Genomic DNA, 143,200 nt, shown 5'->3' on the forward strand with positions numbered 1-143,200 from the left:
CAGCTTTTCTTGGCTGAGTTTCTGCCTCCTGATGGGGTCTGGAAAACATATATCCTTGCAAGGGGCTCCAGTCGATGCTGCTGCTCATTGCTGCGGCCCAGCAGGCAACACACCCCTGTATTATGCCTCCCAATGGGAGCACCACCGGAAAGTGTCAGTCACGAGACTTTGGCATCTGCAACCTGGGGGAAGCAAAACACTTAACTTCTGTTTCTCCACTTTCCCTGACACAGCACATGGCCAGGGGCACATGCCCACAGCGCAGGACCTCCGATGAAGTATCATACCCAGTGCAGAGTGTAGGGAAATGGTAGCTGAACATGAATATGTTGGTAAGTTTGGCTCCATTGGAGAAACTGCTCTGTGTCAAGTCATATTCAGAGTCTCATCTATCGGCAGCTTCAGTTGGCTTGTGCCACAGGGCCAATACTCACTGGCCCAGCTGTCTGTACACACAACATTGGTACTATTGCATGGTAGGCGTGTCAAGTGTTTCCTTGAGCCACACAGAGCTTGGTGCTGCACATGTCTGACTTATCCCGGAGCTGTGATGTTGATTCTGGTGTGTAGTGTGGAAAAGCCTCTGAGCCTTCTGATGTGAATATCAAAATTAAACAGACATTTCAGAGGAAATATCCCCAACAAGTGACATGGGGGTCGAGATATTTCCTGGCACACTTCTTGTCCAATCAGTGCTGTCTGAGTAAAGTTGTCAAGGAAACAAAAGGGCTTCAGTGCAGGAGTGCAATCTCTGATTGATTCACCAGTTCGTCTTCATCAGCATTTAGAGGGGTTTGATGAAAGAGGCTTTGACCTTTCTGCTGATTTGAACCATTACTCATCCTTTGCTATTTCTTAAAGCTCTAGATGGAGTTTTCTCTTCTCTTCTTCCATCTGGAAACCTTGCTTTAGCCTTTTGGAAATGGATTTGGTCCATGAAGCTGCATCAAGGGCCTGCGCTACAGTTTAGAATAAAACTCACAGAACAGAAGGGACAGAAAACATGATATATTCCCTAATAGCGATCTGACATGGGCCATAAACCAAAAGAGGTACAGTAACGTTTACTGTTACTAATGCATACTGTAGCCTTATAAGCCCAAATAATCACGTGGAATAAGCCTTTAAAACCAGCAGGAAGTCAGGGGGGCAAATGCAGGAATGTGTCCCAGCATGTGTTTTTGTTTAGTAGCTCTATCTGTTACCTAAAAAAAAGACAGGGATTACACTGATCCCTGTTCTGCTACACAGCTATGTCCGATGTCAACCTGCGTCAAGATCTAATGGAATAAAAGCACACGCAACGCACAAATCTATTCAATGACTTTAAAGTGGATTTGTGTTTATATTGTGCACGTAGCCAAAGCCCCCATTTGGAAAATGTTGCATGCAGCTGTCTGGTGACTGGTCGTACTGTTCCCCATGTGCAGAGCAAATCACACAGCTAAATATGGTTTCTAACATTTGTTGTTGGCAGTTCATCAGAGATGATCTGATTGTCTGTAGGAACTGCAGTGCTCCAAGTTGAGATCTTCACAGATAAATTGTCATATGGAACAACGCTGTATACATTTCCACTTCACACTTAACAAAAGTTTGTAATAGTTATAGACGCAATAACGCTATATAATTACTATAGCTAATAATCTCCTCCTCTTCTCTGGAAAGCCTTTGTTTCCAGAGGCATCCAGACTGACGCCCACCCTCACCTCAATTCAAAACAGCCACACAAAAACGTGGAGTCTCCATTTGGCCCCCAGAGACATAGCTTGTGCATGCTTCAGCTTTACCGTAAACGCTCAGACATGACAGTAAAGAGTTATAACTCCACCAGTGGAGGGAACCTCCGATTTGTGGGGCATGGAAAGATCCGAAGAAGTGTGTGTGTGTGTGTGGGGGGGGGGGGGGTTCCCGGCACTCTCAAAAGTTGATGACCCAATATTTCATTCCCTTTTTCTGAGAAATCCCCACTTTTTTGGGGGGTTAGAGAGGGGAGAAGCCCCTAAAAACGTGTGGAAATTCCTCAGATTCTTCCTTGTTCTAGTAACTCTGATAGGGTGTTTAGCATGTTCTTCTCCTCTCTTCTCTTTTATAGCACACTTGGGTGTCATGTTTGTTTCCAAAACCACACACAAATATGATCCAGAATCTGGAGAAATCTCTTGAAGGTATTTATTGACTGATTATTGGGGAAACTTATCACACATGTGGCAAACACATGGAGTGAGATAGAATTAATCACCTCGGAACCTGTACGTATGTGAAATGACTCTTGATGCAAATATTTATTTACTAATCCCCTTGAAAAATAAATGCTTTGTAGTTATAATTAGAAGGAACCTTTGGTAGTATAAAACGAAAGTGTCCGAATCAGCCTGTATGTGTGTTTAAACTGACTAATTCACTGTTTTGCCAAAAAAAGAGAAAGAATAACAATCTTTTATTTTTAAAAGGAACAGAGTAAGCCATGCTATTTAGTACATGGTGTACATAAATTATAGCTGAGAGCCTTCCAGTGAACATCTGCATGTGCTGGCGTGTCCTACATTAAAAATGACTGGAAGTGATGCACAGTTCCTCTGAGACCTGCAAAAACCTTGTCGGTAATCTGTTTTCACAACATGCATTTTGCCCAGATTGCAGGCAGTACACGAGTCATCTCTGTCACTTGATGTAGAATTACAAGAACCTTCAATTTATGATGTACTTGTATGGACATGGATTTGGAGATCAGTCATAGGACAGCAATCCAGTGAGACGTTTCACCGGAAAAGTAATGTCATGGTTACAGGTAGCACCTGCTGCAGCTGTATTTACGCTGCTAAATGGATTTATTGTATCCTGGGATTTCAAATAAAAGCCATGATAAATATTTTGGCAATGTCGGCCAGTATGGCACTATCTGTTACATAAATCTCTTAAACAACCTCAAAGAAACATAATTATATATTCTCCATGCATGTTTGAAACTTTGTATAAAGTGAGCATGAAGATGTACAACATGCTGTACCCTGTTTTCCATTTTAACATGACTGATTACCCAATAGTCATGCTCAGCTCTTTTATTTATTGCACGGCTGTATTTTAAACCTGGTGTGTTGGTTCACTGATGTTGAACCACAAGAAAAATAATCAGACATGGTCTGTTTTAGTGCCCTCCTGAGCAACCAAGACAACACAAGGCTAAGCTTGTGCCCCAGGCTGCTGCAGAACAGGACTCATGCTTGGATGAGTTAGCTGTTGTACCTGGCATTATAGTAAATCACACCAATATTGACTTGGGCTTTTATAAAAATGCTGTGATGTTGATTGTAACAATGTGAGATGTGTTAAGAGTGTAATTTAGAGCATTTACTTAATCCATTCGGCTCAGCAGTCAATGTTTGAGTCATGTTAAATTGCCTGCAAAGTATTTCTCTCTCATCAGTGTTGTACAGTAAAACAAACTAAACACTGGGCTTACAGTACCAAACTAAAATGACTAAAATGATACCTTTCAAAGAGCACTAATAACTCATCTTAATGTATATGTTGTGCATGTGGATGAGGACCTTCAGCTCTCAACAACCCCCTGCAGCTGCAGGAAGAGCAGTGAGGGACAAGATGTAGGGACTACAAACAGTAGTCAGCACTCCCTTTAACTACACTGCAAGCTGTTAAACCCTCACAGGCCAAATGGTAACAGATTCAATTGGGGGAAAAAAAAAAGGCCAAGACAATATCAGTGTTTGGGTACATTCTTAGGCAGCATTCCCAGACACCAACAGTGGCTTCAGTGATGCTCAGAGACTCTGCTGGCTTTGCCAAGTTTATTCAAAATACAGGGACAACTGAAAGATTGTCCAAGTAGGTGATTGATGGAAAGAATGAAAGCTAAATGGAACAGATGAGAGATGGTAAGAACATTTTTATGTCACACACACACACACCTCAAGTGTAGGTGCTGAGAATAATCCATTTGTATATGCTGTGTGCAGGAGAAACCTCCTTTGAGTTGAAGTCGGTGTCTTTGCCTGTGAGACTTGGCAGACATCTTGCCACTGACTGGAAGAAGCAGCACAAGCGGCAGTAAATAAAAGCCTCTTTATTGAGCACAAAAAAAGATAATAAAAGAAACCACTGCCATTAATTAGCTTCTTCACTGTGACCCTGACAGACTCTGTTGATTAGTTTCCAGGAGAAGAGCAGTGGAATGACTTCAGATGGCACACTCCCTAGAACACGGTGGACACTTACGCTACACAGCCAACTGTTTTGAATCAGCGGTAAATACTGCATGGTACATTTACAGACCTTAAAGTGATGCCAAATAGGAAAAAAAAACTCAGTAAATGCCACAAAATTTCAAGAGTGCATGCAATCAATTTCCACATGCGAATGTCTGGACAATGACTATGTGTAAACAAACAAGGAAGGTTTGTATTATGTCTATATATGATGGTAAAAAAAAACTGCACTCTATGTTTTCATAGGCTTTTAAAGTTGTATACATCCCAAATCATCTCATGCACTTAGAGACAAACCTGATCATGTGCAGTGGGAGCTGGTAATTCCAGGACAACTCGTGCAGAAGTGTATAACCTATAGCTTGAGGTGTATCTGTGCAATAAAGCTACTGGAAAATATTAAAAACCCACCTGGTTCTACTCAGCAAAAACATCTGCAAGAATGTAAGGAATTCCAAAGATAGGGCAGCTTTTACCCGATTTTGCATCATAAAAACTGATTTGAATCAGTGGTTAGTATACACAAATAATGTTTAACGTAAAGTAATTGGCAGGGAGGACAGCACTGCACACGTAGAGTTTTATTTATTTAGGTCAAAAATGAAAATGAATGCTTTCGAGCAGTACTGTAAAGCTAGTTTCTTTTCTGTTTCTGTCTCTAAAGTAGGTCAGTCCTGTGCTATGGATCGTAAAAGGAACGTGAGTGACACATTTGCCTTCAAAAGTCCCCCAGTACAGTGAGGGGTGAAGGAGATTCATGTCCCAAACCTGCCTCTCGTCTCTGATCTTCTCACCCAAATAGGAATGATATTCATCCATGTATATACATGAACGATGGTGTTTTCCAAGCATGTCCTCAGCTTGAGTTTTACACCCTGATATCTCTGAGCACACGTGAGTAAGTCCTAACACGTGGGATGAAAAGTGATTCCTTGCCACTGGTGTGCAGGAACGCTACATGTACAGCCACGGAATTGTATGTGATGTACGAATATATGTATAGTATGTATGTGTGTGACTTTTTTGAGTTTTTTTTCTAGAACTATGGACAAATGGAGCATGGATTAATTTGTTTCTATAAAGTTGTATACTTCTTTCTTATAGATGCAAATGTAGTGCAAAATAAACACGCAATCATTTGTCGGAAATGCTTTAACTCCTTCAAGGCTACAGTTTTGCTTCAACTTTCCTGTTGATTAATTATCACCATTTCAAGCAGCAGCAGGCAAAGCTCTAAAACCCACTGTCTACCCAGCACCTAACAGCAGACTGACAAAGTTAGCTTGTGAAGAAAATACAGCATTTAGCAGCTAAAAAGCCAGATATTAGGACGTATGGCCAGAAACACTACTCTAAATTAATGATAATTTTGTTCCAAGTCTGCTGAATGTATAAAAAGGCAACTGTTAACACATTATTAGCCGTAACTACTTTATAAGCTGATAATCACCCTTTGTTCTAAGACTATATTCACAAAGTCATCTTAAATGCTGATTGTGTTAGTGGGCAATTGTTTGCTACCAAGCTTGCCATATCTGTATAACAAGGTGATAGTATGCAAATGTTTTTACAGCTTGTTGCACTGCCCTTTGCCAAAAAAAAACAGTTAAGTTGTAGAAAAATAATCTTTTTTGACAGCGTCTGAATTCTATATTAGCTTGTTCTCTTGTTCGACTCTATTTTCAAGCTATTTGATGTTTACAATGAGTGAAATATTCCAACCCAAGCCAAAGACTGTTTGGCTGCACCATCCAATGGAAATATTCTAGGCGTCGACTTGTACTTCCTTTAATATACACATTTCCCTCAGGGAAACTTTGGGATCTCTGCTCCACTAGAATTTAAAATAAAGCTCTGAGGGGTTTGAACAAAGTTTGTCTGTACTACATGACTTTGTACTGACTGAAACATTGCATCATAGCAATTTGACTAACATTTTTAACATCTATGTAATTAGCCAACATCTTTGTTCACATTTGAGGGCTAAATAGCTCAAGGGTCACTCAGTTTAGTTTGCATGAGCTCAGTGCTTCTGTAAAGAGCCAAACAAAAAGCACTGGTGGTGTTTTAAAGTTACATCGTAGCAGCACTGTGCAACAGGGCTCCCTGTTGACTCATATCTAACTCCATTAAGTTATTTTGACAGAATTAGACCATGCATCATCATAGACCAATGATGTCATGGGAAAGATGCAAAGTGGCATACTGTACGGACCGTGCAGTGCTGTGTTTTAAATGGCTGTTCAGTGTCTGAAGAGGTGGCAGCATGGAGAAGTTTGGCCTCACCTGGCTGCCATCACGGAAGGTTATGAGTTTAATATCCTTCAGGGTCGACATGGCGAGAGCACACTTCCTAAAATCGGTGTGGAATTTTAAGAGAAGGCCAAGAAAAGCAGGGTCGCATAGCAAACTAAACTGTAAGTGTGTGTGTGTGTGTGTGTGTGTGGGAGGATGAAATAGTGCCATTAACTTTGTTCTGTATAGCCCAATGCACAGTATCATCAGTGAGCTACTACTTCCTACTGAGGAATTGTGGGAGAGACGGGCTCCGATGGTGCTCTGTTAGAAAGGTTTGCCTGGGAGCTCTTCTCACCAACATCAACACAGTGACCAGATAGTAGGAGTGTTCAAAGTTCACATGAACTGAAAACTTATTCACAAGTATACTTCCTACTGAGGAATTGTGGGAGAGACGGGCTCCGATGGTGCTCTGTTAGAAAGGTTTGCCTGGGAGCTCTTCTCACCAACATCAACACAGTGACCAGATAGTAGGAGTGTTCAAAGTTCACATGAACTGAAAACTTATTCACAAGTCAGGTGGTCCTTCCAAAGAAAAAAGAGAACAAAAATACAATAAGCCATAATTGTCGGTGAACTCTCGTGTTTTGTAATGCAGCCGGATGTGTTCCAAAGATGAATCAAGCTGAAAGAATCCCAGAAGTCAAACTGCACATGCTGTACTGAGTTCATGAAGGTACATCATGACTAGCATCTGAATATTTCCAATTTTGCATCACAATTTTATGTTTGACAGTAAATTAAATGTTACATCACCGGTTGCCTGTGAATGTCCCTCCCTGAAATAGGAAGCAAGACATTTCAATTTTATCAGGATAAAACCTAAAGCTGCTCCAGGTGTTCTGGTGGACTTTTGGACGTTTACACCCAAACACATTTCAATGCACTAAATATTGTTTTAAGTGCGAAAGAATAGTGCAACATTTTGGGTTTCTTGCCAAGAGTTAGATGAGATGCACATTGAATATGAATCTACAGCCAGGAGACAGTTAGCTTAGGTTAGGATAAAGACTGGAAGCTGAGGGAAACAAACAAAGACAAAAAAAACCCCATAAGATATAATATGTTAGTGAGCTTCAGATGAGCAGGTAGGCAGATAAAACAGGATAGCTGTTACCCCCTGATGTTTTTAGAGAAACGGCTATGATAAACCTACTGTCCACTATGGCATTTTGCCACTTGACAGCCAGATAGTTGGTGGAGACCAAAACAGAGCTTAAAGGACAGTTAATATTAGACTTAACATTTGTTGGGTGGTCAGAAACACGACTCCAAATGAATGCTAATGTGGCTCCGTGTCTAATAATATATAATAAATAAATTGTTTGCTAACATGTTTGCCATAACAAGTTTATAAGCTGATAATCACCCTTTGTTGTATGACTATGTCCATATTTTTAAGTTCTACTATTAGCGGTTCTGACTTGTGTTGGTGTTAGAAGTGGTGTTGGTCTTAAGGTGGACTTTTCCTTGAAAATTAAGTTGTACGAGTGCTTGTCAAACCATTTAGATACACCTTCGACAAAGTCATTATCCACTTGTGTGGTCACCAGGAACTCCAGTGCGATGAGCCTCAGTTCTTTCACAAACCAAACACTCTTTTCAGAAGACCTTCAACATTCCTCTGTACAGTTTTCTTCTTCCAGCTGAGTGCTGTGCGGTTTGTCAGCTCATTAGTCAAAGGTGTGCATTTAGCAGGAGAAAAGTGCCGCAACAGCAGCGAGCATTTACCGCCGTCACTCACCAAACCTAAAGCCCTGTGTGCTTGTACAACTGGCATGCGAGGAGCACCATGGATGACTTGGTGTCTGTCTGTAAACAGTGAGAGAAGACAAGCTTTCAGAGCGTCCGTCCAACATAATCAGACTCTGACATCACTTGCCGGAATCGAGCATACTCACTGCGACCAATTAATCATTTTCTTCCATGCATACATCCAAGGGCGAGCTAGCTAAATGCCTCCACAAGAAGATCCAATCCCTCCCAGGTTCTTTGCAGTGGCGGTGTTTAGCACAACAGATTCCTTGAAACTGAAATCTAATTGATTTTTGCATATGCAGCTAAAGTCTAAGCATCAAACATAATCAATTAATGGTGTATTAAAATGAGTACAAAACGTTGTTTACATACAGAATATCTTTAAAGATTGCATTTTACCACAGACAGAGCAGGTTCTTATAATGCTGTTTCACAGAACATAATTTAATAACCATATTTCCCCCTTTTATCCCTCCGAGGCCAAGCATGGATTACGATCAATGATTTACAACGGCCAACGGGTCCAAGTCATTTTAGTGTTCTGGCATGTGCCGAAGACAAAACAGCTGAAAGAATAAAAAAAAATTAGTTAAGTCTGGCAACACACTGCCTTCAGTTCCTTTCAGAAACGATATCTTTTGATTCCCAAATTTTCTTGGAAGAGCATTCAGCCACTCTGAAAAGTAGGTTAGTTACTGTTACTGAAATATGTTGCACACAAAGTTCAATGAAACATGACCAGATAGGACTTAAAGATTATCGTCAGTGTTTTAACATGGATCAACAAAAGATGATCAGTGACCAATGATGACCTTGCTGGTAATCACACTTTCTAATAGTTTATCAGTGACTCATGTTGTTCTCTGTGTGACTAGTAGCCATATAGGCCTCTTACTCACTCTTTCCACTCACTCAAGCCAGTTGTCATGTCTTTCCCCTACAACATGATTTAGAAGTTTGCTCCCCCTGGGCATGTTTTCTGACAGAGAAAGTGAAGAATGGTGTGTTCAAGCACAGCCTGCTTGCCAAATGAAAGTTGTTAATACACGCTAGTTTTTCATACACACCTTTCTTTTGAAATAAACATTTTTCTACTGTTGCAGCTGCAGGGGACATTACAATGGAACCTCTCCAGGTTAAAAGTGGCAAGGATGGTTTGATGACTTAGTCATTGCTAATTATGGTACATTTCAGGAGAGTCTTAACCTGTTTGTACAATAACACTGATAACGCTGCTGCGTCATCAGAATCAGAATCAGAATCAGAAATACTTTATTGATCCCCGGGGGGAAATTGTACTTTGGATTTGTTTGACTGTCATACGCTACCTAAAATCAATCCTATAAACTGCCCATCCTCAGTTGTTGTTTCAGCAGGCTGTTTCCATGCTATCATAAAAACTGATTTAGCTTTAAAGGATGGAAATGGAAAAAACCCACACTGGCATGATTTGATCAGAGTGAATAAACGAAGAAGTCAAATTTCTTATAGATTTATCATTTAGACTTTAGCATTTACAAAATAAGCCAGAAGCAATGTAAAATAGCAATGTTAAATACAGTGCAGTAATACCGCTTAATGTTATCTGATCTTTTCACCTCATCAGACACTTGCCAGTAGTGATCACTTTTATATAAGGTGTAGCTCTCACTGGCATGAGATTGTGTTGCCATAGAGTTCTTCCAGCATCGATGTCCTGACTGTCTGCGTCATTCCTTTGGATTTGTTTGACTGTTTTGACTACATACCTGATGCCAGTTTTAAGCCTACTTGACTGCTCTTTTCATTATATCAGTCCACATTTTAGAAACAGTGCTTGAATGTGCTTCAATATAGCCTAACACATAAGGCACACACAAAAAACAAAAACAAAAATATCTCTATCTTGGTAGAAAACTAGGACATTTTAAAATGTAAAATGTGTGGAGAAAAAGGAATATAACATCAGCAGGATATAAGCTGTAGGTGGGTGATTTCAACTTATTGATCCAGAGAAACATACATTGAGCTAGGCTAGCTAGCTGTTTCTAGTCTAGCATCATATTTACCTGGTTGATTTAGCACAGTCTTGGCAAGCACGAAAGTAACACGTAACTTACATAACTTTTTCTTTTGCAGGTAGTACAGCTTTATTGGCATGTGCGGCCATAGCAGTAGCTATTGCTACTCATGCTAACCACTTTATAAACTAACCACAGTGGCTTGTTTATTTTGTTTACATTTTGGAACATTAGTTTATCCAGTAAGGTACCCACTGACGGGTGTATGTAATCTTCCCCAGTTGGAAAGAAACACTGGGGGATACCCTCAGAGTAAACACTTCTATCTATGGGCTGTCTCCGCTGTAGTTTTGGCTTACTTTAGGGGGTATTCATCAGAGTTTGGCAAGTCTCTTCATCTCCAACACAGTGTTGTCAGTTACACCTCCCACGCTGTGAACTCACGGTCACGCCAACAGCGATGTGCCCAGTCACACCTGCCTATGATATCTCCAAAACTCTTTCCCATGAAACCAGAGACTCTTATCCCACCTTCATCCCATTTCACAGCCTTGAAGCATTTTCCATTTGAAAGTTTGACCAGTGAAGCCTCATCACTGCCTTATCACTTCCTGTAGGCTTATGTTTCACCAAGGTGAATACTCCATGTTGTAAATCCTATATGTCACAGAGGTCATATAAAATCAATATAAAAAAGTTCCTGTGGTATGTATGCACTGGCTGAAGAACAGGTATCCAGATGTTGTGTCTCATCACAATCAGAGCTCCCTATATCTAACCTATCTTTAGACAGTCCCTCTGTTTTAGAGCATAAGTCATCACAGCATGTAGGCGTCTCTGTGCCTCCATGTTTTTCCAGAAGGCTTTCATCTCTGTCACACACTCATTCTCTTTCCTTAACGCTCCTCTGTATCTACGAGTCTGCACACTGCCGTGATTCAAAGAGTTAGTAAATACATTTAATCAAGTACTGTGCTTAAGTACAGTTTTGAGTTACTTGAGTATTTCCATTTCGACCACTTAATACTTCTATTTCACTACATTTTAGGGTAAAATATTGTACACTTTACGCCACTATATTGATAGTTACTTTACAGATGATGATTTTAAATGAAAAATATAATATGTGTATAATAATCTTATAAAATATGCATTGTTGAAGATGAAACTAGTGCTTAACAAAAATCTGAGTGATGTAAACAAAACATCATTTTCCATTCATTATTTGGATCCTCTCGTGTTTATTCAGGGCTACATTTGGCATTTTAGTACTCATAATAGGCCTACAGTGATGACAAAGGTATAGTGTATATTCAGTATTTTTTACTCAATAAATACATACATACATGCCTTGAACTACTTTCTTTTTTATATTTTAAAAGGTATAAAGAAACCCAGAGACACGTATCCTGCCATCATACCTCTCATTCTCCCAAACCAGTTCACACTTACATTCATTACTCAATGAGTCCCCTGGCGGCCAGACTAGGAATAGCAAAACGAGAAGCACCCCATAAACCAGTAACTCGCCTGCTGTTTGTCATAAATATGAGCTGCAATTAATACATGACTGTAGGTTATGGAATATAATTTAATGTTTTATATGACTTTTAAATCCACTCTTAACTGGTTTTGTATTACCAGTCCACTGAATTAATTGGCCTATTTATTTTGGATCATATTAAAAATAAATCTATGTATTTTAGAAAATGACAGTTTAATAAAATTAAGACTATTGGACGAATAATTAAACTTTTATATGACCGGAAACGACCAAGACTTGGCTCGGCTGCGTGTATGAAATATTTGTCCGGTGATGGAAATTCAGCTCAGGAATGCGTTTTTTTCCCTCTCTGTGTGCGTCTCAGATATTACTCCGACTGGCTGTGAGGTAAGAAAACAAGTCCGTCCCTCTCTCCTGCAGCCATCCGATTGGTCCAGACAAGACCTCAGGAATGCCCTCAAACTGTTTAAATAGCACTTGTATCGGAAGGATAAGTCAGTAGAATAAGTCTAAACATCGGAATAAATCCCGGACAGGAGCTCATAGAGACTTTGCAACTTTCTACCCAAAACTAACGAGCTTCTACACGAGCTAAAGGAAGAGAAACGGGATAAATCATTTAGAGAAGCAAGGACTTTTTTCCTCCTTTTTATCTGAGGGAATTTTCATTTTAAAGGTTTGTAAACTGTTTTTTATTATTTACTATGATTTATTAATGACAAAATGTAGCCTAGATGTGTCCTGTAACGGCGTGTGTCATTCTTGGTTGCATTAGGGATCGCTTGAGATTTCGAGATGATGCTGTGTGGCATCTTTTTGCTGTTGATGCTTTGGAGCTGTGAAGGCGCAAGATTGGCAGGTAAGACTGGAAAATGTTTGTTTGTTTATTGTCTTTTTATCTGTGAAAACTTTGTTAGTCCTTCCATGTTTCAAGTAGTCATTGTAGTGAGCTCATCATGTATCACTATAATACTTTAACAATACTTATAATAATGAGACAATCATATTCTTATAGTGTTTTGCTGTTATGGGCTATTTTGCAAAGTATTTGTTAAGAAAATATTATGGATTATTACTTTTGGGGTTTCTTTGTTTTTATGCATTTTAAGCACACTGTCATTATGAGAGAAAGAAAAACTGAACAATGCTTTTCTTTTTTTTTGACCGCAGAGAGTCGGGAAGATAACAGTGTGTATGACTTATTTGACCTCGCCCGGGTAAACAAGAGAAACCACGGAGTGAGTTTGGTCAAAGGTGCAGATCCCTACAGCCCTGCATACAAGGTCCTGAACGCAGACCTGATCCCCCCAGTCCCCGACAGCCCCCTCAGGGACATCCTCGACACTATCCAAGCTGAGAGGGGTTTCCTCCTCCTGGTCAACCTGAAGCAGTTCAAGAAAACCAGGGGCAGCCTTTTGACCATCGAGAAGAATGACGGATCTGGACCCATTTTCGAGATAATTTCCAACGGGAAGGCGAAGACTCTGGATGTGGTCTATTCCACCTTGAATAAGCAGCAGGTCGTGTCCATCGAGGATGCAGATTTGGCCACTGGATACTGGAAGAACATCACGCTCTTCATTCAGGATGACCGGGTGCAGCTTTATGTCGGCTGTGAGGAGATCAATGTATCAGAGATGGATCTGCCAATCCATGAAGTGCTGTCCCAGGGGGTGGCAGACATTGCAAAGCTCAGGATTGGAAAGGGAGCTGTGAGGGACAGATTCATGGTAAGCTCTATCGTGTTTTAGCTCAGATGGAAACACGATTACTATGACTACTACTACTATAATGAAAAATAATGTTCAGTGCACTATATTTTGGGCTCACAGAATAACTGATGTAAGAAAATGATTGTTTAATGGATTTCATTTATTGTCCCTCAGGGAGTGCTTCAAAATATGCGCTTTGTCTTTGGGACCAGTCTTGATGCCATACTGAGAAATAAAGGATGCCAGAGTGGAGGTAAGTCTTAATAGATAGATTAATAGATAAATAGATCCCATATATCAATTGCCCTTAACTGAGTGGATCTCATTCAGCTGCAAAATATGGAAGTGTGTATAAGGATACAAATGAACTACCACAATGTGCTCCAGTGAACAGAAATTAATTTGTCTTCTCTCCTCTTTTCCCCCTGCAGCTACCTTAACTGATGTCATGACCTTGGACAACCCAATCAATGGCTCCAGCCCTGCCATTAGGACTGACTACACCGGCCACAAAGCCAAAGGTGAGACGCGTTTGTGTCTCTGTTTTACTGGTCAGTTATAAACTTTGAGAGGTGAAGTAATTTATTGGACTGGATTTATTGGTTCTCTTATGTATTCAGATCTGCAGTCTGTCTGTGGCTTCTCTTGTGGGGACATCGCCAGCATGTTTAAGGAGCTCAGGGGACTCGGTGTGGTTGTTAAAAAGCTGTCGAATGAGCTCCGCAAAGTGGTAAGCTCCAAGGGCCATCAGGGTCTGCTCTTTGTCATCATTCACTCCCTCTTTTCGTCTCCTCTCCGTCTTTCCCTCTGCTTTCACTTAACGCATTCTCAGTACGTAGCCACTTGTCGCTGTAATGGCAGTCCCTGGCCAAGTTCTTAATGAGACCCATGTGAATACACAAATATGTTTGGCTGTCGGTTGCATTTGCACTGCTTCGCTAGAGTCAAGTAATGTCTTAATCATGGTGTCGGTCAGTGATTCATTTGTATTGGAACTTTGGCAAAGTGAAAGTTTTCCATCCTCCATCGTGAGCAACCCCCTTCTCTCTCTCTCTCCTTTTCCCCTAGTCTGAGGACAATGCACTGCTGAAGAATCAAATGAACATCCGCAGTGGAGTTTGCATCCACAACAGCATTACGTACAATGACAAAGATGAGTGGACCGTCGATGGCTGCACCGAGTGCACCTGCCAGGTAAGTGTCATCACACCTGCTGGAATGCAAACTTTAAACAAGCCAGGATCAGCTGAGGAAAGAAAGTTTCCTGTATCCCTGCTGTAATGGAGTGATAATAGTGTTTATGTTAGCGCCTCCCTTTATGCTCACATTGCCTCTGTCTGTCTTCTCATGAAGGTTGCTTATATATTGTGTAATTAGTTTGGCGTTAGTGGGAGAGTGTTAGTCAGGATTATGCTTTCTATCAACACAGCAGGAGTGTCGTGTCCCTGATTAAGATCACTCCATTCTGAAATAGAGCAATTAGGCTTAAAACAGTACGAGTAACCAGTCACCTCACTCATTATTCTTGTACTAATTTTGACTGTTCCTCTGTCCAGAACTCTGCTACTGTGTGTCGCAAAATCTCCTGCCCTCTGATCCCATGTGCTAATGCCACCGTGCCTGACGGAGAGTGCTGCCCTCGCTGTGGACCAAGTAAGGTTCTTCTTAAATCTGCTGCACTTTTCATCTGATTTTCTCTATTTCTTCCTTGATATCTTTTCCCCAAGGTAACAGTCCCCGTACTTTATGTCTTCCCCCCTACAGCGCCGTATGTAGAGGGTTGGTCCCCCTGGTCTGAATGGACCCATTGTACTGTTACTTGTGGTCGGGGGATCCAGCAGCGTGGACGCTCCTGTGACCGCATCAACAGCAACTGTAACGGCACCTCTGTCCAGACACGTGACTGCTATCCCCAGGAATGTGACAAACGCTGTAAGTCACTCAGCATTATTTACTCAGCCATTGTGATGATAAATATTCTCAGTTTGAGAGCATGATGAATTAATTGTGTATGTGTTGCTCACAGTCAAACAGGATGGTGGTTGGAGCCACTGGTCTCCCTGGTCTTCGTGCTCTGTGACCTGTGGTGAGGGGCTCATCACCCGGATACGCCTCTGCAACTCCCCCACACCCCAGATGGGTGGCAGGGACTGCCAGGGAGAAGGACGTCAAACCGAAATCTGCCAAAAGTCACCTTGTCCTAGTGAGTTGAATTTCAGTCGCAAATATATACAGTATGTTAGAGTTTATGAATTCAGGGGAACATACTGAATGTTGTTTTTGTGATACATTTTAGTCAATGGAGGTTGGGGACCTTGGTCACCATGGGACACCTGCACTGTTACCTGTAATGGGGGAATCCAGAACCGCAAACGTCTCTGTTCTGACCCTGTCCCCAAATATGGAGGAAAGGATTGCGTTGGTGATGCTACTATGTCTCAAGTGTGCAACAAACAGGACTGCCCTATTGGTAAGAATTTAAGATCTAACACATTTCAGAAATAAGTCATTATTCACAACAGGTCGTCCTTTTTAAAGTACCAATTATTTTTTTCTACAGATGGTTGTCTCTCCAACCCATGCTTTGCTGGCACAAAGTGCACCAGCTTTCCTGATGGCTCTTTCAGGTGTGGCAAGTGTCCAATTGGCTACACTGGTAACGGCATCACCTGCAAAGACGTTGATGAGTGTAAAGAGGTCCCTGATGCTTGCCATACACATAATGGAGTCCATCGCTGTGAGAACACTGAGCCTGGTTACAACTGTCTGCCCTGCCCCACACGTTTCTCTGGTCCTCAGCCCTTTGGAAGAGGAGTGGAACAGGCAACTGCTAAAAAACAGGTTTGAGGTTTTTTTTTTAATTTATTTATGTATTAATTACTTACTCGTTGTGCTTGTGGCTAGTAGGCTAGCTGCTTGAATTGTTTCTAATTCTCTGTAATCTTCTTTAGGTTTGCAAACCACGTAACCCTTGCCAGGATGGTAGCCACGACTGCCATAAAAATGCAAACTGCATCTACTTGGGTGTCTTCTCCGAGTCCATGTTCCGCTGCGAGTGCAAGCCAGGGTATGCTGGGAATGGCCGTATATGCGGAGAGGACACTGACCTGGACGGATGGCCCAACACTGACCTGCTGTGTGTGGAGAATGCCACCTATCATTGCAAGAAGGTAGCCAGACCCCACATGAACAGAAATACAAAAGGCCATTATTACCCATCTGCACACTATTATTGTGATGATTGCCTCCGTAACCGCTCCTTTGTTCCTTTATAGGATAACTGCCCCAACCTTCCCAACTCTGGCCAGGAAGATCATGATAAAGATGGTCTGGGTGATGAATGTGACCATGATGATGACAATGATGGGATCCCCGATGATAGGGTGCGTCATCACAGCAGTTTTTTTTAGCTTCAAACTGTGCTTTCCTCAGAGACCAGACATAGCAATCAGCAGTAGCCATTCTTCCTTTGGGCAATAGGAATGTAAAATCTATGTTTGTGTGCTTTCACCAGAGAGCCCGAATTGAGGACAAGGTGGCTTGTTGCCCATAATTCTTAGTGTGGATTTGGAAAGTTGGGCAAGAAAAATGCTGTGGTAAAAATTACCAGCTTGCTTGCAGTGGAATATCACATTCCAGCAAAAGTTAGAGGGGAAAAAAGCCTTGAAAAGCAAAGTTTTGTTCCTATAAATATTGAATGATGACTCATTTTAGTAATTTAATAGTGCTGTTGATACTTTCTCTATAAATTTAGGACAACTGCCCAAGAGTGTACAACCCTGCCCAGTATGACGCAGACAGAGATGACGTTGGTGACCGCTGTGACAACTGTGTGTTCGAGGCTAACACTGACCAAACCGACACAGACAACAATGGAGAGGGTGATGCCTGTGCTGTTGACATTGATGGTGATGGTAAGAAGATTTCTCCAAGTCCAATTTCATCCAAATTATGTTTAATGCCGTTTTCTTAGCCTTAAAAAGCATTTGCACAATCCCGAGGGGCAAAGACAAGTATGTTTCCACTCAACAGGCGTTCTGAACGAGAACGACAATTGCCCATATGTTTACAACGTGGACCAGAGAGATACTGACAGGGACGGGGTGGGAGACCATTGTGACAACTGCCCTCTGGAGCACAACCCTGATCAGGTAACGTGAGATCTCATCTTTTCATTACAAGCCATCCTGGGTAACATCGCTTGACCTGTCATGTAACTATTTAGAAGTGGACACAGTATCAAGGCCACAAATTGCACCTGCTTTAATGAAAGAGAGAAATGTGACAGCTTTGAGAAAAAGGAGTGCAATGCTCCCTCTTCTCCTCTCTATTCATCCACCATTGGAACAAACATGAATGGGTAACTTTGCTGAGGTGCAAGGACACTGGACACTTGTCTGAAGGGACATTGCTTGCATACCTGAAAACAAGGGGCTACATTTAAATCATGTCCCGAGTAGCACCTCTCATATTGAGGCTGGTGAAAAACAGTGAAGGGAGTTATTTGAAGTGAGGACAAGAGTCTTATAGTGTGAGATGCGGCCTTTGGGAAATCTCATCATAAAGGAATTCTGTTCTCCTACAGATCGACTCTGACTCAGATCTCATAGGAGACAAGTGTGACAACAATCAGGACATTGACGAGGACGGTCACCAGAACAACTTGGACAATTGCCCCTACATACCCAACGCCAACCAGGCAGACCACGACAAGGATGGCAAGGGTGACGCCTGCGACCATGATGATGACAACGACGGCATTCCTGATGACAAAGACAACTGTAGGCTGGCCTTTAACCCTGATCAGCTGGACTCTGACGGTGAGTCAGCCTCTCAACGTTGTACCATATGAAACATTGGTGCCATTTACCAGACAAATACAGAGAGTGCCTCTATTAATTGGATATCCTCCAAGTTTAGTTTTGTGATTTCCATGTCCATATTTTCCTCTCAGGTGATGGCCGTGGTGATGTGTGCAAAGACGATTTTGACCAAGACAATGTTCTGGACATCTATGACGTGTGTCCAGAGAACTTTGCCATCAGTGAAACAGACTTCCGCAGATTCCAAATGGTTCCTCTGGACCCCAAGGGCACCTCCCAGATTGACCCCAACTGGGTGGTCCGGCATCAGGGCAAGGAGTTGGTGCAGACTGTGAACTGCGATCCTGGCATTGCTGTTGGTACGTAATATACAGAGAGATGTCTCGCTGCAAGTACATGGACACAAAGTGGTAACGAACCGATTGTAAACGATCTCTTATCTTTATTCAGGTTACGATGAGTTCAGCGCAGTAGACTTCAGTGGAACGTTCTTCATTAACACGGACAGAGATGACGACTACGCTGGGTTTGTGTTTGGCTACCAGTCTAGCTCACGCTTCTACACAGTGATGTGGAAGCAGATCACACAGACCTACTGGTCCCACACACCCACAAGAGCTCAAGGCTACTCTGGCCTGTCAATCAAAGTGGTAAACTCCACTACCGGGCCTGGTGAGCATCTGAGGAACGCCCTGTGGCACACCGGAGACACCGCAGGACAGGTGAGAGTAGATTCATTGACTCAGGGTTCGAGACATAATTTAACACAATGTTTGACGCTTTTCTCATTTTAACCAATATAATTCGTCCTTTTCAGGTGCGCACTTTGTGGCATGACCCCAAGAACATTGGTTGGAAGGACTTCACTGCCTACAGATGGCATCTGACCCACAGACCCAAGACTGGACTTATTAGGTGAGTTCAAAACCTCAGCAGCATGGCCTTTCATTGAATTACAGATGTGCAAGATTTATATTAAAATGGCAATGAGCTCATGCGATTACGCTTTCTTTTTTTAGAGTGGTCATGTATGAAGGTAAAAGAATCATGGCTGATTCTGGAAACATCTATGACAAGACGTACGCTGGTGGGCGACTAGGCTTGTATGTCTTCTCTCAGGAGATGGTTTACTTCTCAGACCTCAAATACGAATGCAGAGGTAAGCACATAAGTGATGGTTTGATTTTTTATAAAGCATGGTTTCATCACCTTAGACCTTTTTTGTAATGTGTTTTCTTTCTTCAATTTCTTTCAGATACATAATTGGACCACAGAGCCTTCCAGACAGAATCAGTCTGTCAGTAATACGAAACCTGGATCGATATTTCTTTAACTCTTTCTTTTGAGAAATGCACATTGGAGGAATGACGAGCAAGTGAGCTAATGTGAGGTAAACTAACCTCAGGACTTTAAGCCAAATGAAAGATCAATGATGATTCTGCACCACTGCACCAAACTCAAATTGTGAGCGCAGCTCTGCTCAGAAGAAATTGGCCCTCTCACTTTTTGCTCTGATCTGCATTGAAGGGGGGGGGAGCACATATTATTGCTTTGCACACCTGAACTGTTTTCGGTATTTCTCTGTGGAGAAATATTTTTTTAAATTATTTTTGAGCATTAATATACATCTGCTGTGGACTCAAAGATACTTGTTTCAGTATGAAGAAGGCAGTGGGAGAACTTTCTTAGGCCGGGGTAAATATACCCCTTGAAGGAACTGTTGAGGGACCATGGACAGTATGGACTGACTGTTACTACCAAAGAGAGTGAATGTTGTTTGTGTGTTTGTGCATGTGTGCCACCCAACAAGTACAGTTAAGAAGACGGCGTCAAATTAAAAAAATATATATTTTAATGACCCCTCACCCCCCTTTCATGCAAGACCTGTATATACAAGGTCTTGTATGTAGCAGAGGCTTAGGGCTGGCCTAAAACATTTCGTCTTCTCAGGAAAGAGCACTAGAAGAAACGAAGAGAGCACAAAATTCAGGACAGCACAGGGCCCCAAAGCAGGCACACTGAACACTGCTTTGGAACAGTAATTATTAGCAAATATTATGTTAATATCTATAAATCTTACAGCGAGGGCCAGTCTATCTCCTGTCATGAGTAAACCATTGTTAGTGTGGCTGTTTGTATTTACTCATTCATCATAGAGGCTTTAATTCTCGCTCATCTCTGCATCTTGCCATCTTATAATGTAATGTTAATGTCAGCAACCTATTCCAACTAACTTAAATCAATATCTGCTAATGGCAAGATATAGCATTATATTTGACCAAAACAGTAAAAGATAGGCATCACTTACAGTATCTCTAGATATCCTGCTTCTGCACAGTGTGCTTGACTGGTGTGCCTGAGCTTGTGTGTACATTTCTGACAAGGGAAAATCAAAGGAAACCCTTTATGTACAAATATTACCTCATTATTCTTTTTGTATTGAGGCCAGCGATACACAAGAATCACTCGTCTTAGCAACAGAGTATAAATTGGTTGGCTTCTTTTTTTTTTTAGCAAGACTTTAGTATCATTTATATGCTGTATATAAGATATTTTTGTAGCGAAAGAAGCCCAAACAGGAACGTAAAGGATTAAAGAAATGTTGTCTTGACTATGTTGTGCTATATGTATTTCCTGTGCATTTTTTTGATAAATTATTATGTTTGTTTTATGTTGAGGTTATTTCATTTGTGTAGATATATGCTATTTAAATAATTTATCTAGAAGCGTAGCCTCATATGGAAGCGTTTCTGTCTGTATAAACTTATTTGCACACTGACATGAGGATGTCTTTGTTTTTTTTGGTTTTTGTATGTGTCTTTTTTAATTATTAGTGAAGCTTTTCTATAAACTTTGTACTATAGTTTCTACCCAACGTGCTGTTTATACTCCTACCTGGTATTTTGTAATGTCAACTGAACAATAAACATTTCAGGAAAAAAGTATCTTGGTCGGTTGGTGTCTTTCTGGGCAAACAAACAGTTAAATAGTCAGTTGAATAGCTCAGGACCTAAAGTTTTTTTTTCTTTCAGTGATTTTTGAACTTCACATCTCCTTTGATTGAGGTCTTCTCCCTAGAAAAGCAAAGGGAGCCGAGCCATGCTGTGTCAAGCGACTGGAATCCATTAGTTCAATATAGTGAGGCCTTGGAGAAAGGGAGTATCCTTGAGTGTCAACAGCAGGAAAACTCAATATGAAGTAAAACTCTCTTAAATTGCACTTCCATGTAGATCTGATTACACATTACACAGGCATCTCCTTACACCTTCAAACAACAACACTCCATGTGAAAGACAGACATAAGGAATTCTGCCCTCTAGAGTGATAAATTCACTCTTTGGGGAAGTGAACTTAACTCATGGCTCTTACCAGTAAGAATGTGCATTGAAATTCCATAGTTTTCATAAAAATGTCTCAATAAAACTTGTCAAAGTAGATGAGGTCTCCATTGACTAGGCCTGCAGCTTGCTGACTGTTAATGCCGTTAAGACCCTGTACCTGTATATCATTGGCAAACAGTATTCAGACTGCTAATTGAGATCTTTCACAGGGCCAGAAAGAGCTGTAATCTAAGGCACCAGTGAGGGTCGTGCCAGAAAACCCAGACAGTCTCAGTATGCCGCAGGTCTCTTTACATTAGAAGTGACCTCATTCTTCCCACACTGAGCTCACTGTGTTTCCATTACCCCAAATGAGAAGTATATCTTCCCTTCTGAAAATATATGGTGTCAATTACATACATAGAATTTGTAAAACGGACATATTCTGCATATATATGAAATTATTAAAAATGTATGGAATTTGTGAAAAGTTTCCGTGCGCTCTTCTGGGTGTACATTGAGCTGAGTGCTGCAGGTTTCACTGATAGCAGGGTTCTCGCTGGGGTTTGACCTTGGAGGCTCACCTGGCCAACGTGTTTTCACTCCAGAGGAATGTGAGATAATTCCTGCCGTTTAGACGGGGTCAGAATGTGTGGGTGAGGTGAAGAGTGAGACGAACAGGCCTGTAGGTGTCCATTGCCAGAGAGAGGAAAGGCAGGACCTCTGGGCTGAGGTCAGCCAGGTGCAGACTATAGCTACTCACACTGTGCAAGCAGGAGCAAATAGGAACCATGTCAACAGCTTCACAAATCTCCCAAACAAACCAAATCATTCTCAAAGTGGCCATCTTTTGTCTGTGGAATCCCGTTTTTTTTAATGAAAATTAAGCTGGAAAGCGGTCACACAGGGTCCAATTTCAGAAGATCCTACTAATCGGACCCACTCTGAAGCAGATCACCTATCACCACCAGGAATGAAAGGAATGCCGGGAGCTAAACTGGAACTGGCTACGACTCCCGTGGAGCACACATCATCTGTCCTCATTAACAGCCACGTTGGATGCTTGACCACACATTACTAACAGAGACATACTATATAGGAGAGGCTTAAAGTTAATACAATATAGTATTCAGGCTTCACCCCACAGGTCCACTGCTATCAGCTGAGTGTTTATGTGCGCAGCAGAACATTCTGCGGCCACCGTACCCAGTTATTAGATTTAATGACAGCAATTTTCTGTTCTCATCTATGATACTTAGGTTAATACAAAGGGTGGCCCTGCTGCTCTGTTTCCTCAGCTATAAACACAAATAAAAACAATGGGACGCAATCCAGCTAAAACATGTTGAAAACATAGAGACCAATTAGGATAAACAGTTCTCATCCTCATTGGCTAAAAGTTAGAAGTACAGTTTTTCCAATACTGCGACAACAACATGTTCATAATCAGTTTATATTACTGTATACTACATAAATCTAAAAGCATTACAGTAAATTCTCTCACTCAGGAGATCAAAATGTCTTTTGTGTAAATATTCGGTAATTGAACATGTTTAGATCCAGTCATTTTTGTCTTACAACCCCCCCAGCAATGATGCATCTTTTGATAGACGTCCTGACAGCAGGGCTTCAGATGGATCGGGCCCATCGGAGTCTCTTTTAGCGTCTCATGGTGTTGTGTCATCCATCTCAAGATCCCGGGTCCAGCTCTCCGTCAGCTCACATTCATCCAGCAGACTAAGTAACTGCTCCTCAGTTAGGGCTGGTGACTCATTCTGCAGACACAAACATAATGTATATACATAATAATATGTATGATTTAGAAAATATATCTATGCTTTCAAAGACAAGAATATGTGTAGATGTGGGTGCATGCGTGTACACAGAAACCCACCCTTTCATAACCAATCAGGCACATGCAGCACATCTCAGGCAGTATCGAGGTCAGTATGTCCCTATTATTATTATAGAAGTGATGACAGAATATTTTTCTACTCAACTGCTGATATCTTCCTAATATCCTCCTTAAATTTGTTCCCACTACGAACATCCGTCACTGGGCTTAAAAATCCGTTCTTGACAAATCCAGGCAATGTGTTGTACTAAAGCATGACCAGTGATAACTGCGGCAGTTCATAATAATAAACTTCATTGCTGTGGTCATCCTCTGTGCCTAGTTGGAAGCTGTCCAGGAAAAAACACTTCCAGTTGGATAAAACAGTTGTTTTTCAACTAATAAGTCAGACTCCTTACGGGCAGCCGTCCGGGAGTGCATGTGAGTTCAAGGAGAGGAGCCAACCTTCTTAAACTAGGTTACAAGGAAACAGTCTCAATAAATGCCAATATCTATTCATGGAAGTGATGTGTTATCTGGCAAACTGTCATTTCTGATTTCAAATTATTTGGCTACGTAAACGTTTAATTCCTTTATCGTAATAACAAGGTGAGACATGACTAATTTACCTACGCACAAGTGCTCACAGACAGTTGCCATCTCTTGGTGTGAGAATGCTGCACTTTGTTTAGTCAGCTGCAACTCAACAGTCAATTTGTTCCAATAATATCAACTCATTACCTTTCATGACATGAGCGTTATGCCAAAAACGTGTCCAGGAAAGCCAGACCTTAAATCTCTGGGTTGAATTGTAATGATTGTCATTACTCTCTCAGCATGTGCACTCGTGTTTCTCGCTGTCATCCCACACTGAACAGAATGTCCCTGGCCTTAAAGAAGGGATGTCCTGGTCCAGTTATTCTGTTCTGATCTTCATACCTAATTTTCAGCAAGAAAATGAATGACCGTATTTCCCAAAATGTCAAATAGAAGTATTCATTAATGCTTAGATTTGAGATCCACAGATACAAAGGTCAATCCGTTATCAAATTAAATAATTATTATTTTCCTATGTATTACAGCAACCAAATGCAAACCAATTAATAACCTGTATTAAAATTTGGGTGTCAGAAAATACACAGCTTGCACCACAGTGAGACCCATCTCAGGCCTAAGACTGGAAGAATATTATGCCCATGCAGTTGTTTTCACCTCTTCCACCACATCCCGCTGAGTCACTCGAGACAAAATCACATTCCTGTGTCTCATCTATCCCCACTAGCTGAAGCTAATACTCTTCATCGATCATCTGTATTCCTCCTCTGACCAGACCACCCTCTGACACTCTTCAGCCCCTCGCCAGGACTCAGTTGCTAATATACATCTCTACAAGACAATATCTGTCCATGTTCAAAGTCCTCCAGAATGTAATGACACCCCTTAGGTCATGGCAGGTTGGGCCATGTTACTCAATTACCCAGATGCTGCATATAATCTCCTACCAATGGACAGGACACCACAGGCATCATGCACACATTCCAGCCTCGATGCCCCCTGCAGCACTGCATGTTTTTGTCCTTTGACATGCATGTAGCAAGACATGGCCCTTTTGCCTGTGGCCTTGACCTTCACCTCTAAATAGTGAAGGAAGACAAATAAAGCCCATGTGTATGGTATGCGTTTATTTTTGCATTTAATCGTATGGATAAACTAGAGACACGCTTATGGGTACACTTAGTTCCCTTCCATGTTTATTCTACAGTACTTTTATAGGTATAATTGACACCCCACTCACAGAAAAAAAAAAGATTTGCTTGAAATGGCAACTGTAACATAAATTTGCACAAACATAAGTGAGCCATTACTGCAACTCGAGACGTATGGCACAAAAAAAAACCACTGGTCAATTACAGGCATGTCAGTATTTGAGTGTTCGTAAATGGGGCAATAAAAAAGTGCCCCACTGGCTGGAGTATTAATGGCCAGAAATGCCTTTAACCAGTACCAGCCGGTTGGATGGGAACTACAAGTTAGACTTTCCTACACAGAGGACAGAAAAAGAGAGAGAGTTTTTTTTACTGCTGTGACAAAATGCTGCGACTCTTTAAAAGTGGTTGACCTCAGGTGCCCTTAATACTAGGGAGGCCAAGGGTGTCTGTGAGTGACCAATATGGGGTTTCCTGTCTGTCTGTCTGTCTGTCTGTCTGTCTGTCTGTCTGTATACTCTCTGCAGAGCCAGTTAAGCAAAAGTGTTGCAGCCACTTAAGCTTCTTTACAGTCCGGGGCTTCAGCTTCCCGGCAGACACCACATTCATTTCAGTAAACAGCAGAGTAAAGAGATGCGAATACAGGAAAGCTGTCCAAAGGAAATACATGATGTGCTTGATTGAGGTGGTTCCGGAAAATTCCCTTCTTCCATCGGGTTATCACTGAGACAGGAACAACAGTGTTGAGCCTGGTTGGAAGTTTGTAACCACAGCATTACTATCAGACTGACTCCACAAAGAAACGGATGAAAAGACCAGGGGAAGATAAAAACCTTTGTCAGAACTGGACAAGCTTCTGTTTTTAAGCTGCCATGAGTGACATTTGCACAAGCATCCATTAAACACACAGCGAGAGAAGATACAAATACATAAGTTAGTCGTTTTTAAAATGACCATTTCTCGGTCATAGGAAGTATGCAGCTGTGTGGGCTGCTACGCCTGAGGCTGGCTTTGGAGTTATTCCCAGACACACATCCTCTGGCATAAACATGTGAAATACAAGCTGGAGGTAGAAAATCTATAGACTCACTTAACGCTGACAATTCCCATTGGGGAACCTTCTTTGCAAACACTGTGTTCTGCTGTATAACAACTTTTTTTTGTTAAAGTGCATCCAAATACTGCTCCATTCTCCCTCACTGCCTCCCTGCTGCAGGGAATTGTTATGAACATTTTGATTGATTTGAGTTGGAATAACAATACGTCAGTGAGGAAATGGCTTTGAACTGGCTGTTCATGAACTCAATATGCCATTTGATAATTATCTATTATTATTATTATTCCATGAGTGAGAGATCCCACAAATGATAAGAACAGCTTTTGCCCTGGGCACGTCGGCTCCCTTTCATTCTTATCAATGTGCGAGATTTGCATCGCTCACGACTGACTCATCACTAACGTCAGTGAGACTTGGAAAAGACAAAGTTAGAGTCAAAAAAATCCTCAAGCCCGATATGTCTGGTGATTATTGTCAGAATGCCAGCGTTACTGCTTCCTGCACTCTCTCCCACCTGCTGTCCAGACCCAGTGGGCTTATTGTATCTGTCTCAGTCTCGCCTGGGGCCATACAAAGCTATGTGCAGTGAAAGGGAAAACCTTTCCTCACTGTCCTGTTTAGCAGCTCTTTACAGGACATTCACTGTCATTTGTCACTTCACGCCTCTTCCTTGTGGATTAACACCAATGGTGACTGTGAGTTCAGTGTGTTCTTTGCCCTCCAGACAAGGGAGTGGCAGGATGGGTGAACCCCCAACCTTTAGTAAAAGATCAAGGTTCTTGGTCCTGTATCACTTTCCCACTTGGAGATTAATCTGACAACGCCAGAACTGTTCAGCCCTCCAGCTATCTGCCCTGCATTGGACCACCACCTCTGTACAGCTCACTGTTGCAGGACCGGTTTACCACAAGTGTGGGCTGCTCAACTTTCAAGGTCACTGACTTCAGTCACATACCTCAGCTTTACCGGCCACAGACCCAGTGGCCAGTTCTCTGCTAATATAGGGAGGAGTCCTATTCATTACACTCTATGTGCTCCCATTCAGATGTTGAGAACAACTCACGAGGTGCGTACACAGATGACATCACCATCAAGGAAGAAAAAAACAAGTTTGTCAAACGTCAGAAGATGTGGATAATATAGATAATAATCTCCAGGGACTTTCTGAGGTACCTCATTAAAGTCAGTCTATAGTGATTCCTGGCTGAATCCCAATATCCTCATTTTAACCCATCATTTCAAACATTGCACCTCGAACATGTGCTGTATGAATGAAAATACTGTGCACGTGACACCCTGACTGTCTTTGTGACTGAGTCATGATGAAGCCTGACGAGAAATAAAGTTAATTTGTAGGTGATTTACAGGTTTTATAACATGACTGAAAGGTACCATGTAACTTGTGAACTTTAAAAGCCTAGCTTGTTTAACTTATCAAACTAGAATAATCAGTTCCAATTTCCAGGTGGAAGCTAGTTAGCCTAGCTTGCTAGCTTTTCGCTTTCACCCATTATGCTGTTAATCCAAATTTAAAAGCACGAGTCCTCCCAAATTTTGTAAAAGGACAGCTAAATGCTAGAAGGGGGAAAACCTGTCTTGTATCAGAGTTCGTAAGCTACACAGGGCTATGACGTCACACAAAGAAGTTTACAGCACGTCTCCGAGCAATGGCGGCTCTCAAATATCAGTTAACACCTACCACGATAAACACCCACCCATAGGCTCACAGTAGACGTTGTTTCCACAACAAACAACAATTGATCTAAAAATCTAAACTTCTTTTAGGAGAGGTTTAACAACAGCAGTTTTCGGTGCTACAGTAGAGACACCAGTGCATAGAGAGTGTGCATATATCACAAATACCATCTTTATAACAAAAAACATCTATGGCCATGAGTGGGAGCACCTTACTCTCTGTCACTCATCAGAAGCAGTGACACAGGAAAAGCAGAGACCGTTGTGCAGAACCCTTTTTGTCAAACTGTCTTTATTTCAGGAGATCATTAGGTGGCAAACAAGAGCAGACAGCTTGACAAGCCAAAAGGCTAACAGCCAGTAGCCATGGATGGAATGAAGTAGAGGATGAAGAGGGTGAGAGAAGCCGAGAGTGAGAAAATCCCTTTTCTCCATGGCTCCTCTTTTCTGGCGAGCCTGACTGTGGAAAAAGAGTTGTGAAACTGCAGAGTTGGCACAACACTGCAGCTCAACAAAGCCTGAACAGTGAGCCTAACAGATTCAAGCCAACCTGACAGACTGATGGGTGGGTGCCCTCTTTGCCTTGAAAGGACTGTTGATGTGTGTTCACGTAATATTCAATTCTATTTACAAGTTGCATTGTGATATTTTTTGCATTTTCCCGGGAAGCTATAGTTACTTTATGTGGTTTTAATATACCTTTCATCATCCAAGCATGCACAAAGGGTTCTCACATTGAGAAGAAGAGATTTTTGAAGAAGTCAGTTCAAGGAATGAAAACTACATATATTCTAGTCCCAATGTGCTTACAGCAAGTGTGAAGACACAAAGCAGGGGAGAATTAAATAGTGATGCAGAGACAGCTGCTGTAATAAGTCCACCGGAGATGAAAAACTGCTATTTTCAGTCAAAATGAGGACATACAGTGATGTGATCTCTCAAAATGTGATTCTTAAAATCAGATCAAATCATTTAGTCAATTGTGGCCAGTCAAAAACACATGGGAGTGCTCTTTGTCTGGCACAATAGACAAAAATGAAAGTTTAACTGTAAGATTAATGATGTTGGCCTGATTAGACCAAGACTGCCCTGCCTATACCATCCTGCCTTACTGTAAATGTTGGGATTGCCCTTCCTTTTGCAGCCAAATGAGGTTGCAGGAAAAGCTAACGTCAGATCAGCTGTTGGGTGTGACAGATTTAGCTCTAACAGTTGAAATAACCCTGCTGAACTTGTGTTATCTTGTTTTGTTTTTACTCTAGTGGTATGTATCATTAACAGAAGAACAGAAAAGGCTAAGACCTTGCTGCACAGGCAAACAGAAGACACTGGAAAACCAAAGGTGAGAGATTATTTGGCAGAGAGATGAATTTCACCGGAATGGTGGATTGTTTGGATTGCGAGAAAGGAGAAGCAGAGATGACGCACAAAATTACAGGTCTCAGATCTGAATCTAACACAACACGGCTTTTGTTTGAATAAATCACTGCACAAGGGTAAGTCAGGTAGATCTCAAGACAAACACTTGAATTCTTAACATCACACACTGGAATTAATCAAACTGAAGTAGAGCAAAGAATCTGTCACTGCTACGATGTATGAAACCCTCTGAACATTTTCCACCTTTACAATAGGTGCTACACTCCAGCAGCAGGCCAGACTAAACATCGACATACTTCCCATTTGGAGAGAAAACATCTATTATCCAATCTATCCTGGTAGTTTTTTTTTAGAGATATTGCTCTTAAGCAAAACATTTTATTTCAAATATATCCCTAAAACAAACTCATTCACAGTCAACCTCTAACGTTGGCCACCTTCTCTGGAGTTCAGGATTTAATTTCTAACTCTTGTCATCAGTGACTGTAAGTAGTCACTACCTCTTCAAAAAGTTTGGCAGACAAAGAATCATTATCTGGGCCACAGTATCACAGCTTATGTACACGTAGATTTTCAAAATAATTCCAAGTGAATGATATCACTTCATGCAAGGCAGTTTTAGTGGTTTACTGTTCATGAACTGGAGCTATTCACATTAAAAGGGGAAAATGGGGTACTAAAGTTAAAGAATAATTGAAAATGCTACAAATACTTATTACTTAAAGGAATAGTTCGATATTTGGGGTAAAACACATGTTTCCATGCTGAGAGTTAAATGAGAAGATACTACTCTCTTGTCTGTGTGTTAAGTATGGAGCTGGAGCCAGGAGGCCATTAGCCTAGCTTAGCTTAAAGACCGAAAGCAGGGAGAAACAGCTAACCTGCAGCTCTCTCCAAACAAAATGACAAAATGATGACTGTATGCTTTAATAGCACTAGTATTGGTAGCATTTGGAGGAATACTTGCTTTATCTAAAAGGATGCTGACCTCTCCTGAATTGCTCAATTCAACATAACAAAAAACTAATTCTCTTCACAAGCTGATCTCTTCTGAGTTAGCATGCTCTTCTATCTCTTTATATATCTAAAAGAAAAAGCCTGCAGAGTTACTACACACTTCAGGTGCAAAAAGACATTTGAGTTACAGATGTTATACAAATCAACTTTATGAGTACACTGGAGCTGTGTGAAAGTGTTTAAGAATGCCCCCCCAGACAAATTCCGTACAAATAAATCTTTTCTAACCACAAAACAAGCCCGGTTGCACTAAGAATATACACAGCGAATGTGCTGTTTACATTGCAGTCGCTCGCTGGGTTCAATCATTTAGTGACAGTCTATAAAATGTGATGACACACAGCTAAATGTAAAGAGCGTCTAGCTACACCAGTAGTTAAGAGGCTGGTGGTTTTGATGTTTTGTGATCATAATGAGAGAACGGTTTCCTCAAACAGAGTATGGCTTAATTAGCAAAAAAATTCCAATTGCGTCTCCTTAATTAGGCCAGGAATAGGTTTGAGTTGCGTGGCATGGTGCCCTGTTTGATGTAAGGGTGTGGCTGCCACTTAAAGTTTTCATGACCTCACTGCTTGTGAGCAAGACCATGTTTAAATTAGGCATGTATATATCATGTTGTGGTTCATCAGGGTGAGAACCGATGTGTTGGTGAAGTTTAGGATAACACATTTGACTTTGTATTCCATCGGCAGCAGCGTCGTGAAGAAGCAAACAGGTCGTTTGTTGTGCATGACAGGGAGAAGCAACCCATTCAAACAATGGCAAAGTCAAACCACTAAATTTATCTCAAATGTTTTCCTTTCACACAAAAATTAAAGTCATAAAAGTCAGAGGAAGCAGAAATCAGCGCCATCCACCTTTGTCCTTGGAACATTCTTGTGTTGTGCCTTTAGCTACAGGGTTTGAGGGGAGAGAGTGATAGTTCTGTGGTTGTAACTCTGCAGATGCTCCTAAAACCAGACAGAGCTCAATGGTTTCTAGGGAACACTGTGTGAGTGTGGACATCGAATCTCAGCGAGGAATGCTAGAAAGCAATGAAACACAGTGGAGGACAAAAGGCTATCAGTGGAGTAAACGATCATCCTCACCCTCAGATCAAACCAAAAGTGTGCAAAGCAAAGCAGAGAAAGATATGTAACTCCAATGCAAATCAAAACATACATTTTACACAAAACTGTGTGTGTGTTTGTGATACAAAGAGGGAGAAGGAAAAAGGAGAAAAAGAGGGAAAAATATGGGCCTGCAGAGACACAAATATTGCATGTGACTTCATCGTCCCCTTGTGAGAATGAGCTGTGCACTTGTAATAATTTGTCACACACGTGTCTATGGATCAAAGCACTGAGGAGTGCTAAAATGCAGACAGCGTGTGGACGGAAAGACGTTTTGTTGTGTGTGAACGAACATGGCTGCTTTGAACTCACAGTCATCTCTTGGACCTGGCCCAGGATCTCCAGCTGCTGTTGGATCTCTTGGAGCCGCCTCTCCTGCCCTCTCCTCTCCTTTATATCCTGCAGGACCTTCTCTCCTGGCTGCCGGTCCCCATCGCACTTCCAGCCAACCTCTGAGCCGTGGCCCTGATACACAACAGACACGACTGATTCTCACGGGGAGCAAAAAACTCATCTCATATGTGGACGTGCTTGGGCGCACTCCTAGAGCTGCACTCAGAGTTTATGGCTGTCGCTCGGAAACATTTAAATAGGGATCAGAACTGTATAACAGTTCATCATAATTAATTTGAGTCAAAGTTTTCCATTCCTCCAAGACTCTTGAGTTACAGTGTGCTTATATGTGTTAAAATGTCATTGTGGCATGTCCTAGAGATGAACACCAATGGTTCTTTCCTGCTTTTTACAGACAGTAAAATCAGGTACTCATTACAAGACGGGAGAAAGCCCCATACCTTTCCTACAGTTCACATGGGGTCCAACATATAACACACGTTTAAGGCATCCACGTGCACTGGGTTGATTACCGCAAGCTGCATCCAAAGCAAACTTTGAAAATGGGTCAGGAGGAAATGGGAGAGTCATGCCTGGAGGACCATCCACAGACAGCTGATAAGTGAGACGCTTGTCTTTCTGACCACAGGATGGATCTTTTTCATTCGGACTTGGTCACAGAGAGAGAACGATCCGGAGTTAAGTCATCAGGTTCAAATGACACATTTAGATGTCATTATAACAATATTTAAATAGAAGTCTGTCACACACTGCGCTGATACTGAAATGCTACATTATGATGAAGGACTAGCCTCTGATGATTAGTAAGTGCTGAAAGGCTAGCGTAGTTGTGGCCAATCTCAAAGAATAGGCCAAATTGTTAATATCCTTCCTCACCCCACCCGCAATTTATTTCTATATAAGTAAGGATGGAAAAACAGCAAAATACTGTAGACACTGACCAGTGAATGACCTGAGGTACGGTCATATCTTGACCTCTAAAAATACACAGCTACTCTATAAAAGCAGCAGCTAGGTCGAAAAAATTGTTGGGTCTGAGAGGATGTTGCCAACCGCAGTGCTGTTTTGGAGTGTCAGTCCAGCGCCATGTGGTTGAAATCTCCATCTCTCTTGGTTAGTCTGGATGCCAGGCAGGCGTATGTATGATCTAATAATGTTGAAATTGATGGATATTTCATAAAATGTCGACATCTCAATAGGGGCTTGCATACAGCGAAATGGTAGGTTACTGGAGACGACTGGATCCAGCAAATTGTGAACTTAAACTCTGAGTTACTAAATCTACTATGACACATTTATGATAGGATGTAATCTTAGTTAAACCCAGGGTAGAAGGGGAGTTCAGTTAAGTTGAGCCAATATGTTGAGAAGAAGAATGACTGCTTCTGCCCTTGTTAATAGGCCAAACAGACATGCCTACTCGACAAATATCACATATTACATTTAGACAGATTTTAGGCAACTGTATGTATACCAGGGTGACTTTATATCTAAATCTTGGCAAAAACAAGACGTTTTTTCAGAAGTGTGTGTGGCCTCACCTACCAGTGCCCTCTCTCTCCCTATAGGGAAATAATGACAGCTTCTATCTGAAGCCTCTTTTAAGTGGTCGTTACTAAAGCCCTTCAGTTTAGACTCCTTCATCCAGACTACAAAAGCCAGGACCACGACGAGATCAGACTCCTGTCATGCACCAGAGTGAGAAACACAGTATTCCAACCAGGAAAAATAAAAATTAAAGTCTAGCTTTACCACCATCCTCACACCACTAAATGCATGTTTCTAAAAAAGCCCAAATCTCTGGGAGAAACAGTTTATTTAATTTGGAAACGACAGCTGCCCTACTTTTCAAGAACTATAGACTCCAAACTTTAAAATTGTCTGCAGGGCTTAGCAGTGATGAAGCTATCACTGATCATAGTTTGAATGAATTTGGCATGTATGTCACATATTTTCTTACTAAACCAATTCTCTGTGGCTAAATTAACACCCTATGAGTTCTGGTGAATGTAAGGGGAAAGTCCACACTCTCTTTGTATAAACCGTACTGATTTGACCTTAATTACAGCAAAGATAGATGGTCCACAAATCACACATCATCTTTCCTGGCTTTCACCTCCTTGTCGTTGTATCTCTGTCTTGTATTAGCTTTAGCAACAAATGAAAATCAAGCAAAGCAGGGAGGTTTACATAGTGTGTTACATACGCTGCTACTATTAAGTCAAATGACTCCTGCGTATCACTCACACCTCTTTTAAAGTCCCAAGATTCTCATTACTGAAACCAGTAATGAGATCTATTACTAATGCAGACTGTTTATGGGGTCAAAATCATCATATCATTCCACTCTTTTGGTATGTTTACACAGGAGGTGTTTCAGCCCTGCTCTCATAACGTGCTCTGCCAACTTGCTGCTCACGCTGCCTTCTGTGTGTACATGGTGTGACACTACAAGTGAGTTTCACTGTCACAATTAGGTCTCAATGGAAAGCTCTTCAATATTCAAATTATAATATTCAGATTCAACAAACCAAATCAGCAAAATCATGTTTTTATTCCAATGGTTTAAAACAAGACCTGAGAGTCATGCAAGCATCTCTGTGAGGCTGTATTTACGCCCGGCGGTGCTTTCAGCTAACTGCTAACATCAGCATGCTAACAGGCTCACAATGACAATGCTAACATGCTGATGTTTAGCAGGTATAATGTTCATCATGTTCTAGTTTAGCCTGTTAGCATCCTAACGTTTGCTAATTAGCATTAAACCAGAATCAGAATCGGGTTTATTGCCAAGTACGTTTTCATACACAAGGATATTGCTTTGATATTTTGGTGCATAACAATAAACATTGTAAGTGAAAATTAAAAGATAAAAAAATAAGTACTATGAAAATTAAGAAAATTTGACAATAAAAAAAGTATGTACAATATATCTATACAGTTTGTACAGGAATGTGCAACATTCACAGTATGAAGTATAAGGAATATGTGTAATATACAGAGATAATAGTCAAAAAGATGTGTGTTAATGTAACGCATTGAGACAGACGTAGAGTAGTTTAAGTTTAAGTTTAAGTATGGAAGCGGATAACAGTTTGTGTAAGTGGGGGTCTTGGGCCTTGTTGATGAGGCCAGCTGCAGAAGAAACTGTTCTTGTGGCGTGAGGTTTTGGTCCTGATAGACTGCAGTCTCTTGCCGGAGGGGAGTGTCTCAAACAGTTTGTGTCAAGGTGGGAGGGGTCAGCCACAATCTTTACTGCATGTCGCAGGGTCCTGAAGGCGCACAGGTCCTGGAGGGATGGCAGATTGCAGCCAATCACTAGGTCTGATGTTCAGCTCCCACTTTAGATCCTGGGTGATGATGGTGCCCAGGAAGTGGAGGGACTCCACAGTGTCGACTGGGGAGTCACACAGGGTGAGGGGCTGGTGGGGCTGGGTTCTTCCTGAAATCCACTACCATCTTCACTGTCTTAAGAACGTTCAGCTCCAAGTTGTTCTGTCTGCACCAGGTCACCAGATGGTTGATCTCCCACCTGTAGGTGGACTCCCCACCAGATATGAGCCCAATGAGGGTGGTGGAAGCTTGACGTACTGATGACTGGAGGTGCAGCTGTTGGTGTACAGGAAGAAAAGTAGAGGGGAAAAGACGCAGCCTTGGGGGGAACCGGTGGGAGTGGGTCAATGATGGTTTTGATGTGTGACAGCACAAGACGCTCAGTGAGGTGTCAAAGATGTCTGTGAACACTGGAGACAGCCGATCGGCACATTGCTTCAGGGTGGAGGGAGAGACAGTACAGCTGAGGCTGATGGGAATGTCAATAGTTTTGCAGGTATTTGGTCATAAACCAAAGTATATTTGGACCTTCATGATGGTGTCATATTAAATGTTGCTGGATCACAAAAGTGACAATAACTCATCCTGAGGGGGACATGAATGTACCAAATTTCATGGCTGTCCATCTAATAGGGGAGATATTTCACTCAAAACCACCAATATCAACCTCATGGTGGCGCTAGAGAAAAAGTCAGGGAATATCTCTCCAGAAGTAGTAGTAGTACATCCAGTAGATGTAGAGATATTTTAGAGGATAAGTGAAAACTTTGACCATCACCAAAGATCACCAAAAACTCATTAGGATTTATTCTCTGGGAACCTTGAATGTCTGTACAAATCTACTGTAATAGTTGTTGAGATATTCAAGTGTGGACCAAAGCGGTGGACCGACTGACCGTCATGGCCATCCCTTCAGCATAGCTAACACAACCACACCAAAAGTATAACTGTATATCAGTGTCATACAAAGTTCATCTGCACACATTAATTCTAATGCTTGAAATTAAATACCAAGATAACACAGACTGGAAATGAATTATGAGTGACAGTAGAAAGCTGTATGAGATCCAAAGTGTTAACCTGACACAGGGTTCATTTTCTGTTTCATGAAAGACTCAGTAGCCTATAACTTATTATTTGCAGTACTTTTTCCACAAAGTTTGCAATATATAATTGATAAAGCAGTAATAATAATTTAGATCCATTTTCAAGGCATTGGCAAGGATAAAACAGTAGAATAGCCTCTTGTGCCAGTCAACTTGTTGTAATGATTCACTTCTTGGGAGTAATGTTTCTTGACCTTAATGGACTCCAGCGATTGTTCTAATACATTACTGCTTCTTCTACTGGAATGTGTGATAGCTTTAACTCAATATGAGGTTAGACTGAGTGACTTCCAAACAGAGCAGGGGAGAGAGACCTGGGTTCAGCTTATCTGAACATCAGCAAAATGCTGGTAATTGGCTCTCCTCAGAGTAGCCACTTGACATGCTGTTGAAGATCTCCAATAATCACATCACCTATCTGGGTCACAAGACCGCTGGGAGGCCACAGAGACTTTGTTTTCTTAAAGTATGAAAAACATGTCAAACATTATTATCTTTAAAGAGAAAAATATGTCAGCCTATTGATGAAATATCAAATGATTGCGTTGGAATTTGATGTTGTATTAGTGTCACAAGTTGATATAAAGTGCAGCAGTGTAAATACAGAGGATTATGCTGACTGCCAAGTGCAGCTTGAATGCAGAATGAATGTAAATCAAAACAGAGAAAAAGCTCATTCGTGCATGATATGACAACTCGTGAGAAGCTGTCCTTGTTTTACCTCATGGTTCAGATTTTGCTTTCCCACAATATGAAGAAAAGTCAATGATTTGCCAATTGCCGTGAGCAAAACCATCATTAGTAGTTTATTTGTGTTGACTTTCAGATAACTATAGTCAAGCATGTATTTCACATTCATTAAGTGGTTATTGATATGCTGTGATCAATTTTATGATTTCAAATAGAAGCAATACATTCCATCCTGAGGTTGTCATGGCGTTTGAGTGTGAAACAGCTGCAGTGCTTGATGGATGATCTGCTGTTGTCCAAAGTGACGACATAGGAAAGATGGAGGGGATTATTTTATGTTTATAATTCAAAACAAATCTTGGACGCCTAACACTCACAATACAGAGTGTGTTATATCTTGACGTTCCCATTAAAAGGAACATATAATTATATCACGTCAATCATATTAGTTTTGTTAGACAGTGGAGGGAGCCATTGAGAGTGGTAGCCTGGAGCTTCTTCTCTGCTCCAATATTGGTTACATCTGTGGTGCGATTTGCCAAATATAACAGCTGGATCCTCTCATGCAGGCGTATTTTCAAATACATCTCCTAAACAACAAGAAAACAACACAACTCACTAGGTGTGTTCTTTTGTATCCTGCTGCAGTAAGTATATCATACACATGGCAAGACGATGTTGCAGCCCACTGTTTGCTTCAGGTTCCTTCTTACATTAGGTGTTTAGGAGGACTAGGACTGCCTGAAGCCAGACCAAGAACCACTGAAAGAGCTTGATGACCTTTTTCACACACTCAAGACAAGCTAAACAGGGACAACATCCAAGGAAGTGTCAGCAGTAAAATCGTACATGCATACTCCAAACAAACTAATTCGTACAACGTGTGGTCTTTTCAACTAAGTTCTTCATACCTTTTTTCTAGCTAAATCAAGAATAGATGAAGAAGCAAACATGATTCAAAGAGTTATGCAAATAAAACAAAAGAAAAAATATTCCATGGGTTTTTCCTTGAAAAACACTTATGTGAGGTGGACGCTAGCCAAGGTTTGTTTTAGCATGTAGTAGCCACAAAACGGCTCATTGGCCTTGACTCTGGGGGCCTTTGTTATATTAAAAAATGTTTGTTGGTCACATTAAGTCACTCAAATCATTAAAAAAGGCTACACAAATAATGAAAACAGCATGTTTTTCTTATACACTGAGTTACCAGTTTATCTGGTAATCCAAAGCAATCCAATAGCAATAGCCCTGCAATAATTCCTATCTTTTAAGATTTTAACTGAGGTATTGATTCAAATCTACAATATACTGTAGTCATTTTGTACTTAGTGGAGGTGTAGTTGTGTATTGGAGTGCATAACTTTAAAAATCCACTCCATTTACATTAGAGAACAGAATGCACTTTTCAATATAATGCAATACAGTACAATATAGGTCTAGCTGCAGCCTAAAAAATACCTTTAATTTGACACTGTGTCAACAAAAGCTGATTGTTCACAAACATTGTTGTGGATTTAATTCTATTATGAAGAGTGTAACTCCTTGAAATGGATTCCTATTGACTGGAAAATATGCCAGTGTGTTTGCGGACAATACGTCTTAACAACCTTTGGCTCCACATTGCAAAGGGTCACAGCTGTTATGATGAAAGGGAGCCAGCCATGCTGACTCACCCAGAGATGGCTAGTGTTGTTCAGAACAGCACGCTCCTCTCTTTCTCTTTCTGTGTCTCTCTGCAAATCTGAAGTATAGTAGGAGCTCTGGCTGTGCCACGTGGACCCAGGCGACCTGCCAAGGCCTGTCCACATGCCTTGCCACGAGCACTCCCTGTGAGAGCTCGGGAGTAAGCTGTTCGGAAGCTATGGCTGAGAGTACTCCTCTCTTTTTCTCGTATTTCTTTCTGTCTCTCACATTGAGATTTTGCCCAGCTATGACCTGTAGTCATGTGCCAAGTTCTGGGGCAGAGGTGCTGTAACACACATGTCTGCCATAAACGTTATATACCTACCTGCATGCTGACACTTAGGTATGCATGGTAATGCAAACAAATATTTTTGACCCTGCACCACTCGCCTTGCACAAAGGCATATTCTAACTCTTAACACCGTAATTCCTCCCCCTCCCTTCTCTGTAAAGTCAGACCACAAATCAATCTTCGACTGCTCCATAAGAGACAACGTGAGGGTTTTTATATCACCATCTCAAAAATGTCCCAGATATGAAATATCCAAGTTGTCTTTTCCCCCTGCAGAGGTCATGTTTTTAAATCAGTATTTTGAATCTGTGATAGATGACTTGGTGATGCTGAACATTCCTGAAGTATTAGAAGATTCATTTGTGGGTCATCTGGACTTTATACTTGCTTTTTTTATTACAGAACTGAGGGTGGTCTGGAGCAATCACTGTTGCACAGATCAAAACCTCCTGGCGCATCCTACAAAAAAGCATGTTGAATTTTATAATAGGTTAAGATATCCACGTCACCTGTGTGTTCTCAGCATCTTAACACAATCCAAAGAGCAATCAAAGGTCGAAAAATGTTTGATTTGCTTGAAGTTTTCCCTGTTCGGGTTGCGGGAGAAAATCTTGCATTTGTGATCAAAACCATTGTACCATTGTAAATATTTCACAGTCTTTTGCTTTTACTGTGGTTAGGATCATCTCCACCCAGTATCACTTTGCTAATATAAGGTAATTTTAGTAATTTTAATATTTGCCAAATAATGACACAGACAAAAGACATTTGAACAAAGAGGCAGGCCGTGCAAAATATTTATCAAAAGCACCTGGAGGGAAAAAAACGTCCAAGCATTTTTTGGATTTCTTGTCCCCCAGTGACACATGCTGTGTATTGTCAGGCACAACATCTGACTTAGATTTGTTGATTCACCTGAAACAACTGGCCAGACGTTAGCTGTAAGCTAGCTAGAAACAAACACACCTTCTGTGTCTGTGTTCAGGTCAGCTTCTGACTGAACTCAGAACTCATTTCAACACACAGTTAGAGGTGCTTTTAGGCAGACTGTGTTGCCTTCAGACAGAGCCAGGCTAGCTTTCCCCCCTTGTTTACAGTCTTTATGCTAAGCTAAGCTAACTGGCTGCTGGCAGGAGCTTCATATTTACTGGACAGAAATGAGAGTGGTATTGATCACCTCACCTAAATCTCGGCAAGAAAACAAATAAGCACATTTCGCAAAATGTCTAATTATACGGTGAGCTCTGCCATGCAATCAAATACAAAAAATAGTGGGTTGCGATAATGCTCTAAAATGTTATTTAATTTGAATCATAGAGGGAGATTAGTGAATATTTTAAGCATTGTTTATTGTTAGCAGATGATTTTGTGTCTGAATGTGTCATAATGAGTGGAACAGTCAAAAGTTAGATCTCAACCATGGAAGGGAAAAAATCCCTCTAAACCACTTAACACAACTGCTGCTGTGGATAACACCAGTGGGAGAGGCGTTTATAAGAAGACAATAAACCGGGTCTCATAGGAATTATAGGGTGGGGAAGGGTGTGGAGTCTATTCTTTTTAGCCAAGTTAACCTTGTGAAAAACACCAAGCATGCCACATGTCAAACCTGACATCTCAGTTCTCACCATGCAGCTGGAAAGAGATACTCCTGCTGAATGTGCAAACCACAAAGGCTGCAAAGATGATATTAGACTTTCTGTATTAGCATACACGTTTATGCTAATACACTTTAAAAAACACATCCATTCACTGCTAAGTTGGATACCAGTGTGATAAGGGCTGAGTGCTGGACTCAGCCAAACATCAGCCACTGGTAAGGAACAAAACATAGTCACATCCTTTTCTGTTGTCAATTAGCATATTTTCAATATTTCGGTAGGGACATGAACATTGTATTCCAAAGGAGACAGTTTCTTCCCTAGCGCAGAGGATAAGATGTCTCTTTTGTCTTCCTGCTGTCATGCTATTAAAGAGAAACATATTGTTCTGTTAAAAATGACTTGGCCTTTTTTTTTTTTACTTTCTAGTTTTGGTTTTATTTTGACACTAAGGCACATGCATACTAAATGTATACTACCTGTATCACATTTCTAAACATTATGAATATGTTAAGGTCAGCTGGTAGCCTCACTTTCTATCATGAATTCTAATACAGCTCACACTTGAACACTAAGAACTAACCTACATTTTAGATGAATATAACATGACCAAAGCTTTTCCACAGCTGTTTAATTACATGACCGGACCAAATAAGATGAATTTGCAAACTATCTGCTGACCACCTTGTGTTGGTCAAAAGGGTGTTTTCTGCCCCAAAAACTCTGCTCTCTCACTTAACATTTGCTGTCGTTAAAATCAAGGGTGCTCATCAGCAACCACACAGTGTGACTAAGTGACCTCATAGTCTGACATCAAAATATAGCCGACCGATGCACAACAAAAACACAGCTGGAGTTACTATGCAAACACAGAAGGAGTTGATGCCCTGCTGATTAGGGGAGGGATCCCAGTGTATAATACCATTCATTGATTTTCATTGTAACCACACAAAAAAACCCACATTTGAGAGAATAGCATGTGTAATTCTGATCTGTCAAACACTTACACGCCCATGTCACCAAACACCCAACACCAGCTTATTCTCATGACAGAATCCCCCTCTGCTGGCTTCGAACTGTGGGTGGTGCAGGCATTACCACACAGTGGTACAGTACACTGTACATTAATCCTACGTAGCAACCAACAGATGTTTTTAATGACAGAAAGGCTATTTCAGCTGAAGCCTGAGAAAAGGGGAGAAAATGAGGAATACAAAAGGGAGCAATGCTGTCATAAGCACAATATTGACAGCGTCCAAGGAAAACACTTTTCAAATAGTGTTTCTGATTTCATTCAATCCAGATCATTAAAGCAGGGTTTGTAGCTACCTGACCTTTTTCCTATCATCAAAAAGAAGCCAGAGGCAAAGAAAACAAGGCCTTTTCTCAGACTTCCACCATGTGGCCATATGATGAGTGATACCGTGCTTCCACAAATACTTTTCCTGTGGTTTATGGCAGTACAACATGGACATTTTGATCATTCAGTCAGTGCAGTATAATGTGCACCTGCCACTGCACTGCCTTACAGACATAGAAAGAGAAACACTTATATACAAAAAGCTGGTCCCAATATACAGGCTATAGGTCGTCCTTGCCAGTATACAGTAGTCTTTACTGTATGTGTAGTAAGCCTTTCTGCATGTGTTAATATCTCCAAATGAAAGGGAAAGCCTTGTTCCTTTTCTGGAGCTGGCACTGCTCTACCTCCCCCTGCCCTGTAATTAGGCTCTGATGGGGGGCTGACTCTCTTCTGTGGCAGTATCTGGTGCCAGGCCTCACGGACTGTATCCACCCCCACGGGCTCAAGCGAAGGACCCACTCAGCCAGAGGAGCTACTCCTACGGTGACTGAGCAGGAATGCAAGGGCTGCATTTTCCTCCGAATATCAATCACGACTTATTGGGAGAGCATGCCGCCAAGACCTGAGGTCACAGATTCAAGCCCTGACCGATCCTTTATGAGCGACTGCTCACTGGGGAGAGGTGAATAATTCTCTCTTCCTTGTACAACGTGACAGACGATCGATCTGACACAGCCAGAAAACAGGAGACAACAGCAAACCTGGGAATCTAGCCCATGATTTAATATCATGGGGAGAAACACTTTCAGTGGAGTTGAAAAACAAAGATACGATGATCTTGTTGGTGTACGTTAGAGACTGTCCTGGAATGATCAGGCAAACAAGCAGGTTTCTGCATCACTGTCCAAATGGTTTCAGTTCTAAACTCAGACTGGTGCAAGCTACTGCCAAGAAGAAAGCTACCCGCAAAACAAAAGCATATTTACTTTTATGACCACCTTTTGGGATTTATGGGCACTGATGTGGAATGAATGACTGGCTAAGAAAGAGATTTATTATCAGTGCAGTCTATCTGTAATATATGCCACAACAGTGAGGGTTTTGAAGCCATACAGGAGTGGTGTTCACCAACTTTTCACTTCTGATTTTATACACTGCATGAAAACACTAAAATACAGTGAATTTGATTTTGTTTTTTTTCGCATTAGCAGTCTGAAGGTGAATCATCTGCAAGCAGTTACTTAAATAATTTGTGTCATTGTTTAATTCATATTTTACATCGTTTGAAAAGGATTGCCTGCATTAGCCATTTCAGCACTAATGGAGAGCAGATGATGGATGGATCATGGGACATTTTACTTTCCCAAATACTCTTTTTAAGGGTGGAAAGGGAGGGGAAGTAGGTTACACAAAGTAACACGTCCAGCTGCCCAGTAATATCACAGTTTCATACTATTGGCCGAAAAACCACTTCACATCATGTGGGGAGAGCACAAGGGAGGATTGTCTTATTTTGAAAAAAAGAGTCCTACTCCAGGCAACAGTCACAATTATTGAAGAATGACAGTGTTGCACTCATTCACCCTTAGCACCAGGTCAGCCATTACCACTAGTTTAAAATCAGTTCATGAAATTTGGGAGTTTCAAGAAGCAGTAAGTCATGTCTTCATCTAAACACAGTTCAACTATTGATCATGTGCGCATCTGGTTGGGCTCGATCAATTCTCAATGGAATTGATTGAAATCAAATCTTGTAGTGATCAAGTGATCCTTCTGCAGTGCTTCACTCTGCTAGGATTTCAACAAAAGACTATTTTTCGAGTAATCTGCCAATTATTTTTTTGATTAATTGATGAATATTTTTTTGGTCTATAAAATGTCAGAAAAACAGAGAAAGATGTCCATCACAATTTCTCAGAACCAAAGAGCATCTTAAAATTGCTTGTTTTGTCCAACCAACAGTTTACTATCCACACGTCACACACAATTTGACATATAATTGATCATGTACTTATATCAAAGCTATATACCACTCAAGACAGTTATAGGAATATTGAGAATCCTTACCATCTAAACAGACACAACATAAATGGCCTTAACTTCAAATGTTAAGCTTCGTTGTACTGCAATTTCCTTCAGATGAACGACTGGGTAAATTTACAGTGGGAAAGTGAAGTAATTAGGCCAGCAGCATAAATATTCTGGACATTATGACATAGATCATGATGTTTTTCCAGCTCTGGGATTCAAGTACTGCTGTGTTTCCTTGTCTACATCCAGTAGTGATAGTAGGAAATGGCACCCTGGGTTCGCAAAACTTCGTTGTAAAGTTTTTATGACTTCAAAAACATCACTTTCCACTGACAGGCTATGCAAATGATGAGCATGCCATCTGGCCTTTAAAATGTAGTGAGATAAGGTCCTGAGATAACTCACTGAGCTCACGTCTAGGAGTGGGCCCAAACCCAGGGCCAAGGCTTGGAAAGTTTTTACAGTTATAAATATCTGTTAAGCTGGTTCTCCGCTGTCTGATGTGGTAGTGATGTACAGATCATACTCTAAACTCAGACAATGTACAGGGTTTAAAGGGTGAGCATGATGAGTTGGTGCAAACTTATTCAAAATTTATTAAATATATACATGCAACTCAGGGAATGGACAGAAAATTAGGAATCAGGAGTCTAAATGGACAAAATGATACATAGAACAACCATGAACCAAAGTATAAATACCTAAATGTATCAAATGTACCATTGTTGGAAATAACATAATGTTTACATAAAGTTTACTAGCAGCAAATAATGCAGACGCTGTGTAGTATGGCCTTCACACGGAAATGTGGAAAAGCAGATGGAAAAGTGAGGAAACCCTCAGTTCCAAATCACAGCAGCTTACATAACACCATTTTCCTCCACTTACGAATAGGGACGTGACTCCCCCAGGGACAATAACAAAAGATTTTACAAGATGTTGGCATGGATGCCCTACTGAGCTAACCTTGTAATAAGACTTGATGACCTCATCTCAGAGAGATAATGGCACTCTATATAAACCCATTGCTGTTATAATGGAGACAGTAGTGCTGTTGGTTACATACCTGAGACATGCTTAGGTTTGTGTATGAGCTTTTCACTGACAGAAATTCTTCGACAGGAAGGAGAAGACGAATTTTGGAGTCAATGTCAATCAGCTGCTCCAGGTCAGAGGGCTCCGGGGTGTAACCCTGGTCTGTCAGGACTGACACAGCCCACATGTCCTCCTGGAAGAGAATCATCGCTGAAATAAGTCATGGCCCACAGGGTGTAAGCTTAATTTTGTGGCAAGTGAAATAGGGGACTGATAATCATTATCTACCTGTTGCTTATTTAGCCACTTTGTAACAGTTGAACAGTGAAACAGGAAAGAGGTACAACTCTGACTCTAGCACTTGGTATTCACTTCTGGATGCTGATCACTCTTCTCCACACTGCGAGCCAACTATATAGTCAAATGCCAAATCGTTGACAATTGCCTATCCCAGTGAGACTCCTCTTATATGCTGTGGGAAACAGTGGGTGAGTGGTGAGCTCATCAGTGGTGAGATAAGATCTTGCAATGAAGCTTAAATGCCAAAGAAGATCACAAATCTGCAAAAAACACAGCTGTGACCTCTGAACGCTGTGTGTGGGGGGGGGGGAGACAATAGCTGACATAGGGGTCTATCAAGTGGGTGGAGCACCACACAAAGCCAAAATTGAACAAATGATGAGATCCGCAAAGTCTTATGACACTGATTCGTGTTTCATATTTGCAGATTTATTCTGATCGAGCTACTCCAATGTTTTAACCATTGCAGTGGTTTACTTGGAGACTTCAGACAGGCCTCTATTTGTCCTTTGTGTTCACATGCACGTCTTTTGACCATTGCATGAAATTGTGAGTTGTTAAACAGACACAAGCTAAAACTGTCATGTCACGACATAATGTGTAAATTAGCTAGGTTTGGAGGTGCTGTATTAGAAGGTTTTTGTTACCTTTGGACAGAACCAGGCTAGCTGTTTCCCCGTTTCCAGTCTTTATGCTAAGCTACAGTAAGCTAATCGTCTCCTGGCTCTAGCTTCATAAAATGGTATTGATCTGTTCATCTAACTCTCAAGTCCTTATGCTAAGCTAAGCTAACTAGCTGTTGTCTGTCGCTTTACTGTATACATGAGAGTGGTATCAATTTCCCCATCAACTCTCGGCAACAAAGCAAATAAGCCTACTACCTGTATTACCATGTCAAACTTTTCCTTTAATAAAGTGTGGAATATTTTTTTACATCCACTACTGCAGCACCAAAATGTTCTACAATTATTGACTGCTACTGATTTACTGCTTCAGGTTACCAAAACTACACATAACTGTGGAGCTTGTGGTTGATGTGTCCCACGATTCTGCCGAGAACTGGGAGAAGTCCTCAGAACTAAGAGTGCATCATGGCCAAAGTCTTGGTGACATAAAAAATGTGCTTGCTCCGTTATGGCCATTCATAATAAAATGCTTCGCAATAACAGGAAGTCTTCCACCAGACATCTGCACACCCCTCAGTTTGGTATAACCAACACAATTACTGCAGTATTGTTCTAAAAGTCAAGGCAAACAATAAATAGAGCAGCTAGACATAAAAAAAACACCCTGGCAAGCTGTCCCACGGATGTGGAGCTGTCGGGGTCAAGCTAAATGGAACCGTATGTGAAAGGTAAGTATGTTTCCCTCTCACTTCCCAACAGGCTTCATCCCATCTGACTTCAAACTGGCCTAACAGCTGCCAAAGGGGCTATTAAAGCAAATTAAAAGTGAAAATAAAAACATTTGAAGTTAGGATGGTGTAGGTGGGTTCACAGTGAAACAGTTTACTGCTCCAGGTGGCACGGGGTCTCAGGTGAATCATCAAAGAAAAAACGAGGCCTCAGTCTCTTAGCTTTGAGCCCTATCAGCACACACTCACTGTGAGTGCAACTGTGGCCTATATGAAAGACACTGGCCTCTGAATTTCGCAGACACACCATGGAGGGAATTGTTATGGAAACGTGATTATAAAATGAACCATAAAAACGCAGCATTCCATGTGAACTTCATATGGCACTTGACATCTGGTTCACAATCTGAGAGAGAATCTTCTGCCCAGAGGCCGTCTCAGCTGCCAAGCAGTCATCAAAACATGGATATCTGACCAGTGCTACTCTACGTGCTGCCCTGAGGTTACTCAATGTGTTTAATAACTTCATTCAAAAGGCCAAATGTTGGATAATGACACAGATTCCAACAAATAAGATCACGAAAGAAACAATTTATAAATACAGGGATTGTATTAAAAGGCTGTGGCTAAACACTGGAAACAATATTTAACAATAATTAACATACTATGTTTTAAATGTGGTAAATAGAAGATCAAAATGTTGGTAGCAGGAGCAGTGGATGAGATCTGCTGTAAGACAACATGAGGGGGAAGTATTAAGGAACTTGAAAAAGAGAGACTCATCCTACAGCATATGTTGCCTGTTAGGGCTCCATGTCAGCCTACCTCGCTGTCTGCGCCTCTGGCACTGTCCTCTTCCTCTTCGTCTATGTCTCGGAGGAGCTCGGCCAGACGCTCTTTCTCTGCCTGGGTCAAAAGCACTTGGTCCCCCTCACCACTTACTAGCTATTGCATTGCACCACATTTGGGGGGAGAGAGAGACTGAAAATCATTATTTGCATCACATTTGTACTCTTTTCAGTGGTGCCCTAGCAGGCTTAAAGTATGTCTTTCTCTTGAACAAGAGACAAATATTTTCCTCACTGGAAAAACAAACAGTTGGGAGACTTGCTCCAAGTCATGCGATATACCCCAGCACTGCATTTGGCCCAACGTGAACTTTGACATACCTCGATGTTTCTCTTGACAAAGTCCTTCTGTTTTTTCTTGCCTTTGGAAGCCCCACAGTGGCTGCCTTCAAATTGCTCTTCCTCAGTCTCCTCATGGCCTTTTACAAGTGATTCTGTTGAGCCTGGGATCTTTTCACCTGTCAGGCAAGCCACACTTTAGATTCCAGAAGGTAAATAACGAAAAAGTAAGTAAAATTTCTAACAATAATTATCATTAGCCAAATCTGATCAAAATGACAGAATTTATGTGGGAGACATTTTCAACCATTTTCTATCATCTGATCCACATGATTAAAGCAGCTGCCCAAATAATCTTGAAACAGGGTGAAATATTAACAATTTGCAACAACAAAAAAAACCCAACAAGACTACTCTAATGCTAGCCCTGCAAGGTGGCATAGTGGGTGGGAAGACCATGCTTTAACTAAGTTGTAAGAGGTTCAAGCCCCGGTGACAACAAGCAGCCAACCTGTCTAAGAACAAAGCAACACAATGAATTCCTCACAGTTCCTAGGCGGCAGTTTTGGGGGGAAAATGAGAATTTCTTCCTTAGGGGATCAATATCATGAGCCACAAGATCTTAATCAGGAAATTGTTCATGAGTCACATAGTGGGCAAATTGTTATGCATTCTTTTCTGGAAAACTGCTGTAATATCTGAGATAGTGCACAACTGTCTGCACCAGCCTACCATAAAGGGGAAAAACAATTGACATAAGATCCCTGAGCTCATGGCGCCATCAAGTGCACAATCTAGGCAGTACAACTGACACATGGACATGCACACTGCATTTTCTGTCACGTTCGTAACTGTCATGTAACTCACTTTGCTCCAAGTATTGGCTGTCTCTGTTGTGCTCACAGTCAGGAACTTGAGTTTCAAACACAGGCACAAAGTCGTCCTCCTCCTCTGTCCCTTTAAGATAAAACAAACATATTTAAGGTGTCTCACAGTGACTGTGCATGTTAAACTTTTCAACACTGTTGCTGATCTGTATACAGTTGCTTACCAATGGGTGCTTCCAGAGCCAAAAACAGCCTTGTGTTCAAAGCTTCATGGACACATTCAGAGTGACCTTCAGGCTTATTCCGCTGCGGAAAAACACACAGTATAACATCACACCATATGTGATAAGAGTGTCCACCTTATGTAGTCAAAAACAGCACTAGTCTAGTGAACTACTAATACAAGTAGAGTGAATACAAAGTATGTGTCTACCAGGAGCTCTTGCCAGAGTTTTGCTTTAAGTTCTTTCCTTTGACGCTTGACTTCTTTTTCTTTGTAGATCTTTGCAGACAGTATTTCATCAAGTCGTCTCATTTCCTCAATGGCTCTCTGGAGTTTAGATTCTTCCTTCTCTTCAACAGTAACATCAGCCTGAACTAAAAGATGCACAAATATTATATAGAGTGTGGGGAAGCTTATTTACCATCCAAAAACTGAGTGCACTACTCCATTGTAAAGAACTCTTACCTCTGTCAGGACCTCTGGCTGAGGAGTTGATTAGAGTTTCTTCAGAGCTGCTCTGGATCTACGGGGAATTGTTTTTTTAGTTATTGGAAATTGTCCAGTTTGAATGTTGTAATGTCAATGTATCGTCTTTACTGAATTACCTGCACCTCCGCAGCATCGTTGGTCAAAACAACAAGGGCAAATGGAGTTGTGGGACAAATTCTGTCACTATGAGGCAATGACACGCTCGACACACGGCTACCTGTTTGCTCACTCGATGCAGGTCGGGAAATGTCATCTAAACTACCTCTGATAATTTCCATAGTGTGATTCTCTTAAGCTGTACTTCGAGAAGACAAACGTCAATAAAGTATTTGCAATTAATAAATAGCCGTTGGCGAAGTAAAAACACTTGTCAACAGAAACTTTCCAGAGTATTTCCGTCCATTTTGGTAACTATGGACGCAAACACTCCCGGATGGTGTAACTATAGAAATATGCATTAGTTACTATGGCTACCGGACGAAATCGAGGCAGCCCAGCTGATGCTTCAATTGATGCAGCTAGCTAGCGTAGCGGGTATCAAGCTAGCCATTAGGTAGCTAGCTAGATAGCGGTTAGCTGTAGTAGTACCGCTCGTCTCGTTAAATCATATTTTTGTTGTTTCCGCAGCAATCTTAAATGACTTTGGTGTTGCTGAGATATTGGTGATAAATGTCTACAGTGTGAGAAAGTGAGGGTGGAGGTTTCGAGGCCGTGTTTTTGTGGTAAGCATCGATAACAAGTCATTTTCATGTCTAGCTAGCCTAAGTAAGCTAAAAAAGGCTAATATTGATCATCTCAAGTAATTTAGCGAACCTAACAATGAAAGTCAGCAATGATGTTCTCTGTTGGACAGTTATTTCCTATAGGTGGTAGCACAGTTGCTAGCTAGTTATCATTAACGTTATACACTCGATATGTCGATGTGATATATTTTGTTTTGGCCTTGTTCTCTGTAACGTTATCGAACGTAACTACTAAAGCTAAGCACAGAAAATGGGTGTGTAACCAGCCGCTGAGACGGAACCACTCAGAAGCAGAGTTATGTTTTATATGTGAGGGATGTAATTACCTACAGTCATTGCTTCCCTATTATTCATAATTAACGGCATCGACAGGAGGAATTGGCGTTGGCTTCTAATTACCGCTATTTTGCTCAGTGCTTATACCATTATTGCTAGTTTTTTCTCTCTCAGGCTTGTCATTGTGCCACTGTCCCACAATCACACCCGTATCGCTGGCCGCTGTCCAAGCTCTGCAGAGTACCTGCACCAGGCAGGTGTCAGCATATGGCCAGGGCTATGAGGGATTGCTATTTCATCATGATATATTTATACCTTGTGATTTCATGATTTTCTGATCTTGCCAGGTTGAGTTGACTCTGCAGGGGAAGATGTGCAATGGAATGATAGAGTCAATATCAAAAGCCTTTTGGGCCCACACCTCAGCCACTAAACGGTCCTTTTTGTTGCTGCTGGTACTGACTGTACTGTCCACTGGGCAAGGGTCAGGTAAGAGGCAGAAGTGCTCATACACTGACATACAAAACAAAGCTTTATGGATTGTGTCTGCAACGTATTAACCTTTCTTTGCTCTGCTGGAGAAACATTCTTAAATCAGCTTTGTCATCTCCAAATGGGTGAATGTCAGGGAGTCCTTATACTGAGAGAATGTAATACCTGTTTTACTGCATAGGAGAGACTTGATCAGCTCCTTCTTATCATTGATTTTCCAAATGTTTACCTTCTCTCTCTCAACAACAACAACAAACAATACAAGACATTGATTTCAACATATGCCAGATATCCCAGCTCGATCAGCTCTATCCGAACAGTTCTATAACTACTTCACATGTCAAATATCAAATGCTGTCAATATCATTATGTTAATCTTTTAGTATAATGTACTAATATGTCATTTAAATATATAATTAACTACAATGAAAGCAATAGCTCAGCTGTTCCAGATTATGTTTGCTTAGGCAGTCTGAAGAGTTGTGAAATACATTCAAATCTTTTGGACACTTTGAATCACTGGGGCTGTTAAACAGCTACATGCTAACATTGCATTATTACTATAATAGGAGGACTCCCTTGACTATTAAATGAGTTAATTCGTTGATATTAGTAACCCAGCAGTAATACGTGATGTAATACAAGAAACAAGTGTTTATATATGTCCACCCCGAGTATGTGGGGCCACTACAAAGCCTTTCTAGTACAGATGGTGGTCATAGGTCATTCTGTGTTTCTATTACTGGTGGCTTCACTGGGTAACATATATTTGTTGTGAGCAGTTTCACAGAATTTCCCCTTCTTCTCTTCCCAGGATGTGTGAGGCCATATATGGTCCAGAACAGCTGGGTAAACCTCACCGAAACCAACAGGGGCTCGTTCCCTGTGGGTACAGTACTGCAGTACAGCTGTGACCCTGGTTACCTGCCAGACGGACCCAGCATCCTCACCTGCACCACACTGGGACGCTGGACCTCTGATCCTCCTCACTGTATACGCAGTGGTGGTAAGATGTTCTGTCCACCGCGTTCTTCTCTGACATGCAAAGTAATGTGTGTGAGCAACTAGTCTAATTTATAATCCTTCTCTCATAGGTAAAAACATCTTTACTTTCAGTTATTTTCAAGTTTTAATTATGTGGCATTTTAGTCTCTGTTATGATTTTTAGCTAACCAACTTTTCTAACATATAAACTTTTAAAAAAACAACACAACTATGTTTTAAAGTTCAGCTGGTACCTTACATGTTGTGTATTGTTTCTTTTCCCCCCATCAGCATGTCTACCCCTCTCAAAACCCGAGAATGGGGGCTACATCTGCCACCCATCCCCCTGTCGAATGTTTTCCCATGGCACTGTGATGGAGTTCTTCTGTGATGAGGGCTTCGATCTCAGTGGAGACTATAACTACCTGACCTGTCAGGATGGACAGTGGGACGGCCCCATGCAGATCAGTTGTGTGAGCCAAGGTTGGTCAGTCCTCAAACTCAGATCTATCAGTAGGTTCATGTATTGGTCTTCAGCACCCAACTGTCAGCAAAATAATGCCTGAATTTTCTTTTTTTGTGGATTAATCCATCCATCAAAGAGATGGTCTTAATACCATCAACGGTCTCAGCTGTGGAAGTTACTGTCTTCATTCTTCAAATGTAATTTTATGTTAAACTCTTTTCTTAGTTATTTTAATTGTTATTCAATGTTTTGTTCTATTTTTAACTCTTATCTGTGTTAAACTCTGTTTTACGTTTACCTGTAAAGCACTTTGTTACACTGTTTTAAGATGTGCTATAAAAATAAAACCTATATTTATTGTGAAAGACTTAATTACAGCTATTAACTGTATTTTTGACTGTTGTCCCTCTTTTTAAGGTTGTGTAAGACCCTCCATGGTGCAGCATGGCTCAACTAATCTGACAGACACCAACAGGAGCTTGTTCCCTGTGGGCACAGTGCTGGAGTACCGCTGTGACCCTGGTTACCTGCCAGACGGACCTAGCATCCTCACCTGCTCTGCACTGGGACACTGGTCCTCTGAACCTCCTCGCTGTATACGCAGTGACGGTAAAGATTTTAAAATATTGATTTAGTTGTCAATATGTGTTTTGATTTCATCTTGTATGTATTTCCTGTTTGTATTTCAATTTACTTAACACCTTAACACCTTCAGTTTGTTGTACATTAATAACATTGATTTGGTTTGAGAAAACTTAACAAGCTTATCTGTTCCTGTAAATGCAGCCACAGACATATTGGGGCTCTGATCATACAAACCAACTCCACAAGAGGTCAGAGACGCATTTTGTGTCTTAAATCAACATCCAGTAACCGTATAACGAAAATAGACCTATTATTACCAACATGCTGCCAAGAATGTAGCATACTCAGAATATCCATGGCAAAGCAGGTTTTTCTTACAGACAGATGAGACACAGAGGTGAGACATAGTGACACCTTTGTGAAACAATATACAGCACTGGAGCCAATGTATTTATTGTTTTCCATTCTCTCCATGAACAGTATGTCAGCCTCCATATCAGCCAGAGAACGGGGGCTACACCTGCCACCCCTCCACATGTGGAAGGCTTTCCCACGGCACTGTGATTCAGTATTTCTGTGATGAAGGATATATTCTGAAGGGAGACTATAAATTCTGTACGTGTCAATATGGGAAATGGGACAACCTAATGCCGATCAGCTGCCTCATGGAGAAAGGTAAAGGTGGATTAGCTGACACATTTGAACTATGAGATAAATAATTACTAAGTTCTGTACAGGTAACCATGTCAGCAGTTTATCTCTCTCACAGACTGCAACCCTTTTTATGTGTCGGCATTTACTTATTTATTTTAGTGATTCATTAAGTTTTAGTTGTTGTTTTTTAACTCTGTTTTATCTGTTAAACTCTGTTCTACCCTTTGCCTTTGTAAAGCACACACATTTTAAGTGCTATATAAACAAAGCCTGTATTTGTTATTAAAGATTAATTACGGCTATTAACTGTATTTTTGACTGTTGTGCCTTTTTTAAGGTTGTATAAGACCCTCTACGGTGCAGCATGGCTCAACTAATCTGACAGACACCAACAGGAGCTCGTTCCCTATGGGCACAGTGCTGGAGTACCGCTGTGACCCTGGTTACCTGCCAGACGGACCTAGCATCCTCACCTGTACCACACTGGGACACTGGTCCTCTGAACCTCCTCGCTGTATACGCAGTGACGGTAAAGACTAACCTCCTCATAGTACATTTTCTGTTTGCATTTCAATCTACAGCTGTGTTTACATTAATAATATTGATTTGGATTGAGCAGAAAACAAGCTTAACTTTTCCTGTAAGTGCGATCAGAGACATATTGAGGCTCTGATCACACAAACCAACTCCACAAGAGGCCTGAGACACATTTTGGCTCTTAAATCAACATCCAGCAACTGTGATAACGAAAATATACATATTATGACAGACACACTGCCAAGAATGTATCATACTCAGAATATCCATGGATAGAGACAAAGCAAGTTTTCATTACAGAATCACTGAGAGAAAGGGTGACTGAAGAGACATGTTAATGCTAGATGCAATAAAGGACATAGTGATAGGCAAGGCAAGTTTATTTGTATAGCACCAAGATAGACGCATGGACACATTTTTCTAAATCCTGCTGAGACCTTTAAGTCCTTTAATTCTTTATATGTTGTCAAGGTGATCAAGGTGATTTTGTTGTTTTCCATAATGTCAGCTAGTGGGAGCATGTAGACGTTAAGCAGATGAGGCCCGAGACCCCATTTTTGTACGCTCGGATGTTTAATTATAGGACACAAAGTAGTCCCTGTCCTTCATGTAGGATTCAATATATATGAAACAATATACAGCACTGGAGTTGATGTATTTATTATTTTCCATTCTCTCTAATGACAGTATGCCAGCCTCCATATCAGCCAGAGAACGGGGGTTACACCTGCCACCCCTCCACATGTGGACGACTTTCTCACGGCACTGTGATTGAGTATTTCTGTGAGGAAGGCTACATTCTGAAGGGAGACTATAAGTACCTTACCTGTCAGTATGGGGAGTGGGACAGCCAAGTGAAGCTCAGCTGCCTCATGGAGCAAGGTAAAAAATTGGATGAAACATTTGGACTATTGGAGAAATGATTGCAGTAAGTTCTTTACATGTAGCTGTGTCATCTGCTTATCTGCCTCACAGACCGCAATCCAACTTTACCATTGGGGATGCCCGCCTTGTCCATAGTGGCATCCACAGCCAGTTCAGTGGCCCTAATCCTGCTCCTGGTGGTGCTGTTTGTACTTCTGCAGCCAAAAATCAAGTCCCTCCATCGGTGAGTCTGCCCTCAAAATCATGCTTTCCTACCAACAGGAAAGAGGTGGTAGGCACTTTACATTGAGGAAACGAGTCGCACAAGTTACAAGTTGACAGTTTTTAACTTTCCTGTCATCCTCCACACCTAGACGGGATCTGGGTGTGTCCGGCCAGCCCGTGTCAATCATGGTGGAAGGAGTCCAGGTGACTCTGCCCTCATATGAGGAGGCTGTGTGTAGTAGTGGAGCCTCAGCCCTCAGCTCGGAGTCTCGAGTCCAGATAGTGCTGTCTGAGGGGCAGCATGCCACAGCGCCAGAGGCTGGCCCCTCTCGGCCTTCATCCCTCAAACAGCAGCAGTCAGAGATGGCTGTTGTTCACCCTGTACCGCCGTCCTCATCCTCTTCGTCCCCCTCACCCTCGTCCTCTACCTGGGTTCTGGAGCATGCAGGTGCTACAGCTCCTTCATCCTCACAAAGAAGGCCGTCTGCAGGCAGCGACCAACACAGCCTGTCTCTGGACTCTGAGATGGACTACTCTGATGGTAAAGCCCCCTTCACACACACTTTTTACTTATTTTAAAATCCCCTCTTTGTGCTGATGTAAATGTTTGCCTGCTGTCCACAGATATGCCATTGCTGAAGGAGGCCTGAAAAATGCGGCAGCCTTTGGACTTACCCGAGACAACCAGCGTTGTTATTGAGCTGTACTGGTGAGCGGGATGCATCTTGAGCGTTAGTCAACACAGCTGTCAACATAGACAAGCCCAACTGAGGAGGCTCTGAGTGAAGCTATGCCTCACTCAGAATAGTTCCTCTGACCATCCCAAAGGAGAACGGAGAAGAGATTCACATGTACATACATGCTTTACAACATTTTTTATAGGAATTCCTACGCTATGTATGTACGTCTAATGTCTGAAGCTGATGTAGAACAAAAACAGAAGGGAACAGGCACCTCCTGAAGGAGTGTGTCTTAAAGGCTGTTGGAAAAAAATGACTGATGTATTTCAGTTGAATGGGTGAAGCTGCAAACTCATTTCGGGAGCTAATAATCTCATCAGTGTCTGGTTTACTGTTACTTTCTTTAACCACATATCATTTCATGTAAGACACACATTGGCAAAGTTGCATGAAGGCCAAGTAAGATTGTTGTCCAAGTCATGCACACTCGCAACATCGTCTTCAAAGATTTTTGTGATTATAGATCATTATTTAAGGTGTTATTAATCAAGACTCATGCCATTCCACATGTCACTGTACAGTTTTAAGGCTGCTTGTCCACCCAAGAGTTCACTGCTGCTCTGTTTTTCATTGGATTGAGGGCAAACACGTTGATCGCTTTTCATCCTTGTTCAGATGTATGACCTGCATACTCACACCCTCGCCCCCAATGGCCTTAGCTTTCCACTTCTATGCACAGGTATCTATAATATGTAAAATAAGGAATTTTAAAAATGAATGTCAGTTAAATGCCTCCACTGCTTAGTGATATTATGTGTGGCTTTGTCTGACACATCACTTGTACACAGGAAAATATTATTCTCTTAATTTATGCAGGCTGCTTGAAAATTCCTGTTTTTAAGTCTTAACAGGAAACTAAAATGTGTATTTAATTTATTTGTGTCCAGAATGCTGTTGATCAGCCATGGCTTCTTTTGATGCTTCCACAGCTCTTGGAAACTTAAAAAAAAAAAAGAGAGAAAAAAAGTAGGTCTTTTCACTTTGCGGCTTCAGTTTTAATTCTACTGCAGGCACGTTGTATGTGACACTGTAAACGTGGTTGGGAAGATCCAAGTGTACAGATTAGTGTAATGTCAGTGTTCACTCTGTTTGACTGTCCATCAAATTTACTTTTGGACTGAGGAATGGTTTTTTCCATTTGTGAAGATGGTATTTTAATATATGTGAAAAGTTTTTAAGTTAAATTTAGTCTGTATATACCATACAGTCATTTTGATTAAATATTATTTGAGGTGTTCAAATTGCCTGTGTCTTTCTTTTATTACACTTCTTTACACATCAGAGATTGACCTCTCAAAGTATTTAATAACACACAGCACAATTCTCCAGTCTCAAAAGATATATATTTATATATTTATATTTACTCATCAAAATGTGCTTAAATGATATAGATATTTTGAATGCAAAAATATAAATGTAATGCAAAATGTCATTATTTTTAATCATTGACTTCCTACTTCAACATGCTGATCAAGTAAACGATAATTAAAGTGTTAGTGGTTGCACATTATCTCACAATCTTTCAGTCAGTATCGCAGGCCTGAGTGAAGACAGTGAGGGCGCTGAATAGCTGCTTCGTTTCCCCTCTCCATCGCTGGGTTGTCATCTGTGATGATGTCACGGTTGTTTCACCTCCTCTTGTTTAACGTTAACACTGTGGTATGTTGTATCTGTGTGAGAGAAGGGTGATACTGTTGACCTCTGCTTTCTTTGATCTGAATTCAAAAGAGCAATGACTACAAATGTGTGGAGAGAGTGCATGTGCTCGCCTGACCCCTCCACCCATCCTCCCAGCCTCTATAAAAACACATAGGCAGCTGTGACATTTACCCTCAACTGATGGCTTGAATCTTTGGTAACATCTGAAGCTCAGGCACAGGAGAAGGGCCTCAGTAGCCTGGAATGTCACGTATAGCAGAGGGAAGAGAAGCATGGGTCCAATGTCCCGCCGGTCAAAGGCCGTCTGTAGGATGGCAAAGCACACCTGGATGTTCTGACACCCCGTTTCCATGGAGATGGTCCTGCTGCATCTAAGAAGAGGCGAGTAACTTGTCATTAGTTTTGATTTTAGTGTATTTGAATTTGATAAATGAAATGCGCCAATTTTACTGCCATTGGAAGACATAACTGTAAATAACAGGATTTATTTCCAGGTTTCAATTGTTTATGTGAAGCTTTTCCCCACTTATTTTAACACCTTCCCTCGCTGCTGTATTACATACTACTGGATATCTCATTTATATGCACATCTTTAACTAGAATTCATTAAAAATCTAGGTTAAAATCTTAGTAAGAGTAGCTATACTAGAATGTAAAAAATCAAATCACAAAATTATATTTTTCTCAAATGTTTGCGTTTTTCTCATGAAATGCTAAATAGTTTCACCTCTTCGGGCCTCCAAAAATCCTTAAATTAAATAAAACCAAAAAGCAAAACTGTTCCGTGGTTAAAGTCATATCCAGGCTACAACCATAACCTGTGAAGAAGGGGTCACTCGTACTATTGCTTCATTTTGAGGAGTCACAAGCCAAATGAAACCTGTGATGTACACAATTCTCTCCAAAAGAAAATCGGGGCGCTACTCACAGCTGCAAAAAGAAACATAATAATTATGGATGGTGGTAAGAGAAAAAAAGTGTTTCACCTTTGGTAAAACATTTTGCTTTCTCTTTGTGACGTTTTATTGGCAGCCATTCCACTACCATGATACTCCACAGTATACTATGACAAAGAGTACATTGTACTTTGGCTAACTGTATACATTTAACATGTAGTAATTGGGACACAGCTATATACTGGCTTGTTTACCAACTCAACATGTAGTGTAAATTCACTTACTGTGGACTGAGTTTGCATAAGATAGACATGACATATCCCAGTATATATCCTGTCAGCGGCATCAGTACAGCTGCGGCCAGTACATCAGGCATGAGGATCATCCATATCGAGTTTTTGAGGACGATACTGGTCAGGGAGACCAGTATGACGCTGGCGATTAACACGATGGTGAGGCCAGCCTATCGAGAAAATGAAAACATGTAAAGTCAATGTATCTCCCCTAAATGTTACTTGAATCGCCGCATCAAAGCATGAAACTTCTCTCTTCTTCCCTCTTTCCAAATGTGGCAAACATCGTCTGGAAGCATCAAGGTCTGCTCTTAGTTAGTGTTAAAGGGCTTTGGCTTCCTGTTGCACATACCTTCCTGTTTGTTTGGACTACAAATTACACCCACGCCATGTGATGAATGCTTGTGGTAAACACAACTTTGTGTCCCACAGGCCTTTTTTTTATGGAAGACATTGTGACATGTAACGGTAGTAAAAGCACAGGTGGAAACAGTCATAATGAATTATGAATTCAATTTAGCTGCTTTAGTGTCAGGGTCCTGGTATTGTGCGTGCTGCCTCGACACTTAGATAGAGACTTAATAAAACAGAGCCATCATTAATGTTATAATGCTTTTCCTGCTATGACAAGTCAAAATGTCTGCTATGAGAAAGGCTAGTCTATAACAGCAATCAATTCTTTGCGATGTCTGTATGCGGCACATTTTAGGGGTCTCACTTTTTTGATGATTGGAGTGTAGTTTGGTTTGTAGTGATTAATGAGAATGCCAGCAATACAAGGCACCAGGGCAAGTATGAGAGTAGTCATGATGCTGCTGTATGGTACAGCATTTTCCAGACCAGGGAAGCCTTTGCAGTAGATATAAAGCAGTAAAGGCATCATACCCAGGGCCGCGATACTGGAACAGGTGGTCATTACGATGCTGGGAGGGTATCAGAGAGAGAAGAAACATAATTAAACATGCCTGAAATGTATATGTCTGAAACAAGGCTCTTGTTTTTTTTAATGTTTATTGGCAAGTCTGTGGTATGACATCCACTTGTGCTGACGCAGCTTAAGTGGTAAATTATTGTAGGCATTTGTAATCTTCCAACAAGGCAGGAATCAATACTTCAATGAGGTTTTTACCTGAGGTTCATGTCACCCTTCATGGCCAGGGAAAGAAGGTTTGACATGTTTCCCCCTGGACAGCAGCCGCAGATGAGCAAAGTCACAGACTTGAAGGGCCCCATCGCCAGGAGTTTGGCTAGAGTGAAAGCTGTCAGGGGCATGATGCCGAACTGGGCCAGAAATGCAATGGCTACTCCTTTTGGCTTGAAGAGATGGATCTTAATTTTGGAAATCTCCATGTTACAGCCAAGGGATATCATGATGAGGAAGAGCGCAATGATGCTAATGATACTGATACTTTTGTGTATGGCCTGGGCGGTGTCCAGGAAAATCATGCTTCCATTGCCAGAGACATTTCCCTCATTATAGATGTTAGCTGTCCCCTGGTAGACGTCTGTCACATTCATTGTGGCACTCATCCCAGCACTGTGTGTTTACTGTGTTGTGGCTTTCACCTGTCAGACAAAGCAAACTCAGTACATTTACAGCAAAGATTCTTCATTCAATTTTGATACACATACAGTATATCAATGCAGCCATTCACATTTTCTTTGCTTCAGTATTGGGCTAGGTACTTCAGTACTTTTTTATTATTAAAAGCATCTCTTATAACCAGCTCATAACTAACTAAGCCAATTCTTGCCTACAGCAGGCACAATGTTTTAAAAACAGGTCACAAATATATATTTTTATTTTAAGAAAGGGTGAAATAATTTCCCAAAACACCTAGGCACTGTAGTTATTTGCAAATGTTACTCAAACAGAAGTAAATAGTGCATTTGTGGGGGACTATTTTCAGCGGCGGATTTGGTGCGCTAGTGAGTATTTTTGGCAGCAGGACGGTGTATGTGAGATTGACTACAGTACCCATCTTCTTCATATTGAAGGAACATGTGTTTTTAATAGTTTTTGTACTACAATGGGGGCCAGATCCACTTTGTCATGTCTTTGGGGCAAAATGGAACCCTAAGCCTAAACACAACCCTGTAGAGAGTAGGGGGGCTTCTTTTTCTCACTCTTGCCCTTAAAGTTGGTGTGATTGCTGCCCGATAGCTGCTGTTACTATGCAAAAAGTTAAGCTGCATGATCCTGGATTCTGATCAACAAAAGGAACTGGGAGACATGTTGTCAAGAAACCCTTATTATTCCTGGCATGTCTTCCCTAGAAAGCAGATACAGAGTCTGCAGAAAGCCTTCACTAAGTTCTGCCTATTATGTGGGCAGTTACAGCAGACAGCTAAAGAGAAGTTGTGATAATCTTGAATGCAAGAGTCACATTTTTGCATAAGAGTGGCAACATGACCTTAAAAAGAAGATATGATTTAGGGCACTGAAGAGATTTATCTCACATCATTTAGTTGTTATTTTTTATTCAAATGTGACAGTGGGTGAGAAATTAAATTAATTAAATGAAATATACTGTTACTGTGATAAAAATGTCTTATTTGTTTTATTTGACCATTTGAACATTGAACCTTGACCTTGAGCACCTTGAACTGAGAACCCAACTGATATTTTAAGTTATCAGTTATCAGTAGCCAAAACCAACATAGCTGTAACCCTAATCATATAAGGTGCAACCACAGTGAAATGTGTGTTATCATGTACTGGCTGTGATCTAGGACAATAAATCAAAATCTTGGATTAGGTCTGCACAAGAAGAACTGCCATGTAACTCATTATCTAAGAAAAGGAAAACCACTATGTGCTGCTCCCTTTACTGGTTCTTACAATACGTTACCAAATAACCTGCTATTCACCGAATTAAATGTTAACATTTAGAACTGGTTTTATGCATATCTGTCTGGAGGATTTTGTTAAGTTTTACAGCCAGATACAATACTAGCTTTACTTCAAACCTGACTTTTATTGGATTGCAGTCTGCTGTTAGTGCGCTACAGATATTCCTTTTGAATGTCAGACTTCTAGCAGAGCACATTATATCACTGATCAGTGTCAATTGATAACAATGTCACTGATGTGAAGCCAGCCGCAGTGCCAGCACTTTTCAGACCTCAGCCTACAGTCCAGCCTGTTCCATTGATCGGCAAGAAAAGTCACAGAAGCAGCTGTTTAATGCATCTATGATGTCTGCATATGCAAGTCTAAAGTCCCCCTCCACTCACAAAATGTGTTTTGCTTACTGTTACTTCATTTGAATGTTTGAAGTTCACTGTGCAGAATGATGCATGTGCAGATTTTGAACGCTGTTTCCACGTTCATCTGCTGAAAGGATAAAGTTTCTCTGTCATCACTTTAAATCTGACTTTAAGACGTGTACGTTCAAGCATGATTATGTGACATCACACCTGGTTTGGAAGCCAGTTGCAGACCAGTATGCAACCTATACCAGTGTGATGTGGAAACTTGAAGCCTTCATACTTTGCAGAGACATTTCATGTCCAACGTCAATTTAAGACGTTTTATCCAGGTGAGCACCTTTACAACTAAGATTTAAAATTCAGCAGTTATTGCTTTATTTGCCTGTAGAAGACAACGTCAACATGTCTTCATCTGCAGGTGTAAACAACAATCTGACATTATGTGATCCTCAGTCGGCTACATTAAATGTTTTATGGTATTAATGATTTGAAATCTTTTCTGAGTTTTCTGTAATCTCCTGTAATACTAGTCATTTTACTTGGTGTATTTGTTCATAAATTTGCAGTTAAAGTCATGAGTTAGTTAACAAACATGAGTTAGTTCTTCTCAAGTGCTAATGAATACAATTAAAGCACAACAAGTGCATTATTTTATAATTTTATAACAATTTTCTAAAGTGTGCAATTATTGTCTTTGTAGCCTGATACAGCATATGCCTTAATGCCTAAACTAATGAACACACATGAAAAGCCGCACTGCATGACATTATTTAATTCACTGACTTTATTACAATACACAACGTGTAGTTTAGTTTAAAACAGCTCCACAACTGTATTTGACTATGCTCAGGGAATCTTTCTGTGTTTCCACTGGTTTGCTATTTTAAGGAGATGAGAGGAATAATTAAACTGGCCATTTCAGTTTAGTTTATTGTAACGAAAGAATTTATCACACAATGCAACAACATGGCTCATTATTATGTTTTTGATGAGCCGGCTGGGGCTACACAGAACACAACACTAATAATAACATAAGAATAAAATGGTGCCAATCTTATCCTTTAAAAAACAAATGATATTGTAATGATAGGCTAAGTAATAAAGGCAGTTTCTTACCCTAACTTCACGCCAACTTCTGCAACTTCACTGTGCTCGCTCACACACCCGTTTCCATCTCCCCTCACAGTCTTGCGTCTAACTACTTTTCTCTGTGTTTGGGCCCCCTGCCCTCCCCTCTCTGTCATATGGGCCAATGACAACATGGTAGGTGTAAACATGGCAAACAACTCCAGAAGCAAACCATCAAAACCACATTCTGTGGAGGTCCTTGCACAACTGTTTCTAGTGAATCCAACTTTTGGGCCAGTTACAGGGAGTTGCCCCTGGTCCACAGTAGTTGCTGTTTCTCAGGGCACCGTGGGAAAGTTTGGCATCGATGGGCTCAGTAATGTGGAAAGAATATAATTGCCTCTGTACCTCTAAAGAGGCATTTTATTCATTTGGCCTCACTTGCATGTGTAAACAGACCTTCAATTAACATTATGCAACCAGGCAGAGGATTCAGTTTGTCTGGCAGAGTTATAAGTCTTTTCAAAAGGGGCCCACTTTTATTGTGAGACTGGGGCACTTTGTACACAGAGACTTTTTATTTACAACTCACACAACAGATCTGATATCTCAGGAACAGCTCAAATGTTGTTGCACTAATCTCTACACCAAAGTAAAAGGGGCCATATCTTAAAATCTCAATTCACCTCACGTGCTGACATTCAACAACAGCCTAAGTTGTGTGAACTTGCTTCCTCTACATACATAGAAGTCTTGATTAAACAAGATATATATTGTTCAGTAACACTCCTAGGTTCCAAATTGAAAACTGGCAATAAAACATGTGGGCGAAAATCATCTGCAGATCTGTTGCCATATGAATAAATCAGAAAATTAACAAAAAACAGGTGTTGTTTAAGATTTGGAGAGGCGCTGAAGACAATTAAAGATATCATTCTTTGTATTTATAAAGATATTTTTATTTGATAAATGTCACCATCTAAAACTGAGCTGGATTGTAAACTGGCAGCGAGAGAAGAATAAAAAATGTGGATGAAGATCATTTACAGACCTGTTGCCATACGAATGACCTTAGAATTCACCAAAAACAGGTGTGGCTGAAGACGATCCAAACACTTCAAGAGCAAATTACAATTCTATGTATGTTTAAGAATTTAATTCATATCACCTTCTGAAAATGTTTTCATCCCAGGGTGAATCAAAGTACCCTGATTTGTATCACACACCAAGCAATACTTCTGTGTTAGTTCCGTATTGGCATTAGTAATACATTTTCACCCCCCAGTGCTTAAAACGTCAACGTATTTTGCTTGTAATAACTGTGAATTGTCCCCAACATAATTATGTTCTCTTATTGGCCACACTTATTTTTTTCAGTTTCGGTGGCTTGATTGATGTTTTTTATTGGAGAAATGAGACAGTGATGAGACAGCTGATATACTGTACATGTGGGTACATACTTTTTCTTCTTTTTCCCTCCACCCTCTGTTGTCTAAATATTGAATGAAATATGAAATAATAAATAGCACACACATAAAGGTCATACAGGGGGTGTTGTTGTTGTTTTTAAGAATGTAAAAACAGTCCATGTTTAGCTCAGTCTTATTGAAATGAGGCAAAACAAATTCCTGATAAAGCACATCTTTGCAGTGCTGCAGTTGGTTTATAAGCAGTGATGGCTTGCTGCAGAAGCTATTTAAAGGTCCTATGGAGGCAAGCTTGCAGCCATGGATGGTGAGTGGGGGGAGGGCAGCCAAAGTGAGCTAGGCCACCATCTGGCCTCATAATAATTCGCTGGGAGAAGAGCCTAGTTATTGTAGCACACTACCCTGCTGACAATGACCACAGAAACAGAAGACTTTAGCACAATGCATTTTGGTCCTTAATACCACAGAAACATGTTTGCATGAAGTATATTTCAGGAGAATATGTTGAATCTAATATGAATGTATATGTTTAAGGCATCACTGGTGTATTCATGCCAAAGTTATGAAATGCTGTTTGTAATATATTTTATGTTTTATAAACTATATTAAAAAAGAAAACGTCATGATCCACTTCAGTAATAACACTTCAGGTCCTGAGGCTGCTGTGTTTGCAACTTGTAGGAGATAACGGTATATTTTGGTGGGCGCGTCCAAATCCGTGGGCTTGTGGGAAATGTAGTTCACATTCCAGACACAACAACAGCGCTAGCCAGGCTGCGTGTTGGCGAATTACTTCATTACCCAGAAGGTCTCACTTTGTTGCGCCTGCGCTGTTTATGTTTTCCCGTCCATGTGTAGGCGAATCACGTGTAAAGAAACCGTTGATCGTCATGTATCTGCTGTAGCAAAGCTCCGTGATAGATTTTGTTATTTGCCTCTAGTTGTCGCCGTACTTTGTTTTGACAGCTGCTTGATTTCTTTTCTCATACATTTTTTCCGAAGAATGAGCGAAAACGATGACATCGAAGTCGACAGCGATGTATGTGGTTTAGTTTCCTCTAGAAGTAGCTAGCCAAATTGTTACTCCAACAGCAACTTTAACATTTCTGCCAACCTACGCTATCTGCTTGAGCTAGGTAGCTAGCTAGCTGAGTTTCTTGGTTAACACTACATTGTAAGATGGATAGGAAATGAACTGTTAGAAAAAAATGTGCTTTTTAGAGTGCTGGCTGGCTGGCTTGTACATGAAAGTCGAGCACAATAGTCGGGTGAGTAAGTTACGGCGTATAACTGCGGTGAGTCGTCGTTTGCGGAAAACCCTGTTAAGCCAGCCACCGTTTGGATTTAGTTGCGCATCGATTTGTGCAACTACGGTACGGGTGCTGGGAGCGGCCAAAAAGGACGTTTAGATATGAAGACTACTAGTGTATGTAGAATATCTTTGGCTATACAAAGGCAAACGACAATGAAATTCACACATAACTAATTAGTAGTGAAACAAATTTATTGCACATAATTTGATGAAATATGACTACTTGATAATGTGATATAACAAAAAACACAAAACAAATATTACAATATAAAAGGGAAGTCCAATTTTCGGTCAATATCAGCATACCTCTGATGGAAAGGTTTTATGAGAGTTCAAGTATGAGGAAATGTTCTGTGTTACGATGTATTTTGAGTTTGGAGGTCCTTTTAATTTACCTCCATACTGTACAATACTATAACTTCAAAATTTGATTTAGTCATAGTCTCTGAACAGGGCTCCATTTAAAATTTGAACATCTCTAAAGTGTACATTAAAATGCTTTCACATTTTATATTATAACAGTGAAGGATATTCTGAGCAGATTCCCATTGGATACTCGGCAAATCAATCATGAAAATATAGTTTGCTATAGTTAAAGAATGAAGGAAGTCCTCATGTATGACCATGCGTTTTCAGGAAGCGTTTGAAACGAGACATATTTTATACATGACGTGTAACATGATGTCGTTTTATTAGGTATGGGAGAATATATTGCAGAGAAGTTTGAACAGGTCTTTAGTGTCAGAGTCGTTACACGTACATGTTGGCCGCTCCAAGCACTGCTACCGTAATTGCATGGATAGATGCGCAAGAAAACCCAAACGACGGCTCACTTGACCGCAGTGAAAATAGGACACTAGAGACGGCTGTGTTCATGTTGTTGTTTTTTATTAGGGACATGTCGAGTTCGTCTGTTTCACTGCAGCCTTCTGGACCTTTTTAAATATGTTCTCCTATAACCAGAATCCAGTGTATTTGTAACATACTTGCCAAATGCAACATCAAACATACTGTACATGCTATTATAAATTCCCCATGGTGTACAAACCAGCTGCATGTAATTGCCCATAAACATGCTGTGGTGTTTTAATTGAGTATCCATCTGAAATCGTGTCAGATCCTCTGGTCGCATATATCTCAGGGCCATGGATTTCCCTCCCCCCATTTGATTAAGCTTAGGTCTCCAGCTTTGGATCCTCATAGAGCCAAAGTATTCATATACATTTCTAATGTTACAGGATAGTTCAGACCTTAATATGAAAAACTAGTTTCAGTGGTTCTTCTTACAGCACTCTTCACTGTAAGAAATTATTTTTCATTTAATTTCATGTATTTGTAATAATTGGCAGCTCTTATTAATGACTTGCAGCTAAACATCTAAATTAAAAATGTGTATAGCAATTACCTCAATGAAAAATTCTATACTATATAATCTTATACTATATTTATGCTATTTTTATACATTTTACTATATTTGACCTGGCAAGTATATAATTATAAGAAGACCAAGAAATACATTCAAATGTATATACGTTTATTTGCTTCATCCAAATAAGGGTTAAGGTGTGGAAAATGTCCCAGTCAACTAGTGTGCCTTAAATGTTTGACGCACACTACACAACTCTGTCTGTAATAATTAATATGTCCACAGCTTCTAACCACTTTCTTTAACACAGTGTTCTCCTTGATTGTGTTTGATATTTAACAATGCAATTTGCAGCATTTTGCCTTTAGACAGGAAAGGTATTTTCCTGAAAGTGTTGTCCTCTGATGCTTAACTTGGACTGTATTGGACTGCATCTTAATGAGCGTCCAGTCTGAGCCTTATTAATGACTTGCAGCTAAACATCTAAATTAAAAATGTGTATAGCAATTACCCCAATGAAAAATTCTATACTATATAATCTTATACTATATTTATGCTATTTTTATACATTTTACTATATTTGACCTGGCAAGTATATAATTATAAGAAGACCAAGAAATACATTCAAATGTATATACGTTTATTTGCTTCATCCAAATAAGGGTTAAGGTGTGGAAAATGTCCCAGTCAACTAGTGTGCCTTAAATGTTTGACGCACACTACACAACTCTGTCTGTAATAATTAATATGTCCACAGCTTCTAACCACTTTCTTTAACACAGTGTTCTCCTTGATTGTGTTTGATATTTAACAATGCAATTTGCAGCATTTTGCCTTTAGACAGGAAAGGTATTTTCCTGTAAGTGTTGTCCTCTGATGCTTAACTTGGACTGTATTGGACTGCATCTTAATGAGCGTCCAGTCTGAGCCTTATTAATGACTTGCAGCTAAACATCTAAATTAAAAATGTGTATAGCAATTACCTCAATGAAAAATTCTATACTATATAATCTTATACTATATTTATGCTATTTTTATACATTTTACTATATTTGACCTGGCAAGTATATAATTATAAGAAGACCAAGAAATACATTCAAATGTATATACGTTTATTTGCTTCATCCAAATAAGGGTTAAGGTGTGGAAAATGTCCCAGTCAACTAGTGTGCCTTAAATGTTTGACGCACACTACACAACTCTGTCTGTAATAATTAATATGTCCACAGCTTCTAACCACTTTCTTTAACACAGTGTTCTCCTTGATTGTGTTTGATATTTAACAATGCAATTTGCAGCATTTTGCCTTTAGACAGGAAAGGTATTTTCCTGTAAGTGTTGTCCTCTGATGCTTAACTTGGACTGTATTGGACTGCATCTTAATGAGCGTCCAGTCTGAGCCTAAGCTGACTGACTTCTGTAAAGCTACAGCAGGTGCTGAACAAGTGGACTATGAATGCAGGCAGTTTCTCAGAAAAAAAGAAAAGGCTGATGTTCACCCTGTTGTTTTGTCTCTGCTCTGTGGTACATGGCATGTGGAAGATATTATGCTTTCTTTTTTATGTAGCCATATAGCTGCCAATCAAGCAATCTAGTGAGTTAAACTCTTGTGCCAGGTAGACTAGCATGTTATTTTGCTTCAGAAGATATTGAATTTAAGATAAGATGTTTGTTATCTATTGGTTCTGTTGAGTCCATTTAAAACAGCAGAGAGAAGGTAGACATTGATATTGAGTTTCTGTGAAGGACCATTGTCAGGATATGCTGGTCCAACCCTTTAAGCAACTGAAGCAAACAGCACATCTTCAGTTGAGATTCTGTAAACAGATCACATCCTTGTAAACATCATACTTACACCACAGGTTCCTGCTACATGATGTCAGGAAAATGAGATTTACTGCTTATTCTACTTATTTGCAATTTAAAGCTGCGGCATTTGCACACTGCAGCTTTAAATTGCTCCCTGTCTTCTTGTGTGTGAAAATCACATTCAAGTCACACACTTTCTTGGTTTCATCTTGTGTGTTTTTGTGTACATGTATATGTATAAACCTATAAAAGGTATAAACTTTACTTGTCCCTTTGCAGGCAGACAAGCGAGCACATCACAATGCGCTTGAGCGCAAACGCAGGGACCATATTAAAGACAGCTTTCACGGTTTACGAGATTCTGTGCCTGCATTACAAGGGGAGAAGGTGAGACGAAAATATATTCATTTTCTACATTCCATAACTCTACCAGCAAAGAAAATTTATATTTTTTAATGTCATGTCAGCTGCCTGTCTCAGGGCTCAGCAACAAGTGCCAGTTTTAGACGATGTGTCAGCCTGAAGACTGTCAGCACAAATAATATAAACTTCAGGAGACAGCTGCATTTCTCTGGTACAGATGAGGTGAAAATGCAGGTTTTCTCTTCTTGCACTGCTGTGTGTTTTCAAAGCTTTGCAAAATCTGTCTGCAGCTCATCAACGCTGTATTGATATAATATTCAACCACCTTACCACACATTATTCCAGTTTGTACTCATCAGAGCCCATGCTATTCTGTGGTGTTCTCCTTGGGCAGCTCTATTAGAGGTGTAAACCAGAGGAAAGAGACAATTGTGATGTAATTTTAAGAGATGGCTAACTTGCCAAGCAAAGCCATCCACGTGTTAAACAAGCCCAAAACAGTGTGACCTTCATGGTGCAATCTGAGGTTTGAGATTGTTGATTTGTTCCACAATATCTGTGAATAATTGCCATGAAACAATTCATGTCCTCTGTGAATGGTACACAACGGCCTTAATATTGATGCAGTTGCCAAACAGCTCTATAACAGCGTAGTCACCGAACTGCTGGACAGAGAGATGTGTTTGTATCTACAGTCCACTTTATAGGTCAGTAAATCATTCCATTAAGTACGAAAAGTGCAACAAGCTGTGGCATAATTCAGTATGCAGGTGTGATGGTGTCTGTATATATCAATATATATATATATATATGTAATATAAATGTTAGCACGTATACCAAAGTCGCTGACCCGTGGAATACTTGTGTGTTTTTACCTTTACTTTATAATCCAGACTGAAAATGAATTGCAACATTCATGTGTAACACTGTGATCTCTGCATAACATGTACTTGTACAAAAAGACACTGCAGCATTGTCCCATAGCTCTCTGAAATTTTTGCTGACAGAACTCTGTCAAACAGGCTTCCCGAGCACAGATTCTAGACAAAGCCACTGAGTACATCCAGTACATGAGGCGAAAAAACCACACCCACCAGCAAGACATCGATGACTTAAAGAAGCAGAACGCACTGTTGGAGCAGCAGGGTAAGTGGAGGAACTGTTGTGGATGTCTTTTTACAACAAAGTGTGATGTGGTTTTTCAGTTACAGTATGTCATATTTGATGAGAAAGTATTTACTGCATTATTTTCTGTCTGTGTGCAGTTCGTGCCCTGGAGAAGGCCAAGGGGAACACCCAGCTCCAGACAAACTACTCTTCTGATAGCAGCTTGTACACAAACCGCAAAGGCAGCGCAGTGTCCGCCTTCGACGGCGGGTCCGACTCCAGCTCCGAGTCGGAGCCAGACGAGCCGCCCAACAGAAAGAAGCTGCGCGTGGAGCCCAGCTAGACTCTGGGTCACCTTCCGTTCCTCCAAAACAGACTCTTTTTGCCCACCAGCCCCTCCTCTTACCTGTCCACTCTCAGTCCCGCCTTCTTACGCCAGTCCAGGAGACAAGGTGGGGACTGTGTGAGAGAGGTGCTATTATGTATAAAACGCTTCTACCTTCCTTCTTCCTCCGGGCAAGCATCCTGTCGCTCCTTTTGTGGCCCAGCAACAACTTTCAAGACCCCCAAAGTGAGGCAGCTCTGCAGTTTTGAAGGACTTTATGCTTTTCAAACCTCATGTTAACTATTCATAATCAAACGTGGAGATGACAAGGTATGAGGCTTTAGTAAAGCTACATAAAATAAAAACATTTTTTTCTTTTCTTTGTTGGAGTTGTAAGACTTTACAAGCTTTGACAAAATGGTAATTAGGGATAGTTTACCTTTTTAATATTCATACTTTTCCAGAAAAGAATGTGAAGTTGCGTTTGAAAAAAAAAAAGGTCTGTTATGCAAGATACAACCCTCCTTATTCAGTGTAGGTGGCTGAAGTTTTTGTCTTTGAAGATGTTTGTGTAATCAAATGAATCCCTCTATTTATAGTGATGCACCCAAATTGATTTCTCACCCTTGCGTCTGATCTCCTTTATGTTTGGCTTGAGATTTTCCAGAGAACACAGGAGGATGAACAAGTTGACCTGCTGTTTCAGTGGATTTTCCACAGGTTCAACTATTTATTTTCCTCTATTTTTATTATTATCACATAAAACTGTGGTTATAAAAAAATCCCTAATGGATACTGAATGTTACGCAATGCAGTTAAAGGGCAGTGACCTTTTTATTTTTGTTATGGAAGTCCATTTCAGTGTGTAGTATATAACACTGTATACTCTTAAGTGGTGTCAGCTCTGCAAAGAAAAGCCTTCCCTTGAAATATTTGCCTGTGCTGGGAACGTTTATCTTTCTTTTTTCTTTTTTTTTTCCTTTTTGCAGAGGTAAATTAGTGTGTACGTAATCAATATTTGTTTGTTCCATTCCATGGAAATTACAGGTATGTTGTACATACTGCCAATGGTTGTCTTGCAAGTTAAGGCATACCTTTATTATGAGACTATAAATAAAACTATTTTATCCTTTTGGGATGTATTTGTGACTCAACATGTTTTTAATAACATCTTATGATAGCTTTTGTACATTGATCCTCCAAAGTTTGTCCTACATATTAAACTACATTTTATGTGTTTGGTGTTGGAGGGAAACAGCTGAGTGCTAGCTAGTGCTAACCCAGTTAACAAAATAATCGGATGTGTATAATCAAATTTGAGAAACTACTAATAGAATCAAAGCAATCAAGAGGTCATTTAGTAAAATATTGGATGATATTAACCTTTTAGGTGTTTCTAGTCAGTGGTACAAGTAGGGGATTCAGATGTCTTTGTTTTGCTACTTTTTCAGATATTAACTAGAAAATAGGAGCAAAATCACAAGTTTTGTGCATTTTTAAAATAAGGGGAAAATGTATTTTTGATGGTTAGTCAAAATGTTCGCAGGTGGGTGGAGTTATGTTTTAGGAATTGATTCTCATGCCCTCAGTATTTTTAATATCTTGCTACAGCTCTCTGCCTGTATTGTTTAAATATTGGATTTGGGATCAACTTAGTGTGATGTGTCCCAGCTGACACTCCCACTGTAGCAGGCAGCCTGTTGAAGGATGCAGGTTATATGCTGCCTTCTATGACCGTGGGATTTTTTTAAGAACACATAGGAACGTAAAATACAACTGAAATAATCTACTGTATTTGGCATAAAGACTGTAGAGGAGAAAGTACGTAGGCCCTGACAAAACTAAAGGCGAAGCTGATGCATTTATTATGTTGTGTGGATTACACACAAGTAAGTTAATCATTGTTTATGTTTCTAAAGCCTTTTTAACTTCCTAAACCACCGAACCATAAGATAACCAGCTGTATTTCTAGAGATAAACACTTAAAGAATCATGCTTTTATAAAATGGTCGGAGTTGTTATGAGTTGCAGCTGGCTGTGCTTGTGTTCACAATCTCCGGGTTCAGAAAGAGGAGTTTCCGAGGGGCCCTGAGTGCGGCACAGCAACGGTGCGTGAGGAGGACATCAACTTGAAGCTACATGGAAGAGTCATGCTTTCTTCTACATGTTAGTCTGTGGTCATGGCCAAACAGTACGACGTGTTGTTCAGGCTGCTGATGCTCGGAGACTCGGGGGTCGGGAAGACGTGCATGCTGCGCCGGTTCACGGACAGTGAATTTGATCCTTCACATATTTCCACCATCGGTAAGCCATCCGACAAGTTTTCAGTGACGTTTCCCAACTCATCATATGGGTCTGTGTTAGCCACAGGTTGAACCGGATTGACTTCAGTGAATACTTTTTACAGAAAGAATGTCGAAGCTGCAACTTCTTTTATTGAAGTTTCAGCACAGTTTACTGTAATTTTCCCTTTTGTTCAAAGTGTATAAGCAGGCCTACTTACCGAGTAGGATTAGTACAAACAGCCTCTGGTCACAACAGCCCTGAACTAACTGAAAAACATGTCAGTGCCGTGAAAGCTGTAATGATCATGGCTGTGCTAAAATAATAACATTTTCTTTGGAGGTATGGCCCTAAGAAAAGGATGTAGAAGAGGTCTGACAAAACTGTGTCACAATAACAATGGAAAGGAAGGCCCACAGGAAATAAACATTATTTTATCTGCCCTCAAAGTGTTTGATATTTTGTTTTTTATTTTTTTTTAAATGAAACTTGTGAACTGATACATTGGATATGAAGCACATCAGTGCTTCATATGACTGCAGCCTCTTTTGCTGACTGTGTGACAGACTAATGGAGGAAAGTGGTGGGGCTGTTTTACACAAAAGAATCAATTATGTCCACATAAGCAAAGAAAACAGTCAACACATACTTCTATGGCAGGCGATGCAGTTTGCTGTGACTGTAAAAGAAAGTGCTGTAGTGTAGATTTGAGCCTAATTCAGGGGGAAAAGGTTTGTGAAGTGCAAACTGGATCTAAGGAGGCATTATATGGGATTAAACCCAGTTATTTGAGAAAGTGCACGGTACATGAAGTTGCCTTGCTTTTAGATCCCTGACATTGTGATTATTGGTAAACATCAGACTGCTTCAGTCATCCCTCCAGATCTGCATCCCCTTTTTTCACTAGTATAGTATCTTTCAGAGAGCTGTGTGTTGGAAAAAAATCTATTTTAAAGTCTCTCCTTAAGACAAATATCAGACTACAGTGATGATGTCATCGATGGACAAATCCACGAGCAGCTCCATTGACGGTGAATAAAGGAACACTGTGACAACATGGTTTTACTGGCATATAGAGGAGGCACAATTTCTGATTGGCTAGAAGCCCTGCATTCAAATCAAACTCTTTTGAATGCAACACCTCAAGCAAAACTTCTGCCAGCCAATGGAGTCACTCACTGTTTTAGTGTCAATGGACCAACTCCAAAAGTGTCACCTGACCAACAATAGGTTGGTACTTCATGGCGGAAGATGAAAAGGAAGTACAAGAACAGGTGTGTAGTGGAGCTGAAACATTTAGTCAACTATTTGATTAGTCGAGGCAACTCGTCTGCAACCATTTTGATAGCTCTGCTGGACACTTGAATAGAACAGAGCCACCGTTAATGTTATTAACACCTGTACTTTTTCACAACATGTCTGCTGTAAATGAAAAAAAGCCCATAAATTACCTATTTAAGTTTATTTTTCAAGCAAAGATGCCAAACATGATCTTGTTACAGCTTCTCTGTTCTGAGGATTTGCTGCTTTTCTTTGTCTTATATGACAGTAAAGTGAAAATCAAGTTTTGGACAATTTGAAGAAGTTCCCTCGGGCTTTATCCTTGGTTTGGCCTAAAAAAAAGATTTTTTTTAGACCAAACCATTAATTGAATAACCGTGAAAATGATCAGTAGTTGAATCATTATTGAAAATAATATACCACATACAGTATAGTATAGTGTAGTGTATTTAGGATAAATAAGCTTAATACTACAGTATATGCATTTTAAGCATCTAATATATACAGGATGTAGCATGAAGAATAGAAATGAATGTCTTTTTTAGAGTGGACCTTCAACTGTGGTGGCAAAAAAACTAAACTATTATTGGTTTAAGAAGATATACGGTATATTGTTTATTATTATATTTTTACTGTAAAATGAACCAATGAAGTGATTTTAAGTGATTCCTGTTGTTGGCAGCCAGTGCTATTTTGTCTCATGTCTCAGCTCTCCTGTCCTGCTAACTAGCGGAAAAAACACCACTGTTCACATCAATTGCAGCCTCCCGCATGGAGACACAATGATTTAAAAGGTGAAACTATGCAGTGGCTGAGACACTATTCATTAGGAATAATAGCGTCTCTGAGCAACAATCATTAAGAGCTCACAAACACACAAAAGTCCACATAAAATACCACAAAGCAGGACTTTTCACCCGTTTGTCACAGTTGCTAAAGTGATTCCAGTCTGACAGTTGCAGTTGCTTCTGTTATGTTTTGTCGAGCCCGCTTTCTGTGAAATAAAATGTCATTTTCTTCTTTTTTTCGGTAGGAGTTGATTTTAAAATGAAAACACTAGAAATAGACGGAGTCAAGGTGCGAGTACAAATATGGTAAGTTAAGCTACTTATTTGTCATTTTATTGCATTTACATCTTGCTGACGTGCACATTGTGTGATCTTCTTCTTCTTCTGCTGATGTGTGTTTTGTCGTCTGTGCAGGGACACGGCCGGTCAGGAACGTTATCAGACCATCAACAAACAGTACTACAGACGGGCACAGGTGATCCCTCCATATGAGTCGAGCTACCTTCGTGGGTTTCTGTAGCATTCATTCTTTAATTCTTTTCTTTGTGTGGATTCTTGTCCAGGGCATCATCTTTGTATACGACATCACAAACAAGCCGTCCTTTCAACACCTGGCGAAGTGGGCCAGTGATGTGGATGAAGTAAGGCTGGTTGCCCTTCACAGTGACCCAGTGTTATATATTACCTCTCATGTGCACTGTTGATGCTCTCGCTGCACACCCAGCGGCTTAGTGTGAGTGACAAGATGATGAAGTCCCTTATCTCTGCTGCTGTTTTTTTGTTGTTGTTGTTGTTGTTGTTGTTGTTTTGCAGTGTGCTCCAGACACAGTGCAGAGGATTCTGGTAGGAAACAAGTCTGATGAGGAGCACAGGAGGCAGGTGACCAAGGACCAAGGAAGCAAGGTTTGATTGAACCTTATTTGGGGTTTTTTAATAGGTTTTTTAATTTTTTTTTATTAAACTTACTTGTTAAGTGATTATGGCACAGTACAATGTCCAAAAGTTCCCAATAGATTTTTGTGTTCATTTACTGGTGGAGAAAACTTACGAAAGCTATGAAAAACCTGTTGTTGTACTTATTTCTTACCATATCCAACTTGATGTTGCAGCTAGCAGAAACCTACGGGATGGAGTTCTTTGAGACCAGCGCCTCCACCAGCAGCAACATCAGTGAGGTAGGATAACAGGCTGCATCTCCACAGAAACTGTCTGACAAACACTGCAGGGAACTCCCACGCTACATTCTTATTTAATACCTATGTGTTTGTTTTTCCACTTCCTCCTTCCTTCAGTCGTTCACTCGTGCGACAGAACTGGTGCTGCAGGCTCACAAGAGAGACGTGGACAGCTTGTTGGGATCTCTGGATGATTATCTGGAGAGGGTCGCTCTGGAAGAAGAGAAGGCCATTGACAACACTCGGAGGAACTGCGCCTGTTAGAAACAGGACCGTCGGAGCACTAAAGACTTTTGTTTCCCCACTGCGACTTGACTCAGCCCTCCTCCGCCTTCTTCAGAGATACTGTGATCTCTTGGCCAGGAGGGTGCTCGATTGCTTTCACTTTTCGCAAGTCGCCGGCGCTAAATGGTGGTAAATGCAGTTAGCAGCAGCAACCAGTAGAGGGCCAATTTTCTTGCATGATCACTGAACTCTGAAGCCTGTGAAGAGTATATCTGCAGTGCATGAAGGCAGCTCTGCATCCATTTGCTCCAGCAAAACTATCAATATACACACTCTCTTCATTCTCCTTGGTGAAATGCACCATTCCATCATGTTTGCTTCCTTGTTACTTTTTAAAATTTGATACGCAGGCTACACATAAATAAAAATCTGTTTATTAAGTTGCAACACGTGTATATGCTGCAACAAGGTAGCCAGAGGACAGAGTTGAATTATTTACAGCTCGAAACTCAAACCAAGCAGGGATAGATTCATTTACACAGTGGACTTATTTCCTCAAGGGAGACAGTGTTGTGTTCAATGACCTTTCTGAATGCAGTACATGTTTATTTACCACAATGTATATGTACAGTTTGTTTTATGAATGTGATCTACTGTATGTTATGCATCTAAGCAGTGTCGCTGCTGCTTAGAATAATGTTTTCAGGGGTCTGCTGAGGTGCCACAGATATGTCATTTTAATATAATGTTTGAAGGATGTTGCAAAAAACAATCAAGCAATGTTTAAGTTAATAAATTGAAATTGTTATGTTTAAAACTAATTCACTGGGTATCTGAGCCTTGCTGAGTCACTAAATTTGGATTGAGAGTGAGGTTAGTTCCACGAAGAGTTCAGGCGGCTCTTTCATTTTTCATCACCTGCTGTGAAAGACAGGCGATCACACGTTCAATTTTTGATTACTAAGGAAACTGATACATGTCGCAGAGATGCCATAAAGCCGAATACATGCTATTTCCCCCAGTCAACACTCATATAATACATATAATAATAATGCAATTAAAAGAAAGAATTCCAATCATTAACAGCACATGAAATTTGGGTTCAAAGGAATTATTATGAAATTGAAACACTTTTCAAAGCTTATCCATAATGAGATAACACATACGCACTTGTGTGGTTTTACAATTGGTTACAATCTATCTGAAACTTGTGAAGAGTATCACATTTCAGGTGTATCAGTTTCTTGCAGAGCCATTTGACACCCATGAAAGGCAGCTTTCTGCCCTGAGCGAGTCAGGTGACCAAACAGTAGGATACAGTCACACGTCGAGATCCCGTCTGCCTCCAGTGTGGAAGCACAGGAGTCGAGATGACGTTCATCGCCAAGACCTTCTACGACCTGAGGGCCACCACGCTGGAGGGGGACTCGGTAGATTTCAACGTGTTTAGGGGACGAGTGGTCCTGATCGAGAATGTGGCCTCGCTCTGAGGCACCACCACCCGGGACTTCAGCGAGCTCAACCAGCTTCAGAGCAAGTACCCCCATCGGCTGGTGGTACTGGGCTTTCCCTGTAACCAGTTTGGATACCAGGTCAGTTGATACCAGGTCACTGGGTTTTTTTTAAATTCTGTATGACCCTGCAAGATCTGGTCTTGATACAGGCCAGAAATCTCAAAATGAATTCATGGCAACCCCTGCTGTATCAGTCCACCTGTTTATGGGTTTTTTTTATACAAATTGGAAGCTACACCTGGATTCTATCAGGTGTTCAAAGCCAATTTCAATTATTGTTTTTATGTTAATCTTTACATTTAATTCAAACTATTATTATGGTTAGCTTTGTCCCTATATTCTGGCTATGTTTCACTTCTGAAAATGAACGTTCTCCCATGTTTGCTTTAGCCAGTGAAAATGATCCCCATTGATTGTATTCACCCATACAGCAGTTCAAAAGAACAGCATGATTGCATAGTGTGCAAACTGAGGCTGGTCCTTTAGCTTTGATACTGGAATTACGTGTTAAGTATTTGCCTCTTATAGAGAGTAATCAGCTCAATTCCTGTCGTCACCAAAATTACAAGCAAACTATGAGCCTTAAGGCCTTCCCAGGACTGCGGTGGAGTGTAAAAAGCTGGACAATATGGACATGAATACTTGTGTTTTGCAGGAGAACTGTTCCAATGGTGAGATCCTGAATTCACTGCAGAATGTGCGTCCAGGCGGCGGCTTTCAGCCCAACTTCACCATCTTTGAGAAGTGTGACGTCAACGGAACAAACACACATCCGGTCTTTGCTTATCTTAAAGACAAACTCCCCTATCCCGATGATGACCCCAAGTCCCTCATGCAGGACCCCAAATTCCTGGTCTGGAGTCCCATCAGCAGGACGGATGTCTCTTGGAACTTTGAGAAATTCCTCGTTGGGCCAGAGGGAGAGCCCTTTAAAAGATACAGCAAAAAGTTCCCCACCATTGACATCGAGCCTGACATCCAAAGACTGTTGAGATTAACCAAGACCTAAGAATAGCCTCCACCTCTTAATGTCCTCTCATCCATCACAGTCAAAGCTGATATGCTGTCCTCCACACTTTTAAGCCTTATTATATGAAGGTGATATTCTGAAAAGCTGAGGGAATATTATCTGAGGCCTGATAAGTGCTTAAGAGTAGTGGAGTTTCAGTATATGTAAAATGGCTTTTACAGTGACGTTACAAGTTTATACAAATGTGGTTATGCTCCATGAAAATAGTCACTTGAGAAGCAGGGTATTTCCTTTTGCACGTCCTTGTGTTCCTTGTTCTATGCTAGGCCGTCCAGCAGGTGGCGCTGCTGATTTGATCATACAAACAGATAACTTCTGTCACGCTTTTACGACTTAACATTCACCACACACACACACACACACACACACACACACACACACTCACTCACTCACAAAATGTTTGCACTGGAATAAAACCCTAAAAACCAATGTTCTGTCTCACTGATGTATCGTGTTTTAATTGGACCATATATGCAGCGAAGCACCTGCTATAAAGAGGTTGACAGAAATAGATGTTGTCATGTCTGAAACAGATCTGTGTGGGCATAGTAATGAGGCTTGAAATGCAAGTAGGAAGGATGTGGAATTATAATGCATGTTACTGCACACTAAAACGCTCACTAAAATAACTCACAGGTATTATGGATCCTCTAGCCTGCTGGTTCATTGTTTATTTGTTGAAATCTCCTTTCTCCACCAATTCATTACATCTACATTTCCAAGTAAGATCTGCTGATACCAGTATCCTAATGCAACTGCGGGAATGCTTTACAGCCACAGTGACACCTGAAGACAAGTCCTAAATCATCCTTGCCCCTGTGTAATGAGCTCTTATCCAGCTTTAGTTTTCTATGCACAGTATGCATTGTTGGCAAGGTCTGCAGATTAGCAGTGGATTTTCTGCACATCCGCTCGCATCCACATCAGCTGATGATGTCAGAGCCACGGGCTGCACCGGCCAGGCGGTTCCCTAATGTCTTTGGCAGGTTGATGCTGGGACAACAGCGAAACACTCAAGTCACCTGACTGTTTTATTTCCATTTGTAGAAAGTCTGACTCACCGTTTTTGCACATCACATTTAAATATTTGTGTTGTCATGATACATGGGGACATTTGATTAATACATTTTCCACAGGCCTGTGTTTGACAGTCAGGTAAGTAATGTTGCCTGTTGGAGGCAGCAAATATTGGAGGAGGAATGCCCGGGGCCTCTCCTCCACCCTCTGCACTGCTCCCTTGCACACACAGCTTGCAGAAAAATACTACCAAAGATCGTTTGTGTTTGAGCGAGGAATCACTCAGTTCTATTCTCGAAAATAATGGAATAAAGCAAAGAAGTATTTTATCACATCTGTTTTTGTGTATAATGTTACACAGATTCTAACGTAATCCAACGTCCAAATAACCCTGCATGTGACCACAGAAAAACAATAAAAACTTTGAGTGTTCTCTCATATTTATATATTTTTAACAGTACATTTGGTCAAAGGTTGCTAGTTTTTTTTAAACAATAAGTAAATGGCTCCTTCACTGTGTGTGGTTACATTTCATTATTGTGAGTGGAAAGAGCAAATTTAAGCAAAATAAAGCAGAAACAGCCAATAAATATTGTTCAAATTTGACCAAACTTACACATAAAACATGTGTGTAACTGGAATCACAGAGAAATGATGTAAGAACAAGTTGGGAGTGAAAAAACGGGAGGGTTTTAGCTGCTTTGCAGTAGCTTGTATAGTTTTACAACCTGTGTTTTCATGAGTGAGCGCTCTTCTTGTTCCCCTCCTCTCCGTCTACCCACTACAGGTGAGCACTGTTGCCACGGAAACGTTTGCTTTCCACTACGAAGGCCTTCTCGCGAGACTCCGGGGCAGAGGAGAGAGAGAGAGAGAGAGAGAGAGAGAGAGAGAGAGAGAGAGAGAGAGAGGAGGCTGTCTGAATGATCTCATCCCTCCAGCAGCTGCATAGCGCAGCGAGGCAAAGCCGTAACTTTCTATCAAACTTCCAAGTTGCCTTTCGGAGGAAGGAACCGGGCCATTTTCGGTTTGAACCGGAGCGAACACGTTTCTCGCGAAGGTAAGGAAGAGCACTGGCGCAGTTTGTGTGTTCGGACTTAGAGGACCTTGTTACGAGTTGAAACGAAAGGAGGAAAAGCCGCTTGGTATTGTGTGACATTCAAAGAAAAGCTCGAGACAGAAAGGAGAGAAGGTGAGTCGGGAACGTGGTGTTATGTTCGCGGTACAAGGTGGCTGCACACAACATCTGTCGGCTGTCTGTGTGTGGACAAAGCAGATCTTTGTGCTGTGTGGAGCCCGTGCGCAATCAGTGCCACTGTGTCTTTTTTTGATAACTAATAGCTGCTGGTAGCCGAAGTGGACTCGGTAAGAAACGTTTCTACCCGGCTGCGTCGTTGTGTATGTCAAGGGCATTGTTCCCAGCTCTGCTGTTGGGGAGACGATTCACAGGTGGCATCGTGCACCCTTCACCACTGCATGTAGCATATAGTGAGCATGTCTCCTTGTGTAACTGTCACCACCCGAAAATCAGTATTTGCCGGCATGGTGTACCCCGGGTTGCTGTTGTGCACACCGGGATTTGAGGGATTTCAGGCAGGTGATTTCCTTGTGCCACATCTGTCTGAGAGAGCTCTGATTTGTTTACAGCCTTGCCCGGTTCATCATCTCGTTGAGCAGATTAAGCCAAGCTGAATGCATGGTAAATGTAGAGTTCAGCCTAATCAATATGCCATGTTAAATGTTCGAGTCTGCATAACATTTTGATGAGATAATACCTGATCAGACCCTCATTTGGCTGATTTATGTGTGCTTAATTTTTTCTGGCCACTATGGGCACATAGAGTATATGTATATACAGATACAGAATACAGATCATTACAGTGGTGGCAACATGGTAGAATAAGAAAGTCCAGTCAATGCAGGGCAGCAAGGCAAACAGAGATTTGTTTAGACAGTAACAAACAGGAAACAGTGCCAACCTTTCAGAGTTCAACACATGCAGTATTGTGTCCAAAATCAGCCTATTGACAAAATATCAGCTGTAACAAAGCAGTTACAACTATGCAGGCAGGAAATTAAAAATCAGTGGGCTCCCCTGTAGCTGAATCACAGTGCCTGCTTCAGTAGCAGGGCTCGTTGGAGTTGGATAACTTGGCATGAGTCAGGTGAAAAAGGAAGGAAGCCTTGGAGTTTAGCTTTTGGGCAAGGATCAAGGATTTTTAGCATTCCTGATAGGCTTAGCTGACCTGCGGTGGGCATGACTGATCATACAGCCGCACTGCCATTTTTTTTTTACTCGTGAGTCTAATCTCAGCTTTGTCCCGTTTGCTTGTTCTAAATCGTTGCTATTATTCACACCGGACTGCGTCTTGCTTTCTCTGATGGGATTTCTCATAGAGAATGAATCTAATGCAAATGCAGCAGCTTTATATCACTATTGGGGTAAGCACTGCATGCTCTGTTTTAACCTGCCACAGTCGGCCAACAAATCTAAAAAATACCAAATACTTAAAAACATCTCATTTAGGGAGACTAGTTTGCAGCGTGAAGCCCATATGAGGAACAGCTGGTTGACAAGATAAGTCCACAGATGAGTCTTTTTTTCTGCTGCTCTCATCAAAATGCATCCTCATGCAAACTCTGAACATGATCCTTTAGAAAAAAGAAAAGCCATTGCTTCTCACATTTCTTATCAGCATAAACAATCCTCCCCCTGGTTTATAACTGAAGGGCAGTGTTTCTATTTTCACTTTTTTGCATCATACTTCTCGCATAACAATAACGTTTGTAATTGTGCTTCATTTGGAGTCTCTCTAACAGTGCCCACACATTCACAGAGGGATGCTTCCTGTTGCTAACTTGAGCTTATGTTTCTATTGTCTCTTGTGCATTGGCTCGAAGGGAATAGCTCGAGCAAAGATAAAAGACAACAACAAGAGGAGCATTGTGCTGCTTTATAATTTGCCACTCTGGAATGTGTGGGCTGCAATTATGCTAAGTGGCCATCATGAAATCCTGAAATTAACTGTTTTCAAATGAATAATGAGGTTATTTTTATGATTCATTCTCAAGTTCAAAGTGCGTTATTCTTTATTATTCAATGATCTTAATGTCTAAAGCAGGTTTTTTTTTTTACCATACTCATACTCATACATACGCTGCTTCTTGGTTACCCTCACAAAGTTTTACGGTTACATAATTTCTCAAACTTCTTGACTTCACCTTTTGGAAATGTTGTACCACCTGACTGGCCTCTTAACTGCCTGTTACTGACGACAGACTAGACGACAAGCAGACCTTGAGACGTGGCCCTGGATGATCTGGTGCACCAACATGACCAATGTCAGCGACAAGGCCAATTCCCTCTTGCTTGTTTATTCTATGACAGACACCAAAATGACTCGTGTAGTCATGTGTTTCGACACAACCTTCAGCAATAGCTTGAAATACATCGCTTAATAAAAAAAAAAAAAAAGGGAAGCTGCGTCAGTTTTAACATGAGTGATGTGTCTGACCAATATTAGTCAGCCCATAGTCAGAAGTCAAATGACTTGATGATGATACGGCCTCCAGCGGTTTTTGCCGTGCGAGTGTCTTTTCGCTGGCGACTGAGGGGGTTGATGAGTTTGATTGTAATGAGGTGTGACTACGGGTCTGCGCTTCCTGCTTGCTAAACTGTTGGAATGTTCTGTCTTTGTCTGGATCGGACGGCGCACTGTATACCAGCCAATGGAGGAAAAGCAGAGGGCTCGGAAGCTACAATAGTGATGATGTAATCTCTTTTCAGCGCACTGTCACAGAGTAAATGCGTGCAGACAAAGGAAAATTCCCCTCCTTTTCACCCCCACCTGCCACAAAGTTTGGGGAATTTTGACCTCGCAAAAATGCATGGGCACTGTAATTATCTATGCGGGAGCTTCTGTGTGGCTCACTGACATTGAGGGAGTTTAGTGTGGGACACAGGTGTTGCCCTCGACTCTGATCTGGACCTTACCTGACTGACCAGTTGGTGGTCTGTTACTTCATGAACTCATGAACTAAAAGCAAAATCTGGTTTCTGTCATCCTGCTTCCAACTCTCAACCCTAAACCAAAACCCACAGTCATGCCGAGATCAGACACTGTGTAATTCCCCTTTTCTGCTCCCATCAAACCTCATACATGCTGAAAATAGTACGACATGGCGGAGAGATTGGAAGGTGGAGAAGGAAAAACAGTTTGACAAAACAACTTAAAGTAAGAGAATGAAAAAACAAAAACTTTCCATAATGAATTCTGGGATTCTGATGATGATGTGTTGCTGCGGGCTATCTCCGCTGCCACACAGGGATGACATGTTCGGTGTTGTCTGGACATGTCTGCCAGTTGCTACACTGTGTCTGCACTGTCTCTCTCTGCAGTGGATTACAGAACTCAGCTCGGGAGAGAAGAATCAAAACATCGAGCAGAGTTACAGGCCCTTGCCCCATGCAGAGCCAATGTGGGCAGTGGTGGAAAATAATTCCACATACAAAAAAAACCCCACAGAGGTTTTGCTGTTGTCCCTCCTGTGGACAGAAATCCGAGAAGCAGGCAGGAATGCGTGAGGGCTTGGTCATGGCTGAGCTCAAAACAGCTCTCAATGCGTAGACAGGTCTGTTCGGCTTGTCCTCATTCCTGCTCATGCCTTACAACTGTTTTCGTTACTTTCAGGAGCCGTGATGTGTAGTAAAGCAGGAATGCTGGCACAACAAAAACACTGCTTTTCTCCTGAACATTCTCTAAAACGGTGAACGCTTTCTTGCTGTAGTTTGTGTTGTGCTTTGTTTTCCTGTACTGAAACTCAAAAAAGAAGTCCCTCCTCATATTGCTCCAAAATTCCACATCCTTTGCTTTGGATCCAGGGAATCCATTTCCACCCTGTGAGTTCCTGCTTTGCTCTGAGAGGGAAGAATGAGACCACTGTGAACCAAAGGCCTCCTTTAGCTAGATTCAGATGACTCTTTAAACAAATACAAGTTTCAGGTGGACTGAGTGAAGTGTGTAGGAAAATGTCCCACTGTCATTATTCATGCAGCACGTCCATGCAGTTCTGTATCATTACCTCAGCTTTTCACAAAACGCAGAGAAATAATTCAGTATTGATGTCGAAGTAATTCCAGTGTATAACAGATCTGATGAATTAGGCCATAGTCCTTTTTTTCCCCATGTTGCTCCAGGTGCAAAGGGCAGATAGGGCTGGCTAATAACAAACATGGCTGCTTTCCCGGCCTTTCCTCTCTCACTGCCTGTTTCCTGTGCGTTTCACTGATGTATTCCTGGATACCCTGCCTACAGCTTTGCTGCACGAGAAAACACATTTGAAACTGAAAGCTGTCTTGCAAATATGAAGATGAGCATGTGCTTGTATATACAGTACATGTAGGAGCTCTTAAAGTTAAATATTAATACGAGGCTCCACTTTTTGACCATATGCTAACTGTGTTTTCCAGTGTTAAAGTGTATGGTGTAATGTTTGTGAGTATCTCTCTACAGAACTAGTGCTTAGTTCAGCGGTTATCATTACGGTTAGTGTTACAGAGCTGTGTTTGTCTTTACGTGGTACTCAGACTTGCCTTGAATGCTGATGAAGAGGTAGTCAGCAGTGGCTGTTTGCTACTAGAATGAGAAAACCTGCACCTGTGCACTTCCTGGTTTGCTGTTGTGCCCTGGATGTTCACCTTTTGCCTAATTTTTAAAAGCCTAAATCATGTTAAAGTACCCAACACCAGTTAGGCAAACACTCTGGAAGATGCAAATGAAGGGCTCACAGTCAGCTCCAGTCAAAACTTGCATGTTTTCCTCCTCTGTGACTTGTGGGGATGCAATGTCCTGATTATTGTCAGCCGGGGGTACAAAAAAAAGGGGGGGGGGGGCATTAATTGCATTCTGCTTCACTCTGTATCCATGTATCCATGAATCAAGACTAAAACAGGAGAATTACTGGGACAACTGTCTGATGGTGTCTGATTAATACAGCAGATGTTAATTTGCTTGCCTTTTACTGTCATGTATTTTAAAATCAGTGGGGTTTTTTGTTTTTTAATGGAGACAGAAGTATTGAAAACACTGCAGCCTCGGGCCACGGCTTAAAATGAGATGTGGCTTGAATGGAGCTGGCTAGGGAGCATGCTAAACCACAGTTGCAGAGATGGCTGGAGTGTGCCAATAAGTGCAGTGCAGTGCATTGCAGTGCAGTGCAGCAGCACGCTGTGCAGGTTTGCACTGTGATTTTCTGGCACAGACTGTGATATAGCAGGGCACCACTGTTATGCAACACTAGCTGACTTATCGCAGTCCAAATGACTCTGTATGAATTGATTAACTCTGCGGCCTGACTGTTTATAATTGGGCTGGAAGTGCACTGGGCTATGCACTGGACACGTGCCAAAATCAATGACTGGAAATGGTTTATGTGTATTTGCTACGCAGTTGTTGTGGATTTTGTGTCCTCATCAAGCTTCTCCACATGCAGAACTGAACATTTATAAACTACTTGCTATTTCTGACTAATAATGCTGGTGGCTGAGGCTCACCTGAGCTTTCCACTGATTGGGGGAATTAGGCTGCCCTCCAAGCAGCAGGGGACAACACAGCCAGCCAGGCTTCTCCAAAGACATGACAGAGATTCCCCCCGAGGTTTTCTGTGAGGATAATAAGCCCATACTCTGTTGCCCCCCCCCCCCCCCCCCTTCACTGCGCTGGTCCTCATATCAGCTCATGGTGAAGCTTTCCCCCTGTCCCCAGCGCTGCTGCAGCCCATGGTGTTACCTTGTTAAATCGCTTACCTGGCAAGATCCTATTCTTATTTTTCTGCCTCCGTGCTTGCAAACTTAAAATAGTTAATTACTAAATTGAACAGTACATCTTGTGCACTAGGCACACAATTAATGTCTGGTGGCAGCGCAGCAGCTATTTGGCCAATGTGAGGGGATATTAATCAAGCGTTCACCTTGACTCTGGCCTTCCAGGATGGCTGGCTGTGTTTTCTTTTTGACTGCTGCTCTCTCAGCTAAGGATCCTAATGTTTCTCAAGAGCTTTCTTGTGCTCCTCTGTCGCTGATGTTAGTCTGTGGGGAATCCTCGTACAGTTGCATTCCATTATGGCAGTCCCTATTCATCTGTGCCATCTCTGCTGCAGAGGTGTATTTGTTGGCCATGCAGCTGTTGATCGATTGATGGATCAGTTTGACTGATGAGAATGAACTCCAAAGGATGTGTAGAGCATCTTATGATAGATTTGATGGCATTCTCTGGGGGCCTTTTAAATAGCCTGTGGTCAATGCTGTGGCTGCAGTGAAGCTCATGTTTCTCGTGTTTGCTCAGTGTGGTCCTGACCCTTTCCAAAACTACCTAATAAAACAACTGCTCCTCTTTCACAACATCACCTTGCCACAACCTGTCCAGACAGCCCCGTCAAAATGAAGACAGCAATATGTTATTCCCAAAGTATTCCATTCTTAAAAGGCAATTTCAGAAACACAATGAGTTCCTATTGTGGGTTTCAAGTTGCCTGAGAGCTGACAATGTTTTCATTCTTTTTTCCTGTTGGGCTGTTATCTGATCTGAGCATTCAGTTAATGTGTCTGTGTTTTAGCAACAGATACAGTGTTGTTGTACGGGCACATAGGCACATAGAGTTTTAACACTAACATTATTCCTGAGTTTGTTATCAGGATTCTTGTCTTGAAGTCATCTGTGATTTGGCTTGTTTGCAACCTGTGCAATCAGGCAGAGGATGTGAGAGGACTGTGCAGTGGATGACTTCCAAACATCACGGGCATCTGTCATATTGACACCTCTGCTGTGAGAATCTGTCAGGCAACTGTTGACTGACCTTACTGCTCATACACAGTTGTTCACGAAGACCTAACTGCTCTCACCCCGACGTGAACCCTGTTATACTGGCTTGCAAGTCTAGTTTTTTATTCGTTATTACGACGCAATATGGACCTGTAAGCTCACCGATCCAAGACAATCTGGAAACCAAGAAGGTAGTGGCCCCTTTAGGTCATACTGCTCCTTTCACCTGACATGACCAAATAGTTTAATCCAATCGAGCGACCAACATTATCATCCTCTGAGCCCCAGGCTCTCACTAGCAGGGCTAACATTTTAACATTGATTAGTTTGTTTCCAGTAGGAACAATGGGGCCACGTGAGTGGTATTCTAATAAACATTTGTATGTGTCATGCATGCTTGTTGTCTCTAAGCATGATGCTTTTCAGGAATCTTATTGACTGCCTCCATTTTATTTCCACTGTTAGTAGCCACGGGCCACAGGAGTAAATGGCTGTATTGGCCTGGGCCCAGCTAGGACTGGTACCGGGAAAGTGACCAATACTCACTGATGGGCACGCACACAGCATGGCTCTCTGGCACGCAACGTGTGTGACCACTGGATGCCCCCAGCCTCGAGCAACCAGCGGTGCACGCTACACTCTGAAACATCTCATCTCCGGCACCAGCCGACACGCATTCAAAATACCATAATCTGATTGACATTTTGATTGATGCCTGATGACCCCCTCTGTTTATCCCTGGTCAAACTTTCCTACAGCTCCACTTCTGGCACTGACGTGACATTGATCAAGTGGTGCAGTCAAAATGAATCTGAACGTGCTAGATTCACAAGTTGTGTGAGCAGCACACTCTGATTTGTTTCACTTGTGTGTGCCTGTGATCCGAGAATGAAGTAATAGCAGGCTTGGATGTTCTTTGCGGGCCCCCTGGCTGAGCCCCATCCCCCGTCTTCTGGCATGTGGAGAGGCTGAATTATAGACGGCAAACACACAAACTATTCACTCAGCCCTCCTCCCAGCATCAACACTGTTAATTATACTGCTGCTACTCTCGCATCCCTTGTATTTTAATCCTCAACTGATGGAAACTGCTGCATCCCAACACACACACACTTTAGCACACACAGAGGCGTGTGCCAGCCCCATGCTGAACTGGAGATATTAAGAGGGGCATATTTACCTTTTGTTGGGCGAATAGAGGAAACGAGTGCCCCTATTAACACCTCTCCGCCCCCCGCCCACACTGCCCTGTTTAACAAGGCACACTGCTGGGAAATGCTCCCATTGCATTGCGGTTCATATAAGTGGCCTCGTTGCTCAGTTCAGAAAGGCAAACTTTTGTCAAACACAAATAATGGCTTGCATTTTTACTACAACGTAACAAGTGGAAATATTCCCATATAATAGCAATAAAACCTTCAGTTGTTAAATGACTGCCACCTTACAGCCTCTTAAAGGAGCTGTCAGCAGAGGTAGCAAGAGCAAAGGGGTTAGTTTTGAAATCCAAAGCTTTCTCACTCAGATGTCAGAGGGAAACATTCTCATATAAATCACAAATCTTTCTCACCTGGAGGAAACAGTGCAGTGGGTTGAGGGGAAAAGGTATGCTGTTTTGGCAGCGTGCCAGTGTGGAAATGGTTGTCAGTATGTTTTCTGTGTGGGACAGGATGGAGGTGGAATTGTCATATTGTTTTTTGAAGCTCCTGCGTTAGTTATGCCATCTGATATCAAAGTATGTTTACCTTTTCAGTGAACCTCAGCAGGCTGATTTTCCTGATGTGTCGAAATTCCCGGCGGCCAAGGACCCTGATTATTCTGTATTCTAAAACAAATTAGCAAGCCCAATTCAGATACCAGATACCAGAGATATATACGTCAATAAAAAGACCACTGTTTGTTTAATCTACACAGTCTCTTCCTCATAGTATGTGTACCTGCGCTGCAGTTGTCCAGGAAATTTGTTGTCTTAGCTTTTTTAATGAAGTAGCAAATTAACAGTAAAATCAAATTTTTGGCAAAGGATTACTTAAAATGTGATCCATGTTTTGGATGGTTATACACTGTAGCAATAGCCCAAATGCCAATTATTACAATGTGAGTGTGCTCATCAAGCACTGGCAGGTTTGAGTCTTGTTGGAGTGGCAGTTGACCAGGTGGACTTTGGGCTTTATTGTCAGCTTTCGGCACAAGTTTACTACAATTCACTTTATGGTGCTCCGTCAGTCTAGTGCCACTCTCACACACACAAAACCCCTGTTTGTTGCTGACCTATGAACCTGCTAATCATCAACAGGTGTTTGACCCATTTATACCAGCCTGCTGTAACGGGTAAATCCCTGATCACAAGTGATCACACAAGACCTGTCTGTAACTACATTAGGCACACACACCACTACTTCTGCTACTACTACACATTACTACTATACTGCTTTACTACCAAACTCATGTAAAGTGTACCAGAATTTATTGAAATATAGTATTTGTTAAGCAGATTTGTCAACTTTCAGTTCATTAAATGTGGGAACTGTAAAGTTTACAATACATGAGATATGAAGATATGGGGATGTAACTTTCTAGGATGTAATTTCTTTCTTCTTCACCAGATTGAAAGACTGAGAAGAGCAACAAGCAACAAGAATATAATAATCCCTCACTGGCTCCCCACTTACAAACTGCCTTCTGTAGAATTAAACCCAAGGCTCTGCAGGGGTGGTGACACAGTAACACCACCATGTTTATTTGCATGCACTGTAACTTTATTTTTGTCCATTTATGTTAAGAGAGATTAGGGAAACAAATTGGGCAGCCCTGTTTGGACTCTTATCCAGAAACCATAACTTGCATTTGTTTGAACATGATTTTGAAGAAAAGGTAATCTTAGTTTGAGACAGTTATTGCACAAATAGCATCTCTACGAGCTAGCGGGGGACAGAAAAGTACCGTCTTTGATGTTTGCAGAAACAAAAAGCAGTTTTGGCTATTCAAAAATAACTATTGTCCCATGAGTTCCCAGAGTTTATTCTTATGAGCCAAATGCGACTGCTTTGTGTTCTTGTAGTTTCTGTAGAATGTGGTGTTTTATGTTCAGGGTTTTGCTTTTTCATGTATGTGTGTGTGTGAGAGAGCCTTTGTCTCTGCATGTACCTGTCCATGTGCATCAGCAGCTCACTGTCTCTCTAATGGAGTCCTAGGCTTGGAGGCGGGCAAAGAGGGCAGGGAGAGGGAAAGTGCAGCCTAGAGCCGACTTCCACTTTCTAAACCTCAGCTCCCAAACTGCTGCAGTTCAGCAGCCAGGACGCCACCTCATTAGAATTTTTTACATTCCGCTTCAGGCAGCAAGCGGCACACGGCTTCCTCTCCATTGCTCTTTATAACGCACAACTTTTAAAAGCTGACAAGCTCGAATCTCTGCTTTCTCAATAAAGACAAGTCATCTATAACCCCACGTCAAGTGTGAGGCACTAAACCAACTCTGGCTCGCTCTCTGTAGATTAATGTATTTATGGACCATAAAGTTGTAAAACTACTGCGCAGACTGTTGGTGATGGCTTTACATACTTTAAATCAATTGAATACAAGCCTGTTTAAGACTGTGGACCTTTTTCATCTTTTTGTTTTGAGATGGCAGCTAACAGATTAGAGTATAAGAAGTAGTAACCCTTCTTTACTCTGGACAAGCAGACCACCTAAGCTGTTAGCAGTGCAATTAAATTTTTTCTGAGACGTAAATGGCCCTCTAGGAGTTGGACAAAGGCTTTCATTGTCAAACTCCCGGCCCACCCAGATAATGACATTGGAAATAGGAATGGGTTTACCATTGCTAACTATAAACTATGTCAAGTGTTTCAAGTGTCTATTTATCCTGCTGTCTCTCCCACGTAACATGTGAAACCCTGGTGGAGTACTTTCTGGATAAGAAGAGAGGAAGGATCGAGGACACCCTGCTGGAGATAATGGCAATGGATATGTTCTGGCGCTCCTCCAGATCTGTCTTCTTGTGTAAGGCTGTGAGTGAAATTCACTTTGCCAGTGGTTAGCTATGCCCATTACTCACTGAACTGTGTTGCAGTGATAGCGAGGGGCCCAGAGTTGGGACAGAGCAGCAGCAGCACATCACAGAACAATGGTGATGATGAACGTCGATACACTGCCACCGGTTTTTGAAGTGCTTCAACTACACGTGGATTTTGCAACGCGTGTTAGGTCGGTTGAACAATTCGTCGGTTCAGTTCTCATGTTATTGTGGTATTCCGCTTTCATCCAGAGCTGGTATTTCATAGATCAAAGCTTGCTGTATAAGTTGACTGCAAAGATAGAGGAGAAGCTTGTAGTTGTAAAGTCATGGCAGACTTTAAAGTGTTTTATAACATCACTTGGACAGTCAGTGATGATCTTCTCTCAGAGAGTTTGTCTGAACATGCCCTACTCCCCCCCCCCCACACACAGACGTTCATCACTTCCTCCACTGAAATTGGTGGAATTCCAGGGTCTCGACTCGCGGTTGGATGACGCTAGTATCGCTTGTCTGCCAGCGGGCCTGCCTGCTTTTCTCTGAAGGTGTCGGGTTCTCAGGTTTGCTCAATCAGATGGGCAGGTTTGTGCCTGGTTCTCAGCCAGATGTACACACAGGAGGAGGAAGCAGACAGAAAAAAAAGAGTAAAATAAGAGCAACGCAGATGGAGACGGGAGTGGTTGAGATGCTTTGTTACTTCCTCTGCCTATGGTGTAACCGAACGTAGTAAATTCATGATCCATACGTTTTGGCAAGTGTGTTTTTTATTTATTTAACCTGTATCTATCTTTTTAAAATTAAAATAACCTGTTCCGTGGCTCAAAACTGTGATATGATCCAACTGTCTGTTTTGTCATCCGTAGCTGTGGTTAGGCCACACCTCAGTTGATGTGCCGAGACCCCAGTTTACCCCTCACTCCTCAAAACACCCTCCTCGACAGGAAATGATGTTGTGTAGGAGTCAGTGGAATTATTGTTAGTGCTGAACTTTTCACTTCTGAAGCTTAAATTCTCCGTCTGAACTATGCACAACTTTGTGGGAAAGCTTGCTCACTGTGGAAGTGTTTAAGGTTTAACTGCAGTTTGGCTCCAGTCTTAAGTTGCTGCTCTCATTGTCATTTATACAAACTTCCCCAGAAAGAAAGGTTTTTCCCATGTTACTTCCATACATCTCAGTCATCTGTCAATTAATATGTGTTGCAGCAGTGAGTCAGTGGATTACAGAACAGCTAAATGATCCTGATATGATTCTCATACTAGCACGCTCAACACAGATCATTTTGTGCCTTTTGTTGAAAGCCTTCTCGCTATTTTTCTGTCGAGGTGAGCCATTCTTTTGCCTTCCTGTGCTCATCACAAATGTATCCTTCTAGTTCTTTGATGCTTCTGTTTCCCTTGTTTCCAAATTCTGGTTCAGTGTTTGCTCCATCTCTATCTCTCCAGTTCCCCTTGCATCTAATTAATTTGGTTTTCCTGGCAGGCCTCATATACACAGCCATAGTGAGGTTCCCGTGCCAGGCAATTTTCAAAGACTTCACTATGTTGGAATGGGGCCCCAGTCTTGCCCAAGCCAGGACAGAGGGACCTTTGTGCCTGCTGCCCAACAGCCCAGTCAGCCCTTAGAGCACGGAAAGATTAGAAGACAGGGAGAGCCAATGGGCTAAATGGTAGGGTGCCTGTTTGAAAGCCAATGGTGTCAGCCAAACAGCCCCTTAGCCCCATTGAAGCACGCAGTAATTACAAGCTTGTAGGGCAATCCTTCGGCTCCTTTGTCGCTGTGTTGGAAACACTTGCCCAGTCTACTGGGAAACGTCATTCCCCCTCTGTTTGGAGACCCAGGACGAAGAGTCTTTCAACTCCAGCATGTTGTCCTTTCTCTCTGGGACACCAGCTAGCCAAGCCAGATCAGCAACAGGGATTCCCCCTCCAGTAGGCCCTGTCTTAGTAGGCGCTCCCATGCCGAGTCCTGATGATGACTCGGGTCTTGATTTTTGTGAGTCAGATTTGAAAGACTCAGACCTTAGGTTCATGTTTCTGATTCATCACAGTACAGTATCCATCTGTTCTGCTGACTGGCTGCTGTCTGTTCTCCACCTGTTAATTCCATGTAGTATGTGTATGTCTCGTCACAAGATGCTGGCATGCTGTCTGAGTCATTTGTAACATATGCAGGCTGAGTCTTTATAGGGGCATGTTACTATCAGAGCGCAGTCCTCTGTGTCTAGACTTGTCCCTACAACCGGAACAAGAAATTGTAGCACCTCAGAGGTGTGCCGTGATACCACCAGCCCTTCGTCTGCAATTGTATCAACGCTTTGCTTGTCTCTCGATGGGCCTGATGGACCAGCTGGGAGGTCAGTGTCCCAATTACAGGAGGTTAACCTCATTTAGTCAACAGGCTCAAGCTTGTCTGGAGATGTCCAGCAGGCCTGTGAAAACTGTTTAATTCTGCAGGGGATAGATAGAGGATGGCAGGGTTGTTGTTGTTGGTCTCTTGTTTTTTCTTAGTTTCCTCCAAACTTCTCCCTGACTGTCTCTCGTGCTTTCAAGCTGTCTCTCTCTCTGTCACACAAATGTACACAAGACACACTCTGTCAGTCTCCATGCCACACTCTTCATTTTAATCTGAAAAGACCATGAAGCCAGCCGCCTGTCTGTGTGTCCGTCAGCGAGGAGATTAGAGGCCTGTTTTCTGGGACGTGTGTGTGTGTGTGTATGTGTGTGTGTGTGTCTGTGCGTGCGTGTGTGTGTGTTGCTTCTATTCTTCAGTCTGTCCCTGTGGACACTCGTTAGCATGAGGGAATGAGGCCCAACACTCTGGGACTGGACCTGCAGTTTCACTTATATTCCCTGACTATTTTCACTCTTATTCATGTCAGAGAAATTAGAGTGTTAGTAGGACATGAATGAGTTTTTTAAATTACTTAATGAGTTTTCATTAATCTGCTCTACTCCCATGCCCCAAAGAATGGGTGCCCATTCATTAAAGGAGTGTATAGTTAGGAAAGTTCCTTATGTGACAGATGAAAGATCACAGTAGCGATATTTTCTTTCTTCTTATTTTAATTTCTTCTGGCTGAAGAGTTCATATCATGTAGCCAGAAGTTGTTATATCCTGGGTTTGAATCCGAAAATTACCCTGTCCATTTCATTTGATGTTCTTATGAAAAGAGTCATGCTCTTATCAGTTTATTATCAGACTGTTGTGAGGATATTAGACTCCATATGAAACCTGTTACAAGGAATTTCTTGTTTGAGGACCCTGTTCACTACTGCTTTATGTTTGTGGTTCTGTCTGTGGTTTGTAGTTAAAATATGTAGGAGCATAATTTTACTGCAAGCCAAATAACATGCCTGTTAGTTTTACTCCAAGATCTTATGCTGCTTGCTGTTGCTCGATATTGGAGCAACATGCACACATTTTGAGGTTTGTTGTCAGAAAGCTCTTCTATGTTTTGAAGATGCTTTGCTTCAGGCACTCTGAATCATCTCCAGAGCCTTGAGATTTTACACTTGCATTCTTTTCCTAACTTGTAAATTGATGTTGATGTTATCAAACAAACTGCATTATCTAGAGAACATTTGACCCATCTCTCAGTTAACTGTGCCACTGTGATAATGTTGTTAGTCAGTCACATGGTATTATGCGCTCTTTTCCATTTATTTGACTTAGAAAAGTCTGTCTTTTATTACTGTTATTATTCAAAGCAAAGATGAGTCTCTTCTCTCTAATAAATGCGTGTCTTAGTTAGCATAAAGTTGGCCGTGATGTCAGGATGCAGTGTGAAGGTGGTTGTGCTGTAGGCCCGTCACAGTGTACTGATTGCTAGCGGCTAATGTGATCACAGCCACAGCCAGGCAGGGCTGACTGAGAGTGGAGCCTTAATCTCCCCCAGTGTCTCACTGCCAAATTGGCCCGATTTGTCAGGCAGAGGATCATCACCCACTTCTCAGATGACTTTCAAAGGCCTCCTTTGCTTTTTGATGTGCAGCTTGGGATATTTGATCGAGAAAACTGCAACTCCGCATTACAATTCACTAATGTTGGCTACTGAAGGGGGCACGGCAGGAGAAGTCAGACGAGTCACAAGCCAAGAGTCAGTGACAGTCTCACTTAGCTATATGCAATCTTGGTTATGACATAAGTGAACAGGTTTATTAAATTGCAAACTAAGTCATCTTTACCGTTCACTTTGGATTAATTAACTGCTTATGGCAAAGGCATCGTTTTTCTCACACTTTCAAGAAATAAAATGACACACATTGTTGAACTCATTTTGAATTTGGCTGAGCTTTCATGTTTCCCCCTCGATGCTTATTCTGAAATTGGTTTGAAAAGTAGGCCCCCTTATCTGAAATTGAACAAGCCAGTGACTTTTCACTGGCTCATAAAAAACCGTCAAAGGAAAAAAAAACCCCATCTGCATTCTGTTCTGCAGGCAGGTTTGTGAATTCATGTGTATATTCATATGTTGTTGTATGACAGATACAAGAGTTATTTTACTAGATGCCCTAAGAACACACTGTTAATAACCAGTTTGGATTTTAGCTCAGATATGGTGTCGATGAGTATTAAATATGAAGAATTTTCAGAGTAGTATAGTGGAGATATTTGCTTGGTTAGCTTAAGAGAGATTGTAATTACCATTGTGCTTTCTCTCATGTCAAGGATAGTGTAACAGGGCACTAATCAAAGCCAATCAAGTGTAAAGTCATCTGGTTTTCCAATACTAAGGATCATATTTCAACAACTTATTAATTTAAGACCTATGTTTCTCTTATTTCCAGTCTTATATATGTAAGGGAAAGTAGTGTGAGTCAGGAAACAGATGTGTTTGTGATTATCAGCTCTCCAGACCCTTACTATATGTTCTAACTGATTTTTCTTTTCTTTTCAGGATTGTATGTTTGGAGTAAGAAAAATGCCAAGTGGCAGTGTCGACACAGTTGAGGAAGCAGTATGCAAGCTTGAGTGCTGAAGAGGTGGGCTTGGCCCTTTCCTTTTTCTGCCTCTTCACTTGTTGATCCAGACAATCAACCTGCTCATGAAGTCAGGGAGCAGCGTCCCATCCCAGAGGCAGCCATGTCTCCCTGCTAAGTGCCTTTAGCCTCTGGCACTGGTGTCATGACCAGCCTGAAGCGCCCACCCATGGAGCGCACTGTTGGGGGTTCCATCCCCGCCACTGATGAGTTTTACACCCGCCACCTCCGTACGGTCAATGGAGGGGCTTTGACAACCCGCACAGACAATGTCCATGCCACTGTGAGCACAGGAGTGCCTAAAATGGGTGTACGGGCTCGGGTGGCTGACTGGCCCCCAAGGAAAGACATTACAGGGGTTGTGTGGCACTCAACTACAGAGCCTGAGAACTCTGGTGTGCCCTCTGCTGGAAAAAGTCACATTAAGTTAGGCTCTATAATGAGCCCTCAGGACTCGTCAATGCTGCGAAACATTCACAATACTTTGAAGAATCGAACCCAGGCCCAGGCTAACAACTACAGTCCTGACACCCGTTACCTAGCCCCAGGAGACTACCGAGGTCCTGCACATAGAAACCCGCGACAGAGACGCATCCGTCAGCGCAGCAACAGTGACATGACTATCAGTGAGATGGAAGGCAGTGGAGACAGTGGAGAGGATTGGGGTCCAACATTGGGAGCCAAATGGTCCCCACTTCATCGTGAATATGGTAGCACCTCCTCAATAGATCAGCACGGAGCATCTGGACAGAGCTTCTTTGAAATGCTTAAGGGCTATCAAGGGGACAAATTTGACCAGCGTAGCCCTGCTCCAGAGAAACTGGAGGACATGCTGAATGTTGGGCCGAAGCAGGCCAACATTGATCTTCAAGAGGCCATAGATAGCCAGCCTCCTAAAGCCAAGGACAGAGATAAGCCCCCGAAGAGACGAACTAAATCTGAGACAGGGAGTGAGTCGATATTCCGTATACTTCGGAACGTACGGGGTGAGTCGGACTCCCCCAGGGCGGGGTCTGACGTAGAGGACAGCCGGACAGAGGACATGGTCCCCCCTCTCAAGCCCTGGGTGTGTCAGAAAGACTTTGCTCACTATGATGTTCAAAGCATGCTGTTTGACCTCAACGAAATTACTCAGTTGCGGCAGATTGCAGGCAAGAGGAAAAACACCACCACGGGGGCATCTGCTGCTGCTGTAGCTTCGGCTACCTCCACCCTCTCCTCCACACACAGCCTGCCTTACAGCTCCCCAAGTGGCAGCCAGGAAGAGCTCAGTTCCAGGGACAGTCCTGGTCTGGACGCAGGGGATGAACAGAGCAATGAAATGCTGCTAAGTTGCCCCTGCTTCCGCAATGAGATAGGCGCTGATGGCAATGGGAGGCGCAGAGTGGGAGCAGGTGGTGCAGGGTACCATGGGCTTGTGGGTGGTGGAGCAGGTAACAGTGGCTCAGGAACACTTAGTGGGGAAGGAAACATGTATGAAACATCTGTGAGCACGCACTGCACAAATGCTGGAGTAGCAGTGCTAGAGGGACCAAAGGAAGGCCCCAGCACACTCAGCGAAAAGGGCAAACAATACATTGTGGAGCACGTGGACCTGGGAGCCTACTACTACAGGAAGTTCTTCTACCTTAGGGGTAAAATTCATTTAACTGCTTTCATTACTTATACCCATTAGCACATGAGTGTGATGTTTAAAGCAGTTTGATGTTCCCCAACAGATGTTTTTTAATATTGATTCTCTGCCACTTCCTCCACCTCAGAGCACTGGAACTACTTTGGGATAGACGAGGCGCTGGGTCCAGTGGCAGTGAGCTTGCGCCGGGAGAAGCTGGAGGAGGACAAGGAGCACGGCCAGCAGTATAACTACCGCCTCATCTTCAGAACCAGCGAGGTCAGCCATAGTGTCCAATTCTTCCTACACCCCAACCTCAACCTCAGCACCACATCACATCGCATCAGTCCTTCCTGCTGTGGCCCACAGCATTTAATGATGCCGTCCATTATTTTTTTTTGTTGACTGTGAGAAAAGACATTACATTTTTGTGTTAATAGACAGTTAGACATGCTTGCTTGGATCTTATATCCTATTTATCTGTTAAAAAGGTGTTTTGTAGTTCAGTTACTACTATGCCTGCTACATACAAGGAAGACCAGCTCGAGGTAAAACCAGCCTCAGTCCTTGTTTCTTATTATGCAACCAGCCCTTGGGCCATTCAGCTGTCTCCCAATATCAGCAATGTGTGAAGAAACTTCAGGAAGTGCACTCATCCTCCAGCCTCCAAGGCCTGTCAGTGCCCAACAACCTCAAACCACTGTGTGGAGAGCTTAACTTCTGTGTTTCAGTAAAAATAGATTGCTGCAATGTTGGCTTCCAGTCTTCTGTGTTTGGTTTGGGATTTTGGGTTTTAAATTTTGGGTTATGAGATTTATTATATGGACATACATTCCCAGACAGAGGGTAAAGGCACCTGCCTGAGGCTATTTGTTGTGGATTGAAGCAAACAGGTGCATGTGATTAAACCCCCCACACTTTAGACTGAAGTACCACAGGACCCCCGCCCCCTATCCTACCTTCCAAACATGGGGAACACAGATCCATTGTAAACACAGGCCCTGCACAGACCCAAGCTTGTAGGAGAGAAAGCCTCAGTCTGTTCCAGCTGCTTGTGATAGTCGAGCGATTAAGTTCACTCCCAGAGCCCGGAACAAAGCTGACTTTGTGTACACAGAATGCTTGGACAAGCCTTCCCACCTCTTCTTCCTCAGTTCCCCTTTCTATTTACCCATGGCCTTGATTTAGAATTGTCTTGTCGTTTTATTTAACGTCACAATAAGAGGATGGTATAACTTTAAAAACCACAATGACTTTTTCCTGGTGTCTGGTCTGGCATGTTTTGCTATCAGTATGCTCTATCTCCAAGAGAAAGTTCAAAGCACACCACAGATTTCTCTTCTCACACTCCTCTCTGTGATCTCCATCCATTCAGCTGACAACTCTTCGAGGTTCCATCCTGGAGGATGCAGTGCCTTCCACCTCTAAGCACGGCACCACTCGAGGGCTGCCCATCAAAGAGGTACTGGAGTACCTTCTCCCTGAGCTGGATCTGTCCTGCCTCAGACTGGCGCTCAACACACCCAAAGTCACTGAGCAGCTGATGAAACTGGATGAACAAGGGGTAGGAGGATAAAGCATGATAAAGTGTTATTCTACAGAATCATACCTTTTTGTGGCTCTGTACAATTGCTTGCCTGAATTTGTTCAGAAAGGGAATTTGCGTTTTGTCAGTTCCTAGGTTGCTCTCTGTCCTGACATGAACTGTTAAAGAAATGTTTCTTGTTTTTCTTTGCTGTTCCCCAGCTGAGCTTTCAGGTGAAGGTGGGGGTGATGTACTGCCGAGCGGGCCAGAGCACTGAGGAGGAGATGTACAACAATGAGACGGCTGGTCCCGCCCTGGAAGAGTTCCTCCAACTGTTGGGGGAGAAGGTTCGCCTCAAGGGCTTTACCAAGTACAGAGCCCAGCTGGACACTAAAAGTAACCACTCCCAAACACACCTCTAGATCACACACACACACTGTTACACTATCTATTGTATTCTTATTCATTAGAGTTCAAGGTTGTGAGGTGTGATGTACCTTTAAAGCAACCAGTTATTGTAATTTACTTGATGTCTGGTCACATATGATACTGTAGATGTAATGTATCTTTTGCTGCTTTCATGGCCTCAACTTTTTATTACTATCAGTGTGGATATAAGTTAGTTTCGCTTTAGTTTTAGCAATCAAAGAAAGGGCTTGACCTTTAAATGCAGGACCCGCATTTTGGGTTTCCCCTCCTTCATATTGCACTTGTACTTTGCTCTTTTATCTTGCTTTTGGTCAAATATTTCCTTTCACTGGAACTAATTTTCTCCCACCAGCTTTGTCCTTGTGACACTTTCACTTTTCTTGTCTTATCTTTTCATCTCTCTTCTCTAAGTATCATTTTCTCTCTAGCGTGTCCACTACAGTAATCCCTCAGTGGTACTAAGGAGTGCATAGATGTACTGTAATTGCATCTGACTTGACTAAAACAAACAAAGATTTGTTGATTGAATGAAATAGTTTTGATTTTCTGGTTTCTTGTTGTCAACAAAGGAACATTGAATTAAAGTCTAATTATTTAAACATTTAGACATTATTTAAACATTTAGTTCTGGGAACTGTAATGTCAGAAAAATGCAAAGGGATCCATTTACAGGATGACACATTGGTTTTGACAGTCCAGGCTGACATTGATCCACAGTCCACTATTGTCTAGTTGTTTGGGCTATGTTGAAAGTACATCCTGTCCTGCACAGAAAACACTGAGCACACAGAATACACATGTGAGAGAGATGGATGGCAGTAATTGTACAATGGGTTTCAACACTGTATTGCTGTTTTTCCTGCAGCGGATTCCACGGGCACTCACTCCCTATACACGACTTACAAGGACTATGAGATTATGTTCCATGTGTCGACTCTGCTGCCTTACACACCCAACAACAAACAACAGGTAAAGATGGAGAGCCCAGCATTTTGTGGTATACCATTAGTTGTGTATCAGGAAATAGAAAACTCCTTTGTTTGAAAATAGGTGCACTAAAGAAAACCTTAAAGGAAGGAATACATGTTATGACTTGTATCAGGTATCAGATTTGACTCCCATTCAATTTTCATTCTGAAGAAACTTTTATTGTTTCCAAGTTCTATGTTTGTCACTTAATGGAATGTACCCAATGCTTGGTATGACTTTGCTTTCAGATTCAAGTCCCATTCTTCTATAATTGAGACTTTGTTGTTTTCCAATGACTAGTTGCTGAGGAAGCGCCACATAGGGAACGACATAGTGACCATCGTGTTCCAGGAGCCCGGTGCTCACCCCTTCACACCCAAGGCCATTCGCTCTCACTTTCAACATGTCTTCATCATCGTACGGGTGCACAGTCCCTGCTCTGACAACACATGCTACAGGTGGGTCTGTATTTAAACTTGACGTAATGAACAACCCATTGAGATTGAAGGTGTACAGCAAATGTGTTGGGACCACAATGGAAGGTCTTTTTTTCTTCTTCTGCACATGTATACATGCAGTGTGGTTTGTGATTGTAAAAGAAAGGAAGGAAGAAAGAAAGAAAAAGCAGTGCCGGTGTATGTGGCAAGTGTGCTTAACAAAACCTCTTCCTGGATAAGTATAGGTTTTGAAAAATTTGACAACTTACCAAAATCCATGGAAAGGTGTCCAGAACTGCGACTGACACTGAGGTTAAGGTTATCCCACCAGCTATGAATATATTTGTCCGTATCTAGAGACTAAGGGGACTCATTACAATTTTAAGTAGGCCAGACTGACCAAGCCCAGTAGTAATGTTGAATAAAATCTGGTTTTAACTTCCCATCTCAGTGCAGACCTGGACCCTTAAAAGCCCCACACCACTTTCAGTGCTACCAGCACTGTTGTTTTTATGCAGGTAGCTACAGTAGCATTAAGACAAAAGCATTGACTGGAAGGCATGGGTCAAACATAAAAGCCTGTTGCGTGACCGTCCCGTCCGTCTGGATTGTGTGTGTTCGTGTCTTCTCTATGTCTGCGTAAGTATGAATTTGTTTGATTACAGTCAAATAGAATAGATCAGCCCCGCAGTGGCTGTCGAACTGATGGGAGTTCTCCTCGTCTTCTCCTCCGCTGGCTGATTCTTGGCCTCGTGATGATCAGACTGCATCTCTGTGGCGTTCACACTTATGCATCGCTACCCCACTGCACACACACATTCTTGCTTCGCTCTGCATACACAGATATTATACACACATAGTTGCTCCCTCTCACTCTCGTACTCTCGTTTCTCCTTTTTACCTCTTTCTCATGCTCACTTGCACAAAGTTACACACACATGCACTCACTTTTTCCCCTGTGCGCACTAATTCACTCAAAAGCTCTCTCCTCGCACACACTCATATAATACAAGCCTCCCCCTTTCTGCTCCTCCTCTCCCTGCCTGCCACTTTGCCTTCGGGCAGCGTGAGCTGGAATGGTCTGAAGGAGTTAGCGCCATGCACATGAAGTGCTCTCTTCACCCGTACATGCATGTGAGCGGGGAGGATTGTTGAGAGCAGAGTCCCCTCAGAGCTCACAGAGTCCATCTCAGGAGTGGACGGGTCAGGCCAGCCTTCTGTCTCTCAGCTCACACCAGCCTCAAATTTGGGCTAATTTATTTCGAGCCCTTCTTTTCGTCTCTCTGGAAATTCCTTTTTTTTTGACCAGACACTCCATCCCATCGACTAGTGGACACCTTCATTCAGCTTGGTTTTTGCCAAGGGGGGCCTTTTTTTAGTTTATACTCTGGGAAAGAGAAAGGGTGAATTGCTGGTTCTCCTGGTTTGCCTTATGGGTGAAATGGAGAGGCGCGGGAGACAGAATCCTTGAGGACAATCTAGCTACCCCACCCAGAGACACTCGCACACTCCCAGCCTTTGGCTTCTACTCACTCTGTGGATCGGCACCATATGTTAAGACTTCACTCCTGAAAGTCTTTCCATGGATGCTTTTTCCTGATGGTTTGGGAAACATTCTGGGTCCAGACAAGAGAACGCAGTCTACAAGGATTTGCTACACTGTACTGAGTGGTATTTCTAAAGTGTCGGATTGTAGCTGCAGAATCGAGTTACCATTGACCCAGGATGCACTGTATGCAACAAAGATTCAGGATATTATTCAGTAATTCTCTGAAGATCATGGTTGCTTCTCAGTGAAACCAGGAGGTAGGTTGAAGGTGTTTGTGTTGGTGTTGTGGTGTGTTGGTTTTGTTATAACCATGCAGTGTAGTTGATGCAGTAATTTGACTTTGCCACTAGTTGGATACCAAGCTCTCTAGATTTCAGCTGATCGCTAGTCACACATTTGCAAACATAAACACACACACACGTCACACTCACACAAGTTCCTACACGCACACATACTAGCTTGAAACTTGATTTCCCACAAAGAGATTACTGTTTGTTTTGATTTTTGTCATAATTTCACATGACTGTGTCTTTTATATCTTGCGTAAGAACATGTCAATAATGGAGTGTCTTCTATTCCTCTAATCTCTATTAATAAAGAGTATGTTATGATTTGTTGAGTCATCCAGTTATTAATAGCCTGTTGTTGCCTGCTGCTGAGATTTGGATAATGCTCAGGTCATATTGAGCCAGACCAGAGCATTAGAGGAGTAAGTGGCCCGGGGCCAGCGGGGTGCTAATCTGCTGCTTTCAACCGCTGCCTCAAAGTCACACGGGGCCAGCAAGGCAGATTGCATAACTAGACCTTTGTTTAGGGAACGTAGGCCGTTTGTGCTTGCTAGCTCTAGCCGCAGCACTGTTTCTCCATACCATGATGTAGCAGAGAGTGGCAGGGTGTCAGCACTGGGAGCTGGCTTGTCAAGTGTCATTGGATGTATAGTATTTATACGCTGGAGTGTAGTCAGGCATGGTTTGCAACATTTCTGCTACAGGCAATGACTGTGTGATCTGTTTAATGGACTGGATGGAGACTTGTCAGGCCTGTCACATCAGCTTATTCAAATCTGAGTTTTCTAGTTCTCATGGCCTTTTACTGTATATGCTACTGACTGTATGTATACATGCCCTTATAGCCTCCATATAACAGTCATACTTTACAGTAGAAATTACGCTGCCAGAGTGAGTATAAACATGCTTCCCAAATGGTAAATTAATCTGTTAATCTGTTAAATTTGAAAGCACACTTTGCAGTGAGCTTGTTTTCTCATGAACAACAGGTATGAGACAGCATTACCTGCACCTGTTCATTAATTTATACTAATGCAACTCACCCATTGTGTGCAAATGGAATAGGAGCAGTAGAGGGTAACAAGAGGAGAGCCTTGCCCGGAGGAATTCTAACGCCCTTCTTTATACTCACAAGTGAAACAGGTCAAAGGCAACAATACCTTAGGGGAAACTATGTAAAGATGTCCCCACTATGCTTTTTTACAAGCCCATGTGCTGTTTGTCCTTGCAACTTTTAACATTTTTCCCTGGTTATGGGACATGGAAATAAGTTATGTTAGCTTGTAGTGTTTTCATCCTGTGTCATGCTTCAATATTATGCACAACATCTCGTTGTGTTTCATGCTATTTATATTTTGTTATTTTACTTTGATGTATTGAATCTGTCTTTTTTGTTTTCCTGTATATTTTTGCAACTATGTTTCTATATATTGTTTTTGTATCAAACCAAACCATACTTTGAAGTGCATTGCTGCACAGGCCTATAAAAAGTGATTTACAGGTATGGCTTGTAATGTTTGTTTATTTGCATACTATAGCAGTGACCTCAAACCCTTCCCCTCTTTTTTTCTCTCTGCAGCGTGGCTGTCACCCGTTCCCAGGACGTCCCCTCCTTTGGCCCACCAATCCCCAAGGGCGTGACCTTCCCCAAGTCCACAGTCTTCAGGGACTTCCTGTTGGGAAAAGTCATCAACGCTGAGAACGCAGCGCACAAGTCAGATAAGTTCGGTGCTATGGCAACGCGCACACGGCAGGAGTATCTGCGGGACTTGGCAGAGCGTCATGTCACCAGTACTCCGGTAGAACCCACTGGGAAGTTCCCCTTCATCTCTCTGGCACACAAACGACGGGAGAAGGTGCGTCCATACAGTGGGGCGGAGCTTCGGAGCCTGGGGGCCGTGACCTGGCAGGTTCACGCTGAAGATCAGGTAGCCGGTGCTGAACGCGAATGCCTATTGGCCATTTCAAATGACTTCATCATCCTGTTGGATCAGGAGGCCAAAGCGGTCGTGTTTAACTGCGCCACACGTGATGTGATTGGTTGGTCAACGGGGAGCCCTGCCTCCATGAAGATCTTCTATGAACGTGGTGAGAGTGTATCACTGCGATCCATCAATAACAACACAGAAGACTTTGGAGAGGTTGTCAAAAGACTGGAGGTCAGTGCAGTACATCTCATTGGCACACACAATCTGCTGTCGCTATCAGAGGTTACACTGAGTCAAACACTCTGACAACAGCTTGTAATGAACACCACAGTCCTTGCACCTCTGACTATCTGAGTGCGTACTACTGTTATCATTATATTTACATTTTAGCTAGTTATCAGGAAAGCTGATCCAGTACAGTTAACAATGACTAAAGCAGTAGAATAAACATACAACCAGTGTCAGTGAGTGCAAAGGTCAGGACCTTTTGAAATGTCCCTGTAGCAAGTGAACAGGTATGTATGCAAAATTAGATGAGTGAAATTTTATCAGTGACTTCCAGTCCCATGATGCGTGAGGACATAATAATTCCCACTTCCTTGACAACGGTAGTACGAAAAAATAAGAACTAAGTATTGTTGATGTTAATATAGCAACATAGGGCGTAGCCTCAAATCATACAGTCACCAAAAAGCCACAGCTGTTGTGTTGACTCTATGATTATAAGTCATGCTAAGCATAATACATAGTAATTTGGTGATATGATATCATTGCTGAGGTTTTCAATGTGGTGTAGGTAAGGCAGTGCTTTTCGGTGGTGCATTTGGATCATTCTTCTGACACTGCAGTTGTAGTTGGTGGTAAACAAAGTAAAGGTTTACTGTTGCCTGCTACCAGTACTGACACGTGCCCTTCTTCGTAAAGCAGCAATGTGTTTTTTTCCCTTTTTTTATGGTCTTTGTTGTGGGCATCATGACTTGCATCAGAAATGTAGCCAACTGGACCTCTGTTCCTTCGATGATTTGCTTCCGGGCTGTACTAACTACTGTTTACTTCTCAGTTAACTTCCCACAGGTAGAGAAAGAGCTAGACAGGCTGTCTAATGGCAGTCAGTTATCATGAGAGTGTACTGAATAATTTAAATTATTTAATAAGTGCTTAGTATTCATAGTATATGATTGAAATATGTGCTTCAGCCTGAGTGAGATTACAGCTAGTGTTAGATGCATCTTAAAATATGTGGTTGCATGGAAGGTGATATCTTAGTTTACTGTAAGGGTTTTTAAAAAAAATAGTTTTTTCATTATGCATTTCTTCTACTCTTTCTCTGATTCATCCTTTTGCACCTCTACTCCCTCACTCCATCTGTTCTGTAGCTGTTGACCAAGGGCAGTCAGACCACAGAGATGACACTGCGCCGTAACGCCCTGGGCCAGCTGGGCTTCCATGTCAACTTTGAAGGTATTGTTGCTGAGGTGGAGCCCTATGGTTATGCTTGGCAGGCTGGGCTCAGGCAGGGCAGCCGATTGGTGGAGATTTGCAAGGTGTCGGTGGCCTCGCTGTCTCACGAGCAGATGATCGACCTGCTCAGAACCTCTGTTACTGTCAAGGTGGTCATCATTCCCCCACATGAGGACTCCACACCACGCAGGTAGAATGGAATGTAGAAACTCTGCTCAGTGCAGTTGTCTGTGGCTTCTTGAGGCTGTCTCTAAACTGTTCTGACTGTGAACGCTTCATGTGCCAACAGAGGCTGCTCGGAAATCTACCACATGCCGCTAGTGGATTACAAGAACCACAAGGAGGGCATGCCCTACGAGTTAAAGTTCCCCTTTCGCCCCACCAACAACAACAACACGAAGTGGCCACGCACCTCGTCCAGCCCTCAAACACGCGCTGCTGGCACAGGGGGGACGCTGATCAAGGCCCCGCCTCCAGACTTCAGTGACCGCAACTCTGCTGCTATTCCCCGAAGTGTGTCCAGCGACGGGCGCCCCCTCAACCCCAAAAGGTCAGAAAATAGATATGATGCTGTTATGAAACTTGCAGACACACTGAACTCAAAGCTGTCAGTTCACCTTTAATAACACACTTACGTGTCGCCACAGATATTCCCCAGGGAACGACAACTACGCTCTTGCCTGCTCCATTGTGATGGGTCGCACGATGCACAACACAAACTCCCCTTCCAACCTCTCCTACACAGACACCATGAGCTCCAACCACTGGAGGCAGAAGTCTATGCCTGATGGGTAACTTCTTCAACCCCTCTCTATGGCTACATATGCTAAATTGACCTGCTGCACTATCTGGCAACATAGGTGACCGTCCTCATCTATCTCCCCTCTAGGTTTAATAACAACAACTGCCAGTCCCCTGTGTCATCTGTGCGACATGTGCCAGGTGAGGGGGTCAACGGGGTCAAAGCGGGCTCTGGCACTGGTGTTGGATGGTCCCGAACTGGGGAGGGGGAAGCGGCAAGCAGACTGGGGGACAAAACCAATGCAGGTAAGAGGAGCTCTAGTCTCTCTTTTACGGTGCTATTACTTGTCTACAGACTTCATTACCCATATGTCTTTGCTGCCTACAGACACTGTGGTTTCCAAGGCAGTGATTCCTCGACTCCAGCCGCCAGAGCAGAGCAGCCACATGTCTCCTCACAAAATCACTAAGGTGAGCCAGAATCAACAAGCACCATGCTGTATGTACTTTCCTCGCTCCTATTTGATGGCAGGTTACGAGTTGATAAGGGGGCTTACAATATCATTATGGGTTACTTGAAGTCATTCAAGTGAAATATGTAGTGTAAAAACTTGGTGATTTGAAAATGCTAATTAGATTTCTCATCTCTGAACAGCCGGATGCTCCGTATTCATCCAGCCAGTCGAGCAGCAACACACTCTCGAGCAACGCCTCCAGCTCCGCCCACAGTGATGAGAAGTGGTATGAAGTGGGCTCACGCTCAGGAGTGCGGAGTGATCTTGAGCTCAATGGCTATCTTCAGGGCACCTCCACTGACAGCGGCATCGACGCCACCTCCTTCACTGCAACACAGAGCAGCACAGCTTCTTCCACTGGTGCCTTCGGGGCCAAAGACAAAATCCCATGGCAGGACGAGCCAGCAGGCAGCCAGAGGGCCACAGACACTCCGCCTCCGACACCAGACTCTCTTGTCGCCGTTGGAGGCAGTGAGAACCCAGCGAAGAGTCCATCAGCCTTTCCCATTGTTCCTGATAGTGGCTCCTACAGTCTGAGTGATGCCGCCTCCCACTCCAGGTATGCTGCTGTTCTGTTAGAGTCAGCTGAGGAATTTGTGCTCTTGCATCAATGTTTCATTAAACAGACAGTGACTCATTGTAGTCCAGATATATCTCGTACCATCCCAGTTGGAAAAGTCCAAAGCTCTGCGGTTTGGCATTAACAAAGGGAGAGAGGAAGACTGAAATAACTGTGTGTGTGTGTGTGTGTGTGTGTGTGTGTGTGTGTGTGTGTGTGTGTGGTTTTGCATTTGTATGTATCTCCGTCTCCCGGTATCCATGATAGAAAGGAAGTGCTTGAAGTTGCTAGTAATGCAGACTGTGAGCTCAGCACTGCCCCCCCTCCCCTTCTAAATCCCACTTCCTTTGAATCAACTAAAGCTTTCCTCCCTCTCTTCTTCACTCAGCCAGAAATAACTCAGCTCCACCAGACCTGTACATTGGCAGCTTTGTTTTATAGTATGTGCACACACATGCGTGCTTACACACAGACACAAAACTTGCGGTTTGAAAATTCAAGCTTTCATGCCGAACTACGGAGAAATGTTATTCGACGGTGCTGAAAACTAAGTGCAAGGACACTGTGTCCTATTTTTTATCTATAAATTCATCTGCAGAGATAGTAAGAGATGTAGTGATGGAACAGGTTAATTAATGTTTTTTTAAGATAATCTGTTTATGTTCTGTTTATATATGCAAACAGTCTTAATGCAACTGCTAAAATATTTTCTAAAGTTTGAGCCAGAAGAGAAGTGGCCATCTGGGGAAATTTTCATTTTCAGTCAAATTAAAGTTGTTGATGCTTCATCAATCATGCTAATTGAACCAGGGCCAAAATAAAATTAAACAACAAAAGCCCTACAAATGAATAGTACTGTACCGCCACTTTTACAGCCACTTAATCTGCTCTTGGTGTTTGTATATTTTCTAATTAACGTGAATATTAAAGTCTATGAAGCCTTTCTTTACCCATACATATGTCTCACCTCCCTCCCCCTTTCTGCAGCACTCTCAGTTCTGGCCACTCAGGGAGTCCGATGGGTCAGGGCTGCAGCCCTGTGTCGCCGCAAGACGAGGCATCCGCCGCTTCCACCTCACCCACATCCCCCAGCTGCCAGTCCCCGGGGACCAAGAGTTTCTACCCTCGTCAAGGAGCGACCTCGAAGTACCTGATTGGTTGGAGGAAACCTGGGGGAACCGTCAACTCTGTGGACTTTGGTAGCACTCGCAAGTAAGATAGGGATCGTTTTTTACTAAACATCTGTGAATGTTTAAAACTGCGCCTCCTGCAGTGCTGCATGTTGTGAGAAATGCATTCAGTGTAGAAATGCGTCCTGCTGGAGGTGGAGTTGATGTTTGAGAGACTGGGGAAAGGAGGGAATATTTTGTTTTATAGACTGCTCACCTAATATTAATGTGTTTTTTATTTGGCCAACACTGCCACCATGTGGTGTAGCTGGGTTTGAAGCCATTTTTTTTTCAAATCTTTTGGTTCCCAGAGAAGGGTGACTAAGTCATAATTTCCCTTTTCATTCATTCAAGGCAGCATATGTCTTTGTTTGGCCCAAAGGGTGATTGTGTAATTTGTGGTTGATGACAACTGCTGTTTTCACACTGTACAGCTGCTCAACAAACCACAGTTTTCCCTGGTGAAGCCATTAAGTGGTGAAGTGTCTTGTCAAAGGCATGTTAACATTTTGAGGGAATAGTTGCAGCTCCTTATCATTCACAGATTCACATCCAGTCTCAGAGTTTGAACTGATGACCTTTAATGCTTTGTTACATTCTTCACCAATATTACCTTTGCTTCTTTTTCTATATAATGTGTGTTATTTGGATTTAAGAGGTGAAGAGCTGAATCTTGCTTTTATCCCCAGACGGCACCAGAGTGATGGTCTGCTGGGTGGTCAGCCGCAGCTCAGGGCCAATCTCCGGGGCTGCCAGTCGCCCCAGCGGCACACTGCCAAGTCCAGCCTGGAAGAAGACTTGAAGAAGCTCATTACACTTGACAGCCCTCCACCCACTACGAGTGAAGAGAAGGTACTGAGAAAGGCAGTGGCCTATTTGAATATACTAATGCTAGTAACACACAGTGTTGTAGTGTGGGCGGCGCGGCAGTGCAGTGGTTAGCACTGTTGCACGGAAGGTAGAGCAGGATAGAGTGGGATGGGGGTTTGAGAACCGTTAAGGTTGAAAAGCGCTATATAAGTGAAGTCCATTTACCAAACCCATTTAGTGATGTAGTGCAGTGATTCCCAAACAGGGGTACTTTCACCCCAGGGGGTACTTCTGCTCAAATTGGTGCGATGCTGATCTTTACCATATTTACAATAAGCTGCCCATCAACTTGAGTCAGTTGTAGCACACTAACACAAAGCAAAGCAAAATAGTGAATATTGAAATTGCTATACGCTACAGATAAATAGTTAAATTAGTAAGCTAAAAGTAACGTAAAACAGTTTAAATAAATTCGCAGTTGAAATAGTTAGTTAAAAGTAATAATTAAAAAGTTGATGGAGTTAGCTGAAAGTAATGTATAAATGGTTGAAAGCTTCTGCCACTCCAAGTGGTCGTAGCACAGATGTTAACTTGAGCAGAGCACACTATACATTGACAATTTAATTTCATGAAAAAAATACAGTAAGATGATACACTTTCGTATAGTTCATAGTGTTAAATAACATCCAGTTTATAATCCATTAATAAGAACATATTTGGAACGTGACGGGTAGGGTTGATAAAGCTCAACCAGGGCTGAGTGTCTGACAAAAAAGGTTGGGAATCATTCTTGTTTACTTTGTGTTTATTTGAAAATGATTCTTCCAATTAAATACCAATTTCAATGTTTCTCACTTTGTCTTACCTGAGTCCTGTCACTCATCTGTTTCCATCCCTGTCCGAAGCCATTGTTTCCGGGTCCGCCGCCCACTCGCCGCTCCCTCCAGAGAACCCTGTCAGATGAGAGTATTTACAGCGGGCAGAGGGAGCCGTCCTCCAGTGGACAGCGTGACACGCCTACTGACCTTCTGTTCAGCTGCTCCACCATGCCACGCTCACCCACCACTCGCCATGGAGCGAGCCGGCGAGCGTCACACAAATCCTTGGGTGAATCTTCAGTATTTATAGCTGATCATAGAGGAGGTGGAGGTGGGATACAAATTGTCCTGTGGACCTTTTGTTGGTAGTTATAACTAAAGTATTGAAGTAGGATAATGTGATTTAGAAAAACATTCTTCAGACAATGAGGTTTGTAATCAGTAAACAGACATTTCCAAAGGCTTGAAATATTACATACAATCTCAAAATAAATGTTGCTGTTGGTTGAAGAAATGTCTTTATTTTTCTGTCATGGGAGACCAGATACAAATGCTGTACAGGGTGCTTTACTTTGCTGTTTGTCCTTCCCAGGAGACCTGTCAGCCCCAGAGAGCTCAGAGCTGGATCAGGAGAGGAAGAGGCAGCAGCTGCAGGACGCTGCCCTCATGCCCCTGCCTGACACTGGGGCAGATGGCCCGCTGGACTGGGCCCACCTGGTAGATGCCGCCAAGGCCTTTGAGGGTAGGCACACGTTTTCATTTCCTCCTCGAAATCATTGGAAGTGAAGGTTAATTACTGCTATTACTTTTCAGTGGAGGGTGTGGCAGAAAGACCCGTCTGCAGTCTTTATTCTCACCAGAAGAGGGCACTGTTAGTCTGTGTTTATTCTACCTCTAGATCTAATAATAATATCTTTGAACTGTTTTTTATTCAGAGCAGAGGCTGGTCTTCCTAGCGGCCCAAGAGGAGAGCTCCATGGCTGAGAGTGCAGCAGCCACCATCCCCCAGCAGGCTGAGCCTCAGGCTGCCCCGCTGAGACAGCCCTCGCCTGGGTAAGAGGCCTCAGGTCCTGGCCTGGGACCAGTGTTTGCTTTAATCCACAAGCACTGTGCCATGGAAGACCTTCAAACACTACTGCAGCTGATATCACTAATTAGTCCTCCACTCTGGTTGACTGCATGCTAAACAGTAAAATCAGAAACTATAGTGTTCGGCTGAAATGAAAAGTATTTGTAAACCTCCGTTGCACAGGACTTGAAACAACTTCACTCTAAAGTTTCAGTGTTTGTTCCAGCTAATGTCCTGGTTGTCCTTTTTTACAGAGAGAGTCCAGCCTGCCTGATGGGGAAGGTCAGCCAGCTGGAGTCAATGGTGAAGGTGCTACAGGAGGACTTGAAGAAGGTGAGATACTGTTCAGTAAGAGTGAGAGCTCCTCCTTTGACTGAGGTGGCATATAAAGTCACTACACCCACTGGAGAAGCTATGAGCATTGAATGGAAAATTGAATTACATGTAACATAAATAACACACAGATTTAGACTGACAATATGTAATATATCCAATTAGTTAATCATTTGAATGTCAAGATCTAAGATCAGATTGCTCAGGCATGTCTTTGTCACCACCAGGAGAAGGATGCCAAGGCGTCACTGCAGGTTCAGATCCAGGGCCTGCGAGAGGACAACCAGCGTCTCCTGGAGGAGTCCTACAGCGCCTCGGCCAAGCTCAAGAAGTTCACAGAGTGGGTCTTTAATACCATCGACATGAACTGATGCACACAGCCGCCGACTGCTCTACATTAGGAGTTTGACCACTACTCAAACTCATCTGAAACTTGGTTGTTCAGTACTGCACTTGCAACAGAATTACTTAACAAAAACTCACACGAACACGAACTGTTTTCTCTTGGGCTTTCACAAACCAGTGCCAACATGGACTCACATGTCATCCTTCCTCAGCCTTGTGGATCCGTAGTATAATCACCATGAAAGACTACATTATTCTGGGAAAGAACAGGAGAATAGAAGAAAAAGAGCAGTGGTGCGACTGTGTGTCCGTTTTGATCAGCATGCACTTCCTTCCTTCACAAATATGATCCCGATTAATGGATTGTTGGTATCCCTGCATGTCAGAGACAGCGAGATGTTGAAACTAACCTAAAGGGATTTAAAGTTACTGTCCCCATTTAGCTCCCCAGCTAACCTAATTACAAGTGAACAGATTTCCAATTAAAAAAAGCTCCAACACAATTTTAAAATTACCCCACGCAAGAGTTGGTGAAAACAGTCCCATATTCCTCTGATAGAGGTTGACACTTTCTAAGAATTACGTGGCAGCGCGTTGTAAATTAATTTCTGTTTACACATTCTTCAAAGTTCCCAATCAGTGATAACACCACCGATTATTTTTTACTACTAACCAAAAGAAAAGAAGCTATATGAGATGATGGGAGATGTCGTCCCCCATAAGACAGTATGCTTTTTCAGTAGCAGTGTGTGTAGGTAGACACAGACAGACAGACAGACAGACAGACCCTTTGCATAGCACATAACTAAACACTGTAAGGTCAAATCTGTACTGCCTATGAAAGATTGTACAAGTGTATGAGATGTTTAATTTCTAGAGGGTTAAAAGCAAGTAAAAGTTATATATATATATATATATGTCTATATATATATCTATATATATATAGACATATATATATGACTACTGGTCACAAGCTGATAAAAAGAATATATATTGTAAAAACACAGAACAATAAGAGATTGACAGTTCAGTGTCACCTACTCAGATTATTGTAAATATGTGATGTTAACGTTTATTTTCTCACCTCTGCCCACGATATGATGCCTAAAGAGTATTTATGACAAAGACGATGGCCAGGAGAAAAGAAACAGCCATGTGCAGTTAGAGATCTGCATGTATTCATTATGGTCAGTCTCCTGTATGAGAGAATATATATATATCATTTAAATCCAAATTAAGTTTTCAATAGGAGAAAACTAACTTTTGATCCAAAAATACTAATTCTTATTAAAACATTTTTTTAAGTCCTTACAGTTTATCTCCAGCCTTGCCTGCTGCAGTGGATTGATTGACAGTGCCACCTAGTGTTGACAACATGTAAAATGCTACATGAATCTGACCCCCCTCCTCCATCCATAGCATGCTAAAAGGCCTCAATCTGATCCCTAATTCTCTCAATAGATTTAATCGGTACTGTTCAATATATGATTACATAGTAAGATATTGTGTAAATCCTGAAATTCCAGCTACAGAGTTTTCTGTAGTGTGTAATTCTGCTCGTAAACCCAAACCTGAATTTGGTCTGTAGACGACCAAGCAAAGTCCTTATTTATCCTCATACTTGTTTCCTTTTGTACTCAGATACTGTGCAACTGTATATACGGAGAATTTGATATTCATCAGAATTTGCACCTTCATTCTTATTTTTTAAGATTATTTTTGATGTATTTCTGCTTTATCGGCTAGGATGTAGTGGAGAGTGAAAGGACCGATATGAAAGATAAACAAGGGATATGACAGGACAAAGACCATGAGGCGGAGTCAGACGAATGAGTCCCGGGCCCCATAGCACAGCAGATCGCCCCTGCACCTTCATTCTTAACATGTGTGACAGCATGTGATTCTGTTTCCATTGAGCTGTGATGTGTAAAAAATGTTTATATCTATTAAAGATATTTTGTTGAATTACACTTTGTCTCACAGAGTGGTCTCTTGGCGTGGCAAATAATGTGATATAGACACACCATTAATATCAGCATCAACAAAGAAAGACAGAGATATCCCTAAAAAAAAACCCATCCTGTTTATGTTTTAACCAGACAGAAACAGGAAATGTAATTTAACAGCTGGGGCCATCTGAGGTGGCTTTAAGAGTAAATGGATATCTGTCAGTGGCCTGGCAGGAGGTGGCTGCCTGCTGTTGTGTTGTGATTAACAGAGAGCTGCTGTCTTTCCACTTAGGCGTGATAACACAAGGCAGTCGCCCTGACAGAGACGAGCCTAGATCAGACAGATTGATGGATGAGGATAACCTGAGAGACGCCAGGGTGAAGACGTGGACGATTATGGATCCAAGGAATGACTGGAGTCTGATGTCGTGCAGAATGGCTGCACTACTGCAAAGCTGTATTAGGCTCACATTTTTTTTCAGTCTGTCTTAACATGATACTCACAAGACCACATGTACATCGATAGGCATTGGTAGCTGGAATTGTTCCTCCACTGGCCATGAACTCCACTGGCCATGAGCTCCCTTTCTAATGTGATTCCAGTGGAAGAGATGGGGACCAACTCTACCGTCCTATTTCTGTGCAGTACTGCGTTTGTGAAAGTGAAGCTAATGAGGCTTCAGCAGTCTGAGTTAGAAAAATCGAGTGGGCGTCTTCCAAAATTTGAGTCTTCTTAGTACAAAATCCCCTCTTCTTTTTCTACAGTGTTTCCTTGACAATAAGTCTACAGCCATGCTAGCAGCTCTGTACTTTGGCACAGCGGTGCTTTGAGCTACATGGCAACGTCAGCATGCTAACATGCTTAGTTTAGCCTGTTGTCATGCTAACTTTTGCTAGTTGCTACTAAACACAAAGTTGAGCAGATTTACATTTTGACTTAATAATGGAGCAAGATGACCAAAGTCTGTACACTTACTACAATAAATGTAGCAAATTGCATTTATTTGAGATATTTTAGCAGCTAGCATGGCTAAAAAGAGGGAATTTCATATCAAGATGTGAACTTGGTTTGTCTAACTCAGATTGCTGAAGCCTCATTGTATTCTTTGGCTGAACTTCAGACCACATTTTGCACAGGTCGAGGCCTGCAGACTGTCCCCTATGTCTGCACATGAAATGCATCAGGAATCTGGATTTCTGCAAGGCCAGTACGGAGAGAAGGAACAAGTAGGGATGACTGATATCTCTCTCACCTCACATACTGGCATTAGAATGTTGTTGTAAGACATATTTGAAAAATTGTGATCCTATCCTTTAAATAATTCCTCTCCACTGCATCTCCACATGCTTATATGCAACATCAGCCTCGTTGCATGTGTTTATACAGCTAATTAAGACACACGCACCTCTTCAATCGCTTTACATGCAAGCAGGACGTCTGTGGTGTCATGTGTGTGGCCAGTAGTGTTGCTCTCTGGCAGTGGTGTGGCTATGAACAGCCTGCTCAATAATTTAGCATTAATGCAGATTATAGCAGGGCTGGCCCCCTTAAAGCAGATTAGAGAAGTCCCTGTCTTTCTGTCTGTATGCCTGCCTGCCTGCCTGCCTGTCTGTCACCTTGTTAATGATGGCCCTCCTTAATGCCGGAGCAGCTCATGAGACAGGAAGATATGCTGATCGTAGGTCATGTGTGTGGTTAGTTGTAATCAGGGGGGATGGGTGGCTATGTCATATTGCTATATGGTAGATGTACAGAGAAGCAAATGTGTGATAGCAGAGCTCTAATATTATGGGGGATGGGAGGGGGGATGTAATATACAGTCCTGCTCTTTACCTGCTGAAAAGTATTAGAGAAATGTGTGGGGTAAGCACTGTGGGCCCACGAATGGTTTCACACTCTAATAGGCACGGGTGTGTGACCTCGGTTTCCCTTGGTTACCACATTTACTGAGAACAGCAGTTTTGAGTTGTTTAAATTTTCTTTTCATCTGCTGATTTCAGAATTCACCTGAACACTTTTTTTAATAATGAGAATTTTCTTTTCTGTGTGTGAAGAATATTTGGAGCGCCTGAAATCTTTTCAAAAAGCCGGGACCTTTTCTTTGATAACAACACACTGCTGAAAGAGAGATGAGCACACGGTGAAGATAAGCAAGCAAGATGGCGCTTTGATAACTGGTGAACTGGTTCTGTCAACACAAACATCTGTATGTGTGTGTGTGTGTGTGTATATGTGTTTGTGTGTCTGTGTGTGTGTTCACTCTCCATGCATGCATTCACAAATTGGCCTTGCCATGTATTTCTGGAGTATTTTCCCCCCGGGGGCTTTTGGGATCTCATTTATTGCAGGAAAAAAAAGGTTCATTCGTTCGGGTTGCCATTTAAGCTTGAATGACTCCAGAGTTTCCTTGAAGAAAGAGGGGAGGAGGAGAACATAGAGAGTGGAGTAGCTGGAAACAGAAACAGAGAGCATGTTTGCCATCCTCAAAAGTGGAATTTATAGCAGGAGATGAAAGAAAGAAAGAAAAAGCTACAGAAATACAAATATAAGTTGTGGAAATGTGTCTAACTTTGGATCATAGCCTTCTTAGGGAAACACGCAATGAGCAGCCTCTCACGCAGGAGCTTTGAATGGGAAGCATTATCTCTGTGGTTGCTCGCTCAAAGAGTCTGGAATATATATTTATAGCCGGCGTCTGTGTGTGCTCAGTAACAGTAACTTGTTTTTATATTAGCATTTCAATATCTTCCTAATGAAATGTTTCTCATTTTCAGCATCGGTGGGCGCTGCTGCAGTGTGCATCTCTCTCTGTCCTCCTTCTCTTCCCTGTGCATCCACTGCTCTCTCTCCCTCCCTCTCTCTCTCTCCTACACACACACACACACACACACACCCTCTCTCTGTCTGTCTTTCTCCTCCCTCTATATTCCCCTTTATATTCTCTCTAATTCCTTCATCCCTCCCCCTTTTCCAACTTGATCTGCCCCTCTCTATTGCAAAGCATCTCCTTGCCTCCCTCCCTCTCTCTCTCTTTCTCTCTCTCTCACACTCACACTCACTCTTTCGCTCTCGCTCAGACTCGAGCACATGCAGACAGAGGGAGAGGGGGGATGAACGAGGCGCACACATGTGAGGATCTCCTGAACTGCCGGGGAAAGGCAGGACTGGTGAAGAGAGAAGAAGAGGAGAAGGGTGAATAGAGGAATACTGCAGTGATCAGCCTCTCTCTCTCTCTCTCTCTCTCTCTCTCTCTCTCTCTCTCTCTCTCTCTCTCTCTCTCGTTGCTTCACTGCTTTCATCACCCAGTCTTCTTCATCCCCTTCTCTCCCCCTCTGCCAATTATACCATGAACCTGCCTGCTGCTTGTTGCTAAGGGGGAGCCAGCCGGGGGAGCAGAGTGGACCAGGCATTATTTTGTTTCTAAGGTAATGAATGCTTCTGTCAGGTGTCACAGATGTTGCATTGCACTCGGCCGCCCGCCTGCTGAGACTGAACGGGGCTTTGGGACTCACAGTCACAATGTGGTTCTGTAGTGTATCTGGAGCACTGCTTGTTCTGTGCATGTTTGTGTGTGAACTCCAGTTTATTCAGTTTGTTTCAGTTGAATGGGCGTCTATTGGCTTGTTTATTTGAGCCATTGCAGGGGGCTCTGCTCTGAGAATGTGTGTGTGTGTGTGTGTGTGTGTGTGTGCAATGTCCTTTTAGTGTTTGTCTCCTCATAAATCGGTGTTTGCTGTCTGCTTGGATTTGAGGTTGTGCATGTGAAGAGACAACAACTGTCAGTGTCCATATTCCATCCATTTCACTTTGACACAAGATTTCACTTAACATCTTGGACAGGCCCTCTGTGGGGTTTGATTTGCATGCTTGAGCAGCTCAATTGGGAGGAAGTTGTTCTCTAGGATTACAGCTTCCTGTCCACAGGGGACCTATTGGCACATGATTGTTTTCTTTAAGCAGGTGCTATGCAATCCATACGGCCCGCCTTTCTATACGGCCCTTGAGGCGGACGCAAAGATTAGCTGTCTAATGTGCTCAGACTCTAAAAAGAGCACAGACACGTTAGCCAATGGGGAGTGCTGCACTCCGCACCTCTGGTGGCAATAACAAACACTAAGGCGAGAGTGGATGATTACTTATTCACTCATGCGCATCACCACGCTCCGCGGTGTAATAGATTAAAGTGTTCAACTATGGTGACAAAGCCACCTTGCATGTCTACTGTCGTGTAAGCCAGTGGAGCGCTGAGTTTTAACAATTTCAATTTTCCCCTCTCTCCACCAGGGCCATTATCTGCAGTTGTTCAAACTTATAACATTGCACGGCTACAATTACATAATTCCATTACTTCAAATCCCTTTCCAGCAGCTGGCCCATGGCAAGATGCAGTGCTACTAATTCACTTCATGTATGAAGGTTTCATATTGTGCCTGCTCATGTGTGCCTGACATTAAAATGCTGTCTGTATCCTCTGTGCTTTCTCCCCTCAATAGCTCATCATAGTTCTTTTTCAAACACAAATAGCTGTTACAGTGAAAAGTGAGGCCCAGTGAGCCGTGTGATTATTATTTTTTCTTCCTGGCAGCTTTATCCCCTCGCACTTTGTGTTTTATAAGTACCCAAAATTATGAATGTGTCGAACTGTGTAATCCACCCCCTCGCCCCTCTTTCCTCCAGCATGATGAAAGGACTAACAAATGGTTTAACCCATTTAATACACACGGGAGTCTTCAATGGCAAAGGGTAGATGGGGCTAAAGAGGCTCATTGAAGCCCAGTCGTCAGCGCAGGTTATGGAAATCCTTAGTTAAGCAGAATTAATTCTCCTGAGAGAGTGAGAGGGGAGGGAGGGAGAGGGGAGAGACAGCCTAGAGAAAGTGAGGGGACTGTGGAGAGGTTGTGAATAAATCCCTTAACAGCAGCTCTCAGAGAATGAAGCATGGGTGGGGGTCAGAGGTAACAAATTGCAGCTAATGGAGTCAACACTTACTGACGCTTAGCATAAAAACAACAGCAAACATGGTGGCTAGCATTGACCACAGTTTAACTTTGAACTAAAGAAAGATGAGTCATCAACCTCACAGCCACACTCACTGTGTGTTGCAGACACACATCTGTGCTGTGTACATAATTACTGCCAGCATGGCTGTATGCAGTGGCTCTTTTTGCCAGATGAACTAAGTAACCCTTCATCGACACCACCTGACATGTTCCAAATGTATTCCTTTGAGTTGATTTTTAATGTTTTTAACACTGTCAATTACATAAAAGTGGATATTGTTGCAATAATCTTTTAATACAATTGAATCGTCAATGTGGTCAAGTTTGCGTTTGAACTACGTGGAGTGGAGTGGCAGAAGTTTCAACCATTTATCCATTAGCCTAGTTTTAGGTATCTCACCTGTAAATCCATTGCAGCCATTTAACTTTAGGTATTTCAACTAGCTATGCATTTAGGCTATCTGTTATTTTTAGGTAACTATTTCAAACATTTATTCCTGACTTTTAGCTATATTTCCACTGTTTATCCATTACCTTTAGCTAATGCTAGTTGTTTGAACTGTTTATTCAGTAGCCTACTTTTAGCCAACTACAATATTTTAACCATTATCTGTTTACCCCTCTGCTCGTGCCAGCTACTTTTCACACTCAATTGCAATGTTACAGCTACTTTAAAATATAATTATAATTTTTTTCACAAGTACCCGACAAGTACCCCTGGTTGGGAATCACTGTGGCATTGTGTGTTCATGATTTGACTTTGTAGCTTAGTTAATATTCATCTGACATCAGCCTACCTGAGCTCCCTTATCTGTCCCTGATGTGACAGGAGTCTCCTTTCCGAGACGGCAGCACATATTTTGGCAGCTGAATGTCACGACGATGAAGGCTGGAGGAATGTTGGTTCCCAGGAGAAATGGATCATCTGTAGTTCAATAGTTCACCTGTTTCTTTTGACAGGACTGAGTGAAAATGGCGGAGGGGTCCAGAGACCAGGGAGGCGTGGGCACCACTGATCCAGAGGAGGACTCCCCCAATATGATCGTCTACAGGAAGGTAAGGTTGACTCTATGTGTGTGTTACAGTATCTGGCCTATATGAAGGGAGAAACGGTGAGAGGCAATGACCCGTAGACAGGCTCCTGACAGCCCACTGGTCCGTATCAGTGTGGATCTACCACACACTGGTTTCACTGCCAGACTCAGGTGTCAGGAAACCTCTCTTTCAACCATATTGAAACAAGCTCCCTCTCTCAGTCCTTCTCTCCCTCCACTGTACCAACACTAGTCTGGCAAACTTCAACCCTCCAATGTTTTAATAAGCTCTCCATCCCATCAGTGAGTGTTGGCAGTGAGAGGTCCTTTTAGTGTCAAGGGTAATTGCCTCGTCCCCATGGCGCCTGACTTTCAGTAGCTGCTGTTTGAGTATTTTGAGTATGAACAGGATTGGTGGCTAATTACGTGGATGTTCGGCTGGGAGGAAGTAGCTGATTCTCCAGGGCCGGGATTGGGAACAGCCAATGAGGGGGTGGTTATTCCTCCTCAGCCGGCGAATAGCTTGTTATTTCTCTGCCAGTGCTGTGACAGCCCCCTTTAAAAAAATAAAATAAAAAGGCTTCTTTTGATCAGACTTAAACCACCGGATCCACTGTCACCGAGCATGCTGTCTTGATTACAGTAAAAAAAGAAGTGTGCTATAAGCTGGACGGAGTTGACAGATCCTGTCCTACTGTCCCAAATCTGTTGTTTCATCCTGCTCCTAATGATTGTCCGTTTGTATAGCGAGGTAAACAGATTAGTGGAGGGATGGGCGAGACTGGATGTGAAATAATAGGTGATAGTGGCTGCGTCGGAGGTAAAAATTTCTCTTTTAGGCTTGTTGTTAACTACGTGTCACTGCAGAGTTCAGGGCTTGGTGACAACTTGAAGAATTTCCTGTAAACATCCATCTATGTGCTAAACACCCCCAAGTCTGCTGCTTACCTGGAAAAAACTGCCAGGACCTCATTTGTACTCAGAATATCTCTCACCACTTGATGATAATGCTACTAGGATTGTGTGTTATGAACAGAGTGTCACACGTCAGCAGTTGGCAGCATAAGGGGTAGTGGAAGTGCATTGCCAGCAACGATTCACTTGTGTGACATAAATACTCCACCTGTTAGGGTAGCAGTGGGCATTTCCAGTCTCTTAAGGTCTCTGCCAGGAATCCAGGAATGATAATCAATAATCAAATTAGAACTATGGCTATCTGGAGACAAATGGCGTCTCTCCCTGAAACCCTGGATTTCATGACAGGTATCACATAGCTGTCAAAAATACTACTGTTTGCTCTGTTTTGTGTGCATATTCTACATGGTAATGCATCCATTGTTTATTCCATATTGTCATTATCCTCCATGTCATTATCCTCCATGTGGAGCTGTCACGCTGCAGAGAGAACATACTGTAGTTGCATGTAACACTGGGTATCTACATGGATTTCACAGCAGAGCCTCATTACGTAACGCTACACATGCCTGGAGGCAGCGCATTGAAGAGGCTAGTTTTTGCTTGTCAGGATGCTGCCTGAGGGAGTATTCATCATTTCATGTTTTAGTCATACGCAGTGACAACAGACAGACGATTCTGAGAGTGACAGGGTTTTTCTGCCCTTCCTGCTTTGAAATGGGGATTTTTTGATTTGAAGCTTGTGAGGAAGAAAGCTGAGGATGCAATGTAGCTCTGAGAAGCAAAAGTGTTTTTTCACATACAAAGAAATAATTATTTGAGACCAAATATTTATCTCAGTATATGGGCCAAATAGTATTACCTGACCTTTAATTTAATTGATGTTTATTCTTACACGGCACCTCAGTCCACCACTCACTAGCTGAAGATGTCAAGGAGGCCAAATGGTGGAGAGGTGCTGGGTCTTTGAGGGCAGAGCGCCCATGGCCTCTGGACTCTGTGGGTGGGCAGCCTGGCGCAGTGTGAAGGCGCTGCTTGCAGAGAGGCAGATGGCCACCAATATGCTCAGCCGCTTGGGAAAACACTGGCAGCTTCATCCCAAAGGCCTGAGCCCCTGTCAACTAGAAGACATCAGTATCTGATTGACTGTACTGCAAGGAGCAAAGGCTAGTTAAGAGATAAAAACATTTCAAACTGTGGGCAGCACCTTGGTGAAATGTATAGAAAGTAAAGGTTGAAATACCCTTACTTATACTGCTATATCTGTTGCAAAACTATTAAGTAAACCGTGTAGGCAGTTAGACAAAGGTGAATGTGATGTATTTAGCCATTAGAGAGGCTGAGTGCTCAGGAGGGGAGGAGGTTGTCTCTGTCCGTGCAGTGTAGGTGCTGCAGTGCTATCTTGCTCTGTCTCTCTCCTCCCACGAAAAAGAGGAAGTGAAGCAAAACAATCCAATAACTGCGGGACGTCTTATTGCCTCGAGAACTTGTGGAGAAAATTTGGTCCAACAGAAGCAGGCTGCACACATACTGTAAATGCACACGCACACACGGGGCTCCCGCTGTTTTAATGCACACTACCCGCTCCTGTTGTTGGGTTCTTCCGTGCTATGTTTGGCATGCTTAGCAGACAGAGTATGGCGGTAGATGAATAGGACTGGCACCAAGAGACACACAAAGAAGAAACTCAAAGCATGATGAGAAGCACTACTGTGCTGGGAAACACAATTAAGCTGAGGAGAGAGGCCACTTTGCTGCTCTGATGGCATAAAGCTCACAAACTATTCATAGTGCATGTCTTGTCCCTAACTGTGTGTGTGTGTGTGTGTGTGTGTGTGTGTGTGTGTCTTCTCCTCTTTCCCCTCTCTGACTTGGGGGCCAAAACTGTTGCTGTGATGGCTGCCTGATTTTTGACACACGCAGTTAATTGTTGCCAAAGGACTAAAGTTAAGTGCCGCATCCCGTCTTTTTTTTTATTCAGGTCATTATGTGTTTGATTGGATAATTCTTGGCAGTCAACTCGTACCTGACGGCGGGTAATACAGCCATGGTGTGCGTGGTACAATCACACAAAACTTTTATCCAGATGAGTTTTAGGAGCCATTAGTGGGTAAATATTAGCAATGAGCCATGCCAGGAAGTTAAAAGGCACTACTTGGTGCCAGTGGCCTTTGGGTGTGTGTAAGCTTTAGCACTCTGTTAGCAGAGAGTACAGTTTGGTTGACAATGGCAACTGTGTTGTTTTCTAGCTCAATACACTGCAGGATTTTCTCTGCTGGTAAACGGATGCAAAAGTGGGATGTATTACCATGACATTTTGTACAGATGGTCGTCAAAGGATGAATCCTGCTGACTTTGGTGATCCTCTGACTGTGGCAGAGGTGATATGTCCTGTTTGGGTTGCCGTAAGGCAGGTTTTGTTGGCGGACTTCCACTTTTATCTATCTTTAACTTTTTTTTTTAGCCTGTATTAGATGTACTGCTGGACAATGCTCCTCCATCTCCATGGTCCATTTATTTTTGTCTCATCAAATTCTGATTAAAAGTTTGTCTTCATTTATATAGAACTTTTATCTAAAGTGCTTCACAATTTGTCTCTCATTAACCCTACACACAGAAGCTGCTGCTCTGACCATCGGGAGCAGTTTGGGGTTCAGTTCATTTGGGGACAGGAGGATCTGGGGATCGAACCACCAACCCTGTAATTAGTGGGCGACCCGCTCTGCCTCCTGAGCTGCACTGTTCCGCACTGTTAATCTGCACTTTTAATTTTTTATTAAGTTAGCTTCCTGGGCTTCAAATGCAGAGGCCGATCAGGTCTACATTTCTGTTTGTCCAATCATGTTGACTAAATTATCTGTAAAACTAGCAAATGTCAAGCATGCTAACACGCTAAACTATGGTGACCACGGAAAATCATCTAAACATTAGCATGTTATAACACTGTCATTACGAGCATGTTAGCGTGCTGATATTAGCATTTAGTTCAAAGCGCCGCTGTGGCTAAATACCACCTCACAGAGCTGCTAGCACTGCTGAAGTCTTGTTATTTTTTACTACCTTTTCTTTTTCTTTTCTTTCTCTCCCCCTCCATTCCCTTTTTCCGCCTTTCTTCTGCTTCTTGCTAATTAATAATTGAAGCTCATTTCAAGCTTTCCATCTTTAGAAAAAACTATCTGGTCCTCTGAGACATCACATCCCCCCATTCATTTATTCATACCCAGCTAATTTTTTGTCATCAGTTGGTATTTTTATCCATTAATGTGCTTCTAAATGTGGAGAGAGGAGGGGGCTAAAGGGGAAACAAACAAAGGATATGAAGAAAAGATGGCTTTTAATGCCCTAACAAAACACAATATTTCTAAGTCAAAGGGACAGATGTTTGAATTTACATGAACGTTACAGTGTTGTGATACGTGATAGTGGAGTGACTAACACAAGTTATCACACCTGTGTCAGTCCTTCAGACTGGATAGATGTTGAATCCAATATAGCCTGAGTGACGGGAGAAGAAGAAATGACTGTCAATGCCCACCTTAAACACCCACTCCATCCACATCAGTGACTGTCAGCTGGTTGGGTTTAGGATGATTTAGAGACAGGACACAGAGGGAGTTCACTCCACTCATACAGTGCGGGTGATATGGAGATACATGAAATATGTTTAACATTACAGCGATCACACTACGTGACTATGAGACTACGAGTCACTACGAGACGTTGAATCTGCCTTGAGTGGCAGGAGAAGATGGACTTAACTGTAAATGGCAGCTTCCCACATCGTCCACTCACCTACCACAACAGGGACTGACAGCTGGTTGGGCTTGAAGGGCCTAGAGGACTGAATCGCTCTAGTTCTGCTGGTCAGAAGGAAGCATTGCCTGTCTGTCTTTCTGCTGCCTGCCCATGAGTCACACTCTCTTCTCCCTCTGAAGTGGTCCATGACGGGCTTATCTCTCCTCTTTTAAGACTCACCTCCATCCGAGGTGTCTATGGGCCACTACTCGCCGTTCCTGTGTGCACTTAAGATAGCGCAGTTCAGTCCGAGCGCTCTGGATATCACTTCTGCAGCTGTGGGGACGAGTTCTCCCAGCGGTTTATCACGTATGACCGTTTTAACACCGTCTCCACTCGCACCACGGGAGCCTTTATCTGACGGCTGGTATGGGCTGAACTAGCAGGGTCACGCTGAAGCCTGTGTGCCTGTATGCTAAGTGCCAGTGTGGGTTGCTTTCCTAGTTGGGTCAATAAGATAAAACAACAGTAACAGTGTAAAGCTTTATCTCTTATATAACCAACTCCTGCGTGTTGGCCTGTCTCTTCTTCTCTCCAGTTAAGCAGAAGGACCAACACATGAAAATCCTGGAAGTGTGCTGAAAAACAAATCATAATTGGATAATAATTCACAGTGTTTTGGCAGCCAGTGCACTGTGTTGACAGGATTATTCACCTCATCCATAGAGAATCACTGTGACTGAAATAAAAAGGCTTTTCTCCAGTGAGGAAAGTCCTTCCCGTGCCAGTGCCTCTCCTTGTCTACCCCCCCCGTTTGCACATTGCTGACAGTGTGCTCTTAAAGGGGCACATTTAATAATGCAGCCAGTGTTTCTGTGCTTCGTATTGAGACTGAAGTGTAAAGTGGCATATGCATACATAAGGTGATGTTAATAGGGAGCTTGGTGGCGGTGTGTGTGTGAGGGGGGTCGTCTGGCACCACTGTGTCCCACTTCTAAATGCCCTCCGAACCCCCCTGAGCCTACCACTTAGCGCAGGCTGCTTGGAATCGCACTAGAGATGGATTATGCCTTAAATATCTCCTACTGTACTCTGAATAACCTCAGCATCTCTGCAGGACACTGAGGGAGCTCGCTGCACTCCTACAGAGTGCTGATGATATATAAATACTAGATATATGTATAAAGCATACAGCAATTGACTTGAAGAGGATTTCCACATCAGATAAAATTTCCATTAACTGTCTTGGGGTTGATGTGTAATAGCATCAGCGAGGAAGCTGTTGGCCAGTTAAACTGTTGTTGAAGGTATTTATAAAGAATAAACTCTCGTGCCATCATGTACGGTAAATACTAATGGGTTGTTGGAACCGGCTCTGACATTAGTGTGTTAAAAGCTGCGGGCCCTCTGTGCCTTTGGGGGGATGCTCTTGACAAGTTTGACAGCAGTGACTCGCTGGGCAAACTGAAGCCCCGCAGTAGTGCTGACACACCGAATTAGTAAAAAAGTAGGACGTAAAAAGAGAACAAGCTATTACAGTCCCACATGGTTTTGTCACATTTTTGAAAACAAATGCATTCACAGTAACAATGACAATAATCCCATACCTTCACTAGGAAACATTAGACAAAAGTGGAAAGAAGATAGTAATAAGGAAGAAGAAGAAAGTCGTTTAAGGTGACAAAACTACCCACACTTCATAAGTCTCGCCTGAGAAACAGCCAGAGGACCTCAGCTTGAGCTCATAAAGAACTAAAAAGTCAGCAATGTATCGAGTTGGCCAGACTGAGCCATGCTTGGATCGGGAATGATGTTGCCAAGAAAACAATACTGAGACACGTAGGACCCCGACAGGTGACATCTGTGGATTCTATAAATAAAAAGTAGGATTAAGCCCAAACGTCCACAGGGCAATCAATGACATCATCAACCATCGACAAACAGGGGGTAGAGCAAAGTCAGGTGATGATATTGTCTCTGGGTTTAACACTTTTCACATACAGGTAGTCATATGATCCATTGTAAATATAAAAATATGTATTATGGCCGCTTTAAGAACCTTAACTGCTGTAAGTGTTCAAAATAGTCAAAATTAGAGCTCAATATTGCAAACAGCCAAAAAGTGATCATTTTCTCAGGGAATATAGGTGTAGCTGGGGGACCCTCAGCTGACCCTGGAGTTATGATTAAAGATGTACGCCATTTATGCATCTTCAACCCCTTTCTAATACATGCTTTCACACTATAAAAAGAATATTTACAGAAGATTTAGTTTGTAATTGCATTAAGCTTTTCTGTCCCCTCTTTTTACGGTGCCGGTGTTGCGTCATTAAGCTGTCGAGATGGATTAACTTTGTGAACTGATCTAGTTTTCAAGGGTGCAGTAACATCCAAGGTTGATGAGCGTAGGTCATTAAAGTGGCTAACCAAATCATTTGTGCATGCAGTGTTTGTGCAAAATGAGCCGTAAGTCTGCTTTTACTCAATTCGGCAGATGAAAATTTAATAGTTGATCGCGCATTAAGGATGCAGGAGCAGATGGTTCATTTGTCGTGCAAAATAGCAACTTTAAAGGAGCATTAAAAGGCAATGCCCATATGATGAGACAATGATCCTCAGTGTGGATTTCCCACATTCATAAAGAGTGAAAAGTTTCTGACTGTGGTGATTAAATCAGACACATGTTGAATAAATTAAATACAATCAGAATTATTAGAAACAATTTTCAGATACATGTCTGCATTTTAGTGCAGTGACTGCATATTATTGTCATGGTCTGACCCCGCTGCTGGAATCTCACTGCTGCTCGGCTCTTCCTCTTTTCAGACTTTATCTACTTCATGCTTCAATTTCGGCTGCAACTTTAACTCCGACTTGTTCAAACCTCGGGGGATCTTGTCTAGAAAGGCTCCTCGCCTCCCCTTGTCCCATTTTCACTCTGACTACACTCCTAATCAAAGAAAGGGAGTATTTTGTCACTGCTGACAGTTTTTCCTTTGGTGGTGGTACATTTTATCCTTGAGTTGGCAGACCAGCCGGTGATGAGGATGTCCTCAATATGCTGAATAGAGCTGATGAAGTCTGATTCTCTGATGAAAAAAAAAAGGCTGCGTGCTACTTGCCCGATTACAAGATATTTCATTTTTTAATCTTTGAATGCCTCATTAGACTGCTCTTTCTCTAAAAGAAGTCAGAAGAATCTAGTCTCACTCACTCTCACATGCCTTTCAAATGGCTTTTAATTACCCCTGACAAAGACAAAGAGCAGAATACAGCAGAGTATAGCTTGTCGCACAATGAAGACTGTAAATGAAATATGCTGATCAACAACACTTTGAGCAACCGTACAAATTTGTGCAGTAATTGGAGCACCATCTGCCAACCATTTGTATTGTTTACAGACACATCTGATAGATAGAAATGAGCTCCCCTTAAAATAGTAGGTCTGACTCAGAAGAGAGACAGACAGAGAGGGGCAGAGTGTCATCTGTGCACTGTTGAACCTCAGGTAATGATGGACTATCTGTTGCTGGAGTGGTGTGACTCGCTGTAATTGTCTCTGGGTTTAGGCTGAAGCAGGGATGAGTCACCCAGGCCTCAAATGTTAATCACCATGGCCAGTTAGTCTGACTACACAGCCCTCAGAGGAGAGACCAGACCATTTGGACCTGCATCCCCACCCCCCACCCCCCAAACCACATCCCCAACCTCAGTAACTTTGCCTCTTGGGATTTCTCAGTTAACTTGTACGCTGTCACTTCAACTCCCCAACCTATAAAAGCTAATTGGACAAATGACTGAAACGTCCTTGTGTGTTTGTCCGGTTCAGTCACAGCCGCAGCCATAAAGGTCTGAAGTACCCATTTGTCAAAAAATGACAGTGTTATCCTCTGGTAATCAGGAGATTTCAAACTGAATTTGTGATGCTAGGGAGGCTGGACAATTTGACATTATGTGAGTGAGTTAGATAATCTGTGGCAGATTTTCTTCTTTTTTTCCCCTCCTCCGCTTGGAAATAATAGAAATGTCCTTGTGGGAGACCTTGCTGTGTGCTGACTCCCATTTCCACTCCAATTGTTCTGTCAATAACTCATACGGCAGCGGCCACATCCATAACAAGGCAGAGGCCACATCCATAACAAAGCCGTGATTACTTTCATGGAACTGAGTGAGAGGAAAAACCTTAGCAAGGGAAAATGCCGAACCTGGACTGGTCTTTGAACCTGCTCTTACATTTCTAAGGGCAAGTTCTATTAGAAGTTTACACAGGGTTTTGCATTCATACAATACGTTCAGATTTCACATGCCCTCTAAACCAAGTATCCTATATCTTCTACCAGAGCAGGAAACCGTTATTAATTCCACCTTCCCTCTCAACTGCTTACACGTGTCAGGCAACATGAGCCTAATTTATTTAGACGCTCCAATACATCCAGCTTTGAATTTGACACAGCTGCATTTGCTTTAAATGGAAATTGGTCTTCATTAGCGGAAAAGACAGTAGGAAGGGAGTGCCGAAGCTTTTAAGCTTGTAATAGTCATCAGAATCGATGCGGCTCAGGCCAGAGCGAGAGGCAGTGACGATGCTGCAATAGGGTGGTAACACGAGAAGAGGCTAACATGGTTATTCCCACGCTTCGGAGGCACAGCTGGCAGCAAGGAGCAAATGCACATTCATAAATGTGTGATTTTATTTCCACAGTAAAGGCTGTGGGTTTGAATATTGCTAGGGCTGTCCCCAAATCATCAGGATTTCCAGAGTCGACTCGGAGTCGGTGTATTCATTTGTCATGTGCTTGTGGTTCAATGGTTCAGGCTTTATCTTATCTCCAGATATTTTTCTTTTTCTATAAACACTCTACATTATTACTGATGTCCTTTCTTCAATACATCTTACCTACAAATATGAGAAACATATTATTCACTCTCCTGACCAGTTAGTGTCAGTTCAGTGCACCTGCAGAGCAGCCGCCCCCACGCTCAACTCCTCTATCAGCCTACATTAGTCTTATGTTTTACTGTTACACCCACGAGTCGATGCCTTTGCTCATCATCTGTCATGTGCAAACATCAGATTTCCACAAAGACAGAGAAAGTGAACATGTGCGTCCTGGTGTGTCATAGTTTAGTAATCAAATCCTAGTGCACTACGGAGTCAGCCGAGGAGTTTAGCCGACTTCACTAACTAGTCGCGCTGCCCTTGCTCTTTGAACAATGACTCAGCTAAAAAGAAAGTGCTGGGGTCTTCTCGACTGATGACTCAAATCATTGACTTGAATGAATGAAATGATTGAGTCATTTGCTGTGGGATCATCAGCCTGACTCTGACAATAATAATCCTGTTCCAATTGAACAGTAAGTCTCTCCTAGAAGCCCATAGGTTTGATTTATTACTCATTGAAAAAATAATTATATCAATTTACTAATTTACTTAACTATCAACAACATGTCATACAAACTACTTTGCTTGAAGTATACTGAGGCCTTTAGTGGCTAGCTTTCCAGCTAAGAAGATACAACGTGAAATAATAAGTCCCCCGAGCTGCAACCAGTGTGCCGAGCTAACATGTCTTACACCAGTCTGTCCACTGACTTCACTGAGATGAAATTGATATCAACCCTCCCATTTAACTTACGGTAACCCCCCCACGGCAGAATGTCAAAGTAACAGGATTATCTGGAATGTTTAAACATTTACTGAATTTACTGAAAATAGTAATCACATTACTGTAAATTCTCAGTAATGGATTACTGCCCACTGGTTATGTGTGTACATCCTATTCAACTGTCTATTTGTGTCCATTTTATAGGAAAGCACCAGATCAGTTTTGGGGTCACACTGTGATAAACTTAATCCTCTCTTCCTGCCAAATAAAGCCGTCAGCTGAACTATGATCTTCTAGAGCTAAAGTGTGACATTCAGCGTCAGTGAAAAAAGTAACTTGCCTGAAGGAAGTCTCTGTTAACAAACCTAAACAACATCCTCAAAAAGGTTTCTGTTCTTATCGTGAACGTTTTTCAGGTCAGGATCCATTTCTTATAAATGCACTTGCATTACAAGGAAGATGGCGCATTAGCAGAAGCTAAATATTGGTATAAAACAGGTCATGGCCTTTTTGTAATCAATGTCTAAGGCTTTGCAGAGTCTTATCTCAATAATACAAGGTCATCAGTGTCCTGACTTCCAAAAACATTTTCTACATTTTAGAGGGCAATTTACAAACGTCACTGCTGCGGTGAGACAGTGATATTTGGGTTTTCAGAATCCAATATTTTCCCTTCTGTCTCTTTTTTAGAGATATTCTTTCTGTGTAATATTTTATTCATAGGTTATGATAGGAATATCCTCAGCTGTGGTCAGAGAAGTGCTTTAGCAGCTGCCGTTGTGGAGGAAATAACTAGACAATTCTGATGTGCAAAGTCCTAAAGCAGGTGTGGCTGAGCTGATCGCCTTGCTAAATTATAGCCAGCTGTCACGCACAGATAGCACACAGCCGGGGATGAAAACAGAAAAGGACACTTCACTTCTCTTTGAAATATGTTGAGAGGATATTAGATCACAAAGCATGGCTAGTCCCTTTCTAGGAAGCTTATTCAATAATTCAAGGGGGTGTGATGGTTGGGTTGCATATTCTAGCTTTGCTGACATAATAGATGGTTCATTTTTGGCTCCCCTGAGGTGAAAGAATAAAAGATTTATGAGCGGGCGCCCTGGTATCTTACCTGGTGCCTAGAGTGCATGCTGTGTATCAAGGCTGAGTCCTTATCGCATTGGCCTGGGTTCGATTCCAGCCTTGGTCCTTTGCTGCATGTCTTCCCCTTCCTCTCTCTCCAGCTGTCACTATCACAATAAAGCAGAAATGCCCCAAAAAAATCTTTTAAAAGATTTATGAGCAAATTTGGTCACTGCTTAGCAAAGCATTAGCTAACACTGAAGCTGGTTTGTTGAAATTATAGATAATCAATCAGCAGTGAGCAAGACTTTGATGCCATGGAACACCCACTGTAGCGCTCACACTTTACTATCTATTGATTCTATAATTCAGTCGGTCAATCGGCCTATAAGCTAATGCGGCTCTGTAATATATCCTGTAGTGAAACGTTTTTTTTTATGCCTGTGATGCAAGTGCAGGAGCTTCCCCCAGCCACCCCAGGCATCATTCGGTTTCATTAAAAGACGATTAGAGGATGATAATTGGACGAGTGGCGTGTGAGGGAGGGAGAGGATGCAGTGTGACAAAGGCCACCACTGCTGACATGTCCTCCGCAGGGCCACGATCAGGAAGAGGAGTCATCCCGACAGGGGCTGAGGGTGGCAAAGCGCATCACAGGTGCGTGGTGCTGCCTGCTGCCCCCGTGGCACTGCGAGATGAGATTTCCCCTCCACATGTCAGCTCAGCAGCCCAAATTTCATTACCAGTACCTGCGAGTTGGAAGTAACAAGGCTTTATTGCCAGCATTGGAAATCTGTCACCAAGCGAGAACAGAGTTGTTTTCATAGCACCTCACCAGACTTGAAGTGGCGCTCTGAGAAAAATACCCTAACGCTGCTCGGCATTATGCACAGAACTGCTGGTGAATGTGGCGCTCAGGTTCAACTTCAGTTTCTTAAGATCTGTGAGGGTCCAGAGGCACATTTACCCCCCTGTGCTCCACTACACCTCCTCTCTCTTTCATAACAGCCCTTTTCACTTAGTCCTTCTGTTCTCACAGTAACACTGCTTGCCCCTAAAAGCCTGTCAGCATTCTCACGCTTGCGGTGGGGGAACCGACTCAGGTAATAGGGACGTCACGTCTGCAGTAACAGCAGTGTGTGAGTGACAGTCGTACCTCGGTGGAGACGACATGGAAGGGATGGAGCTTAATGATACACAGCGGAGCTATAAAAAATCCCTTATACCAGTAGCCATGACAGAAAATCCATGCATCTTGAAAGGTCAAGGGCCTCTCTTACTCACTGATTGCATGTGAGCATAGGCGCGCATGAGGAACCGTGCTGAGAAACAGCATAATTTTGAGCTGAGGAATAACGTGCAGAGGATTGAAACATACCGCCTCCCGAGTGAGAGAGAAGGAATTAGGAGCAGATGGCGTTATGGAGAGACGACATAGAAGAAAAACATTCCTTTAAATCAAAACTTGGCTAAGCTGATTAAGATGTGATGCATCATTTGGCTGCGAAGTCCCTCTACATGCTACACACTCATACCCATTCAACAGTTTACTAATGACAGGCTAAAGAACCATCTGTGTGTGTTGTAATGGAGGGAGCTGAGCACAGATGGGAGAGGCCGGACCTGCCCACCACTTGGATTTCACTGTTAGAACTAGAGAACACATCTTGTCGTTTCGGATGCTGGCTCCACGTCCTTTGTGATTGGCCTATCAAACATCATTCATCAACACTTCAATAGAAGGACACATTGATTAGAGAACAAGGGGAAGGCCTAGTTTTGACTGTGTTTTGGCAAGTATGACAACATGAAATATAATCTGGAGTAAATATTGAAAGGAAGGAGTTGTCGACTTCTTCTGGGGCCCAAATCCTTCATCATGGCTCTCCTCTCCTGTTCTCTGCGATGCAAGAGTTTGTCTCCTGTGTGTCAGACATCAAGAACAGACTTGTGGGCCCAGAGAGAGGGACGAGGCAGACCTGGGCTTGATGACGCCTCCTCTCGTCCTCTTTCTCTCTCTCTCTGTAACCCAATTACCACCAGGCCTTGAGGAATGGGACCGCCAGGAGTAGAGTGTCAGGGGACGATGCCAACATCAAAGATAGACAGATGGCCCTGAGGTTTTACCACCTCAAACCAATCTCCTGCAGATATCATTACATGATTAGCTGGTGCAGTGCCCCAGATAGGAAGCCAGAATGAAGATGTATCGATCGAGAAAGTGGGAAAGATTTAAACTGAACTTCACTATCGCCGCTTTCACACAGACAGCAACAGTGTGTAAGAGTAGCTTCCATGAGCCACCAAGCTCCTAAATTGGCAGTGGCACAGTGAATGGTGCCCAGTCAGAGGCCTCCCATAGGGGCTCTAAACGGTGAGCATCCTCACCCACATGCTCAAAATAGCACAGTGTTAGCCAGTCTCTCACCCGTCACTGTCGCACCACTGTTGATTTCCACTTTTACATTTTAGCAGCTTACCTCTTGTTTTGCATAACACCGAACACACTGTGACTTAGAGGCGAGACGCAGATTCCTCCTGTGACTGAGAGACTAGAAGACGGCAGGAAAAAAAAAAGCTGATAAATGATAGAAAACCCTCTCTGTAAAGAACTTTGAAACTGACAATCAGGCAGATAGCGGCAGATGCTTTTCGCCTGGTACAATCTGTTGGCTTTCTTCACACTGAGCTGTCGCATCCCACCTCTCCCTCTCTGTGTTTTTTCTTTCATTACTCCACATGCAAATAGCCTCCCTTTGCTTTTCTTACCTAATTACAGACTAGTGGCTGTGAGGATACTGAACCTTATTAAGATCCGAACCTTTACAGAGTCCCACAGGCACTCAAAATGCAGGTGGTGTGAGAGGTGTTTGCTGTGAAAGTAGCCTTCTTGCATGTAAATTGCTGTTATAGAATGATCTCTGAGGTAAATCTTGCACAGGAGTGAACTGCAGGTAATGTGATTCTCTCCCGCCGGAGCAAATGACCTTTTTGTGCCTTGTTGTAGCTGCGGTTCATTTTTGATGTGCAATAAAAGCGGCACAGTTATGAGAAAATCCGACATCAGAGTAAAACCGGCCTGTAAAAGCAGCCAGTCGAATGTGTGGCTGCTGATGCCCTTCATTTCAGACAGTGTCTCTTTCAAAAGTAGCTCCCGTATCTGCACAGGGCACTTTGTTTTAGAGTGGACTATCTATTCAGAGGGGCTGCAGACTCCTGTTTTCCCTGCACTCAAGCCCTTAGCAACCCGTGGAGTATCTAACAACAGACATTCACAAGAGGGGAGATGATCTCTTTCTGTCCTCCTTGAGTCTCATCAACAGAAAGGTGACCTGATGAGTCATGTAGTTTGTGGGTAGGCTTATGCTCTCTTTAGTACCATCTGCATTTTGCACACAAGAATTCTGCCCATACCAAAGCGTTGATTTAAAGTATCTCCTTTTGATTTTGAGGAGCATAAAGGGAGCTTATTAATTCCTCTTTTTAAAAAAGAGTCAGAAAGCACTGACAACAAGATTATCCCTCCCGTCCAAAGAGCTCGATCTGTAATTGTAATTTAGTCAAGCTGGCTTCCTGCCCATGCTTGAGCCGAACTTGACAAACTTTTAATTGCTTTAGCTCCTCTTGCCACTGCGTTGCCATGGAGATGGAGGATCTAAGCTGACACACACACACACACACACACATGCCCATCCCATCTCCGAAATCTCCACATAGCACCTACGCCAGTTACCATAAGGGATCCTCAACTGGCCCAAACAAGTGACAAACACCCTCATCAACACTCTCTGTCCCAACACATGGTTCAAAGTGGGCTCAGCACCACAGTTGGACACTTCTGGATCTGTTTCCCTGTGGAGCATCCAGCTGGATGGGTAATCAAGCTGCAGCTAATTGGACCCTGTACCTCTGGGCCTCTTTGTCAGGACAGGGTCTCTATTAAGTTGCGGCCACTTGAGCTGAAGAGACTGCTAATGCCTGGTATGTGATTAAATTACACATGAATCCACAGGGCGACACCTGACTTGAGGAAAGAATGTGACAAAAAAAATTGGGACTAAATCGCTACAAGGTACTGTTTACATGTTTGCTGACAGGAAAGACCTAATGCTCTTAACGCGTTGCCTCACCCTCGAGGAAACCTGAAGAAGCCATTTAGCAGAACAATACAAAGATGTGCTCTCGCATGCTTTCAACCATCAGCAGGCTTTTCTCGAAATTACGTAACCCAAAGATCCCAGATTTGAGTGGATAGGGTGCTTTTCTCCACGTTCAAACAATTAACTGTAGTGCATCTACAATCCATCGCCAATAATGGTTACAGGGATTACGTATGAAAGGTATTGGCAAAAGGGAAAATGGCTTCACTGGAGTGTAAAAGGCATTTTTTTAGCTGCAGGTTCTGATAGGAAAACAGTTGTTTATTGCAGAAAAGAAAAGCCTCTCCCTGCAGGGCATTCCTGTGGAGATGGCAATTTGGAGAAGAAATGGATCAGTGAATACGTCTCTTTCAGAAGTGTTAGGACATTGTTGATGCCTCGCTGAAATGCAATATTAGACGTAGCAGGTGATTTGATGGGAATCGCCAAGAGCGTTCACACGTTACACGTGACATTGTGGGTCACAACAATGGGTATGTGTCAGTGTGTGATCGAGTGTGTGCAAATGTGAATCATTCACACGTCTCCAAAGCAAAGTCTCCAACCATCACCACTTTGGTTGGCAGGGCTTTTCCAGTCCGCTGTGCTGCTCCTTGTGTGGCTGTCAGCGTCTCTCCCCGGTGCGTCAGATCCAGCAGAGAAGCTCTCACAGCTCCCTCATCCTGACTTGGATGCTAAGAGAGTTGGATGGTGATGGCAGTGGGGAGGAGAGATGGGAGAGAGAAGATGGGACAGACAGAGGGGGGGGGCTTCTCTCTCCAGCAGGCTTTATTCTCACCTCGTTCCCCAGGGCACCACACACCAGCTGGAACTCACTTAATTATGCACCCAGTATGGCGCAGAGGTCAACATGGCACTCAGAAAAGTATTGTGTGACAGGTTGTGTACTTTGGAGAAATTCCTTCATAATGTATCATCCAACAAGTTATAGGCCAGGACAGAACGTGTGCAATGAATATAGGTCATTACATCTTAATATTGTGCACATTGTGAACTTAATTGTACAGTGTTAAGTGGCTTGAAGACATAAACTACAGTATATTAGTGTTAATGTAGCTTGCGTCCTTTTGTAAATGGGATTGAAAGTGAATGAGGAGAGAAATTTTGATGAGACTTCAACGCGACAGCCATTTTTTTGTTGTCTGCTGAAGAGCTACAGAACAGTGTTTCAGCACATGCAAAGTCAAATGGTGTGCCCTTTTAATGACTGCTGTTTAAAGGAATTAAAAAGAGATTCATGTGAGACCAGCTGAATAATGGGACTTTTCTAATGTGCTATCTGTAAGAATACATTTACACAAATACAAATATAAAAAGTTAGAGTGAACAAGAAGTACACATGCAACAGAAAGGGAAGGCTACAGGCCAACTGCCAGGGGTGGTTACTATGCTCGTAGTGTCCTACTAGCCCACAAGTGTCTGGAAACATAAGAACTGCAAAAGACAGTGCTTATGACAACACACTCGGGTGAAAGCACACATTGGGAGGGCTACTGTTCTATGAGCCAGCGGGGACTCAGTACAGCCACAGTTGCTCACTGTGAAGAAACAGAGTTAAAGTTTAAGGCTCAGACACCCTGCTGCAGTCAGCAATATCAAACAATACACCAGAAGAAACAATTCAGTAGTGCTTTGAGTCTCTTTCAAGGGATTTGTTAAAAGCATATAAAGCAGCTCATGTGATGGAGGGCAAAGCAAAACAGTGCATCTAGGTCTAAGCTAATTGACACAGCAACTGGCAAAGCAACAGACACACTGTAAGGCAAAGTACTGTAGCAGCTTTAGGTCTTCTAAAGAAAAAAATCCCAATTCTGTTGTTTCTCCAAGACAAAAACACATGGTCACAAACACATAAAGTCCAGGATTTGGAGCACAAATTGTATAGTGCTGCCTCCAGAGATGGAGGCCACAGTGGTAGCCTTAGTTGTTTACACATTATGGCACAAAACGGACTTTGAAGCAAATTTAAGGCATAATAATGTCAGCATCCATATAGTGCATTTGTTTAAATTCCTTTGTGTTCACAGTCAGAGGACCAATGTGGAGACCAATGTGGCCTTGACTTTAGATGGAGTGAAGGAGCTGCAGCAGAGAGAAGTACAGTAAAGGAGTCTATGTGAAGCAGGAACTCCTGGTTCAGGACTGCAGTCACGATGGCCTTCGTCACGTCTGATGTAGGACTCAATGCAGATTTGAAATAATTATTCTCTCTGACCCTTTTGATGCTGGAAAACCTGGCAATACACATTTCCAGCTGCCCTGGCAATGCTCCAAACCTCTATGAAGTTAGAATGAACATCATTGAACTATGATTATATACATCATATTTCCATTTATTGTTGAAGGTCAGATGGTGAATAATCATTTACTACAGTAGTATTTAAGGTTACGAAGATTTATTCATATTTTATCAGACTGGAGAGGACCACAGTGCGAGAACTACAGAGAGTCCCGGTAAGGTATTGATTATTTTAATTACTGGAAAATATTTGATATATCACGTATTTAAAACCATCTCTTAATACTCGGGGCTGTTGTTTTCTCTCCAGATTAAAACGAACAGAAGAAGAAGAGAGCGCAGGCCTTCTGTCACATTAGGAACATTGTGTCTGTGTTTCCACTGAGCAGTGAAATCCAGCCAGCTGCTCTCATTTATAATAGCATTATGCATAATATAATACAATCCTAATAAAGCCTAATACATTTCAGATACGGTTGTGTCGTTGTTATATTCTATTCCTTGATTATGGAGTTCACACTGAAATCATAAGAAAGAAGAGTAAATACAGGTTTTTCTACTGTAATTACAAGCTAATAAATGGCTAATATAAGTACATACAAAACACAAATGAACCCTGGGATACTAGAAGTATAGTAAAAGCACAAGCTGCTTTAGGTGTTTGAAAATGACTTGGAAAACTTTTCAAAGCCTCATCCCTATTTCATCTTCATCCAGCTCTCAGCGACACGTCATAATCATCTCCAGGCCAGAAATCTATCTTTTTGCCCGTCACCTGGACGGTTCGTCGTTTTTCCTCACAGACTCCGAATGTCTTTCAACAATGACAAGTGTGCCCGAGCCCGCTGATGACTGCTGAATCATTAATGGCGCTATTACCGCCTGATACATCTTTTAGCAGCAGCTGTCTCATTTCTGAAGACTGGGCCAGTTTTTAATAGCTTCATCTCTGGCCATTTTTGGAAAAAAGGGCACGGCATTTCAATTAGTAGGAGAATTGAATCTTTCCATACTTAAAGCCTTCCTATCATCGCGTTTACTTCACGGTTATTTATGTCACTGACGCTCTCATTTAGATGGTTTTATTTCACTTCATTAAGTCCCAATTACAAAACCATGTTACAGGAAGTACTGACATCTTGTTTTGAATGGTAGAGCGTTCAGTTCCTGACATTAATGTGGAATAAATGTTTTTTATTAACTGGTGGCCTCTATTGTCGTACTTCACCTCTAGCTTCTCCCTCACATACAGAGGCCATACAGAGTGCTAGTGCCGCCCTCAGAGCCATAAAAGATAAGACAAATAATGACAACACACACACACACCTACACAAACACACAGCTATGTATTGGTACAAATCTGGACACACGTGTGCAAACATACAGTGGCAAGATACACAAGTGTTCACCTGATAATCATTTATAGAGCTCGGTGGCGAGGGGCAAAGTGCTATTATCGCATGCTAGCAGCAATTTTCAGCTCTCCAAAACCCCTCCACACCAAGCTGCAAACACCATTAGCTTGTACATCCAGGAGATACGATGTGCACTTTCTGTGGCTGTGCCAAGTACTTCTTGTCTGCTGTCGTCCTATAGGGAGATAATGAGTCCTTCTTTCTACACTGCTATACCCAGGCCAAGGTCCATCATTATATGAGAACAAAAGAAGGGGGATTTGGGGAGTCCTTCAGAGGTGGATCGAGCAGAGCTGATTTCAAAGCTTTTCTCCCTGTTGTTCTGTGTGGAAGGTTTGTCTTCAAAGGAACAATGGTGATGTGTCAGTGCTAATCTGTTGTGCCCCTGATTGTGCTCATGTAAACCTGTTTATGCTCACATGTAGGCGAAAGCAGGTCTAAAATACCAAAGGCTCTGTTCACAACACAGAGGGCAGATGCAGCTCTCTCTCTCCCTCTCTCTCTCTCTCTCCCTCCCCCCCTCCTGTCCCGTGAGAGATTTATCAACAAGAGTTGAGGCAGTAATTCTCCATAGTGGATGTTCAATAATTCATGCCAAGACACTCTCTCAAGCTTATGGTGAGAGATTGGTAATTGTCTTGCCACGCGGTGCTATCTCCTTCCTCTCTGCTCTACATTATGTCTGTTATTATATCCATATGCATCTGGGTGTTTTGTTGTAGATTTATGGGGCGCGTGTATGAATCATCCATTTAATGCTTTGCCAAGGAGGATGATTATCTTTGATTGTAATGGAGGTTGAGTAAATGCACTGTAGCATGCGGCACTCTTCGCTTGTTGCTCTCACTTTACCATACTTCCCACGTTTCCAAAAGATATTGCAGATTTTTGGTGGACAATCACTTGAAGGCTACAAAATGTTGCAAAATTCAAGTGCAATGGGTTGAGGTCATATATTATCTATGAGGTAAAACGCACATCTGAAACACCAGGCTTGGAAACCTGAAGACATTGGATGGCCAAAATATTGTTCAAATCCAGCATACTGTATCTATTGGCGCATTAAAACCTGAGAATTGTGTAAATGTAAATGGTTATATATACATGTGTATTGCTAAATCCACGCACATGTTGTCAGATAACAAATATCTGTAATCGCCAACAAAAGTCTACTACAGCCACGCTACTTAGCCATAATGTTTTTTTTAGCTAAATGCTAACGTCAGCATGCTAACATGCTCACGGTGACAATGCTCATGTATGATGTTTTCCATGTTCACCATCTTAGTTTAGTGTGTTAGCATGCTAACATTTGCTAAGTAGCACTAAACACAAAGTACAGCTGAAGGTGATGGGAATGTCATTAGACCTAATGGTGGGGCTAGCTGGGGTCATGTCCTGAGGGGGACTTTAATGTCTATACCAAATATAGTGTCAATCCATCCAAAAGCTGTCAAGATATTTCTACACTGCCATTCCTACAGCCTAGCATGGCTAAAAACTACAGTACAATGTCATAATCATATACAGCACACAATGTAATTCAGTGTTTTAGTGCCTGTCTGCCCGCCATAGCGGTGGGACTTCACTCACAGATATGCTGTGTTAAATGATGAATGAACAGTGGAGGGAGGAGGAAAGAGAGAAGAGGGTCCAGAAGTATGCTGGATCGGCCCAAACTAGAGCACGGCGGGATGCTGTGTGTCTGCGATCGTGACTTGAAGTCAGCTGTGAATGTGGTGGGATAAAGAGGGAACAGCCTTCTGCGGATGAGAGAAAAGCAGAAAAATTCTTCTTTATATTCGGAGTGTGTCGAGCCCATCAGTTGAACCCTCGAAATTCACCTAATCAGCTTTGTCATACTGTAGCAGTGTGTGTGCTTGTGTGCATGTGCGTGTGTGAGTGTGTATGTGTGCGGGCATCAGAGTGTGCTTACTTACCAGACAGATGCTTAGGGAGCCATAAAGAATTTAATAGCCAGCACTACGACCTTAGCTGCTACTGTATTGCATATGGTTGGCTGCTGATAATAGAGCTAAGTGTGCAAAATCAGGTTCTTTTTGATGTAGATTGATTTCTAGTGAGAATCCATCAGGCAACAGAGCACATCAATACAGGACCTGACCTTACTACTTATGTTCATGAACAACCTGTTCAGGCACCTGACGAAAAAACACAGATTTTTGAAAATAAATTACATGTTATTATGTGTTTGTGTGTGTAGGACTACATGGGTTTATTTCTCTGTGTTCATGTGTGTGTGTCCATGTCCTTGAGTGACTGGATGTTTGCTTGTTTACTGAATGTGCTCTCCCCTGTGTGGTGTTTGAGTGGCGAGCTGTGCCGTGCTGGGCCTAATTTTAGGCTGCTGATGTGAGATGTGTTTGGGGCTCTGGCTGTGTCGGAGGTGTGATGTTTATCTCTTCCTCTGGGGAATAGCTGTGACAGCCTTTTTCAATTGGCCAAAGCTTCTGACCGAAGCCCTTGTAACAGCTAAATAAAATCACCTCAACGTGCAGCCATATTATCATGCAAATATGTGTTTAGTAAACTATTCAATCTATTGAAACTTTGACCCACGCCCTTTCTATCTTTAAGGTGTGAGCATTACGGAGTCCATTCCACAGGCTGTCACTTTATACCACTATCAAAACCAGATATGTTTAGATTCAACTGTTTGGGTTGGCCTCAGGTCAATTTCCTGCATCACTAGTCGGGTTTCCTCTGGGTATTACATTTGCTTCCAGCTGCTATCTGGAGAATTAAATAAGTTTTGGTGGTAGTATCAAAAAAATATGGCAGGCAA

General features: G+C 42.2%; 9 protein-coding genes across 13 annotated transcripts in view; 7 read left to right on the plus strand and 2 right to left on the minus strand.

Annotated features, from left to right (window-relative positions):
- Positions 1-12,449: 12,449 nt before the first annotated feature.
- Positions 12,450-19,694, plus strand: LOC139298060 (thrombospondin-1-like). Its single transcript, XM_070920889.1, has 22 exons — positions 12,450-12,462; positions 12,562-12,645; positions 12,957-13,516; positions 13,673-13,745; positions 13,930-14,019; positions 14,119-14,228; positions 14,567-14,692; positions 15,055-15,151; positions 15,263-15,430; positions 15,525-15,701; positions 15,795-15,968; positions 16,059-16,339; positions 16,450-16,668; positions 16,774-16,881; positions 17,253-17,412; positions 17,531-17,649; positions 18,084-18,318; positions 18,453-18,680; positions 18,772-19,043; positions 19,139-19,236; positions 19,341-19,480; positions 19,577-19,694. The coding sequence occupies exons 2-22, from the start codon at positions 12,582-12,584 to the stop codon at positions 19,582-19,584; spliced, it is 3,507 nt and encodes a 1,168-aa protein (XP_070776990.1). The 5' UTR covers positions 12,450-12,462; positions 12,562-12,581; the 3' UTR covers positions 19,585-19,694.
- Positions 19,695-23,308: 3,614 nt separating this feature from the next.
- fsip1 (fibrous sheath interacting protein 1) lies at positions 23,309-49,468 on the minus strand. Its single transcript, XM_070920818.1, has 10 exons — positions 49,307-49,468; positions 49,161-49,224; positions 48,897-49,075; positions 48,703-48,784; positions 48,519-48,608; positions 47,694-47,830; positions 47,350-47,469; positions 44,902-45,063; positions 31,755-31,907; positions 23,309-23,416 (listed from the first exon to the last, which is right to left on the minus strand). The coding sequence occupies exons 1-10, from the start codon at positions 49,466-49,468 to the stop codon at positions 23,309-23,311; spliced, it is 1,257 nt and encodes a 418-aa protein (XP_070776919.1).
- Positions 49,469-50,580: 1,112 nt separating this feature from the next.
- On the plus strand, positions 50,581-56,982 carry LOC139297727 (sushi domain-containing protein 4-like). The gene is made up of 10 exons (XM_070920505.1): positions 50,581-50,698; positions 51,516-51,707; positions 51,977-52,168; positions 52,569-52,760; positions 53,217-53,411; positions 53,728-53,919; positions 54,615-54,809; positions 54,903-55,035; positions 55,166-55,557; positions 55,641-56,982. The coding sequence occupies exons 1-10, from the start codon at positions 50,581-50,583 to the stop codon at positions 55,664-55,666; spliced, it is 1,827 nt and encodes a 608-aa protein (XP_070776606.1). The 3' UTR covers positions 55,667-56,982.
- A 307-nt stretch (positions 56,983-57,289) lies between these two features.
- LOC139298004 (hepatic sodium/bile acid cotransporter-like) lies at positions 57,290-60,134 on the minus strand. Its single transcript, XM_070920819.1, has 5 exons — positions 59,734-60,134; positions 59,323-59,527; positions 58,596-58,774; positions 57,587-57,786; positions 57,290-57,426 (listed from the first exon to the last, which is right to left on the minus strand). The coding sequence occupies exons 1-5, from the start codon at positions 60,132-60,134 to the stop codon at positions 57,374-57,376; spliced, it is 1,038 nt and encodes a 345-aa protein (XP_070776920.1). The 3' UTR covers positions 57,290-57,373.
- Positions 60,135-65,223: 5,089 nt separating this feature from the next.
- Positions 65,224-71,727, plus strand: LOC139297468 (protein max-like). Of its 4 annotated transcripts, none has more exons than XM_070920158.1 (4): positions 65,224-65,351; positions 69,079-69,186; positions 70,170-70,308; positions 70,428-71,727. In XM_070920158.1, the coding sequence occupies exons 1-4, from the start codon at positions 65,316-65,318 to the stop codon at positions 70,610-70,612; spliced, it is 468 nt and encodes a 155-aa protein (XP_070776259.1). In that variant the 5' UTR covers positions 65,224-65,315; the 3' UTR covers positions 70,613-71,727. The 4 variants fall into 4 exon arrangements, with proteins under 4 accessions (XP_070776259.1, XP_070776261.1, XP_070776260.1 ...); XM_070920160.1 differs by having other exon boundaries at positions 70,185-70,308; XM_070920159.1 differs by having other exon boundaries at positions 65,316-65,363.
- Positions 71,728-72,706: 979 nt separating this feature from the next.
- On the plus strand, positions 72,707-77,167 carry LOC139297711 (ras-related protein Rab-15-like). Its single transcript, XM_070920488.1, has 7 exons — positions 72,707-72,898; positions 75,192-75,252; positions 75,361-75,421; positions 75,510-75,587; positions 75,760-75,849; positions 76,056-76,121; positions 76,239-77,167. The coding sequence occupies exons 1-7, from the start codon at positions 72,775-72,777 to the stop codon at positions 76,383-76,385; spliced, it is 627 nt and encodes a 208-aa protein (XP_070776589.1). The 5' UTR covers positions 72,707-72,774; the 3' UTR covers positions 76,386-77,167.
- A 549-nt stretch (positions 77,168-77,716) lies between these two features.
- On the plus strand, positions 77,717-78,869 carry gpx2 (glutathione peroxidase 2). The gene is made up of 2 exons (XM_070919774.1): positions 77,717-77,938; positions 78,516-78,869. The coding sequence occupies exons 1-2, from the start codon at positions 77,717-77,719 to the stop codon at positions 78,867-78,869; spliced, it is 576 nt and encodes a 191-aa protein (XP_070775875.1).
- Positions 78,870-96,780: 17,911 nt separating this feature from the next.
- Positions 96,781-115,242, plus strand: LOC139297425 (signal-induced proliferation-associated 1-like protein 1). Its single transcript, XM_070920084.1, has 21 exons — positions 96,781-98,350; positions 98,477-98,607; positions 99,704-99,892; positions 100,075-100,249; positions 101,148-101,251; positions 101,552-101,709; positions 105,104-105,683; positions 106,829-107,103; positions 107,203-107,463; positions 107,561-107,704; positions 107,803-107,960; positions 108,043-108,125; positions 108,310-108,728; positions 109,716-109,940; positions 110,587-110,749; positions 111,613-111,814; positions 112,118-112,267; positions 112,461-112,578; positions 112,849-112,927; positions 113,155-113,267; positions 115,019-115,242. The coding sequence occupies exons 1-21, from the start codon at positions 96,862-96,864 to the stop codon at positions 115,023-115,025; spliced, it is 5,223 nt and encodes a 1,740-aa protein (XP_070776185.1). The 5' UTR covers positions 96,781-96,861; the 3' UTR covers positions 115,026-115,242.
- A 3,094-nt stretch (positions 115,243-118,336) lies between these two features.
- Positions 118,337-143,200, plus strand: part of LOC139298066 (regulator of G-protein signaling 6-like) — a 37,332-nt gene continuing 12,468 nt past the window's right edge. For both annotated transcript variants that reach the window (XM_070920896.1, XM_070920897.1), the window contains exons 1-2: positions 118,337-118,414; positions 121,183-121,278. In XM_070920896.1, the coding sequence (XP_070776997.1) occupies positions 121,195-121,278 (84 nt within the window). In that variant the 5' untranslated portion in view covers positions 118,337-118,414; positions 121,183-121,194. The remainder of the gene's footprint in view (positions 118,415-121,182; positions 121,279-143,200) is intronic.

This window comes from Enoplosus armatus, chromosome 15, assembly GCF_043641665.1.
Source record: "Enoplosus armatus isolate fEnoArm2 chromosome 15, fEnoArm2.hap1, whole genome shotgun sequence".
Taxonomy (NCBI): domain Eukaryota; kingdom Metazoa; phylum Chordata; class Actinopteri; order Centrarchiformes; family Enoplosidae; genus Enoplosus; species Enoplosus armatus.

Bases quoted from the DNA above. Each gene is read 5' to 3' on its own strand.
- LOC139298060 (XM_070920889.1), top strand. From the start codon at position 12,582: ATGATGCTGTGTGGCATCTTTTTGCTGTTGATGCTTTGGAGCTGTGAA. The intron at 16,669-16,773 runs GTAGCCAGACCC...GTTCCTTTATAG, and splicing joins CCACCTATCATTGCAAGAAG to GATAACTGCCCCAACCTTCC. The intron at 17,650-18,083 runs GTAACGTGAGAT...GTTCTCCTACAG, and splicing joins TGGAGCACAACCCTGATCAG to ATCGACTCTGACTCAGATCT.
- fsip1 (XM_070920818.1), bottom strand. From the start codon at position 49,468: ATGGAAATTATCAGAGGTAGTTTAGATGACATTTCCCGACCTGCATCG. The intron at 49,076-49,160 runs GTTCTTTACAAT...TGCATCTTTTAG, and splicing joins AGGTCCTGACAGAGGTAAGA to TTCAGGCTGATGTTACTGTT. The intron at 47,470-47,693 runs GTATGTCAAAGT...GCAATGCAATAG, and splicing joins TTGTCAAGAGAAACATCGAG to CTAGTAAGTGGTGAGGGGGA.
- LOC139297727 (XM_070920505.1), top strand. From the start codon at position 50,581: ATGTGCAATGGAATGATAGAGTCAATATCAAAAGCCTTTTGGGCCCAC. The intron at 52,761-53,216 runs GTAAAGATTTTA...CTCCATGAACAG, and splicing joins TCGCTGTATACGCAGTGACG to TATGTCAGCCTCCATATCAG. The intron at 53,920-54,614 runs GTAAAGACTAAC...CTCTAATGACAG, and splicing joins TCGCTGTATACGCAGTGACG to TATGCCAGCCTCCATATCAG.
- LOC139298004 (XM_070920819.1), bottom strand. From the start codon at position 60,134: ATGAGTGCCACAATGAATGTGACAGACGTCTACCAGGGGACAGCTAAC. The intron at 59,528-59,733 runs GTAAAAACCTCA...ATACCCTCCCAG, and splicing joins AAGGGTGACATGAACCTCAG to CATCGTAATGACCACCTGTT. The intron at 57,427-57,586 runs GTAAATGTCACA...TCTCTCACACAG, and splicing joins ATTCAAGCCATCAGTTGAGG to ATACAACATACCACAGTGTT.
- LOC139297468 (XM_070920159.1), top strand. From the start codon at position 65,316: ATGAGCGAAAACGATGACATCGAAGTCGACAGCGATGTATGTGGTTTA. The intron at 69,187-70,169 runs GTGAGACGAAAA...TTTTGCTGACAG, and splicing joins CTGCATTACAAGGGGAGAAG to AACTCTGTCAAACAGGCTTC. The intron at 70,309-70,427 runs GTAAGTGGAGGA...GTCTGTGTGCAG, and splicing joins CGCACTGTTGGAGCAGCAGG to TTCGTGCCCTGGAGAAGGCC.
- LOC139297711 (XM_070920488.1), top strand. From the start codon at position 72,775: ATGGCCAAACAGTACGACGTGTTGTTCAGGCTGCTGATGCTCGGAGAC. The intron at 75,422-75,509 runs GTGATCCCTCCA...ATTCTTGTCCAG, and splicing joins AGTACTACAGACGGGCACAG to GGCATCATCTTTGTATACGA. The intron at 76,122-76,238 runs GTAGGATAACAG...TCCTTCCTTCAG, and splicing joins CCAGCAGCAACATCAGTGAG to TCGTTCACTCGTGCGACAGA.
- LOC139297425 (XM_070920084.1), top strand. From the start codon at position 96,862: ATGACCAGCCTGAAGCGCCCACCCATGGAGCGCACTGTTGGGGGTTCC. The intron at 105,684-106,828 runs GTCAGTGCAGTA...TCTGTTCTGTAG, and splicing joins AGGTTGTCAAAAGACTGGAG to CTGTTGACCAAGGGCAGTCA. The intron at 107,104-107,202 runs GTAGAATGGAAT...ATGTGCCAACAG, and splicing joins GAGGACTCCACACCACGCAG to AGGCTGCTCGGAAATCTACC.